A 106,099-nucleotide genomic window follows, 5' to 3' on the forward strand; every position below is an offset into this window, starting at 1 on the left:
GCTCTCTATTCCAGTGATGTTCAATGGTGACGTGCTTGACGCGTCCGTGATGGACTGGGTTCTGTGCTAGGTGAATGGCGCTCAGATTATCACATATCATTTCAAGTGGAGTTTGGACTGGGATCCGTAGTTCCTTCATGAGCTTCATTAACCATAGGGCCTCTTGGCCGGCTTCTGTAATAGCTTGATACTCAGCCTCAGTTGATGACAAAGCCACGGTAGGTTGCAGTTGACTTCGCCAGCTAATGGCGCCTTCCATGAATTTGAAGACGTATCCGGTTGTTGATCTAAGGGTTGATTTTTCTCCAGCCCAGTCAGCGTCACTAGCCACCTTGGGAAAAGTCCATCCCGGGTTAGCAGATAACTCTTCATTCTTGCGCGATTGATAAGTGATTTGGTAGTTGACGGTTGATTTGAGGTATTGTAAGACGTGTAAGAAAGAGTCCCAATGCAGTTGATTAGGTTTTTCCAAAAATCTGGATAGAACACCAACGGCAAAACTGATATCCGGTCGGGTGCATATTGCAATATACATGAGAGAACCAAAGGCTTTACGATATCGCTGGTTCCGTTCAGTGAATATTTTCAAGTCTTCATCAGATGATTTGAGTAACTTGACATTGTAGCCAAAAGGAGTACTGGCCGGATGGCAATTGGTCATGTCAAATTTTTCAAGTACTTTGAGAATCATTGCTTGTTGATGAAGGGAGTAATTGCCTTTTTCATCACGATTTATTTCAATACCAACAGCGAATTTAGCGATGCCAAGATCTTCCATCACCCACTTTTCTTTAATCTCTTCCTTGACGCTTGCGATTTCATCCCCGGTAATTATCATATCATCAACGTGTAAATAGATAATGCTTTGTTGTTATTTTGGAAGCGACAAAACACACATGAGTCTGCCTCCGTTTTGGAGAATCCAATGGTTTTTAGGTGCTTCTCGACTTCGAGGTGCCAGAGCCTCGCTGACTGTTTCAGTCCGTATATGAACTTATGCAGACGCCAAACTTGATCCTTTCCTTCTTCATTGAACCCTTCCGGCTGTTCCATGTAGATCTCCTTGTCTAGGTCACTGTTGAGAAAAGCCGCCACGGCATCCATTTGTTCGATTACCCAGTTGTTTCGCGCGGCCAGTGCAACTATAAGTCTGAGGGATGAGGGCTTACCAGTCGGTGAGAAAGTCTGGTCGTAATCAACACCTTCCTCTTGAGTGTAGCCTTTGGCGACAAAACAAGCTTTATATTTGGAAATGGCTCCATCTGGGAGGGTTTTGACTTTGAACACCCATTGACCTTTGATTACTTTTTGGTTTTGCGGTCTAGTAGTCAGACTATATACCCTTTTGTCGCGCATCCCTTGAATTTCCTTTTCACAAGCTTCAAGCCATTGACTTTTGAACTGTGATTTGAAAATTTCATTGAACCTTCTTGGTTTGTATTTCGGATCCAGTATTTCTGTGTTGTGGCATTGATTCGGATTTGCTGCAAGGTATGAACGCTTAGGGAGTTGGCTGATTCTTGTGGAGCGTCGAACAAAGTTGGGGTTATCAGGGTGATTTACAGGCGTTTTTGGGGGAATGACTACAATTTTCGCCCGGACATCAGCGGGGGCAATGCGCACTTTGTCTTTGGAGTCGGAAACTTGAGGGTTTTCATTATCTTCCTTTTGAACAGGGGTTGGACTAGTTTCTTGCGCATGGTCTTCAGTGTCAATGATAAAGTCTTCCACAATTGATGCTGTTTTCTCCAGAAAGGTATATTTGTCAAAGGTTACATCATGAGTGTTGATGATACGGTGGCTTTCATAGTCAAAAACCAGGTAATTTTGGTTGAATTCATCAAAACCGACTAAGAAGCCTTTCCTAGACGTGGGACTAAACTTGTCTTCCATTTGAGGCTTCCTGTTATGGATGTATGCAAGGCATCCAAAAGTTTGGATGTAGTTAAGGTTTGGCTTGTGGCCGTACCATAGCTCGTATGCTGATTGCAGAAGCCCATTCCTTGATTTGTTGAAGATTCGATTTTGGATGAAAACTGCCGCATCGCACGCCAAAATCCAATATCTGTTGGATATCCCGCTGTGAAGTAGCAAGGACCTCGCCTTTGTCAATATGTTTCGCATGAAGCGCTCAACCAGGCCGTTTTGTTGGGGAGTGTATGGAGTGGTAGTGTTCTTAACAATACCAAGAGAGTCGCAGAAAGGAATAAGGAGTGAATTGAGAAATTTGCCACCTCCATTGGTTGTAATCATCTTAACTTTTCTGTCACAATGTGATCTTTTGGCACGGGTTATGAATGATTGAATTGCATTGAAAACATCTTCTTTAGTTTTTGATTTTAGAAAAGAAATGAAAACCATTCTAGTGTGTTCATCAACAATCAACATGAAATACAAGTGATCAAATATACAAGGAATTCTAATAATGCCACTCAGATCTATGTGTATGTTGTCTAGAGGATGGAGGGAATACGGTTTTACTCTGGTTAGCGGGAGCTTGGTTGATTTACTGAGCTTGCAAGTGTCGCAGCTTACGTCCGCTAGAGTCTTTTTCAAGTACGTCGGGTTCAGATGTCCTAGACAATTGTGATCTGTATTGAATGTGATATTGTCAGCTTCACTCGGGGTCATAGAATTGATATGAAATTTGCTGACCGGTTCAATCTTGACGACCATGAGGTTATTGACATATTGACCGCGGAGGAATGTTTCATTGTCAAAAGCAACAATGAATTTTGACGAGTTGTTAGGGTCTTGCACCTCTATAGTGCGCTTTTGTTTGAGAGCTCCGGCTGCGATTAAATTGTTCCTTAGAGATGGAATATATAGCGAGTCTGTCAGAGTGAATTTTTCAATGGTGACTCCTTGAATAACAACATCGCCTCTAGCTTCCACCTTCAATTCTTCTGAGCCGGCCGTCATTATTGTGTCTAGAGATTTCGACGTGTTATCGACGTTATGGAAGAAACTGTAGTCATTGAACATGTGGCTCAATGCCCCGGTATCCCAGATTGCCTCGAATTTTGGATGCACTGTGTTGACTTCATTACCGTACGCCATGAAGACGTAGTTCTTCTTCTTTTTGGCGATAGTGGTTGTCCCGGTATGACTGGCAATATTGATGGATTCAGTCTGGTCAGATTGGTCAGATTGCAATGGTTTGGTCTTGGAGACTTTTGCAATGTTGGCTCGGTTCTTTTGTGGATTGAGTCCTCTGGCCTCAAACCATTCTTGTTTGGCTTGGGCGTTTCTGGGTTTTTTGAAGCATTTTGACGCCGGATGGGGTCCTTGACATTTTTCCGGGGTGCATCGTTGTTGATCTGATTAATGGTTGTCTTGATGTGTTTCCAGCGAGCTTTAGGTTGTGAATTCCGTCGCTGATTTTGCCAGTTGCAGAGAATTTAAACTTGTTATTTTCATCTTTGTATTGCTTGAGGGAACGGATAACTGATTGAGTATTGATTGGTTTGACGTTCCGGAGAATGTGTCTGACTTCGACAGAATGAGATGTGTGCATTGAGTGAAGTAATCTTCTACCCATACTAGCTTTGTCAAGTGTGCCGCCTCAATTGAAGAATTCATTTTTGAGCTTGAGAAAATCGTCGATATGAGAAGAGATTGAGGTTTTGAAGTCTTGTTTAAAGTTCTCGATTTTGTTTTGAACCAGGTATAGTGTTGCCTTGTTGTCTGCTTGGTGAAAATCTTTAACTAAGTTCCACAGGTGTGCTGGGCCTTGTTTAACAAGGGGAATCATTCTTCCAGGGGTAGGTTGTGCGTCTGGGTTCTCTTCAAGTTCTTCGTCGGTTGGAGGGATCATTTCTCTAACCATTGGTATTTCAACGTCATTTATAGCTGTTCTGAATCTCGCAGCGTTCGTCTCGTCCATTCTAGAGTACATAAATTCGATGATACATCCTCTGTTGATTTCATTAATTGCTGGATCAACTGAGAGGTCGGTGAAGTTGATATCTAGAAGGTAATTAGCCAGAAAGATTTAGTTGAGAGCTCCTCCCACTTTACAACACCAAATGGTATAGTTTTTGTCTGTGAGATCGTCTATTCCTTTAACTTTGTTGAGCATAGAGGACATTGCATACGCATGTGCTTGGTCCGCACCGAGAACCAGACCTCCTCGATTGATGGCATTCTTGGAAGCTAGTTTTTGGGTGTTTCGGATTCTGAGTTGTTCTCGGGCTTGTTCCAATTGAGCTCGATCTCCTTGAGCAGGTGGTGGAATTGGGTTTTGGGTCTGTTCGGCCATTGATCTCTTGCTACCATGTGAATTCTAGACAGAAATGGACCTGGTATTTGAGCAACATAGCTTTATAGGACAAAAATTGTACCGGGTAAATGATCTCTGACAACGACAACGACTTCTCAAGCAAACACACCTTTATAGGACAAAAATTGTACCAGGTAAATGATCTCTGACGACGACAACGACTTCTCAAGCAAACACACCTGCAGTGGAAAGCGCAGTTGTGTTTATTTTAGATTTGGTTATGGATTTGGGTGAAGGACGCGTGTAAGAGCACAAAGATTTAGTCTCTTCTTCACGGGTTGATAGTGTAAACGCGTTTCAATTTTATTTCAAGCTAACCTTTATAGGACAAAAATTGTACCGGGTAAATGATCTCTGACAACAACAACAAATTCTCAAGCAAACACACCTAACATGAAAACAAAAGACGGAGGGAAAACAATAATGAAAAATAAGCAATGAACAATGAGACAGTAGTAAGATGATATGTAGGAAAAAGGAGTTTTTATAGTAGTGCATACCTGCGGTGGAAAGCGCAGTTGTGTTGATTTTAGATTTGGTTATGGATTCGGGTGAAGGACGTGTGTAAGAGCACAAAGATTCTGAATGGATGATGAAAAGGGAACAACGAGATAAAAGGAAGTTGGATAAAAATAACTGTTAGTTGTTGTTGATGAGTTTTGAGGTTTGAGTGATGTCTTTGAGGAAAGTTTGTGCTTACTAGTCTCTTCTTCACGGGTTGATAGTGTAAACGCGTGAAGAAAAGACTAGCAAGCTCGGGGCGGGATGAATTTGCTTTTTGGCGTTGGAATCTTGATAGGGTTAGGTTAATGTTTGGTATATTCAAGATGCAAGTGAGAATTGGAATGTTGGCTGCGTATTCATAATGAGTAGCGGATTTAGGCGCGAATTGCATGTAACTCAACAATCATAACCAACATTGCCATTGGCCAGTTCACCGTGCTTCAAGATTGGGAGAGAAAGCAGATATGCAAAAGGAAGACATAGGGTGTCATTGCCATCTTGGTGGGGGTGATTGAAGAATCCCACAGAAGTGAAGTTCCAATTGGTTGCCAAAGAAGACTTGTTTGGTTTTGAGTTCTTCAAGGGATATTCCAAGTCTTGGAAGCTGGGTAGATTGTGCAGAATCATGAATTCCTGTTTCTTTGAAGTTCATGCTTGGGTAGTGGAGAAAACAGATCCCACAGGATTTGACTAGCCTTCTTGCCATCCTTGATGAGTTTGGTGTATCCTTTGGGGTTATTTTGAATTGCATCTGATTTCTTGTATAGTCCAAATATCTGGAGGTTGACGATTTCCACCAACCAATTGCCCACATGAAGCCTCCACATGAATTAACTTTGTCACTAACTGAAGACAAGTTCTTTTTATTATTGAAGGGAGATACATGGAAACTCAAGGTCTGCAATTATATTCAAATTTAGTGAGGTGAGAAGAGTGAAATCAATGATGGCAATGATACTTTGATCATATTTCTTCTGAGTTTTATTCATCACACCCTCCTCAAGACTGGTTGCCCCATAGTTTTCTGCATGGTTCACCGCACCATTACTATCTTGCTCCTTTGTCACATCAAAAACTGTGATTTGACTATGGTTTTAAAGTTTAAATGTCTCATCAACTGCAGTGCATGCAAGCTCAATTTCTTTGGAAGTCAGTTTCTGCTTATAAATCTCCGAAGCCAACAGTTTTGGTGCCTTCTTTTTTTTCTTTGTCTTCTGGCCTTCTGCACATATCTTGTTTTCAAGGTATTGTGCCGCCACTTGTGCCTTGTACTATGCTTTGACTTCTGGATAAAGTTCAAAGGGTTGGTATTTCCGTTTGTTGATGAGGTAGGGTCCTTCAAGGTGGATTTTTCAAACAGCAGTTTCAATGCCTTCAACATTCTTCTTCCACCTTTGGCTGGTGTAGATTTTTCATGAGACAGAAGAAAAACACTTTATCAGAGCGCCAAGAAGCCACAGTGGCCGACAAATTACAATTTACTGCTAGATCATCTTCAATAAATTACCAATTTAAAATCAGATCTTGTATTTATGTTACAATTATGTCAATTCATCATTCATGTGATTGAGAATTTGAAAGTAGCTTTGCATAGTGAAGGGTGACAAAAGCCCTACCATCTCTGTTGTTTTCAGGAAATTCCTTGTGGTTGGCCTGAAGGGGCAGTCAGCGTGCAGCTCAGTTGAATTGTTGTCTGAGAAATCTTGCAGAGAAAACTCAGTTGATTTACTGCTTGATGAGTTGAAGCACACTCCATAATTCCGTAATAGGAGTGTGCCAAAGCACACTCCATTAGAGGAGTGTGCGAAAGCACACTGCGTTCTAGGAGTGTGGCAAAGCACACTCCGTAATACGAGTGTGCCAAAGCACACTCCGTAATACGAGTGTGCCAAAGCACACTCCGTAATACAAGTGTGCCAAAGCACACTCCGTAATACGAGTGTGCCAAAGCACACTCCGTTCTGAGAGTGTGGCAAAGCACACTCCGTAATAGGAGTGTGGCAAAGCACACTTTGTAGTAGGAGTGTGCCAAAGCACACTCCGTAATAGGAGTGTGGCAAAGCACACTCCGTAGTAGGAGTGTGCCAAAGCACACTCTGTAATAGGAGTGTGCCAAAGCACACTCTGTAATAGGAGTGTGCCAAAGCACACTCCGTAATAGGAGTGTGCCAAAGCACACTCCGTAATAGGAGTGTGCCAAAGCACACTCCGCCATCCACTAAATCCTCCACCCTCAAAGTTCAACTTCTAAATGGCTAATCATAGTGCACAAGATGAACACTTTGCTACACTAATCTTCAGTGTTTTAGGCCACAAAATCACAAGTATTGATTCAGTTCCCAATGAGATTCCCAGCAACGGTGCAACAATTACAATACATGTACTTGTATCTGTGTGTATCGTATTTTAAAGTCAACCCAATACAGTGTATTTGTATTGTATTGGGTGGCCAATGAAATACATGTATTTTGTGAGACATGTATCTGCCAGCTGATTACGATACACAAATTAGTGGAGTGTTGTATTGGAACAAGCAATCCAATACATGTGGAATTTAGTTACATATACTGATACGCTATCAGGTAAAGCTCACATGGGGGATTGAACCCCTGACCTGAGAAGGTTTCACTGCACCCGCACTAAACCATCCCGCGCTCATGCAGCAAGCGTACAGACCCGTGCTTTCAGTGCTCACTGTGTCCCTGCAACGGCACTCATTACATGTATATCTTGAAGCTGACATGCTTGATCCTCGCGTCACGCAGGCTGTCAATGATTTCTTCTCAGTTCTCGGGGTCTACCATGACCACATGAAACCTTCCTTTGATAGTGCATAATGTCCGCCTCCCTGTAAGAATTTGGGTCTTGTATTTCTCAGCCCAGGGCTGTTCGTAGAGGATGTGCTGCATGTCGTAGACCTTGTTCACAGTCTTACATCCCAAGCCAACAAAGACAACCCAGAGGCCCTTTCCTGTGTTGTTGCGCACAAGGTAGAGGATGCCGGACAACATTCCCATTCTGGAACTGGGGAACGAAGCAAGTGTGAGTGTGACATTTGAATATGTCAATACTGTTGCAAAGGATTGCTCTATATTGAGTGAATGCGCCTTGTACAGCACAATGTAATTAGCCTTGATGGCAAGAACTCTGGCTGTGATATTTGTCACAGTCGTGTCGAGCGTTCGAGCCCTAGGTTGCCGCTGGCACTGGTGTCTTGAGGTTGCATGTGATAGAAGGATTCTTTTTGCGACTTCCTCAAGACACCGCTTAGTGGGCTGACCTGCTGCTCAATTTCCTCCTGCCCCACCTCAGACGTGGATCAAGTATGAACAAGGTGTTTTGCTCAAACTGAAACAGAACTAACTCCGCTTTTGCTCCAGCATCTCAACACAGAACCTCCGCTTCTTTTGATCTAGCCAATACAGCACTCCGGTCAAAACCTTTCCTTCTGGGCTGATGAATCCTTCCACCCTTCCCTCAGGCTCTGCCTATCCACCTCCGTCAGGCAATCTGCCATCTACTGGCCTTGCTTCTTGACCTGCATCGCGCCAATCAAGCCGAGTTACCACCCCGGTCAAAACACATGGAAGTTATGTTTGATTGAGTAACGATAGCCGCCGTTCCATACTTGAAAAAAGTGAATCTGATTCCTCCGAGACCAACTCCCAAAAATCAACTTCCAAGAAGAAAAAGAAGAAGAAAAAGCGGGCTAGCTCAAACAAACAGAATAAGAAAGCGACCACCTCAAATGCCAAGAAAAGCCACCAAACCGAAGTTGAAGACTCTGATTCAGAAAGCAAAAAGTCCAATGATGATGCAGCACTCTTAATTCTGAACCTCCCTCAGGACTCGGACGGAGAGAATGCTAAGGCTAGGAAGCAAAAGAAAAATCGAGGGAACGCTGTGACGAAATACGATGATATTGAATTGTACTTTGAGGAGCCTGTGCATGCTGAAGGAGAGGCATGTTGTTTCCTTGTGTGTTTTTAAATTTTGACACTCACTGATCACCTATTCCTTTTCTTACTCAGACTACCGGCCCAAAGCTTAAGTACAAATGCAAATGGTGCCTTAAAACTTACAAAAAAGGCAAGGACACTTGATCCAACTTGATGAAGCATTGTGATGGCGACGCGGGTCGATCGGGTTGCTCTTGGAGAAATGATGCCATCAAAGCCGGCGCAAATTTACCAATGACAATTAAACAAGTTGCTGAAAAGAAGAGAAAAAAAACTGGAGGGCTGACTGCTCTTCTTGAGGGTACCACCTTCGATAACCGTACTCTCAACCAAATCATAGTCATATGGCTTATTTGATCTGCGCTTCCCTGGATGCGGATCGAGGATTTTCTCCTTGAAATTGCATTCAACTACGCCCGACGTGGTATCAAGCTTTATTCTTGTACTTGGGCTGCAACAGAGGCTCATTGATTATACCTCAACTTGCAAGAAAAAGTTATTTCGGAACTGAAGGTACTTTTTTCCTTAACATATTCTGTATCGATCAAATAAATGGCTGCTAATTCAATCAACCATACATAATGCTTGGGGGGCATAGTCACTCAATTCTAAAATAACATTAATCCACGACATATGGACTACCAAAGGCAACCATCATGCCTTCTTGGGAATCGCTGCGGCTTATATCACCAAAGACTGGGTTTTTCGTCTCTGCCATCTTGGTATGAAATTTATTTCTTGGACTCACAAGGGAAAATATCTTGCGGTGCCTTTAGCAAATATTATAACCAAATCATCATTACACAAAAAGATGAGTGTTTGTTTCTTCATTTGTCTTTTAATCTCCCCTTCGATCAACTCTGAGTTGGTTTTTATGAATCTAACATCTACTTTGGTTGATTTGATTACATTCTGGCTCAGACAACTGACTCAGGATCAAATAATGGTAACATGACCTCTGAGGTTGATCGTTTAATCTTTGAAAAAACAAATGTTGATCTGAGGCTTTCAGACAATCATATAAAATGCTTTTGTCATAAAATTGCGCTTATCCTTGCTGCTGGATTCAAGGCCATCGAATTGGGACCTGAAGAAATGGAAACCGGTAAACAAAGCACTCTTGGCTTTGTTCCTTGACTTGAACCAATTACTGAAGAGTCCAAGCAGAGAGATTTACCGGGCGCACAGGATGTTGGTTTCAACTCTGAGGACGAGGCTCTTGACGATAATGGTACCAATCAGATTAGTGAAGATGATGGTGATGACGTTGGAGCAAGTGATCAACCTAGCAAAATAGCTTTGGTCTTGACAAAGGTAAGACATGTGATGCATATTCTAATTAAAAATCTTGATTGCTGAGAGTTTTTCTTCTCTCAAATGCAGGTTGATTTTGTTATTCAGCGGATCACTTCCTCATTGGCAAGAAGATTGGAATTTGACGTATGGTCAAAGAAACTTGAATACAACGGCCCCAACCTCATTGCAGGGTATGGTATTCGTTGGAATGTGAAGTGGCAGAGCCGGGATCACGCTTATCAGGCTTGCGAGGTCATAACAAAGCTTATCGAGAACGAGAAAGCCAGGCGGGAACGTGAGGGAGGAAAGAACTACTATCAAGAGAATGAGATCTCTTGGGATGACTGGGCAATTGTTAAGAAGATAAATGAAATCCTGAGGGTCAGTCATTCTTTACTCTCCAGTTCAGTTGTTTATTAAAATGTTTCTCTTGAATCTGTAGGAATTCTACTTTATTACCAAGAAAATGGAGGGAGACCATTCATCAGCGTGCTTGATGATTTCCGAATACAAGTATATGAAAGACTTCCTTGCAGATAGGCGTGTGTCAACTGCCGAACCTGAGCTCAAATTCATGATGGAAAAAATGATTGTCAAGGTCGATACTTATCTGAACGAAGCAATCAAATGTGAAGCAATCCTTCTGGCAACTGTCTTACACCCATCTTACCGGCTATCAATATTTTGAGTGTGGTTTCCAAAACACTATAAATCGACTAAACAATTACTTCAAAAGGTATACAATCAGAGAAAGTCAGAACTTGTCACCAATAAAAGCTTACCTGAAGCATCCCCGCCTCTTGAAACTCAACATCCATCAAACATTTGCTCTCAAGATGTTCCCCGTGTCGACTTTTTCCCTGAAGCCATTGAAGCACCCATAGTGGATGAGTTGTCCATATATGTCGACGGTAAATATAAGGTCCCTGTTGGAAAAGAAGACCAGTGCCTCCAATGGTGGAAGGTGAGTTGATTTTTGCAGGTTTCATGGGCATCATGTGCGTCCTCATCCAAAAAGTCCAACATTGGTTTATTTTCATTCAGGAGCATCACCTCGAATTTCCAATCCTCTCGTCAATGGCACGTGATTACTTGGCCTGCTCAGCAACTTCGGCCAGCGTAGAGCGTTGCTTCTCAGCTGCGGCAGATATCTGTGGACGCAATCGGGGAAATTTGTCCGCAAGAACTATTGAGTGATGTGTGAGCTCCCATCAGTGGTTGCGACAGGGATTCAAAGCCAATGGCGATTTTGAAGTTACTCAGGGTATTGTTTCTCAAGCTGCCGAAGATGACAAAGAGGAAAAGTAAAAAAGAGCTGAAAAAACACAATTAGCACGCGAAATAAGTATGTAGTGCACTGTGTTCTTCTGTTTCTGCATGTATCCCTCTTGTTTCTTCACCGTTGGATCCTTTTCTCCTTCCATTTTCCTTTATTCACACTTTTGAAGATTTTATGATGTTTAGAAAAAATTACCCCTGATATTGTACTGGTATTGTATCGGAATCCCAATACGATACATTACACTGTAAGAAATAATATCGCCTGACTAGAAGTATTGTATTTGTAGTGTATCGGGCTCCGATACAAATACACAATCCGCAACAAAATTGTATCAGGCAAAAATTACAATACATTTATTGGCATATACAATACATGTATTGTAATTTTTGCACCGTTGTTCCCAGTGATGACCTTGCTTTCATTTTCCCTCAACTTTGTGGATTCATATTCATCCGAGATTGCTCTCAACCAATCAAACACCTTGAGAATTATAGTCAATGATGCCCCACTTCAAACACTTACCCATCTGGCCCATCTGCTTTTCATCTCTTTATCCCATGCCTCTATTAATTCTGGCTTTATTGATTTCCCTATTCAACTTCAGCTTCAAGAATGTGTCCGTGACCATTGCAAACTTTTTGATAAATTGATATATATAACATCAACCCTTGACACTTGTGTGACCAAACCCAGTTGCCTGGGGTACTCAAAGCTTGAGGGGGGGGGGGGGGGGGAAATCCATTGGAGTACCAGAATACATACCAGCTAATGAACAAGACAAGAGTTGTTCAGCCAATAAATGACTTCTCCGCAGCACTGTTGAAGTCAACTGGGCATAGAAATTGTTTGTTGTGTGAATTATTATTTCTTTTTGTCAGGATTGGTAGAGACAGGTCCAAGCAATAAATCCTCCAAAGCTTCTCAAAGCAGACAAGGATCAATGTATTTACAACTCCTTTGCATGCCTTCTCCGACCAACTTGGCGATGATCTGCGGATGCCCATTTTTAATCAACTGGACCTCTTTCTGCATCTCCGAGGTGATTTGTTGGGCTAATTTCTGGGCGGTCGGTTCATCATCTGGTTGGTTCTTTTGGTTCGATTGGTTTTTAAGGTGGTCACCAAGTGAGACTGCCGGAGTTTTGATTGCTTCACATAAGATCTCATGTGCCATTGGTCCTGAAAATATACAAGCAAAGCATCAGACTCCGTTGATTGTTGTATTCTGTTCAAAATAAGCTGGGCTTACTGAGTAGTGTGCCCTTTGATACGCTTCCAACAAGCTTGCGGAACTCTGCTGGGCATATTGGACAGTTGACAAACCTTAATCAAGCTTGAGCCAGCAGTCCCAACAACTCATGGACAATCCTGAAGTACGGGCAGAGTGTAAGGCATGGAAAAAAGGGGGGCAGTCAGTTGGTAAGAGACAGCTTGGTGGCCCTGTAGATGAAACTACAAACCAGTTTGCCATGGTTTTCCCCTCAACTTGTGAAGCGCTCGCATCCATTGCAGCTTCACAGTATTGCACGCCACAGCCTGCGTCGGCCAGATGCTCAATCCTTTTGGAAACTATTGCCATCAAGATGTCGGCTGCGGTTCTACTGAGCTCATAAGATTCTTGAAGCCGCCGCATCATGGCATGGGGAAGTTCGGGTACCAACACCAGGGGGGAAAGTGTGGCACTCCCTGGAGAGTGCCAGACCGTATGTTCCTTTGGGAAGACTGTCTGATGTCGAATGTGTGAGCATGTGGGATTTAGGCTTCAAATATGTTGACCTTATGTTCAACTCAGGCTGATCTTTGATCCACTCCATGGTGAACATGTTGGTAATTGAGTTGAGGGTACCCCCACTTGATGCCTGGTACACCCTGGTATTCTACACTTAGTGGTGTGTTTCAGGAATCAATTTGAGACCCCCTCCACTCAATGAATGGGTTGTAAAGTCATTGAGTGGAGATTCCCTCCACTTGATGACTGTTGGACAACCATTGATTAGAGGTTGTGTCCACTCAATGACCATATCTAAATTACCAGCCACCAAGTGGAGACATCCTCCACTCAATGACTGGTTTTTAATGTCATTGAGTGGAGGGATTCTCCACTCGAGGACTGGTGTGTATACTGGCCAGCTGTTGAGTGGGGGGGGGGTTCCTTAATCGGTGACTGGTTCTACTGGCCGTTGAGTGGAGACACCCTCCACTTGATCACAGTTCACTAGGCTGGGAAAATCCCAGAGCAGTGACCAGTACTGCATGTTGGTCATTGAGCCTGGCCTCTCCCAGCTTTAAGGAATGTATGTACTGTACTCAGCGCGGGGAAAGTCCCGGCTTGATGGACAGTATGTACTGTCCATCCTGCTGCACTTTTCCAAGCTGAGTGGCCAGTGTAGGCTGCCTACCGCAATCGAAAAGGCTGACTAGATGATCAGCATTTGCTGGTCATTGGGCCAGGGCTTCTCGCTGGATGACCAGTATCTACTGGTCATCGGATTTGAGCTCGGAGAGGCTGCAGATCAATGACCAGGGCATGATGCCTGTCAAGCGCAGCCTCTCTGAACTCGATGACCAGTTTGTGTTGGCCATCCAGTCGGAGAAGCCCTGGTCCAATGACCAGCACCTATTGGTCATCGTTCTGGGCCTGTCTGAGCTTTGTGAGCAGTCTGTACTGTCCACCAACCTCGGAAAAGCCAAGCTGAATGAACAGTATTTAGTGTACTGTTCATTGAGTTGGGGCTTTCCCAGCTCAATGACCAGCAAACAAAGGTCATCAAGCCCGTGTAAAAAAGCAACTCGCCAATGTCCACCCTGATGTTCGGCCGAACATGACGGTGGACATAGCAACAAAAAAAAACACGCTCCCCGGGGACACCCGGGGATACAGAGCTGATCCCTGTTGCCCCGCTGCCACCGTAGTTCACTTGTGCCCAGATTGAAACTCCTGGAACACAAGCTTTTTTGGTGATTTGCAACACATATGAACACCATTTTTGCCACTACAAAATGATGATGATTTTGATTGTTCTGGATACAGCAGGTCAAAAGAGCATCATTCTTATCTTACACCTGGTGCTAATAATTACCATGTGATAAGAGCAATCAACCCCATTTTGTTGCACAATGGCCACAGACATAATGGTAGGTGTGATGAAGGTATGCTACCTGGAGGAAAAAATCACCCAAAACAGTCAGGCAAAAGGTGTGAAGATGATCAATCTACAAGACAAACGGTATGACCCTGCATGCTGAGATGTGTGTGGACATTTCAGATTTGACTTTTAACCTCAGAGTTCAGACCAGCTATTGAAATCTTTCTCCTGCTGGTTCCAGGATCATCAAAATATTGATGCATCTATTGATATCCACCAATCTGCCCCCTTCCCTCTGTGAAGCTTAATAATTTTAACCTCTAGCTGCTGCATTTTATCAGGCAGATGGAGGTCAAGTGAAGGAAAATTGTGCAATGTGTATTCACATACAAAAGGTGCATGGACCCAAATGAACAGCTGACCGCATGGCAAACTTTAGCCTGCACAAGTGGACCATCACTTGGTAAACATGGTTGGTGAAAAGGCCTCTTTGATTGTTCAAATTTCATATTACAGGGAGGGAAGACAGGTTACAGAGGTTTTCCCAGCTTTGACACTGTGTGATACTCAAAAAAGAGAAATTTAATTTTACATAACTTTCCTCCCAATTGATGAAGGGAACAGGCATGGCAGAAATATCCCACAAGGATTAATCTACCAGTTAGCTGAGTCTTTGCGGTTGCTATAATTTACAGCTATTTTTCATTATGTGATTTTATGTGGGTTTTGATTGAAAAAAATCAGCCCTGAAAAATCTTCCTTCTCACTTGGTCAAGGATATCTTTGAGCATCAGGATAGTTAAATTCTTGGCAAAACATGTTGTGAATTGAAGCTCACATCCTGGATTTTTTTTGATATGAACCAAACAGAAAATTCCAACTAAGATATTTCCATGTGTTGGAATTGAGTTACAGATCATCCCGCAACCACTTCACCTACAGTTACACATCTGTTGGGAAGAAAATTGAACAAAGAGTTGCGACTCACATCTAACTCACATCAGACCATTTGACTGACAGAATTACGGCCTGGCACTCTCCAGAGAGTGCCACACTTTCCCCCCTGGTGCAAGTGTTGTAGACAATCTAAAATTGTCTTCAAAGTGTGTTTGCAGTACATGAGTGAATGAAAGCAAAATGAAGACTGGAAGATGTATTGGGAAAGTTACTGACCGATGGGAAAATGATCTGAGGTATATCAGGGTCCAGAAGATACCTGTAATTGGTCTGGGACTCTTTATCTTGCAACCTGAAGGTTCACCGTTGAGCAACATCAAACCCTCAGGTTTCCATTTTGATCCTCTCACCTTTGGCCAACAGGCCCACCTGTCTTGAGATCTCATAATCTGCCCGCCCAGAGATTTTTAAAAATTTGTTGGTATGGATGCCAGCTAGATGAAGGAGCAAGAACGCACATATTTCGCTACATGTAGCTTTGTAGCTTTGCAATTTAGCGAAATTGAGTGCCGCTAAACCAAAGCTAAATTGTAGCTACCCTCGCGCTGCAATTACAGCTACGGGGAGGCCACTCAAATTTTTTATTTTTTTAATCGCTAGATGGTAGCGCCTATTAGCGCCCAAACCGCTACGCTTCAGCTGTTCTTAGCGCGCTAAGCGCTAACGTAACGTGTAATTTATAAGCATGATCCGCTAACTTAGCGGCTACGTTAGCAGGGAGCAGACAAGATAAAAAAAAGGCAAGACAGCCTGGAAATTTTGAATTCTAATATTGCACAAGTGAGATTGGATTGAACGAGTGACATGAGGTGAGATCAAGAGAGAAGAAAATTTGGTACTTGTACATAAATTGGGAAGAGACACTATTTCTCTGGATCTCCAACATGTGTAATCTTATTGGCTTTTTTTTGTTGATAAGGTTGCCAACATGCGTAGCAAATTTTGCATTAGCTTCAGCTGCGTCAAGAACAATCTGGCAATCAGTGAAATCACCCCCGGCCTTCACCCCTTTTTGCAACCAGATGTGGCTGCTGACGCATTGCTCGATGGTCGCTGCACATAGGGCACTCCTACCGGTTCCACACACATCAGCCGCTGCTGAGAACAATAAAAAAAATCAAGCTGAGACCGTAAGAGTTCTACCAGCAATTAGCAAGCGTTTGATTTGGTGCTGGCAAAGCTGGCCAGAAATGTGCAAGAGTGGTTGTTGTATCATTATTTTAACTGCGCATTTGAAATGGTAGCGTGCTGCGTTAGGTTTGCACTGCAGTGAATGAACCGCTACTGCAAATGCGTAATAGATTGCCCGCTAATTTGAACGCAGTAGAATTTTTAGCGCCTCAAAAAGCTACAACGCTAAATTACAATTTTTTTAGCGTTAGCAAGGGCCAATCCGCTAAGCTACAAAGGGGGGCTGGGAAGTGTAGCGGGAAGAGCGCTACGTTAGCGCTAGAATTAGCGTTTTTCAGCTACAGCTAACGCTAAGAGCAAAAACTGTTGGCGGGAAACCGCTAAGCTACACTTGTAGCGGCGCTAATGTAATTTAGCGTAATATGTGCGGTCTTGGAAGGAGCTGTAATGGGGAGGGAACCTTCATTTACCAATTGCGTGCTCAATGTGCCCAAATCCATTGACATTTTTTACTTCACATTGAGACCCTTGGATTGAGCTCTCCTGCAAACTGACCAACACGTTCAGATTGCATCGCAATGATCCCTGTAAGATTCTACGTTAATCACCCCTGTTACTTGATATGGCGCGGGTCTGTCTGAGGCCAAGGGGGAGCTCGAGGCCAGGGGATCAAGGTGCAGGAGGGGTTGCCGGGAGGGCGGGTGGGGGCGCTGCTTGGCTGGTGGTAGGCGCGCAGGACGGTCATCACCGCCTGTTGGATCGGCCGCGGGTTCTGGTTGTTCAGCAGCAGCACGGGCAGGTACATGAACATCTCCAGGTCGTCCGGGTTGATCTCTGCCGCGGAGGCCAGTCGCGAGTTGAGCTCGTGCAACAAGTGCCCTGTGTGCTGTACTGGAGGGCCTCGCCCGGATGGCACAAATGAAGGCGGCCTTCGGGCGGTGACCTGGGAGCGGTTGCGGTTGCCAACAGTGATCTTGAGGACAATGTTGGGACAGACGGAAAGGTGCATGGCCATCATGGGCCAGGTGTAGGCGCGCTTCTTACCGCTCTCGGAGGGGCCCTGGGCAATGTCAAAGAGGATCTTGGGGGCGCCCTTGAGCCGGCCATTTGAGCGGACAAGGGCCGCATACTTGTTGGTGTAGGCAACGGTGAAACAGATACTATACAATACAGTATCTTCAGATACTTATGTATTGTATCTGTTGAAAAATACAAAATTGTAAATACAAATGTATTGTATCTGCCTGAAGATACAATACCATAGTATTGTATCAATAAATTATTAAAACTTGATTTTCTTTTTTTTTTTGGCCACTGTGGACTGTATACAGAAAAACTATCAAAAAACGTAAAAATAAAGTATCTTGTATTGGGCTGTATTTGCAACAAGATACCAAAGTTTGAATACATTTGTATAGTATTGGTCTTTGAATACAATACAAATAAATAGTATTGGGTGCAAAACAGATACAAATACAGGCAGATACAGATACATGTATTGTATTTGTTTCACTGTTGGTGTAGGTCTCAATCCAGTTCCAGATTGAGCGGCGGAGGGGGAGGGTGATGTTGGATTGGGCGGCGCGGTTGAGATGGAAAAACTGGGCGGAGAGCTTGCGGACAATGGAGATAAGGCGGAGACTCGCCAACCCACCTGTTGTGGCGCCGGTTTCGATAACAGCCACGTTCACATATCCGCCACCCCCAAACGTACCCATGACCCATCGTAACCTATCCCAACCATTGCCCTGCCCTGTTGGGCAAACCACCCTCTTGATCCAGACATCACAGGAAACCTCACCAAAACTCAATGGTATCCGGTTGGGGCGCAGGGATGCAAGCCGTGGTGGTTGAGGCGCAGGGTATGGCCAGTGTGACGGCGACAGGGGAGATATTCTGGTTGACGTAGTAGGGGGCAAGGGTGGGTTGGGGCATTGTGTCCGTTGGTGAGGCCGCAGTTGTCTCAGTGGGAACAGTGGTGGCGGGTGGTGTATGGTTGTGGCTGGAGGGGAGGTGGTTGTTGGGTGGTACCTCTGGGAGTATCGCAGCAGATTGGATTGACTATAAAGTTGGGTCGGATTGGAGGTGTTATTTCCTCAGGCGACTCAAAGGCTGTACTTCCAGCTGGAGAGTTGTCTCACCCCCGTCCGCTGTTTCATCTGCGCAGTTTGGCGGGGGATATTTGTGGGCCCCCCTTGTGCTTTAGGGCTGGGGGCCTTCCTCCCAACGCTTTTTAACCCTGCTAGACAGGGATGGGTGTTGGGCCACGGTGCGTCAGCTTGCTGCGCTAGGTGTCTGGGTGCGGGCTGTTTTCCACATGTTTTGTATTTGAGCAGCATGTGCCGCTTTTTTTTGTAATCAGTCTGTTTGTGGGTGTATGCGGTCTTTTGGCTCCCTGTTTTGTAAAATGGAGAACCTTTAGCCTTTTTTTTTGTATTTTGGCAAATTGTATGGGAAACCCTTGAATTTTTTTTCTACAAACCTGAGACTTGAATATACTTGGATTAGTCTGCGCCAAAATCACAATGTATCCCGTCTGGCCTCTCCCGAGAAGTGTTCTGTTCCTCCAAGAGAGTATTTGGCCAGATTTCCTTAAGTTTGAAGGCGCCGTTGTTGCAAGGAAGGAGGTAAGTCGAGGGGCTCAAATTGCAAGAGAGAAGCTGACAAGTCGACATTGTAGGAAGAAATTTTACATCCGGATGGCTCAAACCTCAAGGGTTATACCGTCCTCCTTCGGCCAACGTTTAGCGGAGCCTTCAATGAAGATCTGCACCTGCATTGTTGCAAGGAACGTTAAGTGGTTCAACTAATTGCACCATGCTTGGCGGATACTGGCCATATTTTGACCGTTGGGGAGGCCTATGTTGTGCGCGGCAACATAGAAATCAACAATTCCGATGGCGTCCTGTTTGACATCAACCCGCTGTTAGCTCAAAAGCGATACCCAGTTGTTTTCCCGTATTTGGTGAATTGGCTGGTTGTGAGTGGACAAGGTGGAGTCCAAGATGTTTTTGACGTCTAGGATTACCAAGAGAACCTGGTGGTTTATCACGAAGTCATTGTTAGGGTTGTTTGCGGGGTACGTCACGCGTACATGGTTGAAGTTTAATGATTTACTTATCACGTTACTCAGGAATCTATTGTTGGTCTTGACGTGCAAGTCCTTGTCAAGCCACGTGACAGGACCCAGGCACGCGCGGCCAGAGGGTACGCACAAAAATGTATGAATGTTTCGAGCCACTTTGGCTCACAACCAAACATGATACATAAATGTATTCTGAAAAGATGGGCACATGTACGCTTCAAGGGAGATTAATGTACTGCTAATTTCCCCTCAAAATGTGGTAAAAGTTGGCAAGAAAAGCCAAAAATATCTTTTAAAAATGTATGAATCCCACAATTTTTGAATTGATTTTTGTGCATACCCTCTGGCTGCGCGTGCCTGGGTCCTCACATGACATGCCCTTTGGATTGAACAGGATGTTTGCTCGGGGTGCCCAGGTGTTCTTCCGAGGTTATTTAAGCAACGGGCGATCTGATGACAAAAGAGTTTTTGTCAGGGTTAGTCTCCCCTGATCGCTCTGCTGTATTATAATATTCCTGATGCAGGGTCTTTCCATTATCTTCAAAGGTGCTATCTCATGACGATGTCAGGCGCGGCTGCTGCTGACCTACGCGCCTTGCTGCTCTTGATGAGACTTGCCTATTGGAGGAACTTTGGCCAAGATTGTGGCAGGGGTTACGATTGAAATCTGCGCCTAATGAAATTTTCAGGAATCCTTACTGTCCGGTGCAATAATACCTTGATTGGTGTGCTCTGTTGAAGATCCAGAGGCAGTGGGGTGGTAATTACATGGTGTGAGAGGAATTAGGCATTATACTTGGCTGTACTGGAATTGAGATTGACATATTTATGAACGCGCTCCATCCAACATTTTGTGTTATCCTTTGATGGTTGAGCCGAACAAAAGTCAAGTGCTCCACTTGATATTCCATTATGGATGCGCAGGAAATTGAGTGTGCAGACTGGCCTCCTGGTGTCTTTGGGGGGACACATTTTGTGAATGCCATTCATTCCAGCCCTGATTCCCTGCAGCGGCGCAGCTGCCTTGGCCTCTAGTGAAAGATAACACTCCAATCAGTAAAGAATTTGTCTTTACTATAACACATATTTGATTTTTTAGTTTTTTTATACAGTTACAGTATCAGTTAAAGTAATTTGTTTTGTTTTGTTGATGGGAGCTTGCAAAAGGCTCCTTATAACCACAATAAGGCATTTGCACCTAGTTTTTTTTATTGGATGATCAGAAAGTTTGTCTGGCTGGGAGGAGTTGACAGCTCCTCCCAGAACCTCCTCTATCCAGTTTTTTTTGTATCATTTTTGACTTGGTGTGTAGCAAAATGTTCTGCTCCTGCTTGAAGTGAGAGGTAACTCATCAGCCTCTCCCAAAGAGAGTGCTCTGTGTGGGTCCCCAAGTGGCTTTGTTAAGCTAGCCTCTGCTGCTTTCTGTTGATCCTTGCTTGCTCCAACTTCCACATGCCTGTCCAGCCTCTGGTGTTGTTGGGATCCTACTTGCTGCCTCTGCCCCAGCTTATGTGTGCACTGAAGTCACACCTGCTTCCCATGAGCTTCCACTGGGGTTCGCAGCTCTCCCCTGAAAAGGGCCGCACTGTAGTCGATGATTTTAGCATTACTGATTATGTAAGCCAAAGTCCGTCCTGATGACCGGTCAAGGGTCGATTAGCTCAGTTGGTTAGAGCGCCGTACTAATACCATGCCCCATGGGAAGGTGTCATGCGGATGTCATGGGTTCGACCCCCATATTGACCATCAGACCCGGTGTCCGGGCTGATTATTCCGGCCAACCACAACGGCCATCCCCGGCCCCGAAAGGGGGTCAGGGGGCTCCCCATGACGCCCCCTATTTTTCTCTCGTGAGTCAGCTGATGTCATCATCCCTCCTTCAGTCGACCAGCTCCCCTTCCTCTTTTTTTTTTTTAGGATTTCGAATCCAGCCACCAACCACGACGAACAGCTTCCGATGAGCGCAAAGCCACCCGCAACGACGACAACATCCAGGAAGGCCTCGGTGAGTCTCCAGCTATTCAAGCAGACCACCAAACCATCCCCACCCCAGTCACCACCACCACCACAACAACAACAACAGTCACCACCACCACCACCAAACAGCAACAAGCGCACCAGCAACCGAACACACTCCGAAAACCACGCTCAGCCATCCCCACACCGGACATGCTCAACCTCAATCAGACTCATCGCACGAAACAAGGTCAGCCCCACCCACTCACAACAAAAAATTAAACTCATCACACTCTCTATCCACAACAGCTCACCCCACTCGACCCAACAAAGTCAGACCACCATGAACAGCAACAACTGACGATCGGAAGCAGGAGCCATTCAAACGTAAGCATCACATACACAATCTGCCACTACCCCACCTTCCATCTGAGCTGTCTACTTTCCAGAAAAACTCAGTACACTTGAAATAAATAAAAAAAAACATCATTCCATCCAGAACGAACACCCCTCACGACCCCAGCTGGCCTCAAACCACCACCACAATCATCCATTCACACCGTTCAACACCACCAGCGCCCAAGCCTCCCCATCCTTCGCCAGCCCAAGCCAACTCACCCTCGACCTCCACGAACAACCCCCACCACCGGACATCATCCAGCCCCCCTCAAGGACCTCCTCGCTCTCCTCCCCCCCCTCCTCCCCCTCATCAGCCTCCAGCCTCTCCTCCTGCGAGGACGATAACCACTTCAAACACAGCCATAACATCCGCCTCGTCAACGACCATATCTCCCATCACACCGTGCCCCTCGAACCCTTCGATAACCAGGTCGGAGGCCATCACTCTATATTCAGGTTCTCCAGGCGTGCAGTTTGTAAGGTCAGCTCGATCTCTTAAAACAAACTCAAAAAAAAATTGAACAAAACAAAGAACTAACTCATCTCATCACTCACAACAGCCACTCGTCAGTCGAGAGAACACATTCTATGAGGCTGTCGAACGAGACCATCCCGAGCTCCTAGCATTCGTGCCCCAGTACCTCGGCGTACTCAATGTCACCTACCGAAGGGTCAACAACACCGACCAGGCCCACCAACCACCCCTCCCGTCCCGCGCCTCGAACCTCTCCCAGAGACGGGTCTTCCGGAACAAGGACGGCCGAACCCGGCTGGGCGATGCCAATCAGGACGAGATACCCGAAGTGACGCTGAGCCAGAACAGACACATCCTGCCCGACTCGTCGCTCTGGAACCGGATGGATTTCCGCTCGAGCCACCCCTTCGACTATCCGCAGCACCCTCCTCATCCGCCCGCCCTGCTAGACGACCTCTCAGACCACGATCCTCCTCACCCACTCGACATTGTCGGTGCCGCCAAAACCCACCTGCGCAGCTCGCCCTTGACCCCCCACAGCACGCCCGTCGGCTCGCCGCACGGCAGCTCGATCTGGAACGAGACCGGCGGGCTGGGGAACATGCTGAGCCACGAGCGCGACCCGCTCTCGTCGTACTTCCAGCCCCCGGGCTCGGGCTCCTCGTCGTCCCTGTCAGCGATCCGCGGGCGGGGCTCGACCCAAGTGAACCGCAAGCTGTGCGAGCAGGTGCTCCGGGAGGTCTTCAGCAGTCCCAAGCTGCCCCTCAACGGGAAGCTGCACAAGCCGCCGTGGCGCAACGGCCGCCGGACCTCCCGCCTCAAAGACAGCATCGACTCCACCCGCCAGACCACCACCGAGATCTCCACGCCGCCCCGCAGCCCCGACCGGCTCCGACGGCGCAGCTACCTCATGCCCCTTCTTGACCACCATCTCTCCCCGCCTCGCCATTCGCCCTCCGAGATCGACCATCATCAGCTCGACCCCCTCGCCCGCCACGAAGTCCGCCGGACGATGAGCGACAGCCAGGTCAACCGCGAGCGCTTCTCCGTCCACGACGAGGGCCCGGCCACCGTCCCAGACGATGATGTCGTTGATGATGATGATGACGACGATGAGGAGGAGGAGGAGGAGGAGCACGGCTATCCGCGCCCGAACAGTGCTCGCGCCATGGAGACCACCAGGTACGATGCGGATGGTGGTAGTGGTGGCGACGAGGCGGGGGCGGGGTTCTCAACAACAGCCCCCCAAGACGCGCCGGCCGAGCTCGTCGACACCCTCCAATTCACCTCGATCGTCTCGTCGATCCCGGGGAGCAGTCTGACGAGCCCGCCGGTGCAGGACGGGTCGTCCACCTCATCCTTCGGCCCGCAGATCTCGCTGGCGGCTGCAGCCACTGCGGCGGCGACGGCGGATGCGGTCCCGCCGACGGCCGCGTGTCCGCTGCGGCAGGAGCAGTTCCTGCTCATGGAAGACCTCACCGGCTCGCTCCGCTGTCCGTGCGTCCTGGACCTCAAGATGGGCACTCGACAGTACGGCATCGACGCCTCGCCCGCCAAGAAGCTCAGCCAGACCTCCAAGTGCAAGCTCACCACCTCCGGCAACCTCGGCGTCAGGATCTGCGGGATGCAGGTCTACAAGGTCTCCGAGAACCGCTACTCCTTCCAGGACAAATACTTCGGCCGGAAGGTGGCCACCGACCAGTTCACGCCCACCCTCGCCAACTTCTTCCACGACGGCGAGCGGCTGCTGGTCTACCAGATCCCGGGCATGCTGCAGAAGCTCTACCGGCTGGCCCGGATCGTCAGCAAGCTGACGCGCTACCGCTTCTATGCCGCCAGTCTCCTGTTCATCTACGACGGGGACCGGGCCATCCAACAAGCGTACCAAGCCCATCTAGGCTCCGGCTCTTCTGCCGAGGAGTGTCGTCGGGGGGAAGTCAACATCCGGCTGATCGACTTCGCCCATTGCACGACGGGGGACGACTTCCTGGGTCCCGACGCCCCCGCGCTCGGCGCGGACGACGACGAGGACGACCGGCCCCGCGCCTCTTTCCCGCCCTCCCACCCCAACCAGCCCGACTGCGGCTTCCTCCTCGGCCTCAAGTCCCTCTGTGCGGCCCTCAAGGAGATCTGGGAGGCCGAGCGCCGCGCCTCGCCCCCCGCCGCCCCGCTCCCCCCGCTCGACGTCTCCGGCGCTGACGTCTGGGAGGTCCGTCTCCTCCTCCCTCCCTCCCTCTTTCTCTGCTGTGTTGCTGACTGTGGTGGGCTGTGTGACAGATGATCTTCGGGCCGGGCGCAGACAACTGCGGCGTCGGCCGTACGTCTCCCCTTCTCTTCCTCGCCTGACCCCTGCTGACTGCGTGTGTCTTTCGCTGTCCAGAGGAGTTCGAGATGCACGCGTTCGCGTCCCTCTTGACCGCCTGACCCGCCCCGCCACTCCATGCCCTTATCTTCCCCCTATACCAGCCCCCCTCTCTCCCCCGCTCGCCGGTCTTCCTCCGCCCTCTCTCTCTCGCGACGACGGCCCTGCTCGTCCCGGCGCCCGTCCCCCGTCCCTATCCGACCTCCTCCCTGTACCACCATCCGCCGCCTTGATTCTCCCACGATGGTTCCAAAAACCCCCCAGATGTGTTGTTTTTGTGTAGATAGATAGCGCCTGTTCCACCCACACCCGCGTTAATAGTATACATTATATAAGAGTAGAGGCCGACATGTATGCGAAGTGTGGTGGTGTTTAGATCCATATGTAATCGTCGCTTTCCCTGTGCGTGTCTTTTGTGCTCGCCCATGTACGTCCCCACTCGAGCGTCCCTCATCGCTCCTCCTCCTCCCCTCCGCCCTTTGTTGTTAGGCCCATGCTCTTTGTTCTCCCCTGTCGTTGGCGCTCTCCTCGTACATGCCTTCGCCACCCCGCGTATTTATGTTGTTTAGTTTATACTGTGGCCCTTCGGACTCCTCTCTCTGAACAAGAAAAGGAAAGACATGCATCAACGGATACCAATTCGGTCAATCCTGATGCATAGCAGGCCGGATTCGGCTAAACTTCGGACTCCAGGGCGAGGTGGTTGTTGGGCCTTAAAACGGGCTGTGAAGGCTTGGCAATTTTGCCGATGCACGGCCCAGTTCCTCTCTGTTTTCTCCTTCCCTGTTCTCCATCATGTCGTAGAAGAACTAACGCCGGAGGACTGTATCTCTGCTGATGCTCGTAAGAAAGCCCCCCACACTCGTGCATGAAGGCTGTGGAATTGTGTCTGCTCCTTTTCCAGAACCTCTATAATAAGAGAGACAAAGCTAACAGAGTCGCTCAAGACTTTCGGCCCCCCGGGGTAAGCTCTAACTTAACACAAGTCCCCCACTTCGGAGGGCCCTGGTACAGCCTGGGCTGGCGCGAAGCGCCCTCGCTTGAGGCCTTTTGGTGGGTGTTTTGTGCCATTCAAATTTTGACCCTGTTCCCAAAGGGCCCCAGGCATGCCCTTTGGGTCATGAAACTCGTCTCACTCTTCCCTATCTTTTGCCGCTACACACGTCTCTGGAAGTCCAAGTGTTCTCCTCCCATGACCCTCCAAACTTATGGTCTTTGGGGTATTCTGGGCTGTATGACATGTGTTGATTGAACTGACCTCGGAAAACAGTATGCTCATTCAATTCAATTCCACAGGATCCAAGCTCTCCGAGCTCTGGTCAATATGCCTTGGCCAATCCAGCTCATGCATCCAATCCTCATTATGAGGACATGGATATGAAGCCAAGATGGTCAGCTATATTGACCCTTCAGGGCTTCAGCAGAGGCTTGTCAGTTTTTGCTGTGTGGAGGACAAAAGGAAAAAAGGGCATAAAAAGCCACAAAAGCCTCAAACTCTCAGGCAAAAAAGTATGACATAAGTCATAAGCCTCTCCTACAGAGAGTCCCTTTGGGACGTGGGGGTCCCCCCCCCCCCCCTCTGTTTGAGAGGCTTAGTTAGGCTAGGGGTAAGCTGGACTAGGGAAGCGCCTCTGTCAGGAGCACTTGCACTGTAATTGCACCTCCCTGGTATACAGCGGCGACCCCTTTTGCATGATATCTATGGATATTCAGGGCTTGCAGAGAGAAAGTCTGGTATTTTTCCTCTGCAAGAAACCTGCACATAGAATCAGCCTTGTATTGTGGACACAAGCTTACAAGCAAAGCAACGGACAGATAACCGTGACTTACCGCAAAATTGCAAGTTTGTGGCTATCATTTGTTGCGTTGCAATGGGTGGTTACACCCAGAAAAGACCCGTCTTTGTATGGATTTTATGTTATTGGAGCCCCAAGATTATGCAGATTTTGGTTGAAAATTGGGCCTAAACCCTTCTTTTTTCCTTGTTACTGTGTTATCCGGGGGATATGATCTTTGTTGGATAGAGGGAGACATTGTGTTTTGAATAATGCTTGGATCTTTCCTCAAATTTTCTGGTTTTGTTATGTAGTAACTTTATTTTAAACTTCACACCAAACTGTAAAAGCCAGACCCAACTTTAAACAAAACCTTGAAATTGACTTCCACCCGGGATGTCTTTGTGTCACAACCCAGCGCTTGGTTGGCCTCTCCCTGCCCGGCCCATACTGGCAGAGGGCAACGGCCGGTGATCATGGCCGGTGGTGGGTAGGGTAGAGAAGATGCTCTGGTTCTGAAAATGAACTCAGTATTTCTCTAACCCGACTCCTTCACCCCCTACTGGAGGAAATTGGCTCCAGGGGTGGATTTAGCCTTGGGCCTCATCTGACATCTGTCAAGATGCACCATGTGGAAATGATATCAAAAATATGGAGTTGACCTTGGTCAACAAAACCAGAAAATTTCACAAACCATCCAAGCTTTATTCAAAACACAATAAGTGGGTTAGATATAAATTGCAGTTGAATATCTGGCCAGCCTGAATCCGACTGCAGTTCATGAGGATTGATTCCCTCCCTTGAATGAGGATAATTGGACCAGGAAGCATGGCTCATGAAAGGCCATTGACCTGAGCAGTGCACACAGGTACCTGCCTCTGTGGGTTTCAGGCAAGTCACTCAGGCCCAACATGGCTACCTGGGTGTGAAGTGCCATCCTTTAACTTCACTTTGAGATCCTTTCACTTAGCTGATCAAACTGATAAGACTGAAATACAAACAACTATCATCCAAAATACAATCTAATCTAACCTTGTATCTAAAAAAAATCAAACAGATCATCTATGTTTCCACTTGTGGAATTTCATGAGCCTTTATACAAGTCTATAACGCTTTTCAAATCTCAATAATCTTTCATTCAACTTTGTAATAGAGAAATAAAATATGTTGTTGAAAAAAGTCTGACAATGTTTGGAGATTTTGCCATGCTTTCCATTGAAGAAAATTTGGTTTAATCTATCATCTTTCAATTCAGATATTAATTTTGCAATTGAATTCCAAACAAATAGTGAGGTTTTTGGTTGTTTTCCTGTTGATTTGTGGATAAAATGGGTTGATTCCTCAGCTATGTCCTCAAATTGTTTTCCATAATGTTCTGAAACTATCTGGATTGCTTTTCTCAGAAGAACTGTATTGTTGTTTTCTTGACCAAAGTGTTTTTGAAGGATGGTACCAATCATATCAATGTGAAATAATATAAGGGTAAGCCTTTCTTCAGGTCTATCAGTTATTGAAGTTCCATAATCTTTGATTCTGATTCCATACCTAATATACCAAAACCAATTCCAAGAAAACCAATTTTGAACTAGTTGATTAACTGCAGAACTGTGTACAGATCTTCTCATGGTTGTGGTTTTACTATTTGTTTTTTTCCTTGTGAGTATTTTGGAATCTTGAGGTTCCTCTGAATGGGCTTCTTTTGATACAGCACTTAGTCTTTTCATTTCAGCAACTTGCTTAATCCTTGAAGTGAATGCCTCATATTTGGCCTTCCTGAAGATTAAATTTACCTCATCTGGATTTTCTTCTGAAATTTGAAGATGATTAGATTCGGGTTGGAGATCTTTGATAATATTGAGTAGTGCATAAACATGGCACTTGCTTCCTTCTGATAGAGATTCATCCCATGCAAATACTTCTGGATTAAACTTGAGTATGTCATTAATATTGGTCACATTCTCTTCCAGTGGTGGAAAGGTGTTGTGGGAAATGTTTTCCACTGGGTGAATGTTGTGCATCTTTCCCATTTCTGATGAAAAATAATTGAAATTCTGGTTACTTATCATGCTTTCACTACTTGAGGATCCTGGAATTTTATCTATAATTGTAGGATGACTTCCAACCATATAGCTGTACATGTTTCCATTTGAAAATATTCCAGGGGCCATTGAGGTATGATCAGGTGCTTTTATATATTTTCCTGGTGAAATATTGGTATGTGTGGTTTCTGAAAGGTGGCCAATGTCTATTCTTTTCCTTTTTTGTGCATTCACATCAGATCCAGAATCTGTCAAGCCTTGGTCCCAAAATTTTTCTGATGTTTTGAATAAACCCATAGGAGACATCTCAAGATTCCTAGGATATATAAGTTCTAATCCTGGGTCTGTTTCTATCAGAGGAGTAGATTGGGTGACTCCATTTGATCCTAAATTTTGAAACATAGGCATTGTTTCTATCCAATCCATTTGACCCTGGGGAAAATTGTTTTCCAAACCAGGTTGAAACAATGCAAAAGAATCAGGGTTTGGAATTGATAAAAAGCTTTGTCCTGAAGTGTTTTCATGAGCCTTGTGTGCTAGGTGAGATGTTCTCAGCTCATTATCCATGGCTGAATTTGGCCAAAATGGGGGATTCAAGACTCCACAATTCTGGATACATGGTACAAAGTTTAGGGTGTTTCTATGAGATTCAGATGATTCTTGTTCATTTTTGGATTTTGTAATTCTGTTGAGTTGATTTTTGGCTACACTTGTTTGATCATAATCTTGTGGTTTTGAGGGCCAGGTGGGCTTAAGGAGTTCTAGCAGCTGCTGAGGGTCTGCCCAATCAAAAGTCTTGGCCTCAGGCTTCCATCCCAATCCAAGGTCTTCTGAAGCTTCACAAGTGATCCCAAATCCCAAATGAAGTAGTATAGAAGATTGAATGCAAAATGAGAACATTTTTTAGCTCAACCAATGCAGCTGAATGCAGAAGTTTTTGATGGACTGTGACAAGTTGGATGATTCCCTTTCAGATGTTGATACAGACCCAAAAAGTCTATATAAATTCAGGTGAATTTAGCTTTTCAGGCTCTCAATCAATTCTGTGGGCCACACAAATCTCAATGGGAATACAGTACCCATTTTTTAAATTAATACAAGTCACACCTCCACTTTGAAACTGTAAAATTATTTGAATGTGACCCTGTTTCAATATAAAGTTTTTTGTGCCACTCTTTCAGTTTTATACCGTTTTGGTTTGATGATGTTTGTGTCAGATGTTGAATTTTATCAACACCAAAATATTTGTCACTTAGGCCCCGTTTGGAGCCGATATAATCCAGGCAATATATGAGTTTTTTTGCCTGACATCCTATGTGACACTAGAGATCAAAGCGGCTACGCCGCTGCATCCCCTGACCTGCCAAGCCCCCCTTGCCTGCATTCCCCCAACATCAATCCCCAGTGCCCACACCACATGTCATGGAAGCCAGCCACTCCCCATCTTCCCCACTCCAAACAATCACAGTTGGGACCCCTTACCTTGCCACCACATCAACCCTGAACTAATCATTATAAGGCGCACCCATCCCCTTATAACACTGTCATATCAAAGCTCCCTATAATTATGCTGTTATAGCCCCCTAAGTTAAATTTTCAGAACATGAACCCATCTTGTCAAACTGTGCCATTGTAGGGGTATTCCAGGAATGCTGGCCTTGGTTGAATTTTCAGAACCATTCATCTCCTGCAGATACATAGATCTTTTCCTGTTGCCAAGAGTCATGCATAAAACTAAACATTTTGTTGGATAATTCTTGGGTATCAACCAGCCTGAGTGTCAGTGCGCGAGGGGGGGGGGGGGGGGGGGGGCGCAATACAAAGAGGATTGGTTGCATTAGACGCGCGAGCCCGGAAGGGATTAATGTTACCTCCAGATGCAGTGTTTACTGGCCAGTTACATTTGTTTGTGCGGTGAGTGACATTATTGCAGTGGTGGTACCATTTATTGCCGTCCGTGTGGCTGAATTTGGGCTGAGAGAAGGGATCAGACTGTCCATGTTGATTACCACTATTGTTGCGCCAGTTGCTCCCGGACCTCCAATTCTGTCAATCTGTTGGCCTTGCGACGTTGAAAAAAGGAAAGGATTTAAGGTTGGAAGCAACAGGTGAAACATGAGTCCAATGACAGACTTGTGTCACAAAGTAAAACCAGAACAAAAGAGCTGCTCTGTCATTTTCTCAATGCAACCAAATTACAATGTGATGTGATCTGAACAATCAAGATGATTAAATTTCAAGTGCGGGTATCTTTGACAAGCGGAATGCGAGAAGTGCAACTGTGAAGTGTGAACATATTGTAGATGAGCTTCAAACCCGCCAAGCCTAAAGGTTATTTGGCCACAATGACCTTGATGTTGTCTTCAATCATGACAAGAAGCATGTCTTCATTATCAACCAGGATAAGATCTGCATCATGCACAAGAAGTTGCCGGTCAATGGTAACTTCAGGCGCTTGGCGCAACATTACCAACCAAGTTTGATCGTTCAATCCGTTAACCTCCAGTTTTGGTACCATCCCAAGACATTCATACAAAGTGATTGTGAGATCGCGGGTCAATGGTTGATGGGCAGGCGAATTGACAGGAGGGGCATTCGTAATGACCATTGCTTATTGACACAGTTGGGCATATCTTCTTGTCGGAATGTCTGTTGTCATCCAGATTGATTGTTGGCGCCAACAAGCACTCTGGCAAACCCAATAGATGGTTCTCACTGTCAGCTACCCGGAACCACCTACTGCAATCCAATCAGACTTTCAATGATGAGGGAATCTAGGATGAGGCAAAAACTAAGTGCGAGGGAGAAAGCTGCACCGTAATTGGCCCAGCCACTATGACAGTACATACATGGATTGACTGGAGGAAAGCGGGGCCAGGGTAATGTATGACCTGACGCGCGACAAGTGACTGGCTGTGGAGCTGAGCTGGTGTGCAAGGGCCTTGCAAATGTTGCGCAGGGACCATGCGCAATGACAATTAAGATGTGGGGTTTTTGCGCAGAGGGAAGTTGTTTTTTGGCTTGGTAGGCTGCAGGGTCTGGTGCAACGGCCGTCTTGTTGCGGAGGATGCGGAGGCGGTTGCCAGGGCGGCGCAGTGCAGTGATAGGGCCGCAGCGGTGGCGTTGGTGGTTGCAAAGATGAAGAGTACGAAATTGAGGCAATGGGGAGACTGAGAGTCAAGGAGCAAAGTCTATAAATACCTGACTTATCACAAGTCCCTCGCTTCAGAGGGCCCTGGTACAGCCTGGGCTGGCGCAAAGCGTGACCTCAATTAAAGGAGGGACTTGCAGGTAAAGCCAAGATTTTGGCTTGAGAGCTTTCAGTGTTTTGGTGGGAGTTTTTTCCTGCTCCCCTTTCAGGGGTCTTCTCCTTGTGTATTCCTATCGCCTGTGGTGCCAGATTAAAGGCCTGATTTTTCTCTTTCTTTTGGTGTCAATCACCACTTTTTCCCCCTTCACAAACTCCTTCCATCTTCCTTTGAAGTTTGTGATTTTTTTGTGTTTGGCCAGAAGTGTGTATGCAAATTCTGAGAAGATCCATTTGGACTCAATTTAAATACAGAACTCCATCATCCATCCACCTTGACTGCTGAGCAAGGTCAAAACTCTCCTTCAAGTGTAGATATCACAAAAGTGACACTACATTGAAGCTGAGATGCTCAGCTATCCCGTGTACTTCAGCTCGCTGACTCACAATGAGTGGGCGCTGTGTAATGTAAATTTGATTCAAAAAGTTGGCCAAAAGCCACAAATTTCCTGAAGCTCTCATGCAGAAAAAAGCCAATAACTCATAAGCCTCCCATTGGGAATTGGAGATGCTTTGCATCAGGGTGCTCTGCACCCCCAGTCCCGGGAGGCTTAGTTAAGTCAGATAAATACTGGACCTGAGGAGGAGTGATTTCCTCAGGCAACTCCTTGGGCTGGTTTCCAGCTGGGGGGTTGTCTCACCCCTGTCCGCTGTTGCACTTGCGCAGTTTGGCGGGGGAATATTTGTTGGCCCCACTTTTGCTTAACCGCTGGGGGTCATCCTCTCATTGTTTTTTGACCCTGCTAGACAGGGATGGACAATGGGCCACGGTACATCAGCTTGCTGATGTTAGGTGGTAGGGTGCAAGTTCTTTTTTGTTGTCTTTTTTGATTGTTGTGTTTTTTTGTTTTTTTTGGGAATTGTAGAGGGGAAACCCTAGATGTTATTTTTCCTGGCACTTGTAGAGGGGAAACCCTTGATTTTTTTTGTGTATTCTGTAAAATTTTGGGGGAAACCCTTGAAGTTTTTTTTCATGATTCAGAGGCTTTAATATACTTGGATATATATTTCAAGAGCATTCAACCAAAAAGGAACCAGTTGATAAATGGCAGAAGGCCCTGTTCACTTTTGAAACAAAAAAGGACCCAGGTGATAAATTGCAGAAGTCCCTGTTTACCAGTGCTATAATCAAGGCCCTGTTTACATGCACTATAATCTTTACAAATCATTATAACCTCCCAAGAATAAAAGCTGCCAAAAGACCACCATTGTAATTCCGTGATCCCAAACAGGAGTTGGGATTTTAATTTTACAAAAAATCCCACAAAATAAAGAAATATTCATATCTCCTCACTGGAGCACCCAAATGCTCCCAAAGTTTTACAGCCATCTAGATACACTGTATAGACAATATTTTGATATTTACAGCATTAGAAACCATCAGGAAGGCCTTGTGGAACAGGGGGGTTAATTTGGCGGATTTCCTCAATAGGAAATCCCCCAAAACCTTAGCTACGTCAGTGCTCCAAACACTCCAAATTTTTTTCTGCAATAATAATACACTATCTATAAAATATTTGCAGCTTCACTGCATTAGAAAACTTCAGGGAAACTTTGTGTAGCCGGGGGCTGATTTGGTGGATTTCCTACAAAGGCAATCCGCCAAATCCTTAGCTTATATGGTGCTCCAAGCACCCCCAGATTTTTTCTGCCATATGAATACACTCTTTAGAAAATATGTTGAGCTTCAAGGAGGTATTACACATTGGGAACGCCTTCTATAAGCAGTGGGTGAATTTGATTTCCTACTAAGCAACTGCACCAAATCCTTATCCACAGTGCTCCAAGTGCCCCCAAATTTTTTCTGCCATAAGAATAAAGTCTCTGAATCAAATTTAGCGCTTCACAGCGGTATTACACCACCAAAATGCATTATCCTACCAAGGAACCGCGCCAAATCCTTATCCACAGTGCCCCCAAGTGCCCCAAAATTTAACATCACTGATTTAAACATCTCATTAATAATTTATTAGATTCTGGGTAGTACACCACCAACATAAACTAACTTTCAGTTGGAGGAAAGACAACACAAAATAAGAATAAAAAACTAAGAAAGAGAAATGAAAATGTATGATGCAACTTGAATGCAAATACAACACAAACTAAAGATAAATACCTAAAAAAGAAATAGTAATGGGATACAACTAGTAGCGTGCAATGTGTTGCAAGAGTTTCTTCCCTACCGTACAATCAAAACAAGTAGAATACCTTTGCTGCCATTGCAGAGCTTCAGGAGTAGCTTTTTGAACCCAATCCTTACAAAGGAGCTGGGGAGCTGGAAAGAGGACAGTGGTTTGGAGAACAAGGGGAACAAATTGATCATCAACAAGAGCAATGAAGATGGTTGGTTTATTGTTGGGGGGGAATAAGGGAAGTATGTTTGAGACTAGGAGTTGGAGAAGATAAAAAAAAGGTGCCTTGAACACATTGGCCATCACATTTGCAATTGTTGGAAAAGACATCCACTTACTCCTACCCACAGTTCCTGGAGTTGCAGTAAGTTGGTTCACTATGTGGTTGATATCAACACCGCAATAGCTGCGCTGAGCACAGCGGGAAGTGTAGCAAAAGCGTAGCACTGCTTGCCGCACTACGCTACGCTTTTAGCAGCGGGCAGCCCGCTGCGCTTTTTGCTGATTCATCTTCAAGGAAAATGTAAGAGCTCGCTAGAGCTCTTCACTGATCGGAGGCGGAGAGGCACGATGGGACGGGCTCGGAGGCCTAACGGTTCTAGAACCAACGGTCGGGGAGCTTGGATTGCGTGGCTAGCCCAAGCAGAGAGAGAATGGGGTCCGGAGTCTCTCTGTTAGTCTATGTACATGAGGAAGAAAGGAGAAGGAGAAAGAGATGGTGAGAGAGAAAGAGAAAGGCTTACCTAGCCCGAGCAGAGAGAGAATGGGGTCCGGAGTCTCTGCTGGGCTAGATGGGGCGAGGGGGACAGGCTCAACTATAGTCCTCCTCATGTGACATGGCCCATTTGGCCTTGTGAAACCCGCTGGAAGCGCGGGGCTTCAGTCTCCCCCCCTATAAGAGGAGAGAAGAGTAATAAAAAAATGAGACAAGAGGATATGGGAGGTGCGACAGTAGTCAGAAGAGGGATAGCAGCGGGGATTCCCGAAATGTTTGTCGTTGAAAAGTGGCTGGGGTGGGAGATATATGAGTTGGTTGGACAATGGGCCTGGCGCATACTTCAGTTGTTGTTGTTTTTCTTCTTCTTCTTCTTTTTCTTTGTTAAAGGAGTTGCAGTGCTGGTAGGTGAAGGATTAGGTAAGTTGGTGGCAGAAGGATTTGGCGGCTCTACTCTGACTTCGCCGTCACTCAAGTCGTGTGCGTTGAACTCTGCAAGAAGCTTGAGGTATTTGTCAAGATTGTCGTTGTAGAACTGGGTAGTCATTGAAAATTCTGGAGCAATTGTGTCTTCTGTCAAGCTCAATCCTCCTATGTGAGCTGTCTCCGGCGAAGAAGGCTGAGGGAGAACATTGAGAGTTGAGGACTTGCTCAAGGGGGTGGTTGATGAGACTTGACTGGAGGTAACCTCCCTGAGGATTGGGGCGGAAGCGGATGCTTGAGGAGATTCAGGCAGGTTTGGGACAGGGAGAACGGCGGGACAAGAGGATAGGGAAGGGGAAGACGGGACCGAATATGAAAATCTAGCTTCTTTGGATGGCGTCGACAGCAATGGCGGCATGGCAGGTGTTGGGGATGTCAGATTTGAAGTAGATAGGGGCGATATGGGAAGAGCAGGCGCAGGCGGCGAAATCACTGGCAAGCTAGCAAAGGTTGTTTCAGGTATGCAAAGGTGAGGAGGGCTTGAAGGTGTGACCAGGGGGAAGGGTAGCGGACTGCGCACGGTAGAGTTGACCAAGGGCTGCGTCGACGGGTGTGGCAAATCAAGGGGTGATGGAGAGGCAAATCAAGGGTCGGTGGAGAGGGCCCCGGAGGAAGAAGGGGGACGGTAGGCGAGGCAGGATGTGCGACCAGCACCGGTTTCGAGGAGCAGGCAGAGGAGGGTGTCGAGGAGATTTTTCCAGCGTAGGATGCCTTTGGCGGGGGGAGGGAGGCCGCGGAAGCGGGCCCGGAAGGGCTGATGGGGATCGGTTTGGGAGATGGCCGATGGGCTGAGGGGGCAATGGTTAGGATGGGTGGAGCGGGACGAACGTGAAATGTTTCTGAAGGCGGGTAGGAGTCGTTGGTGCTGATGGAGGGGAAACAGGGTGATCTTGAAGAATCTGAGCTGTAGGAAGGACCTGGGGGTTTTGCGGCCGGCTTCTTGGACCGTGAAGGTTCTGAGGAGTGGGTGGCGGAGGGTGTGGAGGAGGAGATCTCAGAGAGGAACGCGCTCGGTCTCGGGGTAGCAGTCGGTGGAGGGCAGGAGGGCGGTGGTGACTTGGATGAGCAGGGATCATCCATGGAGCTCACAGTTCTGAACGGCCTGCTTGATGAAGAGTGACTAGGCGAAGTGTCCAGATGAGTCCGTTGTTTAAGCCTCCTGTCTCGCGATTTGTACTTCAAAGAATCCACCAATGTCCTGGATAAAAGCGGTACAAGGCCCCTCTGAATTGAGTATTGGAAAGTACCAGAGGGGACCAAGGGGAGCTGGCCAGTCCTTGTTCAAGCTAAAAGTAAGCACACCACCGCTTCTAGATTTCTGATGCGCGCCTCGTGGTAGCCAGCCCTTTGGTCAGAGAATTGTTCATGTTTTTCTTGCCGCATCCTGTGTGTAGTTGGGGTTTCTTTGAACAGGAATAAACCAGATGAGCCGGAGGAGCCGGTTGGCTGGAGAGTGAGATGCTAGGGAGGGGGTTGGTGTAGAAAAAGACTGAGAAGTCTCTACCAAATGGAGTTAGGTGATAGGCAGATAGGACCGGAGGTAGGACGGATTATTGAGGTTAGAACCTTGCGGAACGGAGTCGGAATGGATCTTGAGACTAAGAAGCCTCGCAGAACGGAGTTGGACGGATACTCAGACTAAGAAGTCTTGCGGAAACAGGGCCGGAGTGGATTTGGGACTAAGAAGTCCCGCGGACGGATAACCAGAGATGGTTTGAGGGGCAGACGGGCGGGTCCAGAGAAGACAACAATGGCAAAAAAGAAATTCTTGCCAAGCTGTCAAGGGGTTGGTATGTCCAGAAAAAAAAAGTGTAAGAGCTCGCTAGAGCTCTTCACTGATTGGAGGCGGAGAGGCACGATGGGACGGGCTCGGAGGCCTAACGGTTCTAGAACCAACGGTCGGGGAGCTTGGATTGCGTGGCTAGCCCAAGCAGAGAGAGAATGGGGTCCGGAGTCTCTCTGTTAGTTGATGTACATGAGGAAGAAAGGAGAAGGAGAAAGAGATGGTGACACCAGGAAAAAAAAATAGTCACTTGATGGCAAGTGACATGATGCAGCTTTGGTTTCTGCTCCAGAGCTACTCCAGCGCTGCTCCAAGTCTGCTCCACCAGCACTTGTAGAGCTTGCAGGACTGCACCAGAGCACTCAATGTGGCACAGTCAGCTGGTCCTAATTTTTTCCCAGGAACAGCTGATGCTCATCATAAGCTGAGCAGTAGGCATTGACTGAGCCTGGGCCAAAGCTGAGCATTGGCTGAGCCTGGGCCACAGCTGAGCATTGGATATTCCAAGCCTGAAACAAATCCAAGTGTCAGCTGGACCAAGAATATTCCAAATTTGAGCATCAGCTCAGCCAACAATGGTCCAAAGCTGAGCATCATCTTGGAAAAGGCTTGTGCAGAGCTTAGGATCAGCTGTGACAATACTGTTCCAAAGATTAACACCAGCTGGGCCAAAAATTTTCAAAAGCTGAGCATTGGCTGAGCCAATGCTGGTACAAAGCTGATCATTGGCTGAGCCAAGGCTGTTCCAAAGCTGAGTATCAGATTTTTTGAGACTACTCAAAAGATTAATATCACCTGAGCCAAGGCTGTTCCACAGCTGAGCATCAGCTGAGCCAAGGCTGGTCCACAGCTGAGCATCAGCTGAACCAAGGCTGGTCCACAGCTGAGCATCAGCTGAACCAAGGCTGGTCCACAGCTGAGCATCAGCTGAACCAAGGCTGGTCCACAGCTGAGCATCAGCTGAGCCAAGGCTGGTCCACAGCTGAGCATCAGCTGAGCCAAGGCTGGTCCACAGCTGAGAATCAGCTGAGCCAAGGCTGGTCCACAGCTGAGCATCAGCTGAGCCAAGGCTGGTCCACAGCTGAGCATCAGCTGAGCCAAGGCTGGTCCACAGCTGAGCATCAGCTGAGCCAAGGCTGGTCCACAGCTGAGCATCAGCTGAGCCAAGGCTGGTCCGCAGCTGAGCATTGTCTTAGCCAAGGTTGGTCCACAGCTGAGCATCAGCTGAGCCAAGGCTGGTCCACAGATGAGCATAAGCTGTTACAGGAGTGGTCAGACTCAGAATCTGAGCATTGGCTGGGCCAAGATTTATCCAAAGCTGAAAATCAGCTGAGCCAATACTGGTCCAAAGCTGAGCATTGGCTGGGCCAATGATAGTCCTAATCTGAGTCTAAGCTGAGCCATGACTGGAATAAAGCTGAAAATAAGCTGGGCCAGGACTGGTTCTGATCTGGGCAACAAAGCTGAGCATAAGCTGGGCACCAAAGCTGAGCATAAGCTGGGAGCTAAAGCTGAGTATCAGCTGACCAGAAATGGGGATCAGTGGTGCACAGCAAAAACTGAGGATCTCCTGTGGAAATTCTTAAACTGGTTAGATGGTGGGTAGATGATGGGTAGATGGTGGGTAGATGGTGGGTAGCCCGCTGGAGCTGGCATAATGTCACTTGTCATCAAGTGACTATTTTTTTTTCCTGGTGTGAGAGAGAAAGAGAAAGGCTTACCTAGCCCAAGCAGAGAGAGAATGGGGTCCGGAGTCTCTGCCGGGCTAGATGGGGCAAGGGAGACAGGCTCAACTATAGTCCTCCTCATGTGACATGGCCCATTTGGCCTTGTGAAACCCGCTGGAAGCGCGGGGCTTCACAGAAAAATGTGAAGATTTCAGCGACACGCAGCTGTATTTTGCTGCGCTGGCCGCTGAAATAGCGGAAAGCAGCTGCGCTGGGCGCTAAAAAGCGGGAAAACCGCTGAAATAGCAATAATTGGTTGCTGTGCGCGCTGAACGCTATGGCGCTTCTACCTGTGCGCGGTAGACAGCGGGTTGAGGCGAAAGTGCTCCAGCTGCCCTCGTTCGAAGGTCCGGATCTGGTGAGCGCTAAGAATCGAGATAATTGATAGCGGTATGGGAGAGGATTTTTGAGTGAGAAGGAAAGAACGAGGGAGTTTGGATTGCCCATGGCGAGTGTGGTTGTTAAGCTCTTTAAGTGTTCTCTTAATAGATTCAGGAAGTATATCGTTGGATTCAAAAGCTCGGGAAATGAAATAACTCAGAAGTCTCAGGAAGGATCTTCACGATCCGGATCAATAAGCTCAAAAACGTGATGATATCTTTTTCGTTCCGCCCCAAATACCATGCCAACCCCTCTTCTAAGTTCGGCTGAACTTCGATTCAGGGTTGGTGACAGTCCTTGCGACAAGCTGCGCGACAGGCCCTCGTGCCCGCCGCGCGCGCGCTACAACCTAGGAAGGGAGAAACAGAGACCGCAACGACAAAAGGAAACACCACCTCACAACAAAACAGGAAAACCAGACACACAGAAAAAAACAAACAAGAGCTGAAACCAAAACCAACCCACCACCTACACTCCTCTCCAACGCGCGCATGAATGAAAAGAAATAAAAGAAAGTAACATAGCAAACAAAACATAAGAAAGAAAAAGAAAAAGAAAAAAAAGGAAGAAAAAGGGAAAGAAAAAAAAAGAAGACAGAATGAATTAAGTAGGGAAGGGAAACAAGGAGATAACATGAGAGCAACCCAGCAGAAACAAAAGCGACGACCAGTATCCGCCGTCTTGATCCTGAAACGCAGAAAGCCAGAGCCTCGAGCTGGAAGGGCCAGATCCTGGGAGGGCTTGATGCGTTGAGTTTAGCCTCTTCGAGGGCCTCCACTGTTTTGTTCACCACAATGCTGAAACAGCGGAATAATGCTGTGCTGAGCGCTGAAAATTGGCAATTTCTGCTGATCCCCGCTCTTCAGCGCACAGAAGCACTGGTTTTTCTGCGCTCTGGACTCCATTCTTGAAAAAAAAGTGACTCGGCTGCGGCACACTGCACTGGTAGCGCTATTCTTAGTGTAATTTTGCTTAAAATGTAGCAAAAATCGACTTTTGCAGCCAAAAGCGCAGCGGCGCAGTGCGCTATCCACGCTATTTCAGCAAAAGTCCGCTAAAAGCGGTCAAAAGCGGGTCCAGTTGCTGTCCCGCTTTTGCTGTGCTATTTTGTAGCAAAAGCGGGAAAAAATCGCTGCACTTTGCGCAGGCCAATTTACGCTCACCGGAAAGTTTGCTACACTGGCGCTGAAAACAGCGCCCGGCCGCTGACGCTATGCCTGTTTGGCTCCAGGAACAGCTGATGGCCACTGCGCTGCACTATTTTGGTGCTTTTGTCAGCAAAGCGCAGCTGTTGTGGTGTTGTTGATATTGTGAAAAAAAATTTGGTTGATATACAATGGCGGTTGTTAAGTTCTTCAATCATTTCTTGATGGATCCGCATATAACCGCCCTGTTTGCTTCCCAAAGCCCAAGCAACCGCTTGAAATCCACAGTGTTCATCTGCCTCAACATTTAAGACCTTCAGGACACTTTGTTGAATTAAAATCCAAAGGGACAGAATGAACAAAGGAGTTTCTGGAGGTTCTTGCTCAGCAGGCGTTTCAGGCACGGGTTTTACTGGCAGTGGAGGAGATGGTACACCTGGTGTTGGAGATGGTGAGATTTCTTGATTGGGCGGAGTTTCCTCTTGGTTGCTGGTTTTTCTTCATCTTCAGAGATATCTTGCTCCTTTTTTGGTGGTGCAGGCTTTTTCTGGCGGTTTTTTGGTGGGGGCGGCTTTTCTAGAGATTTTTTTGTTGGAGGTGGCAGCGCTGGCTTTTCTAGAGTTTTTTTTGGCGGGGGTGGGGGTGATTCTGGCTCTTTTGGCGGGGCTTATTTGCTTTTGCGCGCTGGAAGTACCTTCTTCTTCAATGGTTCTTCTGCAACTGATTTTTTGATGGGAGGGGTGTCCTCTCTTTGGTTTCTGATCTTCAATCTTCTTTTTTCTTCACTACGGCCTTCTGTTGTTCAATTTTGGCTTTCTTTGTCTTCTGAGCTTTTTTTTTTCTTCATTCTTGCGCTTTTTTTTTTTGACATTTTCAAACACTGACGGGTCCCGGCGAGTAGTTTTGGGTTTATTAGGTGCTCCTTTGGGTCTTCCAAAGGTCTTCTGGGCTTCAGTGGGCAGCTTGACGTCTATTCAAGTCCTTGTGCCCTTGAGAAGTCGTTTGATTGCGGCCAATTGCATGTCAAGCTGCGCAGGGTTCATTGTTAGGAGCTTGGCCTTGATTGTCAGCCTTAGAGTCAACACAGCTGACCTAAAAGCTGCCTTTTCTACCTTTTTACATATGAATTACTTCATATCTTTTTAATCATCTTGAGAGATAACCTTGTTTTGACTCCATATTCAGTTTCCCCATGCAATTTTAACCCTAGTTACGACTTACCATTTCTTTGTAACTCTACTCCTTCCCTGAGTTCTTGAGTTATGCTGCGCATGCGCAGTTGTGACGTGTAAGCGCTACAAGGCGCGCCAAACCACATGTACATATGTAATTAGATAAGAAAACTGAAAATCTTTGAAGTCAGGATCACCCTTGCCTGAGGAGGATCTACAGACTTCAGACACGCAGAACCACACCCCCATATATTATAACCCAGGATCACCACCAAAGAGGATACCACTCTCCCAGTACACCTACTGTCACAGGGGCCTAGGATATTGACAGTAAGTATCACTCTTTCACTGAACCTTGATTATCTCAGAGGTACAACTCTGTGTCTCTTTGATTGCTCTCTCTCCCTGCTTTCTTTTGCTCTTCTTTGATCACAGGTCTGTCTACATATATCTTTCTGCTACTATTCATCCTTCTTTTTCTGTGGTTTTTGTAGGAAACCAACCACATAGGTTTTTCTTTAAAGAACCTTGAATATCCAGATAGAACTCTAAACAATTGTGGCTTATTAGACTTGTCTAATTCAGATGCCCTCCACGTTTCTTTGGTGAGAGGAGGCTGTTGCACTCTCTATCACAGCTTGGCAGCACTCCCTTAAGGAGTTAGCATTGCCAGTGGAAGTTAGTACCCACCAGAATATCATTGAAAATCTGCATATCTTGACTCTGCTCTTCCTCTCTTTCTCTCTTTTTCTCATCTCTAATATTGGTATTTTCTTTATCCCAAGAAATCCAAATATTGCCCAACCATTTCCTTGTGTCCTGTTGTCACTATAGACACTCAGGCTCACATTTATCTTGTCAATTGTTGAAAGGGTGGCTTCTTTGGTGTGTTTTGTGTTAAGATTTCAGCTCTACAAGTGGAGGCGACGAAAAGGGGGGGGGCTATCTGGAGTTGAACAGATAGGAAAAAGGAGCAGGGTTGAGGTTGTTGAATGTCAGAATTCTGACTTCATCTTCCGCTCACATTATCTGTCTGGCCAAGTGGCCCCTGTTTCCTGTCCGACCAAGTGGTCAAATCATGTCCTGTCCTGTTGTCACCTGTTCAGTTACCTGTTCAGTACCCTGTTCCTGTCCCCTGTTCCTGTCCCCTGTTCCTGTCACCTGTTCCTGTCACCTGTTCTGATTTGTTTGGCCGAGTGGCCATGACTTGTCTCCTGTTCCCTGTCACCAGTTACTGTCACCTGTCCTGTCCCCTGTTACTATTGTTAGGCCCCCCTTTGAATCTTGCTGGGGGGCTCTCTAGTTGTTTGGTCAAAGTCCGCTCCTTGGACATGAAATAAAAATCATAAAGTCTGAGCCCCAACAACCTCTTTTCAAGCTCCTTGGTCCTATCAGTCACCCCAGATAGTCCCTCCCTCCTTGTTGCCTCTTTTTGTTGAGCTGAAATCTTAACATTTTGTGATGGGGTGCATGCTTAGGGGAAATGAAAAATGACATTAGCTGAGAAATTAATCCAACTCCCAGAATTATTCCTCCGACTCCCAAAGTTGTCACTCCAACTCCCAAAGTTGTCACTCCAACTCCCAAAATTAGAAATCGGACTCCCAAAATTAAAAATCTGGCTCCCAAAAATTCTGCACCTCCCTCCAGCGGCGGCTCACCTGAATATGCAATTGGGGATGAAACTCCCCAACGCCAATTCTGCTGCCAGAGGCCATGATCCCAGCAATTTGGTGCTTGCAAGGGATCCCTGTGTGTTTGTGGTAGTCTCCATTGCACTGCTTGTTCTTACCTTTGAGTTTCTGCGCCTCCACTAGATTGTTGAAGGCCTTGCAAAGCGCGTAGTTGGTGATGACACCGCAGCAGTTGTGGAAAATTTTGGGGAGGTAACGCAGCGTTGTGATCTTCTGCTGATGGAATTTTGCGGCAATTTTGTGGTACTGAGATTTAAGAGCATTTCTGATGAGAGTGATGACCAAGGTAAAGCTGTGCTGGGGGCCAAGAAAATGAGATTTGATAAAAGTGTGCACCAATTATGTACATTCAAGAAGTTGTGCAGTTGTCAAAATGGGCCAGATTTCGAGTCCAGCACTTTGAGTAATGCTCCGCAACTCAGCGCCAGGTATCCATGACATATTTTTTGAAAGCTGAACCGTATTTTGTCAAGAATCTGTTGAAAGAGGAGCGGAAATCCGCCTTAGTTTGCAATTTCACAAAATTCAACCATTAACCAATCATTTCCTTCTCTTGAGCTTGATCCTTGATTAATTTTGATGCTTTGGCGAGGAGATTCTTCTGGATATGCAACACGCAGAGCATGAGATTTGTGTTGAGGGAGTTCATCAGAGCTTGTTCTTGATTGGTAATTACAACGGCTGGCGGAGGAATGTTGTGGGAGTTGAAGACAGCTAGCAAGGATTTGAGAGCCCAATCGTAGAAAATTTTGGTTTCCTTGGCCATGAAACAGAACTTCACGCTGAAATTCTTGTTGGCCCCGGTGATTCCAGAGATGTGAAACACAGGCATCTGGTATTTTTTTGTCTTGTACATGCAGTCAAGGAGGATGATGTGGTGGTAAGCCGTTAGCAATTCAACAGATTTTGCATGACAAAAGAATAAAGCCTTGAGAATGCCGTCATCGTTGGTTTTGGTGGCCGTGGTGAAATCTGTGTCAATCAGAGTTCTATTAAGATGGCTGACTGGACTGAGACCTTGAAGTGATTGAGTAGAGCTTTCCCGCGGCCTGAGTAGATTGTAGTGACGGTAGCTAGATTTTTTTCATTTGGGTGGGTCTTCTTCATTGCTTCAAGGATTCCCGCAGGTTTCAAGCTGGCTTCACCTAGTTTCTTCATTTCTTCATGAAGGGAAGGGGTGAGATTTTGATTGGACGTGTGGGCAGATGATTGTGAGCTGGATTTTTGACCGTGAATTTCCAGACATTCTTTTTTTTTTGAAAATAGGCAGCGGCAGAGAATGGGCAGTTGATTAATCTGGTTCACGACGTGGTTGCTTTTTCTTTGCCTGGTCTTCTGTTTTGGTTGGGATTGCCACCCCTAGAATAATAACCAACCTGCAGAAAAATAAGTGTCACAATCAGCCAGAAGGAAATTCAAAAAGGTAGCCAGAATTTCAAATTTGGGAGTCAGAATTTTCAATTTAGGAATCAGAATTTTCAATATGGGAATCAGAATTTTCAATTTGGGAATCAGAATTTTCAATATGGGAATCAGAATTTTCAATATGGGAATCAGAATTTTCAATATGGGAGTTGGAATTTTAAAAAGGGGAGTTGGGTGATTTTTGCAGGGAAAAGGAGGAAAAAGAGCGCTTGGACAGCGTAAAAGGAGGTAAAAGGAGGTACAAGCATCAGACACACCTGTCACACTCCCAAGTCTTACTTTTACCAGGAACACTCCTTCTGGTTGTGATGGACCTCTCAGCTGTAGTTGCGTATTTGGCATTGGGAGGGACAAGAACGTGTAAAGCAGATCTCCAGACTCTGGATCAACTTCAAACTTGTCCGCATCAAAAATTTTGACAACATTGGCAGCCGGATGATCACTTTTTCCGTCATATGCATCTATTTTGTCCTCAGAATCATCATTTTCTTCAAATTTTTTGGTGGAGTTTTCCTCAGTCTGATCAGCAGCGGTTTCAAGCGCATTTTCATCTAGATTTTGAGTTTTTTATGGCAAGTTTTCTTTGGTTTTTTTTTTTTTTTTAAATTTTCTTCAGTATCATCATCTAAACAAAAAGTTTGATCAGCATTATCTACAATATTTAAGCAGGATTCTAGCATTATTTCCTCCTTCATCTCTTCATAGAACTGATCTTGATTTTTTTCTTCCTTTGGCTCACTTTCATCATCTTGAAAAAAAAAAAAAAAAAAAACTTCTTCTTCTTCATCTTCACTTTCATGTTTTTCTTTTTCTTCTGTTTGGTGAGCTTCAATAAGCTCCTGAGTGAGTTTGAGGAGCTTGGGATTGACAGTGTTGTTGGATCAGGAGGCCGGTGAGGCAATTTGGGTGAGAGGGAGAGCGTTGCTGGACATCTTAGTTTGGCTAGGGGTCACAGAGCGGGATGCAATCAATAGTACGTGCTAGAAATTGGCTAGAATCAAGTCTGGGTGTGCTAGGATTGTTGGGACGGTTTTTGAACGGCGGCGGGTGGTCTACAGCGGTCCTGGTTACTGGTGGGAGTCAGAGCGCTGAGGTGCGGGAGTCAAGGCAGGGATACACGTGTTGACTCCCGCGGGTGTTTGATTGGGGGATTGATTCCTGTTCTGGAGCGGGGGATTAGACCTCCGACTCCCCCCGGCGGACAAAAAATATACAAATGATTATTTTGGAAATTCAATTATCCGACTCCTGTTTGGGATTGCGGAATTACAATTCCGACTCCCAAAACGCCCCCGGATCAAAACGATTTGGTCATGAGGACCCGGGGGAGACGTCTCGAAGTGGTGTGAGAACTCCTTTGGGATGGGTTGGCAGTCCTTTGAGGGGGAAATAACAATATGATATTCCAGCTAAGTAATACTACTGTTACGGGTGGTGTGAAAGACCTGCCCCTCTATTATACTACACAGAATTCTGACAACAAATTTATTTATTGTTGTGGTGTGACTTTTATGACAGAGAAAACTTGTATGTAGTAGTCTCTATCAGACCTAGATCAGTTTTAACAAGTACAAGATGCGTATACAACTTCTATATGGCGAGATGGGCAAAGAATATAATCAAGTGAGAATATGTTTTGTCGGGTTTTTAATGGTTTCAGCAGAGGGAAATGATGATGGAGTGTGGTATGAGATTTCTATGTTAATGTATGATGACTGTGTCTTCCGTGATGATGGCAAAATGATGACTGGTGACCACTGAGCTGGGGTGCCTGGGTGATGATGGAAAAATGGTGGGAGGAGGGCCTCCTTATATATTCTTTTCTGAGTTATTTTTGCTGTTGAGGGCTGCACTTGAGGCATTTCTGCTGGTGGTGACCCTGTGGATTGCACTGCCTTCTGCCAGGGGTGCATAACTTAAACTGATGTTCCGCATGACCATGTGTGATTTGTACTTTTTAAGGCAAAGTCCACCTAGGTTGGTTGCACTGCCAAAGTGGAGGCTTTCTGACCGCATACATCGATGTAAGTTCCGTGCAAATCTGTTGAGTTGTTGAGTGGAGGCCTAGTCGATGCAGTTTCCAACGCGCAGGTTGCGCGAGGTGATCTGTAGCTAATAGTGGAGGCCTGCCTAACTAGTAAATCTAACTATACTCTTCTATATATGCATGCCTTTTATGATTTATATGAATTTCCACCTGGGTATGGCCTGTACTAAACCTATAATTGTAACTAACTTCTAAACTAAAAGAGCTAGCTGGGTAGTTGAAGTGAGTGACTAGGGTTAAGTTTGTATTTAGAATCTATTTCTCTAATAATATTCTATCATATGCTAGTATTGTAGGCTGTGAGTTGAGGTTTTGGCACTTTTGTTGCGCGCAACAGATCTGGATCACCACATCCCCCCCCAAATTAATGCTGTCCACAGCATTCCTAAGCAAGCAACAAAACTGTTGAGTCCTTCCCGCTAAGAAATTTCTAGTCCACTGATGTTGTTTTAAGTCCTTGACAATTTTGTACAAGTTTCCATGCCTTCTTCCCTGTTCCTTGTGTTTTTCCAATTGGCTATTTGTGTTGCATTGAGTCAACTCCAAATCGGTATTGTATCTTCCGATCTATACATCCTTTCTCTATCTCAAAATCTAGTATATGTATGTCCTATGTAAACCTATTCCCCCTGCCACTCCCAAATCAAAGGATCCTAACGCTCTACGAGTATACTCTGTACCCCTGTCGTTGGCCCAAAGAAAAGGGATGTGGTTGATGATTCCCGACAAAAGTATAACATACGTCCCCCAGTTGATGAGTTAAACACTCTTGATTAACCTTCCCGCCAACTGGCTTCCCGTATTCCTATGTGTTTCTAAATAACTCTTTCCTTCTGTCACATCGTACTCCTTTTAAGGCCTAACTATACTTCTATTTCCTCTACTAAAGAAAAGGGTGATCTTGTCCAATATTACACCCATTTAAATTCTTCCCTATGTTTCCACGTCCTTCCATTTGATAATCCACGTAGTCCAGAAAATCAAGCTAGGATACCCTGTCTAAACCGTAATTTCTTCCTTCTTCATCCACTTCCTAAAAATTTCCTATCCAGTCCTGAACTCACTTTCTTGGCCAAACTCTTCTTCATATTCCTTGTTGTTATTGCTTGTGCTAGTACTACTCTCATATTTTCTTGTGTGCCTTCCTCATTTTATTTGATCTTCCAGTGATCTTATCTGAATTTCTTGCTTGTTATACATATTTTATCCAAAAGAAGTGATTCAGTACCTCTTGTTGTCCGTTGTATCTTCATGTATGACTCCTGCACCGTTACTTATTGATATTTCCAACCAAAATTGATGTTAAGTTTTGAAATCATGTGATCTAGGTGAGCTGCTGATCTGTCTTCCTCTTGACACTGCAGCTTAGGGTCATGCAGGACCTAGGGATTCTTTCAAGTTGCAGTTTATGGTCATGCAGGACCCTGGGTTTTGCTTGAAATTTGCAGTTTATGGTCTTGCAGGACCTTGGGTTTTCCTTGAATGTTGCAGTTTATATATGGTCTTTCAGGACCTTGGGTTTTGCTTGAAATTGCAGTTTATGGTCTTGCAGGACCCTGGGTTTTGCTTGAAAATTGCAGTTTATGGTCTTGCAGGACCCTGGGTTTTGCTTGAAAATTGCAGTTTATGGTCATGCAGGACCCCTCAATTGTCCACTTTGTTCTTCTTGTTGCAGGGAGTTCCGGATAGACGCTGCGCTGAGCTAGCATCTTTTTGCAAAAGCCGCGCGCGCTTCTGTTCGCTGTTCCGAGTGTCGCAACACTTGTGAAACCCCCTCACGACTTGCTGATACGGGCCTGTGATGCCCTTGCTGGCCCTCCGATCTTCGTCAAGTCCCGATCGATGCCAAGGATGCTGCACCTCGCCCGACAGCCACCGGTACGCCCACGGCTCCGCCGACGATCGTCCCTTTTATTCTCCCTTTTTCCTTCGTTCTCGTTCCTGCCGTCTTACTAATTTTGAATTTTTGAATTGATGGTTATGTACGAGCAGTGCCTCCACCTCGTAACCGCGGCCACGCTTGCTCATTGCCGAGCCTCTCAGCTTGCTTCAACCGCCCGTATGGCCAAGTACTCCGCGATTGATTGACCTCCACCCTTGCAGAATCAAACTAAAAGATATCAAATACCAAAAAAACTGTTGTCCGCCGAAGCACCAATCCTCCGCGCGCATCCATTCTCAGCTCCCTCAAGACAAATCTGCTCTATTCGCTCGATGCCAAAACTTCTCCCCTGCGTCGTCAGCCATTTGTGCATAGGCCGATTATACACTCTGCACCGTCGTTAGCCTATCCTAGCCTGCGTCATCGACGATCTATCCGAGCTGTCCTCAGCTGATTTTTGAATATAAAAAGCAGCTCCATCGTCGCCGGTCTCTTCCCCCCTATGTCCTCGTTTCTTGTGTAAGCTTTCTGCTACTGAATATCCAAGGCTGTGTTGTCAAGCATTTGTGCGTTTTAGGGACTCTTGTGGGACACTAAAATGTTTATTTGGTGAAAATATCCTCTGAGGGGGAAATAAATTGCTAATAGGTTGAAAGGCTATTACAACTTACGGGTGGTTTGAAAGACCTGCCCCTCTAATGGTACTATGCAAATAACTAAGAGTCTTGTAATCAATATTTATAAAGATGTGGCTGATTCCAAGATAGATCTTACTTTTGTATAGTAATCTCTATCAGACCTAGATTCCTCAAATCACTATTCTTGCAGATCTGTTACAACTTCTGATGCTGGAGGGATAATGTAATCCAGTGGGATCAATTATGTAAAATACAATTGTTGTTGATGTTGGGTTGTTGATGAGAAGGTTGGTAATGATCTCTTCCTTAAGCAATCTCTTGATAAGGCACTTTAATCAATACTAGAGCTCCTGGTTGCTACTACACTACTACTACTTGTTATAATTGTTGTTGATGAAGTTGGTAATAATCTGTTCCTTAACAATCTCTTGATAAGGCACTTTAATTACTACTAGAGCTCCTGACTACTACTACTACTACTGACTCAAACTTAACACTACCACTACCACTACCACTACCACTAAAATACCACTAAACTACCACTGTAACTAAACTAACCACTGTGACCAAACCTCTGTAGGCTGATGGGGAAAAGTCTGATGAGGGGGGAAAGGGCCTCCTTGTATATTGAAGGGTGAGGGATTTTTGCTCCAGGGAAGCTCCTCATGAGGGATTATTGCTGCAGGGGATCTCAACTACACAGCCTCTCATGCATGTACTGCGCTGCATGTACAAACAACGAGGGGTTTATGCTGCAGGAGACACTCAACTACACAGCATCTGCATGCGTGTGCTGCACTGCCTTACAAACAATGAGGGATTTATGCTGCAGGAGACGCCTCCTGTACATCTTATCTACCTGCATATGATGTGCTTCATGTACAAACAATGAGAGATTTATGCTGCATGAGGCGCTTGAGCTACACAGCACTTTCATGCATGTACTGCGCTGCATGATGTCATGTGTTGCTATGCAACCAAGCCATCTTTCATCCTCTTCCACACACTCTGCATCCACTGTCTAACCTGTTCCATTCCCAATGTTGAGGGTCAAGGCCTCTCCTCCCATCTTGCTCCTTCTTCCCTTCTTCCCCCGCACTGTATTACACACTCCCTCTACTATAATACCTCTGCAATGGGCTTTTGGCATTGTCACACATATGGAACACCACAGCGTAGGCCGATCATTTGATTCCACAATCCCCTGTTTATCCTCAAATATATAAAAAATAGCACCATAGTCGCCTATCCTTTCCCCCGTGATTGAATCCATTGATGACTGTTCTTCCCTGCTATCGGCACCAACACTGTTGTATATAAAAACCCTTGCAGTTGTAAGATCTTGTCCGCTAGGTCCTGGCCAAAAGAAGCCGCAAAAAAAAAACCCTGCTAATACATGAAACTTTCCCAATTCTATCTGCTGTTCCATTGCAAGTGACATCTACCATAATTCTCCTTTGTATCTATTCTTCTCTACTTTGTGTATTAATTCTAATGTTACTAATTATGAACAAAAGTTGAGTTTTACAAGCGCAAGATAGTTCACTGTTTTAAAAAATGTGTTTGAACCAGCCAAAGAGAGAGCTTGTTTCCTGCCACAATGTATTGAAATTGGATGAATGTAATGTGAACTCTTGGCAACCTGAATGAGAAGCACTCTGGATGATTTTGATAGTACTTTTGTACAAAATTCTAAACAGTTTAACCTCTTGTCTGGGAGGCTTGTGCTGTATCTGATCCGTAGAAAGTGATTTTCTGATTTTCCAAATTGAAGTCCTAGAGTGCTCCTGTCACAACTGTCCTCTTGAGGTTAGCCGCGGTACGTTATAGGTTCTTTGTTGTTGATCTTGATGATGATTTACTGATCTTCTTGAAGGTTGTTGGCCACTGTTGGGACACCAGATGTGAGAACTCCTTTGGGATGGGTTGGCAGTCCTTTGAGGGGGAAATAACAATATGATATTCCAGCTAAGTAATACTACTGTTACGGGTGGTGTGAAAGACCTGCCCCTCTATTATACTACACAGAATTCTGACAACAAATTTATTTATTGTTGTGGCGTGACTTTTATGACAGAGAAAACTTGTATGTAGTAGTCTCTATCAGACCTAGATCAGTTTTAACGAGTACAAGATGCGTATACAACTTCTATATGGCGAGATGGGCAAAGAATATAATCAAGTGAGAATATGTTTTGTCGGGTTTTTAATGGTTTCAGCAGAGGGAAATGATGATGGAGTGTGGTATGAGATTTCTATGTTAATGTATGATGACTGTGTCTTCTGTGATGATGGCAAAATGATGACTGGTGACCACTGAGCTGGGGTGCCTGGGTGATGATGGAAAAATGGTGGGAGGAGGGCCTCCTTATATATTCTTTTCTGAGTTATTTTTGCTGGTGAGGGCTGCACTCGAGGCATTTCTGCTGGTGGTGACCCTGTGGATTGCACTGCCTTCTGCAAGGGGTGCATAACTTAAACTGATGTTCCGCATGACAATGTGTGATTTGTACCTTTTAAGGCAAAGGCCGCCTAGTTTGGTTGCACTGCCCAAGTGGAGGCTTTCTGACCGCATGCATCGATGTAAGGTCCGCGCAAATCTGTTGAGTTGTTGAGTGGAAGCCTAGTTGCTGCAGTTCCAACGTGCAGGTTGCTTGAGGTGATCTGTAGCTAATAGTGGAGGCCTGCCCAACTAGTAAATCTAACTATGCTCTTATATATATGCATGCCTTTTATTATTTATATGACTTTCCACCTGGGTATGGCCTGTACTAAACCTATAATTGTAACTAACTTCTAAACTAAAAGAGCTAGCTGGGTAGTTGAAGTGAGTGACTAGGGTTAAATTTGTATGTAGAATCTATTTCTCTAATAATATTCTACCATATGCTAGTATTGTAGGCTGTGAGTTGAGGTTTTGGCAGTTTTGTTGCGCGCAACAGATCTAGTGGATCACCACAGCGGTCTGCGGGACGTAAACTCCATTTGAGAGGCAATTTTGCAATTTATGGGAGTTGATTCCTCAGCCCCCTTTTTTACATCACAAGGATGCCTCCAAACACTCTGATAATTATAGGAGAGGATAATGAGGACTCCCTCTTTTGATTTATCAAAAACAAAAGCCCAAATAGCCCTCTCTTTTTGGGGGAGAACGCTGTGCGCAAAGGAATTGCCAGCTCGTGCGCACAGCCGGCCTCAACATCAAGAGACGGTTGATTCTATGCGCCAAGAGTTTTTCGCTGCTGCGCAACGTAGATCCAAGAATTAACAACTTCTCACTGGGACGCCCAACACCCCCAAATTCTTACAGTGGGCAGGATAGCCTCTGAAGGGCACATGGGGAGCTGCATGGCACTAGCACACCCCAAGAAATGGGTGTGCTACTGGTACTGCGGGTCTCTTTTGGTGGATTTCCTACTCAGGAATGTTGAGGTATTCATCTAGGATTTATTCTTTTTTTGTTTTCCTGCTTTACACATGTCACAGTCTGTCCCTCACATTTCACAAGCCACATTGTATACCTGAGGCAGCGGGTGTGGAAGGACTTGTCCTCATCCTTCCACATCTCTCTATCACTCGCCCGGCATCGTGCCCGCCGTCCTCAGGTACCGTAGTCTTTTCTTTTTATCTCTGATTTCTTCTTTTCTCCATGTTTTCTTGTTCTCACTCATATGCGCAATGATACTTATCCTTCCACATCTCTCTATCACTCGCCCGGCATTGTGCCCACTGTCCTCAGCCTCTGTCTTGCTTTTCAAGGAAAACTCCCAAAACCATAGCTAAGGTGCCCCAAAATTCCACAGCACTGGAGTGAATAACCTCCTGAATAATGGTTACCTTATTTCCTGAAATTGACAGACTGTTTGGCTTTGTAATACGAAATTTATATGGTTGGTGGTCATTTTCCCACTGATTCCACTGCACACCCCTTATATCACATGTTCTGATGGAACAATATTGCCAAGAATTTCCTAGCCCAGCCATTATGCAACAGGATAGATTCCCTGAAACTTTTAGACTTTTTGGCTGTGTAACAAGCATAATATCAACAGCGTCCTGGGCGACTCCGCCACCCCCTCAACATTAGTTCTGCTGGCACCACAACATTTGGGAGTCGGGAATTGCGAGTTGATTTTTCAACTCCCCTTATTTATTGCGTGATAACCACGCTGCCACACACGGCCTCATTATGATTGGAGAAGTTGTGTTCAGTTCTGTGGCGCATCCACAATGCATTTCCATATCCCGGCATTGTTGGCCAGGCCGATTGGCGAGGAGGGAGTTAATCGACTACCCAGAGATGGAGCGCACGGTCATAGAACGAGCATCCGGCGACGACGGACCGATGGGGCGAGCCTGCGGATGGGGCGGGGCAGGAGGGCCCCCAATCGGCGCCGTACGCGAGCCCAGCGCGATGGGTGAGCTGGGAGACGACGGGCGCCGGGAGGGATGGGCCGGGGGCTCCTCGGGGCAGCTCGGCGATCTCGAGCACCCGGAAGCCGGCGTGCATCGCCGCCAGCAGCACCCGGCTGGCGTCCGTCTCCGCCCACTTGATCCGCCATATCCCGCCCCCACACGCTTCCTCCTGGACCGCAGCCGTCATCTTCCGCTGGTCGAAGATCCGCAGCCGCGCGTCGTAGCTGTCTCCCCAAGGGCCAGTTAGATCCTGTCTGCTGGGGTCGGCCCCCGCCCGGATGGAGGGGTGATCGAACTCACCTGCCAACGGCGACCATGTGCTCCCGCAGATGGTGGCTCCGGATCGCCGTCACGCCGCCGTCGAATCTGCCACAACCAATCCTCTTTCCATTCAGTTTTTTTTTCAAGAAGAAGTGAATGCCGAGGATGTACGAAACTTTGAGTTGACGAGCACGGGTTGGTCGAGCGTGTTGCGTGTGTCCCAGAGCTTCAGTTTACAGTCGTCGCCGCCTAAAGCACGCAAGAAATTAGCGGGAAGATGATGAGTCGGATGAGGTGGAGGAGGGACGGGACCGGTGAAGACAGAGTGGGGTTGCCAATAGTCGAATGCGCAGGTCCAGGGCTCGTAGAGGTGGGCGTTCCACCGCTGGGTCTCGACGAGGGCGGCCGGGCCCTGCGAGGGCTGGGCGAGAAGGACGACCTGGCCGTTGGAGAGCGAGCAGACGATGCTGGGCGACGACGATCTGCGCCACCATCACAACAATCAACCCCACAGCTTTCTTTTTCTTTCGGGAATGGGCGCTCAACCGACTTGTTCCGCTTGTCCGAGATGTCGAGCGATAGACAGAGCACGCCTTCCTCCCGGGGCGAGCAAGCGAAGGTGTGGAGGCGGTCGAGGCGGGGAGCGGGGCCCTTGTTCGACGGATCGCTTGTGGTTAGGTGCGCATGATGGAGAGCAAGGAGCAAAGCAAGACTGACCAGGGGGTCGAGGAGTGTGTAGACATTCAAGCCGGCTTGTGCGTCTGCGGAGATCAGGAGCGGCTGGTGGGGGTCTTGGGTCCTGTGGCGAGGAAGTGAGATGGAGGGGAAGGATGAAGGGCAAGAGGGGCGGGACAGACCATCGGGCGTCGAGGACGGCGGGACAGTCGAACGACTGGAGCGGGCGACTGAGAGGACGGGCGGTGAGCAGGGGCCTGGACGGAGAGAGAGTGGGGCGGCAGGACGCAACTAGCTGATCTGGGCGAGGCTGCTGTCGAGGGCAGCCTCGAACAAGAGCGTGCTCCCGATGCGCTCGACCGGCGGGGCGTCGTCCTCGGCGGCGGCCGGCGGGGGCTGATGGGTCTGGTAGAAGCCGCAGACGGCGAGGCGCGGGTGGGCGGGGCAGAACTCGAGCGAGCAGGGCGTGAGGGCAGTGGGGATGGTCGTCGGGGCGCAGCGGGCCATCTGGCAGTGGGCAACTGGGCGGACTTCCTCGCCCGCAACAACCCCAGATGGCCGCCAGTCCGCCCGCCCCCGCCCCGCCCGACGCCGGCCACGCCCACCAGCCCTCGCCCGCCGAGCTCCGACAGACGCAGCGCGAGGGCCGGCTCGCGCAAGCCCTGCAGGCGTCCGTCGGCTACCGGCCCCAGGCCGCAAACGTGCGCTGCTCGCTGTTCCCGCCCCGACGGAGGCTGACTGTGCTCTTCGGTGTCTGCAGTGGTTCCATCCGCATCCCGCCGCCGCCGACGCCGCCGCCGACGCCGCCATCCTCCAGCTCGGCCCGGACCGCCTGGCTGCCCTCATCCAGCACGACTTCCTCCGGAAGGACTTCCCGCGCATCCTCCGCACCAGCCACGCCTACATCGCCCACCACCATCCCACCCTCTCCCGCGCCGGCTCCGAGCCGACCAGGAAACTCGCGCTCATCCTCGAATCCTCCCTCGTCTGCCTCAAGAAACTCTCCCTCCTGGACGATCCGCCCCGCCAGGATCTCTTGGAACAGTTCCTGGAATGGAGTCGCCCCTTTGTAGGCTGCTCGTCAGCGTCTCCCTCACTCACTCTCTCCTGATGATCGACTACCCCCCCCCCACAGTACCAGCTCGTCCCCTCCCTGGGAATCCCTGCTGCAAGCCTGCTCACCCAACTCAACAAACCTGACGGTCAGTCCACCCTCATCAAAAGAAAGACTCCATCGACATTAACAACACATCATCTGATTCTATTACAAAACAAAAAAACGCTGGAAAATCAGATGCGCTGAAAGCGATCACGCCGGCGCTGCTCCATTCAGGCTCGCCCCGGATCCGGGCGATCGTCAAAGAAGCCATGGAGCGTTCGAGCGATCCGAAGGCGAGTGCGACAGGGCTAGTCCAAGAGCTGCTGCAAGACTCGAACAAACCCCATTTGAAAGCGGCAATCCATCATTTGGGACTCTCGGCCTTCATCACCACCGCCGATCTTCATTCATCATCACCCTCCCCCTCTGCAAATCCTCCATCCGGACTTGATTCGTGGTCTTCTTGTATCCTCCTTGCCCTCCAAGAATCGAGCCAGAATACATGTGAATATGAAGTTATGAGTTTGTGAAACAAGAGAACAGAACCCGAGTCGCGCGGCTTCGAGATGCACGTATTTACTTTTGGGTAAAAAAAGAAATGCGAAGCAGGATGCGGGGGGTATCACGGTTAGGTGAAAGCGCGTCTAGAGTTAAGCTTGGAGGAGGACACCTGGGGCGAGACGAGCGGCAGGGGCGAGAAAGCGCCGGCCTCCTGCTCCTCGACGATCCCGGGCAGGACCTTCTGGACGAGTCTGTCGACCAAGCGGAACGTCCAGCCGGTGCACACCACGATCCCGCCGACCATGCCCGCCAGCCGGACCAGGAACGCGACCAGCGACGTCGTCCGCTCGTGCACGGTCAGCGACATCGGCTCCATGTCTGCGTCCAAACAGCGCACACTGCCTTAGTCAACCATCTCCATGTCGCAGGCTGCTGTGCACTGACCATATTTGAAGAACAGCCCCGGGATGCCCTGGCCGTGCTCTACGGGCCGCGCCATGTCGGTGACCGAGTATTGGTTGGTATGCAGCTGGCGCCCGTAGCGGTCGATGTAGGTGGTGGGGACGACGCTGATGAAATATTGCTGTTCACACAAAACGGGTCAATGGCCTGGTGTGAGAAATTCCAGAAGAGGGGAGCTGCTCACGAAGATATGGAAGGCTGGGTGGATGGATACAGGCAGGTTAGATGCTGCGCTGTCCTCAGTCAGACGAGAGAAGCGGGCTCACGTTTGTCGGTCAGTTCGACGCTGTTGTCGAGCGGTTGGACGATCTTGGGGAAGAACTGGCCGAAGCTGAATTCGGTGATCACGTGGCTCAAGTTCATGACTGTGCGGAAAGACGAAGTCAGCTGGTTGGCCCGTGCGGCGCAAGGGTGTGTGTGTGGCTCACGCTTGTGGTCGGTATGTTCCCAGCTGAGATAGCCGTGGCCTAGGGTAGTCTGAGAAGAGTCATGGGGCGTCAACTAATAAGCCGCGCAGCCCTGCGGTCGGGGATTCGTGGGACTGACGATGTGCAGGTTGCCCGTCACTTTCTTGACCTTCGTGTTCCCGTAGATCCGGCATGCCGGGCCGTCGGGCACAAGCGGCCGGGTCCGGCCGAAGGAGTGGCCCTTGCGAGAGGCATGCAGGATCTGGGAGGCGGAGAGCTCGGACGTCGAGTTGTTGTGGCTGTTCCAGCAGACATAAGAGCGTCAACTTCTTGCAGCGCATGGGCCAGAGATGAGGAGACGCACTCGATGCGCTTGGCATCGCCAATGTCGAAGGTGGTCTGTGTGAGGACGATATGAGTTTTTTTGTTTAGAGAAGGAGAGAGTCGATGGAAGGCGTAATACGCACACCTTCTTTCTTGAATTCCTGGTTCATGTACATCCGATCTCCCACCGCGTCCTTAATATCCACGCTGAGATCTACGAAAAAGAGGGCGAGAGATGGTCAGGAGGGGGCGGCAGGATGGATGTGTGGAAGGCACGGACAGTGGCAGGGCATGGCGAGGGTGATATCGATGTTGATGCCGAGCGAGTGGGCGATGGACTGGTCGACGTGGAACGAGTATCGCGGCTCGCCGAACAGATACTCCTGCAGCTCGTGCCAGATCAGCACCAGGATCAGACAGGCCACCCCCACCGTCACCACCCCGCCGCGGCTCGACCGCTGCTTGTAGCTCGGCAGCGTCTTCGGGAACGCATCGAACTCCCGCATCGCCGGCAGCTCCATGAGCGACTTCGCTTCTTCGTCCGACATCTCCGGCCCGCGTCTCTTCCGCTCTTCGTTCGGTTGGCTTCGCTATCGATCTCGGCGGTGCGTTCACAAGTCGGGTTCCAGGATACATACTCTGCTTGCCGGGAGACGACCCTGGCGACGCCTGTGACAGAGGGAGAGAGGTTCACGGATCTGTGACATCTCCGAATCTGGGACATTTTCACTAGCCCACTCCTGCGATCACCAAAATCTTCTTGTCGACCTACAAACAAAAACCCTTCACAGACCGATGTCCTTCTTCAGCTCGGCCGCAAACAACAATACCGGCGTCTTCGGCGGCGGCGCGTCCTCCTCGACCGTCACCACCCAGGACCCCAAGGACATCGAGGTGTGCTCTTTCTCATGCCAACACCAAGAAATAAGCAGAGCTCTGATTTTTGCCTTACCTCGGCGCAAACAAATGGCTAGGTCGAAAACCCTCCCACCGATGGCATCTCGTCTATTGCTTGGTCGCCTCAAGCAGATTTCTTGGCGGCAGGCTCCTGGTCGAACGAGGTACATATCCACAGACACCCGTGTTTTGCAGCACGAAGCAGCCCCGGAAAAGGGTCAATAAAGCCTGGACGGGAGACAGCCTGATTCTGTTTCTGTGTAGGTGCGGATATACGAGGTGAATGCGCAAGGGCAGTCGGTTCCGAAAGCGGCCTACCAGCACGAGCAGCCGGTTCTCGAAGTGATCTGGTCGGGGGACGGGACGAAGATCATCTCGGGGGGGTGTGACCGGGCGGCGCGGGCGTTTGATGTGCCGACGGGGCAGGCCACCCAGGTCGCGGCCCACGAGGCGCCGATCCGCAAGCTGGCCTGGCTCGACATCAATGGCCAGGGCCTGCTGGCCACCGGCAGCTGGGACAAAACTCTCAAGTACTGGGACCTTCGCCAGCCCACTCCCGCCGTCAGCGTCACCCTGCCCGAGCGCATCTATACCATGGATACCGTGTTCCCCTTGATGGTCGTCGGAACTGCCGCTCGCAAAATTCACATCTATGTCCGTCCTCCCAGTCCTCTCTACCATACCTCACAGCCATCTGATTCCTCCCCTGCGGGGGGATATGTGACAGCATTTGAGCAACCCCTCTGTCGAATACAAATCTCTCGATTCGCCTCTCAAGTGGCAGACGCGATGTATAGCGTGTTTCAATGATGCCCAAGGATATGCGGTTGGAAGCGTGGAAGGCCGGGTGGCAATACAGTGAGCAAAGCGCCCTCCTCACCCTGCGAGAGACCTGTACTCAGCGCTTCTGGCCAGACACGTCGAAGACAAACAGACGGCGAACAACTTCTCGTTCAAGTGCCATCGGAAGGACGCGCCGGCCGGCGCCAGTCGGCTGAACGCCAACTCCATCCCCCAGGTCTGGGCCGTCAACGACATCAAGTTCCATAAGCAGCACGGCACGTTTGCCACCGCTGGCTCAGACGGGGTCAGCTTACCTCTGCGCCCACGAATCCCCCTGCTGCTGCTGCTGGCTGACGTTTCCGCGCTCCTAGACGATCAACATGTGGGACAAGGACAGCAAGACGCGTCTGAAAAGTGCGTGCCTTCTCTAGCCCCTCGCATTCCCACACACGCGCTGTCGCTAAGCGGGGCAACCCAAATCGCACGTGTGTGTGTGTGTGTGTTTGCAGCCTTCGACAACCGGGGCGGGCCGATCACCAGCGTGTCGTTCAACCGCACAGGCACCGTCTTTGCTTACACCGTCTCCTACGACTGGTCCCAAGGCCACTCGGGCGCCCAAGCGGCGGCCACCGCTACGCCGGCTCCCGGATCCGCCGCCTCCCAGCCTAACAAAATCATGCTGCATGCCTTGAAAGACGACGAGATTAAGAAGAGACCCAAGGTGCCGTTGACTCTCTCCTCTGCCCACCACCTCTCGCCCTACTGACTGCTTTCTCCGCCCTCTCTGTTCTATCGTACGTTCCACTCAACCTTTCACTTTGCTCTTCCTCCCCGCCGTGTTTGTTTTCTCCTCATCCATTCACTCGTCTTATTATTTATAGAAATGAGCAACCAAAAAACTTGCATCTTCTGTATCGCTTTGTCCCCATCCTCGTCCCAAAGGTTTCGTCCAATGTATTGCTTGTTTTTCCTCGAAATGGTGCCGCGAACACCCCCGGAGGAGGAACAGGAGCCCCTCGTCCTCTTGTTTTTTCATGGACTGCTTTCTGGAGGGGCACGAGCAGATCTGGTCTGCCTGTTCGACCATAGCTATGTTGTCAGCTATGAGTATCTTTGTGACTGTGCTGAAAAAGTCTGCTGTTTTTCTTTTCGTCTTCGCACTACACGGTCAGAAGTAGGCCTGACGAGGGGATGCATCCACCGACTGCATATGGGTGCAATTCGTGCTAACACAATTCAACCGGTGTTGTTATAAGCAAACTTCGTCAGTCCTCCCTTCTGAGCTGGCAGGCTGGCGCCCCTCTGTGAGACGGAGACCTTGCGGGGCTGTCCTCCAGAGAGGCTTTGTTAAGCTCGTGTTATAAGCCGTCTTAAACTTGGAGCGCGCGCGGGCACGGGTTGACTGGATGTCATCAGGCCGGGCTTCTGCCCGCCTATACGCTTCAAATCTCTTAGGATGGACATGAGATTGGTGCCGTTGTCCTTGCCCTTGTCCAGGAGGGGATTGCTACCATTGATGCAAGCCGCATAAGAAGAAAAATTCAAACGACGAAAAAGAACACTGTCCGAGTTGCGAGCGGCATATCTATCTACATCAATGTGAATTTCGATATGAAGCTAGCTGGCCAGAGAACAGAACGCGGCAACGAGGATAGGCGAATATAGTTGGATTAAGGTTTAGTCATTGTGTGCTTGGGTATATTAAGTGATCTTCGTTTCCGAAGACGGTAGCAAGAAGCGGTGTGGAAGGCGTCCTAGATAATGCACGGCGCCTGTTGCGGCCGGGTCCCCAGATGTTGTGTGCGCCCACAAGGTATTACTGTGGTTGCCTGGTGATCAAGAGGTGAAGGTCGCTCCTTTTGAGCAAAATGTCGAGAGTTTATGAAGAATGAGTTGTTGGAAGACGTACACCTGCATGGATATTCCGGCGCGGCTATGGTTGTTGTAGCGTCTCACAGAAACTGCACGGACCCATCTTGTCGTAGAGAACTGCACAATCTCGGTAGCCACATTCAAAAGTCCTTATAAGGTAATCTCCAGGACACTGCACCAATTCCGTTTTAGTTTGATCAACATTGGTGTATTCAATGACCAATTCAGGACATGGGATAGCGGGCTTCGTGTCGTAGAGACGGTCGGCCGCCTCGGGGTGAAGAGTGCATCCACAAAGGACGGTGACGGCTAGTTGAGCGACGAAGAGGAGCTGTACTGAGGTGTGCCATATCTCGGGACCGTTCATCTTGCTGGAATTGTGGTCGAGTGATTTGTGATAAGGATGCAAGGCTCGATGGGGTCCCTCTACAGGGCGGGACTAGTGATCGTAGTGGTGATGGGAGGAATAATTTTGGCAGCGGTCTGATAACTCAGGGGCATGTCCATGGCTCTTGGGCAGAGCGGGAGTGGTGGGGTCAGCAACCCAAGTTTTCTTGGCTGTTTTCGAAACGCCACCCCCGCTCCCAAGTTCCGAGTGACGAAAAAAATGTTCCAGATCAGGCGGTGAGCTGCGTCGCGTCGTCGGTTCCGCTTCCGGTCTACCAATGTTTAGTACATGGAGGCCTCGTGAGACAGATGGACGACCAATTCTTCATCTCCAGATTATAAGCCTATCAAGCTCGATCAGCCTCGACACAGGCAGCCATCCCGGCCCTCTCCTCTCGCGGCGTGTTGGCTGCTTCCACATGGGCGACCGAACAACTTGTTTTTCTCCGGCGAGCGACTGGTTCAGATATCATCTTGGAACGGTCGATCAACACGCCGATTGTAAGCATCATTGTTGCTTGGCTTGCCACTCGAGTCGCGCCCGTCGCCTGGTCACTAGCCCCCTCACGAACTGACTGTTGGTTCTGGGCTGTTTGATTCGGGATCGAGGAACGTCAAGTTGAAGACTCCCTGATGGCAGAAGCACCTTCCCTGGATCCGGGTCTGTCCCAGCAGGCGGGATGGCACTCATGCCGAAGAATTCCTTTGCCTACACGTTTGGTGTGCAAAGTTGTGCCGAAAGGAGGGCAACTCTCCCATCATATCTGTAGGGCTGTTTGCAGTTGTATGTACTTCCTCTATCTCTTTTCTCCGTCTTATGTGGCAAAAAAAGGGGAAAAAACTGTGATTGGAAGTGCAAACTACTCCAGCTCACTTGTCACTATTATACATATACAAATCTTTCGAAACGCACCAGCAACAATTAAGGTGTCAAATGTGATTGTTTCTGCTTGGGGTGTTCCTATGCCCAACATGCACTTTGACCACAACTCAGTTGATTCTGATGTAGTCTGGCTGTTACCGCTCTGGATCAGGTAGATCTTCACTTCAATCCCCAGTTTCTTATCCGTCTACATTCCAAAGGATTCAGCCCAATCAACCGCAACATTTTCATACGATAGGGGTAGAGGAAAATACAGGAACAGTCATTCAAGGAGATCAAGGTTCCTATCACCTATCAATTCAGATCACTCTGCAGGCGATGAAGGGCACAGCGTTTTGTGCAACTTCCCATGTGGAGTGCCCATCCACAAGCCTGATACGCGTACCTCTGACCAACCTGATCTGAGTAAACTATCGACGCAAAAATAATCTTTTACGACTCCTAAGTATTGCCACCCCGGTCACATTTGGCTGTGATGGTCAATACGTCGAGGAGGCTTGTTGAAGCCAACTCGAAAGATGCACTAGATCTGCCGGTCGCCTGGTTCTCGACGTTAGTGTAGAGAAACGCAGCTTTTCACGCAGCTCAGTCCCTATCATGCTTGCCCCAGACCGGCTGGCTTACCACTTTTGTGAAGTCCTGACCAGAGTTTATGTCTTGTTGCTTCTGCGCCCGCTTTGATTGATATCTCAAGCCATAATTCTGATCGATCAATTAGGAACCTCGCGTCGGAATCCCAAGAAAAAGGTTGACAATGATGTTCGTCAAGGAGACCGGTCAGGATCAATCTTCTTTTGATGGTGCACACTTCACGCCTAAGGTTTTTTTATGTCGACTGGGTGCAAACAGAAACGCTGATCCCATTTCTTTTTTTTTATTTTCATATCAAGATGGCGCAAAATGGTTCAAAGGGGCAAGAATAAAACCTAGGTAAACGGTGGTTCAAACAGGGGTCAACAAACTCTAGCGGTACAAATGTTGTGAAAAATGCCAAGTGAACTTGAATTTTTTTGAAATAGAGGAGTTTGAAGAATTCTAATCCGCAAGATCTTGTGTCACGTCAGGTGATGACCAGGATCACAAATTTGGTAACTCGCGAAAACGGAATACAAACTCATTCCGTCCCCATAGTACAAACCTCTGACTTTTTTTGAACCCCAAAATACCTTCATATAAGTCTAAGTTCTGGCCTTCAAGCGGAACAAGTTTTCCTTGCGCCTCTAGTTTCCCTGCGGTAGAAAGTAGCAAGCGTCATGGCAGTTTGATTCCATTGTGCCACGTGCAAAGGTCGGCTTCCTCATACTTCGTTGAAATCAAGATTTAGCTGAACTTATCAACCACTGAACAACGTCTTCCTGGATCCTTTAGATTGTCTGTCTGGATTCTCAGAAGAAGATATCAGTTGGCTGAACTTGCATTACTCGTGATAGGATCCCGGCTAGACGAGAGGCCTCCATAACTTCAAAAACTCAGGAAGAAAAGATGTCAATCCTAGAATCCCTCCCGTGTCCTCATTCACCGTGGCTAGCATCGATAGGTATCCCGCTAGAGTTCTTTCAAGCTATATTTTTGCATCCATATTTCCAAATCAACTACCCAAAGTCAACCAGGTGGTACCGAATACTAGTGATACCGATCTGCGTCTATTTGGCACTTGCGACAGTAGTTCGAAGGACCATTTTACCTACAGATGAATATTCACATTTTAACTTTTGTTTTGTTACTATGCCCACGTTCCATTTTATTTGCCTAAGTATCATTTATGGCTTTCACCAAGGTCCGGTTTTCAAATCCGAAGTCGAGCTATTCAACCACCATTGGAATGCTGAAGCTCAAGAGAACGCCGGAAAAAATGAATTAGAAGAACAAGCTCACCCGGTGAACAAATCAGAGGTCAAAGATTCGTCCAATTGTTCAAGGAATCGTAAATCTAAATCCAAACCACGATCAGACGTTGTCAATAATCTCACAAACGAAAGACACAAGGAACTTCCTTCGGCTGATCAAGCGTCTAAAATACAGACTAGTCCAAGGAGGGCCAGTCCAGACAAACCGCCGTCAATTGGCGAGCTGACTAGATGGATATCGGCATTGATTATGAAGTGAGTATCTACGAAATTTCCTACGTGTTTTTTGCAAGATCAAGCATTCTTGCTTGGGGCTTTAGAAAGGTAGCCCGAGAAGAAGTCTGACAAATCTATCATTGACACTTAATTTGCATGGTGTTACTTTGATTAGTCCCCGAGGATTGATTTGTACTTGGTCCCCGCCAGAACATGTCGTACCAATCGAACGGAATTTGAAAATGAAGAAGTTCATGATAAATCTTATCTTGAGGACAGTAATGATGCATTTTTGCTTTCAATGCGTTTGTGCAATTGGTGTTGAAGTCCTCATCAACTCGAAAGCGGATATGGATCATTTTTTATTCGAAAGACTCGGTTTAACTCCGTTGACGATTATCAAATCAGTCTCGGTCAGTTTGAATACATTCTGGAATCTGTTTTCACGCCAAAAAAGAAACTGAATCAACGTCATCCATTTTCGTTATCTGTTGGGAGCAAAGCCGTTCTTGCTGACAATGACTCTAGCTGTAAGTAATGTTATCACTGACTGAAACTGAACAGGATAAAGGGGGCATGACCAATCGGAAACCAAAATACCCACTTGAAAGTTTTTCATCATTCTGACATACTAATCTTTTGTCTCTAAAAAGGGTGGAATCTATAGTGGGTTTTCACTTGCGGGGGGATTATTTAATATAGTTGAAATTGCAGCCATTTCAATTTTGCGATTGATTCTACCGGATAATAGTTCATTCAGACCAGATCCTGTGAATCCATCAAATTACCCTCCATTGTTTAATGATCCTTGGTGCCGGACGAGTTTGACGGAATTTTGGGGTAAAGGTAAATTCCCGAAAGTCCAAATGATCGACCTGATTGATGAAAAAACGATGACCAAACCTTTCTTTTACTAAACGAACCATTCTAAAATTGTAAACGCATCCATCATTCTTTAAGGTTGGCAAGCAGTGTTCAGGCATCATTTATTATTTTGTGGGGCACAACCCATGTACAACATTTTCCGTAGATATGGTCCAACTATTGGAAAATTTGCAGCTGTGATGGGCGCAATGGGATTGAGTGCTGCTATGCACGAGTTCTGTAAGCAAAAAGAATTATTCTGAAATTGGTCAATAAATCTTTGAAAACTGATCAGTTGCCCTCATCCCCCCTGTCTGATCCTTAGGCCTAGTTTCAGTGTCAAAAATTGATCCAAATTTTTCTTCTGTTAGAATGTTCCTCAGTCAGGGTATTGGAATTGTTTTAGAGGCTATCTTCAAGAAATTTACTGGTCACAAGGTCTGTATTTAATTGTTTCAAAAATTCCCAGAATCAAAACAAAGAATCACAAAAGTTTTGATAAATTTATGTGGTGCTCTAATTGTTTTTTGTCTGCTTAGGTTTCTGGACCCTTAGGTTGGGTGTGGACTTTGGGTTACATGACCCTTAATGGAAGACCAATGGTAAATGCTTGGTGAGCTGTGACAACATCTCCCCAATTTCTTTTAATCTGTTTGGATCACCTGAACATTTATATTGAATATATCAAGAACGCTTCTATTCCCAAAATTTTTAAACTTTGTAGGATACAGAACTCTTTAGGCAGAGGAGTTGTACCATTCAAAGAGTGGAGACTCTTGCATATTTTAGTTCCATTTGGGCCTTTGATCACAGATAAAGTGTATGCTTATATGATGAGCTGGGTCAAGCTTTTTTGGATTCATTTGGTTTAATAAAGCACAATAACCCATAGAAGAAAATTAAGGATGAAAAAAAATTCTTGACAAAAAACGGGGAAAAACTGAAAAAAAAAAATTGAAGTGTCAGAGTTTATTCTTTCACTCTCACTTCACTTGCTTCATGTTTTCCATTATGCATGTGATGTTTTTCCTTATTTTTATGCTTAATCAACACTCCCACAATTTGATCATGTTTTATTTAGTACAGTTAAGCTTGCTAGACTCCAAGAAATTTACTCCATCAGTCCTGACCATCCTGTTCCCTTGTGCAACAATTGAGCCTCTTCAAGGTTGATGCGCCAAACCAATGCTTACATTTTGGTAGTGTTCTAGTGGGATTCAAGTCATCAAAGCATCCCAATTACTTATCACATCTGGGAAAAAAAACATTCAGTGATCTTATGCCATGTGTAGGCCGGCCGCCATAGGAAGACAATCAGGTACCTGTTGTTGGGTACCCAGCACTTGTTTGTGGATACCTGCTCTCGGAGCTGTCCACATTTGAGGACAGAGAAAAAGCGGGTACCCGGACCAGTGGAAGTTCAAGGGTTATCCCCAATCAACAATCTAGAGACCTCCAAATTTTTATCCCTTTGTTAACACATAAGCTTACACAACATACACCACATGCAAAAATGAGGTACATATGAGTATGGTACTGATTGCACTAACCTGTATATGCATTATGTGACTGTGAGCCCCACCCTTGGGGGTCTCACAGAATGTTACATAGCCTTTCACATGCTTACATCATCACAGACTTTCCACGAGTACATAGACTCGCCTCCCCCACCTTCCTAGTCCGGTAGAGAGTTTTCCCTCTCTCCGGTCTAGGTAAGCCATTCCTCCTTTTCCCCTTCTTCTCCCTCTTCCAGTTGTACTTACAGAGAGAGTTTTCCCTCTCTCCGGTCTAGTTACCTGCAATATAGTCCCCCCCACGATGGTACTAGAACGTTCTCCGGCTCTTTGCCTCGTCCCTTGCGCCCCTCGACGACAATCAGTGAAGACCCCTATTTAGGAGTCTTACAGTGACATGGAGGACCCGTAATTCTACAGGTCCCCCTTTGATGCTGATGGAATGTATATAACGTGGGTGAGATTTCATGTTTGTACCACTACAATAAAAAATCTGGAAACTTCCAGCAGCTGAAATGCAGAAACTCAAAGGAACCTTGGGGTGATACTCAAGTTTTTTCAAAGGTTATTCCAGCCAAGCTTCAATGCACAGTCACTGTGAAAATTGCACAGTGACTGTGCATGAAATGGTATGATGTAATACACTGGAGTATGCCACATGTCAACTCCTGGCAGTTTCTAGAGTTTTTTCAAGTAGTGTACACAGTGACTGCACAGAAGGATTCACAAAGCTGCAAATCTCATTTCAGCTATATGAAAAAAATGTGAGGTAAACTTGACGGTTCATGGTACACACACATCTGTCATAATTTGTGACAGGACTGTGTAACCTGTAGTGCAATAACAAAACAATTTCCCATGTGGTGAAATTTTCCTAGAGTGATTCAGCTTGTTGTACTGGCCCTGTTGACATTGGGATGATGCCTGTCATGAAATGGAGGACTTCCCGTCGCAATCTGGGAGCAATCTGAGAGCCTCCCAGAGTCTCAAAGCCTAAATTTCCCTGCAAAATTTGGCTCAGATCTGGGTCTAGAAGGGGTTCCCAGATTGAAAGGAAGTCCTCCAATAAGACAGTATTTTAGACTTGATCATATTTGTCAAAAATGGAAAAACCTTGAGGTGTAAAACACATCTCATTGTAAGCATAATTAAACTTGTGTCAAGTTTCCAAAAGTATACAGGGATTTTTTTTTTTTGTCTTCCTTGGCTCTATACTTCATTGCCTCCAATTGCCTGAGGCTGTTCCAGTCCAAATCTGCTTGTCAAAATATCACTTATGATTGATAATTTCCTGCATCTCAACAGCACAAATTGAGCATTAATCTATAATTTTTGGGTACACCACGGGTTGTGGAGGATGGATGCTTGACGCAATGGATTGTGTTGGCTTGACCAGGGCCACCAATTATGGCGGCATATCAGCGGGGGGCGTCATCCCCCGCGGGCGGCTTGACCCTCTGTGGTGGCTTGACCGCGGTCGCTTAGCGGCACTTTGGCGGCTTGACTGCAGTCTGTTGGCTTGGCGTTGGCTGCAACATTGGGGAGAGCTCAAAAAACACACCTGTCAGCCAGGTGACTTGAACCCACAACCTGCACCATGTGTGGATGGGACTGCAACAGTAGGCGCAGTGACTGCGCATGTAACCCCCATGTAAGCAACAGATGTTGCAAAAGGCAGGAGCAAAACTGAGATGTCCGCAGTGTAACTTCATGATCACTTGAAAAGTTTTGGAGATTTATTCATACAATTTTCTAAATTAACCATGGGAATTCCATTTTTCTGACTTTTTTTTGCAAGTTTTTATAAATGTTTTTTTTTTTTCATCACATGTGTAGTCTCTTCATGATATTCAAAGAGGCTTGTAAAAAGACATCAGAAGATATTTTTTGGGTGAGCCTAAATGCACTCCAAACTTTTACTTTGTGCACTCCACATTTTTGGCTTTGGGGGGCCAGCACTCCAAAAAAGTTGGAGTACCTTGATTTTGTACTCCCAAAACATGGAGTTCCCAGATGGGCACTCCATGTTTATTGGAGTACACAACTGGGTACTCCAAAATTGACCAAAATAGGGGAGTGCAGCTAGATGCACCCAAAAAAAATGGAGTGCAAGCCCAAGCACTCCACCTTTTCAGTGAAGGATTTTGGCTTTGCACTCCAGCTGGCAAATACCAAATGGAGTGCATTGGGGTGCACTCCAAGTCTCTTTTTTTGGAGGGCCCACAGCAATCACACCTCTCAATGACAGGTCTGGACCGGTCATCAAGGGGCACAAAACCGGTCATCCAGAGGACTCATACCTCTCAATGACCGGCGCGGACCGGTCATCAGTCACACCTTTGAATGACTGGTGTGTACCAGTCATTGAGGGGACTCCCACCTCTCAATGACCGGCGCAGACCAGTCATCAGTCACACCTCCCAATGACCGGCACAGACCAGCCATCATTCACACCTCCCAATGACCGGCACAGACAGGTCATTGAGAGGACTCACACATCTTGATGATTGGTCAGACCGGTCATTGAGGGGACTCACACCTCTCGATGAACGGTCATCACCGGTCATCAAGGTGAGTCACATTTCTTGATGACCAGTCAGATTGAGAGGTGTTATTACATTCAATGACTAATCTGACCAGTCATCAAGAGGTGTGAGCTGGTGTGAGTCCTCTTGATGACCTGTGGTGACCGGTCTGTAGAGACTGTAAAATGAAGATGTGTCTGGTGAGAGTCGAAATCACAACCTCAGCTATGCTGAGACACATACTAGAGTGCTGCCTTTACCAACTAGGCTACAGACGCTTGTGGCTGCCAGCTGGGTGGTTGGTTGGTAGTGCTCATGGGTCAATCCAACAGCCCTCCATACTGTGGTGATACATCATGGTAGCAGACTAACAGACAACTCAACATGGTCATCAAGAGGTGTGAGTCCTCTTGATGACCGGTCTGTGGCGGTCATTGGGAGGTGTGAGTCCTCTCGATGACCGGTCATCACCAGTCATCAAGAGGTGTGAGTCCCCTCAATGACTGGTCTGTGCCGGTCATCAAGGAGTCAGACCAACCGGTCATTGAGAGTAGCACCTCCCCTTGATGACTGGTACACACCAGTCATCCAGAGGTGTTATTCCCCTCAATGACCGGTCTGACCAGTCATTGAGAGATGTGACTCACCTTGATGACTGGTGATGACCGGTCATTGAGAGGTGTTATTACCCTCAATTACTGGTCTGACCAATCATTGAGAGGAGGTGTTATTAGCCTTGATGACCGGTCTGTGCCGGTCATTGGGAGGTGTGACCGGTCTGCGGGTCATCGAGAGGTGTGAGTCCCCTTGGTGACCGGCACAGACCTGTCATCAAGAGGAGATGTTACTCCCCTCAATGACCGGCACAGACTGGTCATCAAGAGGTGTGATTTCCCTCAATGACTGGCGGTCCGGTACAGACCGGTCATTGATGAAAGAAGACAAAGAACTAAGAGTATTATTTCTTGTTAGATAATCTAGACTTATGATTTATATACAATTTATTTTGTCTAGAGAGTTGAGGGTAAAAGATGTTTTTACCTAAGAGCAGGAGATTGGCTGCTCTCTACTGATTAAACTTGAGAGAAAAAGAAAAGAACAGAGATGAAGCTCTGCGAAACCGTTTGGTCTGTTTCCCAACCCAAGATAACTTGTCATCAGTTTTCTTGCTCTGCCCTACGGTGCAGCCCAAGTTTGGTTCTTACACGTAAAGAACCGTTGCTGAACGCTATCCCGCTTTTTCAAGCTTTGGAGAAACAACGTAGTAAACTCGCGACGTTATCTGCAGTTTTAGCAGCCGCGCTCGCTTATTAGTCTTTTTGTTTCCCTTTGCTTTAGCTTTGTAGTTCAGTAACTCACCGATTGTTTCTCCTTCTCTTTGAGAGGAATTGGTGGTTTTGATTTCTTTTGCGTCGACTTTGTCTAGCAGAAAGTGAGCAGTGCATTAGCTCCAGCCTTATCTCTATCTTCCAGTATTGATCCCACCGCTTACCTTTGGCGCTTGTGGTGATCCTTTCAGATAATGACTTTCGGTCGGGATTTTCCTCAAGCCGAGTCTTGCCGCTTGCTTCCGTTGGACCTGTAAGCACCAGAGGTGTAAACAGAGTTTTTCCAACATCAGCCGCTCTGCGCTTGGACTGCGGAAGGGTTTGCTTTGCTTACCATCTTCCGCAGCTGTTTTGGCTCGCGGCATTCTTCTCAATTTATGAGAAGAATGCCGGTCCCCTGAGACCATAATCTCACAATTGAGAGGAGATTTTAATCTGCTCAATGCCGGTCTGTACCAGTCATGGATATCAGGAGGATCGAGTGGGGTGTGTTTGTACATAGCCCGGTTGAAGTTGTAGGCACTCCAGCTCTGGCTGGAGTGCACAGTACTGCACTCCCCTTTTAAGGAGGAGAAATATCAGGAATGGAGTGCTGGGGGAATGCACTCCAATCTGATGGAGTGATACTCATGGGCACTCATTACATTTCCTGGCCACTGGAGTTCTTTGTGGTGCACTCCAAAGAGTCTTGAGTCCCTGGTTGTGCACTCCAATTGACTTGGAGTACTCTAGTCTGTACTCCAACAATCATTGGAGTGCACACTCCATACACTCACTTTTGGAGTGCTTTTGGGATTTTTTTGGAGTGCATTTAGGCTGACCCTATTTTTTTTCTTTTTCTAACGCAATGTGGTCAAGCCAACAGCATGACTGCGGGTAGGCCAAAGGCGGAATCCTGCCAGTTTTTGACGTCAGGCAGCCCAATTTGGTGGTATTGCACATTTTTCTTTGTCTAGAGTGATGCAGTCAAGCCAACGGCATGACCACAAATAGCCTGATGTTGGAGCCTTGCCAGTTTTTGATGGTGGGCAGCCCAATCTGGCAAAATTGCCCAGATCAGGTTATGCCTGACCAGTGCTCGACCACGGCACAGCGTGGGGTCAAGCCAACAAGTGGCCACCCAAAATTTTCAACCCGTGGTGTAGGAAGTTGTGAGACAAAATGATCTATTTGAATATTGCTTGTACTTGGGAATTAAAACGGTGAAGGTGAAGGGCTGGACCCCACGGGGTACCCAAGAGCCTCCATCCCTGCTGTGGTAATACCCATTGGAAATATCCAACAGAAAAAATGAAGGGTGATGCTCCCTTGGAAATACCCGAGGATAACGGGTTGGGTTCACGGGTAGATGCGGGTATTTTTCCTGGAGGGTACCCGCGGATATGCCTGGTAATTATTGGGTATACCTGCAGGTACCCGTTCTCTCCAGCGTATTTCTGGAACTTTGGGAAGTTTACGTTACAGGTTGCCAAAACTGCCGTAGGACTGGGGAAATAAATTGTATGATAGGTTCAAAGGCTATTACAATCTACGGGTGGTTTGAAAGACCTGCCCCTCTAATAGTACTATGCAAATAACCAAGAGTCTTGTAATCAATATTTAAGAAAATTGTGGCAGATTCCAAGATAGCTCTTCCTTTTATATAGTAATCTCTATCAGACCTAAATATCTGATTCAATACATTTTCAGACCGGTTATAACCATGGATAATGTGGTTTTTTGATGATAAGTTCTTTTACTGTTGTTGATGTTATAATTTGTACTACTATAGTACTAATTCTACTACTACTACTACTACTACTACTACTGATATGCTAATCTAAGTTCGCTAAAACCTGTAACTCATGGAACTTTGGTTCAAGGGTTTCCCCTCATCAAAACCACAGAAACCACAAGTTTTAACTCAGTAGGGCTGGCGCAAATACCGCTAACCAGTACCCTAAGCCCCCATTGCCTTTGACACTCCCCTGTGGCTTTAAAGTGCCTAGGTGGGGGAGCGTGGGGGAAAACCATTGGTGAAAATGGAGGCCCTAATTATATTATTTTCTACTGGAAGGTCTTCTTTCCATTTGGTAGGGTTTACAGCCCTTTTGACCAGTAGGGATTCCCTCCAGTCAGAGAGGCTGTAGAGCCTCTTTGCATGAAAGGATTTCTTTGACTGGAAGGGAATTCAAAGAGGCTGTGGAGCCCCTTTGACCAGAAGAGAATCCTTCCAGTCTAAGAGGCTGCAGAGTCCCTTTGACCGGAAGGGAATCCTTCCAGTCAAAGAGGCTGCAGAGCCCCTTTGACCGGAAGGGAATCCTTCCAGTCAAAGAGGCTGCAGAGTCCCTTTGACCAGAAGGGAATCCTTCCAGTCAAAGAGGCTGCAGAGTCCCTTTGACCAGAAGGGAATCCTTCCAGTCAAAGAGGCTGAAGAGCCCCTTTGACCGGAAGGGAATCCTTCCAGTCAAAGAGGCTGAAGAGCCCCTTTGACCGGAAGGGAATCCTTCCAGTCAAAGAGGCTGCAGAGCCCCTTTGACCGGAAGGGAATCCTTCCAGTCAAAGAGGCTGAAGAGCCCCTTTGACCGGAAGGGAATCCTTCCAGTCAAAGAGGCTGAAGAGCCCCTTTGACCGGAAGGGAATCCTTCCAGTCAAAGAGGCTGCAGAGCCCCTTTGACCGGAAGGGAATCCTTCCAGTCAAAGAGGCTGCAGAGCCCCTTTGACCGGAAGGGAATCTTTCCAGTTGAAGAGGCTGTAGAACTCCTTTGACTGGAAGGGAATGGACAACTCAGCAATAGGGATTTATATAATTCCATTTTGTCAAGACAATCAGTGTGCAATCAGCCACTTTACACCTTGGACAACTAGATCCTGGTGCTCCCCCAGGACATATGCAACATAAATTTTTGCATATTTCAAGCACCTTGATGGGAAATTAGATGTGAGAATTCCAGCTTAGGTGAACGTTGTCTTTCTCATAAATTGAGAAAGATATCGGGAAATAAATTAGCTGCACCGTGATATTGACAGGTGCAGCTGAGGGCGTGGGCCAGGCGCCTCCCTGGGTAGCCGGCCATGCGTCACGGTTGAGCTGGCGTCAGGCTGTGCCGCGAACTGGGGTTGGCAGCCGATCTCACAGCTCATCCTGACGCCGGCTGTGACCCGCAGCAAGCGGGCGTCCGCATGTTGCCCGCCGGCCTGGTTTGCTGCTTGGGCGCCTCAAGGGGGCGTCAGGCCGGGTTGCAACCTCTGGCCGGTCAAGGGGCGACATGATGGGGGATCGGCATGATCTCCTCATATGCCCCTATCCGCCTGCCAACAACCACCCGTCATTGTTTCAGACAATGGCGACCTCAGACGTGCAACATGCACATACACAACACAGGGTCATGTCACACCCCTGCCCCGCCCCCAAGAGTGCACTTGGGTTGGTTACCTTGGTTCCCTGCCTCAAGACAACAATTCAGCAAATCCGCCGGTCAAACAATCACACAAACCCTGCTTTTGACCACGCAAACACAATGGTTCCCCACAACGGATCAGGTTTGCATGATGCACCGGCCCCCGCTCTGCGTGAACTTGAGAGCTATTCAACTGATGATTGCATTGTGCCCCCCTCCTTTAGAGTTCACCTACACAGAAGGTGTTTATTACTGCAAGCTATGCAGTTTGGCGAGGGGGACAAAGAATTGGTGCCAGCATACCCGCACTCAGGCACATAAACTGAATGTGCAGCGACACAAGGCCATGACCAGGCCACAATCACCCAACCGCGCCGCCCCCGCGGGCGCAGGAAGATAACTCTTGGGGGTTTGTCCTGGGGATTGGTGCCTTGAGGCTGATAATCAATTGGAGACCGCGCGGCCCTCATAGCATCCTACGTGGGGAGACCAAGGGGAAGTGCGTGATATCGAGCAAGAGCTGGACTCTGAGATCAAGCAAGAGCTGGCCCAGGGGCCCTCGCTGAGCCTGCCCAGCCGGGCCCCTTGGACCAGCGGCCCGGGGCCGTGGGGCCCGCGGGCCCGGCTGGGCAGGCTCAGCAAGGGCCCGCAGCGCTGTCCATGCCGCAGCATTAGGGCTAACGTTGCCCTAATGCTGCGGCATAGGGCAAGTGTTCCTTGCCCGGGTTCCAGAAACATCCGCCTGGATCCACCAAGATTCCCACGCCCCCCAGCTCTCCTGGCCGATCCAGTCATCCCATCCCTTGCCATGTCCTTCGACGCAAGCACCGCCACCGGCTCGCTACCCCAGACGATGAATGTAAGCACAGTCCATGATCCATGAGCCTCTTCCTCCCGCCACCCCCCCTCCCCCTCCGTCGGCCTGTTTCCCCCCGCCGTATTAAACCAAGCCCTTGTCCAATGCAGCCAACCAAGGCCGCCCACCGCAAAGACAACGGAACGAGGGCACCCCAGCCTCCCCCCGCGTCGCATTCAACCCATTCCTGCTCTTGAACCCCACCAACCCCAAGGGAGCCTGCAAAGACCCCAATGGGCTCCCAGGTGACCCACTGATCTTGACTCCAACTCAGCAGCTATACGCCGATTTTGGAGTCCAGCCGGTTGCTGAGGATCTATTATTGCGGTATGAATTGACCTCCCCGCTGCCCAAATCCCTCTGCCCTTCTACTGTTAGCCCCCCCCCCCCCCCCCCCCCCTCCCACGGGCCAACCCTTGCTGACGCAACTGATCCCAAGGGGCTGATTGGTCAGATGCCGGAAGCGGACCGATCAGGCTTAGTATTAGCCTTGCTCACCGCTATACTCCAGCACCGAGGAAGCGCGGGCCCCAGCGGACCCCCGGCGCAGGCGCCCATTCCCCTGAGCCACGCTGACTGAGTCCGGATCTTTGAATATCTCCCCACTGTCAAGGTGAGTCCCTGGCCCACATGTGGGCAAGCATTTGAGGATGTAAACTCATGCTCAAGTAAATTCTGCTCAGGGGCGTTGTCCTTGGTCATTCACATACGATGCTCCCGGTCATCTGTTAAGGGTAAAGCTGTAACCCAAATCCCGCACCCTGGGTGTTTTCACGGGTGGTACCACCCGGGTGTCGGTCTACGGGTTGAATCTCTGAGACCACCCAAACACCTGGGTGGTTCGTGCAGCACATACTGGAGGGTCAAGAGCAATTAGGAACAAGCACATTTTCCTCACCTAGAGGCCAAGCCGGACGTCGAGATGCATTCCTAGACCCGCATCAATCCTGAGCCAGCTGTTGGCAAGTGGCCCGGCGGGCCGGCCAGTATCCCATCCAGCAGCCCTACCCGCATCCCGTCCCCCGCCGCCACCGGAGCAGCAACCTTCACCCGTCTTCCCATCAAACGCTACCGGCCCCATGATCCTCCTCCTTTGGAAGAGACGGACCTGACGTGTCGGCCAGCAAAGAAGGCCGCCAAGCCGGTCAAAGCAACCCACATTGTGTCCAAACAACAGCGCCAAAACGTGATTCAAGGCGGCTTTGGAAGCCTGGTGGAGATCCTTTGAGCAGGAAAGTCCCAGTCGGGCATCTCCATTGCCACACCCGACCCGCCTCCGCCTGCCTCCTCATCCACACCAATGTCCGGGTAGAACAACGCCAAGAAGCCTAAGACCAACGGCCGTGGAAGAAGAGGCGAGATCAAGACCGGCGCCAATAAGTCCGTCATCCTCAAACAGGCAGCTGAGTTTGCCGTCTGGATGGCCATCGGTAACTCCGCCCTGTCCTCCAAAATCTCCCGTCTTGAAAACATCCTCCTCAGCCATTGTATCCAGGTTCAGCTTCTCTCTCCTCCTCAAAAGGGCCCCCGTCAGCATGCCATGTCATTCCCTCTCTACCATGCTTGGCCTGCCTGTGCGCTGTGCTCGGTGTTTCCCCCCGTCTCTCTCTCTTTTGCCTGACTGGGGCTTGTTTCTTAATTCTCTGGTTTGCTTTCTCTTCCTCGAGTCTCTCTGTCCATCTCTCTCCACCATCTGCCCCACTCCATCCCGCAGTTGTAACATGTACTAGCGCCTGCCCCCTTTGTTCTTTTTCTTTGTCTGCTCGCATCCCGCTGTTTCTGTTTATTTTTCTTTTTGCATGGTTGTGTGTGGTTGGGTGGGTTCCTTTGCAGAACTTGAAAAAAAAGCCTAAGCACCCGGGTGGTTCGGTCTACACCCGGGTGAACTCGGATACGGGCCTTGGGATGGGAGTGACCCCCCGTCCTGAACCCCGGGTTACACCTTTAGTTAAGGGTAATTTGTGTACACCGGTAGTTTGCATATGCAATATGCATGTACTCGTGGAAGTCTTAGTCAAGGCCGGGTTGAACTTGGAGGAATTTTCTAGATAGCGCTTTCTCGATTGTCTTTGGCCTCGGTTCCATTTGTCTCAGGTCATTTACTCACAATCTCGGTCAAAGTCTTCAAGTCATTGTTGAAAGCTGTTGACAAGAAGTTTCAGCTGTTCAGGTAAAAGATCAAGAATTCAATCAAAACTCAACAAGTCGCTTACAACATTCTTGAATCAAATCGGCTAGATCAACTTCAAGAGAACATCAATTGAGGAGGAGAAATCATCAACACTTTAGGAGTCACAGCGTTTGTGTTTTGTTACTCTTTGTTTTGTGTTTGTAGTTTCAACAACTAAATCGTTATGTTTTCTAGTTTAATTTGTTGTTCTAGTCTTGTTCTTGTTTTACGTTTGTCGTTGATTATTGTTCAGTTCATTTGTAAAGATTGCATCTTTTTCTTAGTCAGTTGTTTCTCTTTCATGACTTTCTTATAAATCCTTTGACTTATTGTTTTTCCATTGCTTATTGTTATTAGTCTTACTACTACTACTGGCTGCAATACAACTACGATTTACAATAAAGAGTACTCGAAACATCTCCACATCATCCCCACCCTCGACGTGTATGCACGGGAGCTTTGGAAGTACTTAATGGGGGCCAGTGCGCGACTATCTGACGGCCAAGTAGATGCGGCTCTGGCCCAAGCGCCTCAACTGAAGGCCCGCTTTGCGTACATCCGCCTGGCCACCATGGCCAACCACTTTGATCTGGCCGCACGATCCATATTGCACTGGGACCAGATCAATGGGCAACTACAAGCCAACCGCCCCCGCAGTGAAGACTGGAACAATGCGTCAGTTGCCCCTCCACCCCCCTTCTCCCCCATCCCTCAAACCTCTGCTGATCTTTGGGTGCCATGCAGGTGGACCCTCCTCGTGGTCCAGAAGGACCATATCCTATTTGGGATGTCCCCGCTTCTGGCCGGCCTGGATCGCGACAACTGCACCTGCCCCACCAATGACGAGGTCAACATCCAGGTCAGACTGATGGCTTGATTCCCCTCCCCTTCTCATTCCTTTCCCCGTCTTATTCCCCCCTTTCCCTCGGCCCCTCCCCCTTGTAAATACCCATAAATATAGTTAGTGAAGTTATGGATGGAATAAGAAAACCCACTTTACCACACATCCCCATGAGACCCCCGTCTGGCGTCCTTTGCCAGACGCTGAATCACGCCCGGCCTCATTTTGAACCTGGTGGCCAAGCGGCCGAGGAAGCGATCCACGCGCCTCCTCTCCCATTCCCCGCGGGCATCACGGAGCTGGTGCATCCAGCCGCGGCCTAACAGCCCTGCCCATCGTCCATCCTGCGGTCGCCGGAGGCGGCTCAGGGGCGGACCGTTAGTCGACAGATGGTAGGGCCTCCCATCGTACCTCAAAGGGCCCTCACCGTCGTCGCCAACCAGCCAAGCCAGGCGGAGCCGTCGCCGCCAGCCAAACGTCCACCCGGGTGATTTGGTGGACGGCAGATTTTCCACGCCTATGCACCACGGCCTCGTCCCCGATGGCGTTGGGATGAGAGCCCACCCGGGGCCCACAAAACCCTCAACAGGCGTGCGGCGATCAGTACTCATCACCGCCATTGCCCCCGCAAGCAGGACGCCAGGCAGGGCGCCTGGCGCTCGCGGGGCCCTGGCGTTTTGAATGCAGACGCAGATACGGCGCCACCCCGCCCAGGGCGTCCGCGAGGCGCCCATCTGGGGCCGCTCGCGAGGCGGCTATGTCCGACGCCTGGCTGGCATTGCATTTTACAGCGCCACCTAGGCGCAATTGACTTGCGAGGCCACGGCGGCGCCAGCGGCGACGATCGGGGGGCGCCCCAATCGTCCCGGTGTGTTGTCAAACATATACGTCGTTTGAAGTGATATCAGGAGCCGCGTAGACAGCAAGCTCATCGCTCAGAGGAATTTGGAAGTTCGTAACGATATACGATTATCTGTTTACGATTATCTGTTAGCCGGTCTCCGCTCGGAGCCTCGATCGGTCCGGCTTGCCTGCGCACTGAAGTTGAGTTGGATTGGAAACCCTCAGCGAATCAACGGCTTCCGTTTCTCCGTTTATCTTATCAGTGGCAAATCCAGCAAGCTCGTCCTACTCGATGGGCTCACTAGATTGTGTTTTCGACTCGTTGCTGTTCACTGGGGATATTGAGTGAAGCGGGACGGAGACAGAAAGTCTCGGGCAATTCTAGAATCAAAGGGTGCTGTTCACGACTAGCCCACTTTTCTTCCTTATGCTCTTATTGACTGGTGTCACCCTTGTACCTTTTTAAGGTGTATATTCTTTTGCTTATCCAAACCACGGGCGCATTATTTTCAAAGGGGTGCCCAGCGGGACTGGGTCAAGTGCCCACAGACGGGCTTGATCTACCATAATGTGCTACATCTTACCAACCAATTGTCACACGTTGAGAATTGTTCCTTACTTTTTGCACAGAAACTTGCGAGGCGACATTGATTTATTCAAATACGTCCATATATTGCTTGTGGGGCTTCAAAACTCGAAGCAGTATGACAAACCAAATTTTATGAAAGGGGGTCGCTGTGTCAGAGGAAACTCAAACTGCGAGTCAAGAGTGTGTCTTTTAAATGCATAAACTTCTGATGTGACTGAAGGCGGAGAGGTATCGATTGATTTATAAGAAGAAAATGCCTTGTTGTGGATTTCTAATGAGAATCCGCAGACCAAGGCCCCCGCAACGTGGATAAGGGAGTTTTCCATAAATCCCTAGTAAGCAAAAGTTGAGGAAGATGTGCCACCTTCCTGAAGTTCAGTGTAATGGGAACAAAAATGTTGCGGTATTGCCTACTTCGATGCTGGTACATATATTTGCGCAGACGGATGCTGTTTGTCTTTACAAAGGATTGCTCGAGGTTCATTCCGGGATCACGTATTCGCACCTGTTGTCGGCCGGTTGAAGCTGGTGAAGATGGCCGAAGTCAGGCAAAGTTACGCGTGAGCTCTTGTGCAATGAGATGGCACTCACACTGTGTGTAGGGTTGTATTTTGGTAAACAACAGAAAGCTAGTCGATCGGCGCCCTCATCCGAGGGTGTTTCACAGGGTTCAAAATAGTGATTGCCCAAGGGACGGCACTTGTTTTCATATCTCACTATTCGATCATCGAGAGAGAAGATGATTAATGAACTTGGTCAATAGACGGCAGGGCTTGACTGCGACCAAGATCAGGAAATGTCACCCACCGTCGTAGTTTGTGTCCAGGTTTCGTTCGTCCAACACCGCTATTCCACAGTAGCAAGAAGTATGTTTCGGTTTGCAATGCAACCTGTACGGCGGCCCCTGAGCTGCAATTGGGACAATGCCAACCGCAGCGAAAAGATGAATTGCAAGCTTGCAGACGTGCATCTTGGGGTGGAGTTCGTAGAATGAAATTTGACAGCTACCAGTGGTTTTGCTTTTTGCTTCAAGTAGTCTAGGACATGGAGATCGGAGATTGATTGTAGGGAGAGAGGGATGGTAGAATCAGAATGCAAGAGCGACATGCCTACATATCTTTAGATATCGAGACTGGCAAATGATTGACCAATGATTTACACTGATCTGTTTGTAAGGTGGGTGTGGCTTGATAAGACCCTTATCTCAACCCCGGCGGCGGGGCAACCGGAGGTTCACCAGGGATGCATGCAACAACGAGAAGTTAAATGTGGAGACAGCGGCTCGGGGACTCGGTGAGATATGGGTGACAGGCTGGAATGAATCCAGCCTAAAGGGGAGTAGTTTGTTCCCCTCTCGATGACCGGCCATCGAAGGCATAGTGAGTTGTTCTTGAAGGCCAGATGCCTCATTGAAGGCAGTGTGTACCCGTGACAATGACCGGCCAGTACCTTTGATCCAGTCTCTAAGAGCAGGTACACACTCCCCTCGATGACCGGAACAGACGGGCCATCGAGGTGTAGTCGGGCAGGCTACAAGGCTATTGAAATGGGCCTGCGGCGGAGCAAAGCTACACGCGGCTAAATGACAAAGCAAAGGACGTCTGGATTTCCAACGACAGAGGATGGATGGTGGAAAAACAGACATACAAGAGAGGCCTTTTTATAAGGGCCGACAATAGAAAAGAAAACCAAACAACAAGAAGAAACCGGTGAATAGTAATTCAACGGTACAGACAATATGGGCGTGTACAGGTCACGCCTGGTCTGAGAAAGGAAGGAAGAAACGGAAAACCAACAACCCCTTGCGTGCAGTACGCAGGGGCTTCGGCACCTCTAACTCCTGGCTCGTGCGGAGCCGGAGCCGGAGCCGGAAAAACCTAACACGCGTACAGCGCGCCCCTAGTATGGGCGCCTGTCGCGTAACCAATTGTAGCACGGCTACAACCACCCCCCCCCTAGACAGGGGCTGCCCCAGCACCTTCCGGGAGCAGCCGGCCGTCAAAACGGACGCGTATCTTCCGCGCCGGCTGAGCCGGGGTAGCAGGAGAATCGGTAACCGACGGGACCGGAGCCTTCCCGGCGCCTTTAACCTTTTTAGCCTTTACCGGCTTAGATAACTTTGCCACCGAAGTGGTCTTCTTAAGCAGGGCCTTGGCCACGCGGGCCTCAGCCTGCCGCTCCCGCTGAGCAATTGCGGGGGGCGTCGCCCACATCCCATTGACCACCAAAGATCGTAGGGACACCGGCTTCAAGCTATTGCCGTTCACGGGCCTCGAGTATTCATCGCCATTTTGGTCGTTAAGAATATAAGCGTTATTTGGCAAAATTGCCTTGATCTCGAAGGGGCCGAACCAACGTGGGCTGCCCTTCGTGTGCTCCTCGTTGCGAAGTTTAACAGACTGGCCCACAACAAGGGCGTCTACATCGCGAGCAAACCTAGTTTTATTATCGAAAGCGGCTTTATTGGCCTCGGCGCGAATGGCAGTATTACCTACGGCCGCCAACCGGAGCTTATTAAGCTCCTCAATCCTGGTAGCTAATTCATGCTCGCCAGGACAGGCCTCATCTGCGGCGACCATGCGTCGCTTATCACCCAGAAGCCGCGGCTTGACGCCGTAAACCAGTTCAAACGGGGAAAACTTGCTACTATCGCTTGCGTGAATCCTGGTGGAAAACAGCGCCGCAGGGAGGAAATCCTCCCAACGCTTGGGGTCGCCGGTGGTATTAAGGCGGAACAGCGCCTTCTCAAGTATACCATTGAACCTCTCACATTTCCCGTTGGTGCGGGGATGATAACCGGAAGTATTTAACTTCTTAACACCCGCCTTGGCCAAGAAACTGGCAAACCCAGCGGACAAAAAATTAGACCCGCGGTCCGTGAGGAACTCGCGAGGCAAACCAAACGGTGTGATTACATGATCAAAAACAGCTTCCGCAATAGCGTCAGCCGTCGCGTTCTTCAAGGGAATGGCTATCGGCCAAGAGGTACAATGATCCACTATGGTCAGTATCCAATTATATCCAGCCTTATAACTCTCCGGCATCTTGATGAAGTCGGAGGACCACCTTTCAAACGGCATCACGGCAGGCAGAGGGGTCTGAAGACCCGTCTCCTGCGACGCGTGCGCACGCTCGTGCACTTGACAAGGCGCACAAGTGGCCACGTAACTTTTAACATCCTCACAGCGCCGAGGCCACCAGCCTCGGCCCCGCAGCACTTGTAGAGTGCAATCGCGGCCTCTATGGCCTAGATCATCGTGGACTGCTCTAAGCAAGTCAAATCGATGTGCCAGAGGAATAAACGGCGAGCGCTCTAGTAGCCCGGGACGCCCCAGATAAATCAGGGTCTCATCGTCCGGGTCATACTCAAACAACTTTCTGTTCTGCTCAGCTCTGATTACGAGCCCCTCAGGGACCCAAGCGGGGATCTCCCTTTTATCATGTAGGTAAGGGATCAGTAGAGGCCAATCGGTCTCATCAAGGACGTCGCCTATCTCGTCAACGAGTGATAGATCACTCCGCCGCGAAAGCGCGTCAGGAACTATGTTATCAGCGCCTTTCTTATAACGGATCTCGATATCCATTTCGGCGAACTCCTCCAACCAGCGGCAAAGCCGTTTGGAAGGAAGTTTTTGGCATTTAAGGTAAACCAAGGACGCGTGGTCAGTGTACACAATAGTAGTGGCGACTGCACCGTCCAAATAAACGTGCCATTTCCGCCAAGCGTGGATAATGGCCAGCAGCTCCCGCTCTTGAGCAGGATAATTGATCTGCGCTTTGTTGAGTTTGCAGCTCTCAAACGCAACTGGGTGTAAACGGTCGTCATCGCCGTACTGTAACAAAACCGCGCCGACGGCAAAGTCAGACGCGTCGGTCTCCATGATGAAAGCCTTCAAAGTATCGGGTGTAAGGAGGATTGGTGTAGACACCAGTGCCTCCTTGAGCAACACGAAAGCCGTGTCGTGGACAGGCAACCAAAGAATCTTCTCGCGTTTCTTGACTCCCCCAGCTGTTAAGCCGTGCAGGGGAGCCGCGATCTTCGCGAAGCTTTTAACGTAACGGCGGTAAAAACCGCATAAACCTAAGAAAGCCCGCACGTCGTAGACTGTTGCAGGGCGCGGCCAAGATTGAATACATTCAATCTTTTCTTTCACCGGCCGGATGGTATTAAAACCAACGACGTGGCCAACATATTGGATCTCACGTAAACCAAAGGAGCATTTGGCTCCGGAGCACTTCAGCTCCTCGTCCTGAAGGACTTGGAGCACCCGCCGCACATGTATAACATGCTTGGCCTCAGATGCCGAGTATACCAGGATATCATCCAGGTAGACCTGGACAAAATCATCGATGAATTCCCGTAATATGTGGGTCATCATGCGCTGAAACGTACTGGGCGCGTTAACTAAGCCAAAAGGCATAACAAGCCACTCGAAGTGGCCATACTTCGTACCAAAAGCAGTTTTGGGCACATCCGCGGGGGCAATCCGCATCTGGTGGAACCCCTGCTGCAAGTCAATAAGTCAATCTTGGAATAGAATCTAGCGCCACGGAGCGCATCAAAACATTCCTGAATCACCGGCAGTGGATGCCTGTCCTTCTTAGTGACAGCGTACACTTGCCGGTAATCAACGCACAAGCGTACCTTCCCAGAGGAAGGATTTTTAACAAAAACAATCGGGGAGGACCATGCCGATGTTGACGGCCGGATAAATCCGGCGTCCTGAAGGCCTGAGAGTCTTTCCTTCAGCGTCCCCAAGAGAGCGGGCGAAAGCTGACGAACCGGCTGGTAGATAGGCGCAGCCGTACCTGTATCTACTAAGTGCTCAATGACGCGCTCGCGTGTTGAGGCTTTAACGATGGGGGAGAAAAGATCGGCGAACTCGGCAGTCAGTGCGCGTAGTTCATCACCCAACTTTCCATCTCCAAACGCAGTGGGCAGCTCGGCCGGCCTCTCGTCGCGCGGTCCCGAAACTCCCTCCGACTCGGTAAGCGCCAGCAGTTTCTCAGCTGCGCCTTCCCAGATACCTCGGCGCCTAAGGTGCTTCGGCAAAATAATCTCATACTCGTCCGTCAGCGGCGCGAGAACAGTCTCCTGGATCAGGGAGATAGCGGGCAAACTCGGCTCGAAAAGAACTACTTTACCGTTTGGGCCCTTCAAACGCCACGAATTGTGTTCCCAATCCGTCGACGCCACATGTGTTGCGATCCAATCACGCCCTAGAATCAAATCGTAGCTAGATAACGGCGCGATCCTACAGACACAAAGAAAGTCCACCTCAGAAAAAGAGAAGTGGATGTTAGCTAACCGGTTATCCTTAATCCTGTCTCCAAAGGCGCCGGCGACGCAGAACGATAAGGGGGAGGAGAAAACAGGGAGTGAGTGAGATGAAATAAAAGAAGAAGACACGTAGGACGATCCGGCGCCCGTGTCGAGAAGGACTCTGGCCAAGTGCCCTTCAATCTCGTGTAGGAAGTCTACACGAATCGTGCTTGATTCAGCCACCGCATTCGCGGCGGCTAGAGGCACGGAACTCAAACTATCATAAACAATGTCGGCGGCGTCCTCAGACAGCTCTACCAAAGTAGTTGTCCCCACGCCTGGGGTATCAACCAAACTCAAAGATGCATCAAACTCAGGGAGGGGTATTTCACCCTGAGGCTCGGCAGGAACTGTGACGGGAGATAGATTTCGGGAAAAGGATGAGGGAGGAGAGGTCCCAGTAACTACAACAGGTGTTGACGGGAGAGACGGTTCCACGTCGACTAAGCTTTTTTCTTCCCCTTATCGGTAGGGGGGTGGGCGGCTTCGTACGCCGCTTGGCGCTCCGTCTTGGGCTCTTTGCAGTCCGCAAGAAGGTGATCCTTCGACCGACAGTTGTAGCAATACAGCTTCTTTTTGCCAACCTTGTCGCCTCCACCTTTGGTTTGACGCTTGCCGGAACCGGAACCAGAACTTGCCGTCGAAGTCGAAGCTAAGGCGGCGTCGCCACGGTACGCACTGTCGTACTCCATGGCCGTAACAACAACCTGGTCCAAATCCAACGGGGTACGTTGGACCTGGCAGCGGGTGATCTCTTCGAAAACCCGTTTTGCGAGCCCCTTTGTCAGACAATTGACGAAAGAAGTGATCGCATCGAAAGGATAGCCGTGCGACTTCGCGCGGGACATCCAAGCACGATACCTAGCGTAGAACGCTTGGAGGGTCTCGTTGGGGCCCTGCTTCAACGCGCCGAGCTCCCTAGCTAGTGCCGCTGGACTGGTACCCAGCGTGTCAGCCTTAGAGTCATCACAGCTGACCTAAAAGCTGCCTGTTCTACCTTTGTTACATATAAATTACTTTATATCTTTTTCATCTTAAGAGATAACCTTGTTTTGACTTCATATTCTGTTTCCTCATGCAATTTTAACCCTAGTTACAACTTATTAATTCATTGTAACTATACTCCTTCCCTGAGTTATTGAGTTGTGGCGCGCTTGCGCAGTTGTGACGTGTCAGCGCTACCAGGCGCGCCAAACCACATGTACATATGTAAATTACATAAGCAAACTGTGAAAAATTTCGTAGCCAGGATCCCCCTTGCCTGAGGCGGATCTACAGACTTCAGCACACCAGAACCACCACCCAGATAACTCCAGGATCACCACCAAAGAGCCTACTATACTCCCAGTATACCTACCGTCACAGGCGCCTAGGATATTGACAGTAAGTAACCTCTTTCACTGAACCTTGTTTATCTCAGAGGTACAACTCTGTGTCTTGCTTGATCTGCTCTTTCTTCTGGTTTTGCCTCCTTGATCACAGGGCTGTCCCTCCAAATCTACAGGCCTTTGCCTCTATCTTGATCACAGGGCTGTCCCTTATTATCACTTGGCCTTTGCCACAAATCTAGGTTGCAAGGCTGTCCCTCAGGTTTCCCATTAAGAACCTTGACTGTCCAGAGAGAAGTCTAAAAAACTGTGGCTGGTTTAAACTTATCTAATCCAGATACCCTCCTGAGAGGAAGCTGTAGCACTTCTAGCACAGATAAGCAGCACTCTTCAGAAGAGTAGCATTGCCAGTGGACGTGCATTCCCACTAGAATAACCTAGTACTTCTCTTCTTCCTTATCCTGCTTGGTTTCCCTTTCTCTTTCTCTTTTTCTCTTATAGTTGTAGTTTCTTTATCCCAAGAAATCCAACCATTGCCCCCCCATTTCTTGTGTCCTGTGGTCACTATAGAGACCCAGGCTCACACAGCGGGCTTAAACGAACCAACCAGTGCTTGAATTCGTCCCAATTCTTGGGGCGAGTTCCGGCGAGGGCGGCGTCGCAGTAATCATCTGAGGCCTTACCGCCCAAACGGAGGCCGCCGACCTTGTGCCATATGGCGGGGTGGGCGCTGCGATCATTGAGGTGTACTGCCAACCTGCTAAGCCAGGTCACGGCATCATCGCCCGGTTGCCCCTTGAACTTTGGGTGTTCTTCGGGCCAGTACTTGAGGACTTTCAACGGATCCTCCTCGTACACCGTCTTTAACGGCTCCGCGTCGACAGGCGGGGCTGGACCAAAGCAATTGGAATCCGCCGGTTCCTTCTTTACAGGTCCGTCAAGATTCATCTGCCCAACAAAATGGGTCAACATCTTAACAACGTCACTACTATTCGTTGTAGTGTGACTTACAGCATCGTTGTCGTATCCAATGAGATCCTCCTGGCATTGAGGGAGGTCTTGGTGGTTATCGTACCACAAACGCTCGGCTGGGTTCATCGCCTCGACCTCGCGTTTCGAGTATTGGGCGCCATCCTGCGGGGGTTGAGGGACAACCTCGCCGCCAACGGTAGGAAGAGGTTGCTTCCCACCTGGGGGACTGTGACCAACGGGCATCTAATCGCGGACAGAAACGAAAACAAAAGAAGAATTTTGACACGTCAGTGACCGTGAAGAAAAAACACCAGACGAATGCGCGCACAGCACGCCAAGCAGGACCCTGCCCCAGAGGACCAGTCGACAAGAGACTGGGAACTCCAACTGAGGCAACCGTGACCCAGACCAAACCAAAGAAATGTCTAATCTTACGTTTTTTTTTTATTTGCCGAAGCGCGAAGAAAAGACTACGAGTTAAAAGGTTGTTTGATTGGTATTTATAGGGAAAGCGGTGCCGAAAGTGGAGTCGAAAAACGTTGGAACGTAAAAAGGAACTCGCTACCACTTGTAGTCGGGCAGGCTACAAGGCTATTGAAATGGGCCTGCGGCGGAGCAAAGCTACACGCGGCTAAATGACAAAGCAAAGGACGTCTGGATTTCCAACGACAGAGGATGGATGGTGGAAAAACAGACATACAAGAGAGGCCTTTTTATAAGGGCCGACAATAGAAAAGAAAACCAAACAACAAGAAGAAACCGGTGAATAGTAATTCAACGGTACAGACAATATGGGCGTGTACAGGTCACGCCTGGTCTGAGAAAGGAAGGAAGAAACGGAAAACCAACAACCCCTTGCGTGCAGTACGCAGGGGCTTCGGCACCTCTAACTCCTGGCTCGTGCGGAGCCGGAGCCGGAGCCGGAAAAACCTAACACGCGTACAGCGCGCCCCTAGTATGGGCGCCTGTCGTGTAACCAATTGTAGCACGGCTACAGAGGGGAGTGTGTACCTTTGATGGCCGGCTAACTTGACACAAGTCCCCCCTGGTGGGAGGCTTGCTGTGGCTGGCCGTTTCTTGTACATATTTTGGTGAATTTTAAATTGTGTTTTTTTTGTTTTTAGGATTGAAAATCCTTCCTTTGTCTGCCAGCCTGCTACGGAGAGCCCTCCGGGCGGGGTCCCCCGGACCCTCCGTTCGAGAGGCTTAGTTAAGCTAGGATGGCCGGCTATCGAGTAGAGTGCGTTGCTCTTCATCACCTGTACAAGCGCCGGCCATTAAGATGGCATTTTGCACTCCTCTCGATGGCCGGATGTACAAGAAATTAGATGGTACACACCCAACATCAAGAGATGACCGGTACGGACCAGCTACCCGGCCATCAAGCGATATGTTGACCTATATGTAGATGAGCGGTACAACCAGCCACGGGTGTGAACTATTGCCCCTCATGGCCGTATTTATAAGGACTCAGGGCTATACAACGATAGCACGATGTGGTAAGCTCTCCACACGTCCGGGTCCGGTCTCCTAATCTCGATGATAATTGCAAGATAAACACTAACCTATACAACGATAGCACAATGTGGTAAGCTCTCCACACGTCCGGGTCCGGTCTCCTAATCTCGATGAGGAAAGAGAATAGGAGCCGGGCCGGGCTACCGCATATAGTTTACATACAAGGTTAGGTTTTGGGGACAAGCGGTCTCATGCTACTAGGTTTGGCTGACGGATAAGTACATAGTATGGACATGTACTATGCAATCTTGACCAGTCGTCTAACAGTATTGCCTGGACATCAAGAGCAGTCTGACCTACACAGTGGGTCAAAGTTGACATCCAGATGGCATCCTTCAGGACGTCCCCCTGGCCCCCCACGGCGGGGACGCCCTGGCGATGCATCTGGAAAGTTGCCCTGAAGGCGGCCAACCAGGGTGGCATGACACCGCCTGTGGGACTCCATATACATAATGACGTCCTGACTGCGGGGACGCCCTCAGGACGCCACATAACGGCGTCCTACAAGCGGGCGCGCCCTTGGGATGCATCTGGAAGGTTGTGCTGAAGGCGTCCACCCAGGGCGACATGCTCACGCCTGTGGGACGCCATATTCGGTGTCCCTGAGAGGGTTGGCTGGTGGTAGTTAGTTCCTTGCGGGGACCCCCTCACGGCCAACATTTGGCTAGGCTCATGTCGTCTGGGGGATGCCTGCCTTGGGTGGCCTGAGTTACTCTTGTGGCCGTTGGTCTGAAGGTCGCCGGGGCATCACTTGGGGCCGCCTGGGGCTCGCTCGGCCAGACGCCGGGCTGACCGCAAGAGGGGCTCCGGACGGGCCGCCTGCGGGCGCCAGTGGGATCCCCTAGTGGTGTCGGAGGATAAATGGCAAAGGGCAGGATTGGGGCTGCCCGGGGGCGTTCAATGGGATGCCAGTTCCTCGATGATGTGGGCGGGCCGGCAGCTACATAGGCGACCCCTAAACATCTGAGGTGTTACGGCTGCGAGGGCGTCCACTTTGTCGCTTGTGGGGCAGACATATTAGGGGGGTTCAAAATTGAAACCCAGGTCTCCAGGAGGTTGCGCAGGTCCCAAATTCCAGGAAAAAAAATCCCCCGCCAAAAATGTGTTTCTGGTGATTGAATTTTGAATGCCGTAAGTTGTCCAAATGCTCCTGGACTTGGATTCCTGCGCCCCACGTAATGGGCTTCAGGAAGTACCCCTCCCACAATTGGGGGCCCAAGGGTGCTCCATATATCACCTAGGCACACCCTGTCACAGCTTTCAACCACAAGTGGGCCCCATTCCAAACATCCGAGAAGATTCATTGTCATCAGACTGGAATCCCAACAACAAGGAGGAAGCCTTGGACGACAATGGCAATGGACAAAAAGCTCAATAAGCTGTACTTGCTAGAGACCCCGCCTGGTTGGTGTTGAGGTCCTCAACAAGCTACCAAGCCTTAACTAAGTTGGCCATGATGAGCAGCACCGGTGGTTCTGCGGAGGGTGTTACACAGGCTGGGCCCTGGAGGCAAGAGTCATTGCTGAAGGCCTTGGGAGCCTTGCAGCCTCCAATACTTTGCATTGAATTGCATTTTCTTGGAAGGCCAATGTGATATGCATTGTTCAAAAGCGCATTGCAATACAGGCTTCTCCTTGGATGTGAATCTGTTTAACCAACACAATGCCAATAGATGCAATGTGAAGTCTCGCAGGTTTCTGGAAAGCGGAGATATGCAAGAGAACTAAGTTGGGGGATGTATTGATGGGCACAAGGCTGTCTTTTATAGGCAAGAGGTCTACAAGGTAGCATAGTGAGAAGGCCGAGTAGTACGAGAGGCAAGGAATATGTCCCATTGGATGGGACGGTACAAGATGTGGGAAAGAGACGGGTAAGGGCAAGATGGATAGCCGGACTTGTAGAAGTCCGGTCATAACTATATGACTAATATAAAAGCTCAAGATATGTAAGAGGCGAGAGCGCCGAATAGAGCAAGGAGATATAACCTAGATGATAGAGAGAGATGCCGGTCTTGGCTAAGACCGGCTCTGTAGATACAAGGAAGAATTGCCAAGAGAGGCGGAATAAGGGTGAGAGTCCAAGAGCGGACAGAAGAGAGGCCATCAGATGGCCAAAAATACAGTACCGGGAAAGGGAAGAACAGGTAGGTCTTCACAGCAATACCAATATTTATTGGTCTATCTGCGCATATATTGGTTGCATTGTATTGCATTGTCTCTACAATGTGATGCAAGCTTTTCTCACCCGCTGTATCAATAGAGCAATGCCATGCATCAATTTTGCAATCCAATACAGCAGATGAGCAATCCCCAACAATGAAATTGCATTTTATCGCACCTTTTTCACTGTTGATGGTGGATTGGATGGTGGATGTGGAGGTGGCCAATGCAAGATATGTATGTATGTCTATTTGGGGGGCACAGTTGAGGAGACAGCCGGGAGGGGTCAGGTGTGCAAAAACATGTTGATGCAAGTTGTTTCCTGTCATTTTGGCCTGATTACTGGACCTGGAACAACCCTCCTGGAGCCTCTTGCTAATCAGGCCCCCAGTGTCAGCCTTAGAGTCATCACAGCTGACCTAAAAGCTGCCTGTTCTACCTTTGTTACATATAAATTACTTTATATCCTTTTCATCTTAAGAGATAACCTTGTTTTTACTTCATATTCTGTTTCCTCACGTAATTTTAACCCTAGTTACAACTTACCAACTCTTTGTAACTATACTCCTTCCCTGAGTTATTGAGTTGTGGCGCGCATGCGCAGTTGTGATGTGTCAGCGCTACCAGGCACGCCAAACCACATGTACATATGTAAATTAAATAAGCAAACTGTGAAAAATTTCGTAGTCTGGATCCCCCTTGCCTGAGGCGGATCCACAGACTTCAGCACACCAGAACCACCCCCCAGATAACCCCAGGATCACCACCAAAGAGATTACTATACTCCCAGTATACCTACCGTCACAGGCGCCTAGGATATTGACAGTAAGTAACCTCTTTCACTGAACCTTGTTTATCTCAGAGGTACAACTCTGTGTCTTGCTTGATCTTCTCTTTCTGCTGGTTCTACCTTCTTCTTGATCACAGGGCTGTCCCTCCAAATCTACTGGCCTTTGCCTCCATCTTGATCACAGGGCTGTCCCTCCAATTCTACTGGCCTTTGCCTCAAATCTAGGTTAAAGGGCTTTCCCTTAGGTTTCCCTTTAAGAACCTTGACTATCCAGAAGGAAGCTAAAAAATTGTGGCTGGATTAAACTTATCTAATCCAGATACCCTCCTGAGAGGAAGCTGTAGCACTTCTTAGCACAGATTAGCAGCACTCTTCTGAAGAGTAGCATTGCCAGTGGACGTGCATTCCCACTAGAATAACCTAGTACTACTCTTCATCTTGATCTTGCTCTGTTTTCTTTTTCTCTCTTTCTCTCTTTCTCTTATAGTTGTATTGTCTTTATCCCAAGAAATCCAACTATTGCCCCACCATTTCTTGTGTCCTGCTGTCACTATAGAGACTCAGGCTCACACCCAGGTCCACAGGAGAGCTGCCAGGTCCAATTTTATTCCTGGATTTTTGGACCTGGACAGCTTCCTGGATCAATTTTGAACCCCCCCATTATTAGGGGGTTTCAAACCACCTCCAGGAAGTCGTCCAGGTCGCACTTTCCAGGAAAAAAACACCTCCTGGAACGTCTCCTGCGGACCTGGATTCCTGACCGGCAAGACCCTCCAGGAGGTCCAGGAAATCAAGAAAAACGAGTCCAAAACAAAGAAAGAATACCATCTTACCTTAGCCCCAAACAGAACTGAACCCCCGGGAATTTTTCTTGCCATCTTCCCACCACAAGGTCATTGGGAGGACTCAAACCCTCTCGATGACCGGTCTGACAGGTCATCTCAAGGACTCAAGGTGCTTGATGACCAGTGTTTGTACTGGTCATTGAGATGAATCAAGCTTCTTGATGACCGTCCTGACCGGTCATTGAGAGAACTCAAGCTCCTCAATGACCAGTCTGGACGGTTGTTCTCAATGACCAGTACAAACTGGTCATCAAGAATGAGGACTCAAACCCTCTTGATGTGATCCGTCATCTTGAGGACTCAAGTCGCTTGATGACCAGTACAAACTGGCCATCAAGATGACACAAGCTTCTTGATGACCGCAATAACTCAAGATCACCTCCCAATTCCCGGTACGAACCGGTCAGCAAGAGGACTTAAGCTGCTCAATGACCAGTACAGACTGGTTTTCAAGATGACTCAAAGCTTCTCAATGGCTGGTTTTAGCTTCCACAAGGTGGTGCAATTGTTGGCCTTGATGGCACTTTGGGACCCCGGCCGCAATGGAATTTCATGAGATAAAACCACTCCCATTTCCTGGGAGTGATTCCTGGTTCCAATTTCCTGTTCTTGAGCATTTGGGGGGAATCAAACTCCAGGTCCCAGGAAATTGTTTTTGGCGGGGGAAATTTTCCCTGGGAAGTCCGACCTGGAAGACTTCCTGGAGGTGGTTTGAAACCCCCTATTCCACAGGGTTGATTTCGGCCAACATGGGGCTGGACCCAAAGAGTGCCGCGTCTTTCTGGCACACCAGGCGGGCCCAACTGCAAATGGAAAGAAAGGTTAGCTCACCAATCACATAAAAAAGAATGTGAGAGGGGGCTTGGAGGCTTACACAACAGGGGCCTCACCACCACGCTGGCAAACGGTATACTGCGAGACAGTCCGGGAGGCTGGATTGAAATTCAAAATGATTTTTGCTAGTCGCCAGTCTTAGGAATGCACACCGGGCCTTCAGTGTGATGTTGTCCATGTGGGACAACCTTGCACCTATCTTGGCATTTGTGAGTGTTAGGCCGCCCATCAGGAATTGCCAGAGTTTGCGGGCACCCCGGTTGATAGTGGGTATGGCGGGGAGGTCACATAGAACGGCCGGGGGTTGGGCGTTGATGGTAGCCTTGATGGGGTGAGGTTAGGCAATGCGTGGGGGGCATGCGTGGTGGGGAGATAAGCGGGCTTGCTTACCATTACCAGTTCCTCTTGCCCGACCGGTAGAAAGGAGTGTCCAGGTTTCTCCTCCAAAAATTTTGGAGTGCATGGTTGGGCACTCCAATTTTTGGGGATTTTTGGAGGATACCATCATCCACTCCAATATTTTTGTTGAAGTGGACACATGTGCACACCAGAAATTTTGGAGTGAAGTTCACTCAATTTTTGGAGTGCATGAAGTAAATCTTTGGTGTGCATTTAGCCTACCACAATTTTTTTGGGGGTGTGCCTGTTGGTCCGCTTAATCTTAAACTGCTAATGGAGGTCATTGGTACTTCAAAAGCAGGCATCACATGCCTGACCAAGTTTGAAACCATTAATTATCTAGCCTTGATACAATAATGTTTCAGGAAATGTCAAGGTCCCTCCCATGGATCATTTCAAACCTAAAAACAAGGTAGCTTTTTGTTTCAGTGTATCCTCAAAACACATTTAGACACTGAAAATTAGCTAATCATTTGCATAGGATACATATTGAAAGGAGATTTGCTCCATTCCCTTTACTTCATGATTCACTCAATCACTCTACATATCAACTGATTGGAGAAATTTATCAAGTGCTCTAGATTCCATTATTTTCAGACTATATGAAAACTACCTGCATTTTCATATACATAGTCCAAAGGAAAGAAAGAAGATCAAGAGGCTTTTGTAGTTTTCCACAGCCATCTCAGAAAGCATGAGAGGGGGCACTTTTCTTTGTCTCCCAGTTTTGGTCAGCATTGTAGCCAGTGTTACAGATGAAAATTTCATACCATTCCCTTGTGGCCAGAATTTGGAATCCAGCACCCAGCCCTTTGCATTAACTTCAAATTACCATACTATGCACTTGGAGAGACAGGATGAATGCTTGAACTTTTTTGGCCACTCATTTTCACTTCAATCAAGTATCTATGACAGAAATTTAGAGGCTTGTGATTATATAAAACCAACTACTTTCACTGGACAGGATAATAATTGGAGTCAAAAGGGAGCTGAAAACTTTGGTGGGACCTGGAACAATCCAGAATTCAACTTTGAAGTACCACTTGACTATTTTAATCTTTTGGATGAGGATGAACCATTTTCAACTGAATTGCACAAGCAAGAAGTAAACCAAAATTATTCTCATGGTCATGAGGAATTTGTACCTGAAGTTCACAAAGCACCAGAAAAATCTGCAGGACATTTTTGCATAACTGATCCACAAGCTCATCTTAAAAGCCAGTCATCATGTCTTTTCCCAGACCCTGGGACTCATTCCTTTACATCAAAAGCTTCAAAAGATGATATTACACACTTGGATAAACAGGAAGAATCCTTGAATCATCATGACCTGCTGTTTTCATTCCAACCAAGTGGCTCTGAAAAAATTCTTGGGCCAGAGGTTGATGCCTTGGAACATATTGTTTTCACCAACCAAGATGGCCAACAAAATGGGGCTGAGAACTTTGCTGGCACCTGGAACAACTGGAAAAAACTAGAATCAACACCCTCAAGTGTAAAGAGTGATTTTGAAGTGGCACTTGACTACTTCAACTTTGAGGACAAGGATGTGACATCTTCATATGAATCAATCAGGGAGGGAATAGACCAAACCAGCTTCTATAATACTGAGTACCTTGCATCTGGAAAAGAAAAAACTTCCACAATTCATGACCTGTCTTATCTGCAAGCCCATCCAGAAAGTCAAACTTCACAGATTATGCCAATGAGAATGGAAGATGATGTAGTAAAGGATTTTTCTATTTTTCCAAATTCACCAGATCGTCATCCAGATTCTCTAATATTTGACCAGCTACTCCAGGGGGAAAGTGATATTTTTCACCAGACAGGTATAATGCCCTCCCAAAATGCTAGTCCTTTACTAAAAACAAAATTAGGAGGCAGCAAAATTGGTCCAGTCAACTGTGTCACAAACAAGAATGATTCTAAAGGAAACAAGAGAAAGCTTTATGAATCATTGGAATTTGCATCTTTTATGCGGCCTCTGAATCAAAAGAAGGAAAGAACTTGCAAGAAAACTAAAAAAAAAGGTCCAACTGAAACTTCAGCACAGGATGAAGCTAGCTTCAAGGTAACCAAGAATCCAATTTTAGTATCAGAACCATTCAAAACTTTTGAAAAAATCCAAACTGAAGCAATACCTTCAGAAAACCAAGATGAGGAAGATTTACCTGGAAAGATGATTAAAAAAGTTACTAAATCAAACATTCATAGAATCACCTGCCCAAACACAACCAAAAACATCCAAACTTTCATCAATAAAGAAGATGTTCCCTTTAACCCTAGATTTCCAAGATTACAGCTTCATGATATCATGAGATGTAAGAATGTTTATTGGAGCTATAAATCTGCTTTGAAAGAGATTTCACTGCTAACAATAAGCCTACCTCAAGGGGCATTTCTCATACCAGAACATAACCTCTTGAAAGCTTGTAGCATTGTGAAGAAGAAATGTGTATCTCTCTTTAACTTGAACACCAAAGTAGACTTGCCTAAGATTTCAGAAATGTTTAGAAGATTCAACAAAGAAGGTGCAGATATATGGTACAGGTATTGGAATGAACAAACACAAATTGATTTCAAAGGATATAGTCAACATAATATCAAACTATGTAACCTCTCCATGATTTTTCCAGTCTATCTACTTTTTGTAGAGCTTATAATTTTAATTTTGCCTTGGAAGAAAGAAGTTCAAGATCAAGATGAAATCAATTTGGCCAAGGAGCTCCAAAATGCAAGTGAAACTTTTGTAGGATTACATAATTATTTGAGGAACCCTTATCTAGATGCAGATGAAAGTATGAAGAGGAAGAAAGTGTTAATCTTGAAAGGTCTTGAATGGCCAGAACCATCTACTCTTTGGTATTTTCTTGAATTGTGGATGGAAATTCATTACAAGAATGTTTGGGACCACCTTGTGGACTCAACAGGACGTCTGCACCACTATGCCAAGTTCTTTTTCAGCAATGTCTTCTTTCATGGAATTGAAAATCTCACAAAATATCAAAAGGATCTGATCAACAAAATGTGACTTTTTTTGGAATTGTGTAGTTATCATTTATTCCTTTCCCTAATCAATTACATGACTGTGAATCATTCCAATCATCATTATCTGTAGTCCCAATTTTGATTCCAATATATCATGAGCAGATTGTATCATGTGTTGCAATGGTCAGACACTGATAATAGCACTCTTCACGTAAGCTAAACATCAGCAAGATTGAAATAAAGTTTATCCCATTGTGCCAGCCAATTTGGCTGGGACAGTATGCTGATGTATATCTCTCACCATGGTCATAGATTTCTTACGTGAACAGTGCTAATGTAAATGCAGGTGAGACAAAACAAACATCCTGGATTTCCATACATGAAAACAAGCTGATATATGCAGATTGATGAGAGATAAACATGATATGTATGTGCTCCGCAACAAATGATGTATAAAACTACACCAAGAAAGAAAAAACAGAGAAGGTTGAAAAATGTGTTAAGTGAAGCAGAAAGACCCACAGCTGAATGAAAGACAGATAGTAGCAAAAAGCAACGGTGTGATTTGTTTAGAGGAAGGATCATCAAACTTCGGCCAAAATTGAAGGTCTTGTCGAAGGTACTGAGATTCAGGGGGGTCACGAAATAGTCAACAAGAGGTTACTCAGATGTGGAGGGTAAGGCGAGCAAGGAAGGAAGTGCAGAGTGTCGATAAAATTAAAGGTAAAATTCAATCCGGAAGAGGGAGGGAGGAAAGAGAGAGGGGGGGATTAATTTATGATCTTCGGCCGTACAGAACCAGTTCCTGACTGCCAGGGAGAGAAGAGTATCCAGGTTGAGGAGAAGGGGCTCTACGTCTACGAGAAGATTGTTGCATTTGTCGGGATGAAGATTGAGTGCCTGATTGTCGTATTGTTAAGGCTTGAGACTCGCGTGGGGCGTGGGACGCATGGCGCTCCGATTGCTCGTCGGAACTTCCCGGCGCCGAGGATTCTTGCGAACCCGATGAATCGTGCTCAACTGCAGATTGACCCTTGGGCGGGAAACGAGCAAAGGCTTTCTTGGTTTTTTTCGGCACTTTGCGTCCCTCTCTTTGCCATTTAGTACTCAGCTAGAGGTCGAGAAAAAGAAAGAAAACAAACGGGGGTGAGCATACAGAAATCAATCTGCAGTGAGATTTTCATGGCCAGGCGTAATTAGTCAAATCCAACTCAACATTGACAGCCTTGTCCTTTAATTGGACGTTAGTCCTGTGAGCAAATCTGTTAGATTTCGTCCCATGCGGCCCATGTCTCTTGAGAATTTCGGCCATACAATTGGTTGCTCTATGCCACTTAGTCACTTCATAAATCAACAGGTTTTCTTCTTCCTGAGACCAGAATACTCGCTTGCGCCGGCCGTCCTCCGGAAGGCGGGAGACACTACGAGAGCCAGTTGAGCGAGGCCACTGTTGTGAAGGAGGAATATCTATACTGCTAGACCTCTCCTCCGTTGGCGCACGCTTCGGAATCGGACTAGGAGGAGGGGACTCGAGTTTTCGTTTCTTACTGCGAGACTTTCTTTGTTTGGTATGATCGCTGTTTTCGGATTCGTCAGCTTCGGTTGAGTCCATTGGTTGTTTCCAAGCAGCACCCGCACCCTTCTTTTGTTTAGATTGATTATTCGAGCTTTTCTTCTTGGCTTTTTGAACCTTCTGGCCCTCCTCCGCGTCAGTTAAAACGGGAGATCTGTCTCGGGGTCTTTTCTTGGCCTTTTGTACTTTCTGGCCCTCCTCGGAGTCAGTTGAAACCGGGGATCTGTCACGTGAAGATCGCTTCTTTTTAGGGTTCTCAGATGGCACCTGCTGTTTGAGTGAGCTGGAATGCTTGGAAGCTGGGGCAAGCCTTCCCCGCAGAGGCGGAGTCGGAAGTGGCGGTGCAGTTGAGTTCGAATCTGAATCATCGCTGTCGCCGGAATTGAAACCGCAACGTTGGCGAAAAGTCAAACGTGGTGGCACGGTTGGGGGTCGAGATTTTGCTTTTTTGGCGTGCTTCTTTGAGCCATGCGAATCTTGTGCAGCAAGAGGTCCATGAAGAGCACGAGACTCGTGGGGAGTTTGGGAGCTTTGGGGAGCAGGAGCATCTTGGGGAATAACGGAGTGCTGGGCATTAGGAGGACCGTCTTGGGAAACACGAGGATCATCGTTGTCGGGTGATGGTAGGGGATGTACTTGATGTAATTCATTATGAGCTTCAGTCGATCTATGGTAATGACCAGGCGAATCGGGCTCGGCGCGGGCATCGTATAGTGGACTGTTGCTTCTCAGACCACGTTGCTGAGGCGGAACCTCTGATTCTGGTTCTAGTCCATCTACGTTGTTGGGTCGAGATTTTGCTTTTTTGGTGTGTTTCTTTGAGCTGTGCGAATTTTGTGCAGCAAGAGGTCCATGAAGAGCACGAGAATCGTGGGGAGTTTGGGAGCTTTGGGGAGCAGGAGCATCTTGAGGAATAGCGGAGTGTTGGGCATTAGGAGGACCGTCTTGGGAAACACGAGGATGATCGTTGTCGGGTGATGGTAGGGGATGTACTTGATGTAATTCATTATGAGCTTCAGTCGATCTATGATAATGACCAGGCGAATCGGGCTCGGCGCGGGCATCGTATAGTGGACTGCTGCTTCTCAGACCACGTTGCTGAGGCGGAACCTCTGACTCGGGTTCCAGTTCATCTACGTTGTTTAAAGTGATATCAGGAGCCGCGTCTTTCAGTTGAGTATCTGTGTTTGTTTCCTCAGCGTCAAGTCCATCAACCTCAGAGGAATTTGGAAGCTCGGAATGCCTCCCATTATCTGCTACCTGGTCTCCGCTCGATCGGTCCGGCTCGGCTGAGCGATTGTAGGTCGCGTAGTTGGAGGTTGAGTTTGAAACCAAGGGAAAATCGACGCCTCCGGTTTCTCCGTTTGTATCTTCAGTGGCAGAGACAGCAAGCACATCGTCCTTAACGGGCTCATTTGAAGGAGGGTGTGACAGGTGTTTTGTAGAACTTGATGGTATCTTAGCCTGAATAGCAAGCTTATCAGCCAACGGGTCTCCATATGATCGGGCTGGTTCGACCGCATGATGAGTTGGCAAATTGATGGAGGCATCCAGGGTTTGAGAACCTGCGTTTGACTCCGGAGTGCCGGGGCTTTCCTTGGCGGGGTCAACTGACACTGACGTCGTTGACTGACTTTTTACCTGACTTGAAGATAAACCTGACTCTAGAGCAGCGACTTCCGGAGCATTAAAAGTCAAGTTCGCAGCAACGAACAAGTCTTCATTTGAATCTTGAGTTTCAGGACCAGCAGGCTCGCTTTCGTCGGCTGGTCCGATTGACTCGGCGGCCAGATCTCCGTGTGGCTGACTCGACTGGTCTGCCGGGGGAGAAGTTGGTTCGGAGCCTTTGAGGAGGTTTTCTATGTGACTGTCTTCCTGTGAATCTTGAGTATCCTGCATAACCAGATCGCATGCATCAAGTGGCTCGCTTGACTCCTGAGAATCATGCGAATCAATTCCACCTTTAACAACGGACTCGGTTGGCTTTTCAGTAGCGTTGATCCTGCCTTCGGCTCCATTCGACTGATGAGTGCCGTGTGCATCCAACTCGGTTTGCCTGACGGGTTTGCGTGAATCTTGGGTGCTGTTTTGTGTAGGGGCAGACTCGAACGTGATCTGACTGGCATCCTCTTGAGGGGCATTAAAGCGAAAAGGAGATTTCTGCCGAGTTGGAGGATTTGCAAGCGGAGCAGCTGCTGGGTTCTTCGGCAATTGCATTGGCGGACGAATTCCCGGGCGCTCTCCTTGTGTGACTAATGACGTGGCTTGAGGCGGTGGTTGCTCGATACTCAATCTTGTAGCTTTGTTACAGCCAGCCTTGACAAACAGCTCCTCATCCAAATCGAAGAGATGGTTAAGCTCTTGGATCACGTTGCTTGTTTTACGATTATCCGGTCTGAATTTGTCGGAAAAGAGGGAGGGGGAAAAGCATGAGCCCGAACGGGATATGTAAGATAGAGGATCTGGTCAGTGACAACGAGTGTGTGCATGAGCAACCCACGCGACTGAACAGGCATGTCCCTCCTCCCATCCGTGCTTAGGGTTCTGGAGCTGAGGCTCGGTAGGGCTGACAGTTTGAGACAGCTTCGATCGACCGGCCTGGGTGGAATCTGGGGCAGGACAGGGTGGCTCGGGGACCAGACGATTAAGGGAATGATGATTGTGATCCGAAGCTGCTGTTGACCGTCCCTGAACGTTCTTCTCTCCTGTCAGCGTATCTGCATTTGCTGGTAGTGGGGTGGGTGCTGCTCTGGCCTTGAGTCTTGAGCTAGTCCTACTCGCTGTTGCTGTGGATTGCGGTCTGCTGACCATGTTTTGGTGAGTAATGCTGAGGAGATCGGAAGTCGAGGAAGTGGATATGTGAGTGGTCGCTCTCCAATTTTCTGTTGGAGATCCCGCGCCCGCACCCCCGTGGGCCTGCATACAATGCCCCGCACCTCTTCTCAACGACCCCGACAGGAGATCAGGTTTTCGTCGTCGGAGTTATACTCAAAGTATTTCAGACTCTGCTTGGCTCTAACAATGAGCCCTTGCGGGACCCACTCGGGCAGTTCGCGCCCATCAGTCAAGTAAGGAATAATCAGAGGCCAATTGGTCTCATCCAGAAAATCACCAATATCATTGACGAGCGAAACTTGAAAGATCGCTCCGCCTAGACAGCGCGTCCGGAACAACATTCTCGGCGCCTTTTTTATAACGTATTTTGATATCCATTTCAGCAAATTCCTCCAACCAGCGGCAAAGCCGCTTGGAAGGAAGCTTCTGGCTTTTCAAATAGACCATGGAAGCGTGGTCAGTGTATACAATCATAGTAACTACCGCACCGTCCAAGTAAACATGCCATTTCCTCCAGGCATGGATAATAGCAAGCAGTTCCCGCTCTTGCGCAGGATAAGTAATCTGGGTCTTGTTGAGTTTGCAAGACTTGAAGGCAACGGGGTGCAGCCGGTCGTCGTCGCCATACTGCAAAAAAACAGCTCCAACCGCGAAATCAGACGCGTCGGTCTCCATAATGAAGGCCTTCAGCGTATCAGGTGTGAGGAGGATGGGCGCAGAAACCAATGCCTCCTTAAGCAGAAAAAATGCCACGTCATGGACGGGCTGCCACAGGATTGTAGCGCGCTTTTTGACGCCTCCGGCCGTCAAATCATGAAGCGGCGCCGCGATTTTGGCAAAACCTTTAACGTAACGGCGATAAAAGCCGCAGAGGCCCAATAAGCACCGGACATCAAACACTGTGGAGGGCCGAGGCCAAGATTGAATGCTTTCAATCTTCTCCTTCATTGGATGGATGGTATTAGAACAAGGGTCGGGCTTTAGGCACGCCACAAAAATGCCGGATGCACGCCAAAAAAGGCGTGGACTCCGGACCACTCCAAGATTTTTGGAGTGGAGGATTGTTCACTCCAAAACCAGCCCCCATTTGGAGTGCCCAACCCGGCACGCCAGGCTGGTATGGAGTGAACACCTTGCCACGCCAAAACCAGCCCCCCCTCGATGGCCGGTCTGCGCCGGCCATCGAGGGCAGTATGTACACTTGATGACCGGCACAGGCCGGCCATCGAGGGCAGTACACTCAATGACCGGCACAGGCCGGCCATCGAGCGGACACACCCCTCTCAATGACGGGCATAGACCGGTCATTGAGAGACACACTCCTCTCGATGACGGGCATAGACCGGTCATTGAGAGGACAGACCCCTCTTGATGACCGGCATAGACCGGTCATCGAGAGGATACATCCCTCTCAATGACCGGTCTATCCCAGTCATTGAGAGGACAGATCCCTCTTGATGACCAGGATAGACCGGTCATCAAGAGGACATGCCCCTCTTGATGACCGGGACTGACCGGTCATCGAGAGGGATCTGTCCTCTCAATGACCGGACCGGCATAGACCGGTCATCGAGAGGATACATCCCTCTCAATGACTGGTCTATCCCAGTCATTGAGAGGACAGATCCCTCTTGATGACCGGGATAGACCGGTCATCAAGAGGACATGCCCCTCTCGATGACCGGGACTGACCAGTCATCAAGAGGGATCTGTCCTCTCAATGACCGGACCGGCATAGACCGGTCATCGAGAGAATACATCCCTCTTGATGACCGGTCTATCCGGGTCACTGAGAGGACAGATCCCTCTTGATGACCGGGATAGACCGGTCATCAAGAGGACACGCCCCTCTTGATGACCGGGACTGACCGGTCATCGAGAGGGATGTATGGTGTTGCAAGCGCGTCTGGGCACATACCCAACTCCCGCTTGGCCGAGTGCCTCCGGAGGTTGGGTATGTGCCCAGCAGGCTTGATCGGGCAGCTTGCGCGGGGGGAAGAGCTTGGCACACAGCCAAGTCCCGCTTGGCCGAGATCAAGCTCTGGGCCGATGGCAACACGCCGGTCATGAGACACCAGCCCTCGTCTCTGCCTCAAAAGGCAAGAACAACGTGCCCTTGGGAGGGGAAATGTTCTCCCTTCTTGACATCGCACATTGGACATCAACAAGGGAGCTTTGCCTTCTCGATGCTTGTATTGATCATCAAGAAGGGAGTCTTCCCTTCTCAATGACCGGTTTGTAGACCGACCATCGAGGAGGGAAACTTCTCTCCTTGATGGCCGGCACAGCGTTTGGCGTGCGTGGCACCCTTGCTTGAAATCGGCCCAGCGGGGCTTTGTGCCAAACCCCGCCCACTTTGCAATATGCCAAGCGGGGGTTGGGAGTGTGCCAGGTGGGCTTGAGGATTGGCCAAGTGGGCTTTAGCGTTGGCCACGCGTGCTTGGCCTTTTTTCGGCCAAACTTTGGTGAGTGCCCAGACGGGCTTGCAACACCATATCCTCTTGATGACCGGTCTATCCCGCTCATTGAGCAGACACACCCCTCTCAATGACAGGTACAGACCAGTCATTGAGAGGGTGAATTTGTTCAGGGGGAGGAGGATAGTTTACTATCTCTCAAACATCAAGCTATCTCAAGTAGTCTGTCAAGTATTCTCATTATAAACACCATAGTTTTACTACTACTGTTAATCAAAAGAGTTTGCAATTAAAAGACCTCTACAAACTACCAATTCAGGCAACAGCAGCTGGGAATTGGGAAGTGAATTCATTGGATTTTATTCCAAAAGTAAATAACCTCTCATGAACTTACAGCTTTGACAAAATCTGGGCATGGGGGGTTAAGTGAAATAGCTCCCCAAGACATGATTTAATCAAGGTAGAAAAGAGAAACACTTGGAATTTCTAAAACGCTACAAATGATATTCAAGGCGCTAGGATAATCGGCACCCAAGATAGAAATGTGCAGCGACGTAGGCTTCAGATTCAACTATAATGGGACTAGGAAGTGATGGCGGTGCATCCTGAACATACAAATTCTGTGGAAAAAATCACTATCAGTTCAATTTTCTCCATTTTGATTGAAGGTGCGAACAATGATAATAGCCTTACTAAACACTCACTTGAGTTGGGATCTACCCCTGTGCAACTGTACTGCTTTGTCTCTTTACCAACAACATTTGTACAAACTGCGGGTTGAGGAGCCAACAGATGATTCCGATTCATTCAAGCAATTGATTTAGACAAGCCAGTGGAAAGGCATATGAGTCCACCACGTACTTTTTGCCGCTGCCCCACCGCGTCCAAACGATTTGGAGCAATATTCTGTGGTCTTGGTCTTTTCCGGGCTGACGGTGCAATCGGTCGCAGCTGTTTATCCAGCGCGCAAGACAGCTTGTTTTCAGCGCCTATACACTATCTGCCTATCATGCTGAGAATCAAGCAAATTCACTTACTGTAATATGAGGTGCAAGGAATGGGACAGTTGAAAGAGCCTTTGTTGGCATCAAAATCTGTGTTTTCAGAGGGGATATCAGTCTCATTTATCATGAAGACGTACACCAAAGTTCAGGGAATACCAAACAGTTAAATGTGCTGCTCACGTAGGAATGTTGCGTTCGTGGGGTAGTATCTGTAAGAATTAGTCACGTCCAGCGCTTGTGCTACACTGAGCAAGCTAATGATCAAGCAAACCAAACCGGGTATACCTGTCTTTATCATGTTAAGAAGAGTTGCAGAGATAATGTGCGTTCTTGGGCTATTGAGCTATTGCAAACTGTTGTGGAGTGTGTCTGCTGACGGGGAGGGGGAAGGGGCACAAGCAAAGTCAAGCAACAGACACGAGCTTGTTACTTTACAGCGGACATGGGGCGGGGAAGGGCGGGGCTGAAGCTGGTTGAGTGCAGCATTCTCCCACAGGGATCAACAGCAGATCCATAAAGCCTCACCCCTGCTAGATAGCCTTCATGACTGTCACACAACGGCCACGGTTGACGGGTGCTTGACGAGAGGAATCATGTTGGTCTGCGGATTTTCAATCCCCTTTGCCCCAATTGTGGGGCTAAGGAAACGGTTTTTCATTTCATGAACTTCTGTCCGAAATACAGAAGCATCAGGGTGGCCTTACAAAGACACCTTAGATCTCTTCGAATCCATTTCAGGGCAGCCCAACTCAACTTGGTTCTCCGCAATCAAAAGGCTGAGAAGGCACTGTCAAGATTTCTCCAAGATCACTCAAATTGCTTCCCCAAACATTTTCCCCAATGAAACCTCCTCTCTCACATTCCCCAATACTCCGACTTGAAATCCCTCTATTAGGACGGTTCACGTAGGGCCAAAATTAGCAAGACCAAAATAAAGTTTATCCCACGGTTCCAGCCAATTTGGCTGGGAAGGCTTGCTGATTTATAACATCAGCAGGGTTAAAAAATCCCTACGTGGACCGTCCTATTATTTTTGCTTTGTTCCTCCTTTTCTTTTTCTTCTAAACCCTGTCCAGTTCTGTTCCCCCACTCCTCATAAAACTAGCACCATTGTAGTTGTGTTTGGTCAGATTTGTTGTGTGTTTCACAGAGATGTTACCTAGATTCTTAGTGTGCAATGCCATAGGCCAAAATTCACTAAAAACAAAATGTTGGTCTGCGCCAAACTTGCTCAAACGTTTCTGGCGTCGGGCAGCTGAACCCTGTAAGTTAGCTTGACCAACGTGACCACCACTTTGCAAGCGGCCAGACCAGCATTACGGCTGGCCATTGGCTGTAAAAAGATCAGATGCTTGAGAAACAATGAATAATCCAGCTTGTCTCAAACTCACAAAATGCACCAAGTCCCAAGGCGTTCAATGGGGGGGTTCATCAAACTTTGCTAAAAAATCAAGGACTCAGATGATGCAGTAGCTGGCTTTCAAGGGTGAAGCGCTGCGCTTTGCTACAGAAAGCGCACAATTTAGCAAAGCAGAGAGGACCCGCGCTACACCCCCAGCCCAATTAGCGCAAGCGCAGCGGGACCATCGCTACGCTAGCGCTAAAACTAGCGGGTCCCCACTTTCTCTCTAACCCCAAAAGCAGTGGCGTAGCGGGCGGGGCTGCTACTTTCAGCGCAGCAAAAAGGCCGCCAAATCCGCTGCGCTTTGCGCTTCGCTGCGCTTTTTGCAACAAAGCACCCACCTTGAATTGAATTATTTGCCCAAAACAGCATAGCCGGTGTGCTTTACTGAAAAAATTGGTAATTCAGTGCAGCGCAGCAGGGGACCACTAAACAGCCCACCCAAAAAGTGCTAGCGCAGCGGAACCATTGCTGCACTACCGCTGAAAGTAGTGGGTATTAGGCGGTTTTGTTTCTTCACTATCTCTCCCATGTAAATAGTGATACAAAAAATCCGCGGTCCGCATAAGTTTAGCTCTACTCTACGTTGTTTAGTTAAATAGTAAATTGTGTTCTCTGATTTCCTTTTTCTCAACAACTCATCGTGTTTGCTTC

The 106,099-nt window shown here is 48.1% G+C and overlaps 13 protein-coding genes across 13 annotated transcripts; 6 read left to right on the forward strand and 7 right to left on the reverse strand.

Annotated features, from left to right (window-relative positions):
* Positions 1 to 12,244: 12,244 nt before the first annotated feature.
* On the reverse strand, positions 12,245 to 12,958 carry PtA15_8A225 (uncharacterized protein; the record flags this gene model as incomplete). The annotated part of the gene is made up of 3 exons (XM_053171632.1): positions 12,245 to 12,501; positions 12,572 to 12,645; positions 12,783 to 12,958. The coding sequence occupies 3 exons, from the start codon at positions 12,956 to 12,958 to the stop codon at positions 12,245 to 12,247; spliced, it is 507 nt and encodes a 168-aa protein (XP_053022876.1).
* A 4,151-nt stretch (positions 12,959 to 17,109) lies between these two features.
* PtA15_8A226 (uncharacterized protein) lies at positions 17,110 to 18,214 on the reverse strand (the record flags this gene model as incomplete). The annotated part of the gene is made up of 2 exons (XM_053171633.1): positions 17,110 to 17,625; positions 18,119 to 18,214. The coding sequence occupies 2 exons, from the start codon at positions 18,212 to 18,214 to the stop codon at positions 17,110 to 17,112; spliced, it is 612 nt and encodes a 203-aa protein (XP_053022877.1).
* A 3,088-nt stretch (positions 18,215 to 21,302) lies between these two features.
* Positions 21,303 to 25,006, forward strand: PtA15_8A227 (uncharacterized protein; the record flags this gene model as incomplete). The annotated part of the gene is made up of 11 exons (XM_053171634.1): positions 21,303 to 21,431; positions 21,499 to 21,586; positions 21,734 to 21,787; positions 21,875 to 21,924; positions 22,037 to 22,417; positions 22,497 to 23,459; positions 23,586 to 23,744; positions 23,865 to 24,522; positions 24,689 to 24,728; positions 24,792 to 24,810; positions 24,878 to 25,006. 11 exons carry the CDS (start codon positions 21,303 to 21,305, stop codon positions 25,004 to 25,006), a joined length of 2,670 nt encoding a protein of 889 aa, XP_053022878.1.
* Positions 25,007 to 45,512: 20,506 nt separating this feature from the next.
* PtA15_8A228 (uncharacterized protein) lies at positions 45,513 to 48,686 on the forward strand (the record flags this gene model as incomplete). The annotated part of the gene is made up of 3 exons (XM_053171635.1): positions 45,513 to 45,524; positions 48,321 to 48,476; positions 48,588 to 48,686. The coding sequence occupies 3 exons, from the start codon at positions 45,513 to 45,515 to the stop codon at positions 48,684 to 48,686; spliced, it is 267 nt and encodes an 88-aa protein (XP_053022879.1).
* A 4,714-nt stretch (positions 48,687 to 53,400) lies between these two features.
* Positions 53,401 to 54,977, reverse strand: PtA15_8A229 (uncharacterized protein; the record flags this gene model as incomplete). The annotated part of the gene is made up of 8 exons (XM_053171636.1): positions 53,401 to 53,758; positions 53,835 to 53,900; positions 53,972 to 54,044; positions 54,108 to 54,277; positions 54,346 to 54,446; positions 54,513 to 54,594; positions 54,653 to 54,700; positions 54,763 to 54,977. The coding sequence occupies 8 exons, from the start codon at positions 54,975 to 54,977 to the stop codon at positions 53,401 to 53,403; spliced, it is 1,113 nt and encodes a 370-aa protein (XP_053022880.1).
* Positions 54,978 to 55,024: 47 nt separating this feature from the next.
* Positions 55,025 to 56,099, forward strand: PtA15_8A230 (uncharacterized protein; the record flags this gene model as incomplete). Its single annotated transcript, XM_053171638.1, has 5 exons — positions 55,025 to 55,030; positions 55,103 to 55,222; positions 55,288 to 55,539; positions 55,606 to 55,672; positions 55,765 to 56,099. The coding sequence occupies 5 exons, from the start codon at positions 55,025 to 55,027 to the stop codon at positions 56,097 to 56,099; spliced, it is 780 nt and encodes a 259-aa protein (XP_053022881.1).
* A 98-nt stretch (positions 56,100 to 56,197) lies between these two features.
* Positions 56,198 to 57,811, reverse strand: PtA15_8A231 (uncharacterized protein; the record flags this gene model as incomplete). Its single annotated transcript, XM_053171639.1, has 9 exons — positions 56,198 to 56,448; positions 56,515 to 56,653; positions 56,717 to 56,730; positions 56,799 to 56,897; positions 56,961 to 57,009; positions 57,079 to 57,238; positions 57,304 to 57,338; positions 57,407 to 57,477; positions 57,544 to 57,811. The coding sequence occupies 9 exons, from the start codon at positions 57,809 to 57,811 to the stop codon at positions 56,198 to 56,200; spliced, it is 1,086 nt and encodes a 361-aa protein (XP_053022882.1).
* A 247-nt stretch (positions 57,812 to 58,058) lies between these two features.
* On the forward strand, positions 58,059 to 59,830 carry PtA15_8A232 (uncharacterized protein; the record flags this gene model as incomplete). Its single annotated transcript, XM_053171640.1, has 8 exons — positions 58,059 to 58,157; positions 58,238 to 58,324; positions 58,425 to 58,814; positions 58,888 to 59,018; positions 59,076 to 59,247; positions 59,315 to 59,357; positions 59,453 to 59,664; positions 59,825 to 59,830. 8 exons carry the CDS (start codon positions 58,059 to 58,061, stop codon positions 59,828 to 59,830), a joined length of 1,140 nt encoding a protein of 379 aa, XP_053022883.1.
* Positions 59,831 to 60,644: 814 nt separating this feature from the next.
* PtA15_8A233 (uncharacterized protein) lies at positions 60,645 to 61,182 on the reverse strand (the record flags this gene model as incomplete). Its single annotated transcript, XM_053171641.1, has 2 exons — positions 60,645 to 60,772; positions 60,915 to 61,182. 2 exons carry the CDS (start codon positions 61,180 to 61,182, stop codon positions 60,645 to 60,647), a joined length of 396 nt encoding a protein of 131 aa, XP_053022884.1.
* Positions 61,183 to 63,810: 2,628 nt separating this feature from the next.
* On the forward strand, positions 63,811 to 64,775 carry PtA15_8A234 (uncharacterized protein; the record flags this gene model as incomplete). The annotated part of the gene is made up of 3 exons (XM_053171642.1): positions 63,811 to 64,187; positions 64,324 to 64,561; positions 64,713 to 64,775. The coding sequence occupies 3 exons, from the start codon at positions 63,811 to 63,813 to the stop codon at positions 64,773 to 64,775; spliced, it is 678 nt and encodes a 225-aa protein (XP_053022885.1).
* A 9,792-nt stretch (positions 64,776 to 74,567) lies between these two features.
* Positions 74,568 to 78,022, forward strand: PtA15_8A235 (uncharacterized protein; the record flags this gene model as incomplete). The annotated part of the gene is made up of 5 exons (XM_053171643.1): positions 74,568 to 74,618; positions 74,710 to 74,988; positions 75,550 to 75,828; positions 75,928 to 76,144; positions 78,009 to 78,022. The coding sequence occupies 5 exons, from the start codon at positions 74,568 to 74,570 to the stop codon at positions 78,020 to 78,022; spliced, it is 840 nt and encodes a 279-aa protein (XP_053022886.1).
* An 18,967-nt stretch (positions 78,023 to 96,989) lies between these two features.
* PtA15_8A236 (uncharacterized protein) lies at positions 96,990 to 100,598 on the reverse strand (the record flags this gene model as incomplete). Its single annotated transcript, XM_053171644.1, has 3 exons — positions 96,990 to 97,325; positions 97,431 to 100,182; positions 100,288 to 100,598. 3 exons carry the CDS (start codon positions 100,596 to 100,598, stop codon positions 96,990 to 96,992), a joined length of 3,399 nt encoding a protein of 1,132 aa, XP_053022887.1.
* Positions 100,599 to 103,621: 3,023 nt separating this feature from the next.
* PtA15_8A237 (uncharacterized protein) lies at positions 103,622 to 104,341 on the reverse strand (the record flags this gene model as incomplete). Its single annotated transcript, XM_053171645.1, has 5 exons — positions 103,622 to 103,659; positions 103,744 to 103,809; positions 103,901 to 103,990; positions 104,077 to 104,133; positions 104,224 to 104,341. 5 exons carry the CDS (start codon positions 104,339 to 104,341, stop codon positions 103,622 to 103,624), a joined length of 369 nt encoding a protein of 122 aa, XP_053022888.1.
* Between the last annotated feature and the right edge of the window lie 1,758 nt (positions 104,342 to 106,099).

The sequence above is a fragment of the Puccinia triticina genome, chromosome 8A (genome assembly GCF_026914185.1).
Source record: "Puccinia triticina chromosome 8A, complete sequence".
Taxonomy (NCBI): domain Eukaryota; kingdom Fungi; phylum Basidiomycota; class Pucciniomycetes; order Pucciniales; family Pucciniaceae; genus Puccinia; species Puccinia triticina.